Source organism: Rhineura floridana, chromosome 9, assembly GCF_030035675.1.
Source record: "Rhineura floridana isolate rRhiFlo1 chromosome 9, rRhiFlo1.hap2, whole genome shotgun sequence".
Classification (NCBI taxonomy): Eukaryota; Metazoa; Chordata; class Lepidosauria; order Squamata; family Rhineuridae; genus Rhineura; species Rhineura floridana.
In genome coordinates, this window is record NC_084488.1 from 113,567,594 (window position 1) to 113,711,772 (window position 144,179).

Below are 144,179 nucleotides of genomic sequence, written 5' to 3' on the forward strand. Positions count from 1 at the left end.
TTAACGGCTAAAGGCTGGTTGAGATTTAGCCCCCGATTTCTATTTCATTTTTTTTATTTGTAATTACTGATGGCTTAAAAACACACACTAAATGCTACACTACTTGCTGATAGATCCGCAAACATCAGTTCTACGAATCACACAAGAACAGCCCTGTTAGATCAGGCCAAAGGCCCATCCAGTCCAGCACTCTGTCCTCACAGATGCTCCAAAGGAAAGGCTGCAAGCAGGACCTGAGCGCTCTCTGCGATTCCCAGCAACTGGTAATAACCTGCAAAACGAAAGGGAAAAAAACTGCTAAGAATCTGCAAAAAGAAAACTGCACAACTGGCAGAAGCAAGAGTCTGTGTGCGGGGGAAAGCGTCGGTGATCAACAACAGCACAAATTGCGGAAGCCTCTGACAAATCTGGGCCCTGCTTTCAACAGAGGGGTAAAAACAGCCGGACGGGCCTGGCCGGAGGAGAATGCAACCACAAGGCAGCTGCGGGTCGTCCCTGGTCGTCGCCCAAGCGCTGAGCTCATCTCGGGCAGACGCGTCAGAGGAGCCATAGAGCTAGCGAGCCCTGTTGAGATTTGCAGGGCGCTGAGCTGCCGCGCCAGGCCGGTGGCTGCGCAAAGCAAGGAGCTTCCAGCCCCCGGCTTGGAAACTGTAACTACACGGCGCCTCTTCCCCGCCCGCGTCACAAGCCGAAGGAACCGTCCCGGCTTCCCTCCGCCCTCTCGGTACCGGGGAGGCGCTTCGCCGCCAGCCCTGGAAGCATCGCCTTTTCGCTTTGCAGGAAGGACGCGGGGCGAGCTGAGCTTCTCTCTCGCCGGTGGAATCGCTGCCCAGAGCCCTAGCCTCGGCCTAGCTGGTCCCTTGCCCCCCGGCGTGCAGCCATGAGAAAGGTTTGCCTCGGCTTGGTGGGCGTGCTGGCCGTGACCCTTCTCGTCGCCAGCATTGCCCTCCTCGCGGCCCGCGTCTTGCAGAAAGCCGTGGATCTCCAAGTCACGCAGGTGAGGCGGGGGTGTGCATCTCCGGGGTGGTCTCTGTTTGTGTGTTAAATGTTCGTGTTCTCACGTTACAGTCGAGGAGGGTTACTATGGCGTTAGGGTTGAGATGCAGGAAGCCCGTAGTGATTTAACATCAAAATTTTAATAAATCGTCTGAAGACTTGCCTAAAGATTGTCCCATAACAAATACGCCCTGTTTAAAAAAGCAAATCTCGCCCTTTACAAGCTCATCTTCTCTCTTGTCCCAAGATGTTTGTTTTTCTTTGCAATTTGTCACTCGCCCCCTACCCCCCCCCCCGACATCAAATGTACCATAGCACCCCCAAGGGAAAACTTTTACAACTTGGGAGGCAACAATTATAGGAAAGCACTATGCATACGCCCATTTGCTCACAGGGGGGACTTAACCTCCCTTTCAACGTGCATGGGATTGCACTTATCATGTGCAAGATGCAGTGTGTTTATTGAGGGATATTAAAAAGTTCCCTGCCAAAGAATAAAAAGGGGGGGGATCTGCCAAAGTTTTGTTGCTGCTGCTTTAATTCTTATTAAATTGCCCTCTCACAAATGATTGTGTTAGAAATTGGCCTCTCACAAATGATTGTGGTAGGAAAACAACCCAACATGTGAAAGGCTGCCCAAGTGTGCCTTCCTTATCACAACAGCGACTGTCTCCTCTTAATTAATGCATGGCATACTTTATATGAGATAACTCTTGGAAGCCAAACTTTCTGCCATGGAAACCCCACTGCTTAATCCTAGCACCTCAACTGCCCAACATGTGCTTGCCTTGATTTATTTCATCACAGTTGTGCAACACTCCATGACTGGCAGGTAATCTTGTGAACGCGCTCAGCTGAAAAGGGTTAGGTTTAAAACAGTGACAAGTGTTGTTGAATGATCAATTCCCTAGTGGCTGATCTGTGATGGCTCAGTCACATGACTTGCAGCTATCTAGTGGTGGGCATGCATGTGTGAACTGCCCCTAAGAGCCTGGCTGCTTTCTGGGTTACTTGGCGGTGAGTGAACAGTAGTTGGCACATGCTGAGAGGCAGTGTTTCTTTATTCACAAGTTCCTGATATAGCATAGTACTGTTTCATAGATTTGACATAGTGCACCTCTGCCATAGACTCATCACTATTACCAGAATAACTTATTATTTACAAAAGTGGTTAATACATGCTGGATACTGATACTGTACAAAAATAGAAAGGAAACGTCTCTGCTTTAGAACAGGTGGAGGGCATCCAGGTGTTGCTGAACTACAATTCCCATCATCCCAGGCTACTGCTGGGGCTGATGGGAATTGTAGTTCAGCAACACCTGTAGGGTCAAAGGTGCCCAACCCCTCTCTTAGAGGCTCACAGTCTTAAAAGCATGAGATAAACCTGGAAATGGGAAGACATGGCACTGGCTGGGAGAGAGGCAAAGAAGGGAAAAGAATTTAAAATATACAGTAATTAATCTAGGAGTCAGAATCCTCTTCCATTTCCAGTAAAAGTCAAATGGGATATTGAGAAGGAGATCCAGTAGATAATTTCACAGAATCCGCCTCCATTTCCAATAAAAGTAAAATGGGATATTGAGGAGATCCAGTAGATAATTTCACAGACAAAAGAGGCTGCCAGTCAGATACTTAAAGGGAGAGAGTTTATTTATTTTAAAAGGTTTAAATAGTGTTTCATCAGAAAAGCCTCCTAAGTAGCTTACATAAAACAATATCAAGTCATATACATCACTTTCTGAATGCTGTTAAGAGACCCGCTTGCCTCTTGGACCTCTAGGAGACCATGACCGTGATATTGACTCAACATTCCAAAGCTGTTGCAAAAATTGGTGAGCTAATATGTATCTGCAGCACTTTGAACTCTTAGGGCAAGAGCTATATTAATATTAAGCAATATCGTGGTCCTGGCAGCAGACTATGTTGCTAAGCCTTTAGACAGTGTGTGTGTATTATGGTTGCCAGGCCCTGAGCCTGAGAATAATTCTGTGTCTTTAAGGGAAGAGACTGTTCAGCCAAGTGCAGGTTTTCTTGCAACATTGTAATGGGAAAAACCACAAGGTGAAATTCTGTCTTCCTCCTGCGCAACTTTTAAAAATACAGAAAGACCACTTGGAGGCTGGGCCTGGCAACCAAGAGGTTTTCTGTATCTTTAAAAATTGTTCAGGGGGAAGGGAGAATTCCACCTTGTGGTTTTTCCCTTTACAGTGTTGCAAGAAAACCTGCACTTGGCTGAATTCTCTCTTCTCTTAAAGATAAAGAAGCATTCTCAGGCCCTGAGCCTGGCATCCCTAGTGTGCATGTATACTTCAGGGGAAGGGAAGCCCAAGGCCAAATGCAGTCCTCCAGACCTCTCTGCCTGGTCCCTTGGACTCACCCCTTCCCGACCCTGATCCACACCCTTCTGGAGTACTTTTGCCTGGCATATGCCCTTGAAGTTTGATAAAATCCCTTGCTTACTGGATGGATGGATGCATATGTGTATGTGTGTGTATGTACATGTACAAGTGTTCTGACATCTGCCTGACTGGAATGTAGTCTAGTGTACAAAATTGAGGGTCACATCCATTGCAGTGTCCACTTTTGCCTCTGGCCCTGCCAACCACTGGCTTGTGGCCCCTGGAAGGTTCTTCATAAAGAAATGTGGCTCTTTGGCTGCAAAATGTTCCTTGCTGGTGTAAGTAGAAGCACTAATAGCAAGTGCTTAAATGGGCAAGCTCAATGGGCCCTGTTATTGACAATGCTCAGATCTGGGAAATAAGGGATTTCAAAGGTTAAGGGGTGTGGTATGAGTGGGTGAGGCCTGAGAACCTTGAATGAGAAAACAAAACATCCTACTTTCCTTCCTCTTTCACCCCAAAGCAGGTGGAACTCTAGTTTTGCCCCAGCAATGGCAGCTCTATTTCTCCTTTTCATCTTCATCAGGTGAGGCTGTTAATGTGCTGAACCGTTGCCTGGCCGCGATAATGGACTGGATGAGAGCTAATAAACTGAGGCTCAATCCTGACAAGACTGAGACGCTGTTGGTGAGTGCCTTCTCCGCCCAGATGGTGGATGTTCAACCTGTTCTGGATGGGGTTACACTCCCCCTGAAGGAACAGGTTCGTAGCTTGGGGTTTCTTTTCAATACATTCCTATCTCTCGAGGCTCAGGTGGCCTCGGTGGCATGGAATGCATTCTACCACCTTCGTTTGGTAGCCCAGCTACGCCCCTATCTGGAAAGCGATGACCTCACTTCAGTCGTGCGTGCTCTGGTAACCTCTAGATTGGATTACTGCAATGCGCTCTACATGGGGCTGCCTTTGAAGACAGTTTGGAAACTACAGCTAGTGCAAAACGCAGCTGCTAGACTGTTGACGAGGACCAGGCGGTCCACACATATAACACCTGTCCTGGCTCGTTTGCGCTGGCTACCTATTTGTTTCCGGGCTAAATTCAAAGTGCTGGTTTTGACTTATAAAGCCTTACATGGTGCGGGACCACAATACCTAGCGGAACGCCTCTCCTGATATGAACCTACCCGCTCACTACGTTCAACATCAAAGGCCCTCCTCCGAGTCCCGACCCACAGAGAGGCTCGGAGGGTTGTAACAAGATCCAGGGCCTTTTCAGTAGTGGCCCCCGAATTATGGAACAGTCTCCCCGATGAGGTACGCCTGGCGCCTACACTTTTATCTTTTCGGTGCCAGGTTAAAACCTTTTTATTCTCCCAGGCATTTTAACTTAATTTATTTTTTAGCTTTCAATTTATACCAGGTTGTTTTACTGTTTAATATGTATGCTTTTTACTGACCTTTGTAATTTTATTGTATTTTACTCTATGTTGTGCACTGCCCTGAGAGCCTTTTGGCTGTGGGCAGTATAGAAATCGAAATAAATAAATAAAAAATAAAATGTCAGTTGGGCAGTGGAATCCGCTCCGGGTTTTAGTCCAAACTTTCAAGCCTTGGACAGCTCCTTGAAAGTTTGGACTAAAACCCAGAGCGGATTCTACTGCCTCACTAGCATGGAGCCATTAGCTGCCACTGCCCCAGCAGATAGACAAGGAGGCTACGCAACGGGACCCAGGAAAGCATCACACAGGAGGTGGCAGGTGGCAGCTTCTCCCATTGTGCACACATTGGCTGCTTTTAGACATGGAACTTATTGCGTTAGTTTAATGGCTTAAATGGTAGTGCTTCTGTCCTGATTTCTAACATTCTTTGCACACTGCAGTACCTTCTGCGTTAAAGAACAGTAGATTTTTCAGCCGACATACCGGCATTTCACACAACTATCTTTCAAAGTGGAAATGAACATATTGTTTTTGTCCCTCACCCTTATGCAGATGCACACTGTAATTCTCCACTGTGTAGGAGGACTAATAACTCATCCCATCGCCTTGTAACTCCTCTCCCTTAAGCATCTGATGTATATATTTTTTAGTTGTATAGACATGAGGTGTGTGTGGGAAGTGCTGCTGCTACCCGTGCCTACACCGGAATCAGAGCTTGGAAAAGTTACTTTTTTGAACTACAACTCCCATCAGCCCCAGCCAGCACATGCTGGCTGGGGCTGATGGGAGTTGTAGTTCAAAAAGTAACTTTTCCAAGCTCTGACCGGAATACCGGTACAGTTTTCATCAGGCAAAAAACCCCCCTGCATGCCTAAATGGTGGGAACACATTGCATGCTGGGATGCCTGTCACATGAGCAGCTGGAGCTAGTGAAAAACTCCTGCAATTTTCTGGGTTCCCAAGCTTGCAAACAGATTATTTCTGGTATTATTTATCATGAACATTAGCACTATATTCCACTAGAATTCCAGAATTAGCTTGTATGTCATGTGAAAGCTCAGATATAATGTGCAAATTACTAGGTAAGAAATTGTTAGAATAACAGAATAAAGTGTGGTATGAAAGCAGCCATTATTAAAGCACAGACAGCAAAACATTGCAGAGAAGCTGGGGAAATACTAAGAACATCAAAAGAGCGCTAATTCAGGGGTTCTCAAACCGTGGCCTGCAGAGTTGTCCGCAAGTTTCATTCAGGTGGTCCTCAATGTATGTGTGAAGAACAGCAGGAGCAACATCTGTTAACTGCCCCATCGTTCTTAGAATCCAGTGGCCCACCCAGAAGGTGAGTGGGACGGGCACAACAGGCACCCCCATCGTGTTAAATATTCATATTGGTTTTTAATTGTGTTTTTACTGCTTTTATTTCTTACATTGTATTTTATTGCATTATAATTTGAACTCTATGAAATTCAAATTGTAGTATAATAAAATGCAATATATACCAAATAAAAGAAGCAATGAAAATGCAGTGAAAAAATCGTACAGCATCTAGCACAGCTTCCATCTACAGATGCACTCTACCTCTGAATACTGGATGCTGGGGGCAAACAACAGTGGACAACTGTTGCCTTCATGCCCTTTAATATATTTCCTGAGGTATCTGGCTAGTCCTGCATGAATCAGAGTGCTTAATAGACTGGACTGATCTAACATTTTCTACAGTCTTATGGCTTTAAGTCGGCCTTGCAAATAGCTCCACAAACATTTTTGCTTGTCCGCATGCCTGTAGATGACTATATCAGGATGTTTCCTGACCCTATAACAGGGTTAGCCAGAGTGGTACCCTCCAAGTGTTTTGGACAGCAATTCCCATCAGCCCCAGCCATCATGGTCAAGGATGATGGGAGTTGTAGTTCACAACATCTGGAGGACAACCCATTAGCTATAATCCTGCTGTACGGTTTGCAGATGACTGGCAGTATTTATCAGAGTACCAATCTGCTGCCAACCAGTTGTTCAAGTGGGCTTTAGGGTTGTTGTTATGCGCCTTCAAGTCTGTGGTTAATCCCCATTCTGATTGCTACTAGTCTACATGTGCTAGGAATTCAGCAAAGGGAGTGGAGCTAGCCTCAACCTGAACATAGAGGCACATTGCCAGTGACACTGGAGGTTGAACATAGCCATCATGGCTAGTAGCCATTGATGACCGGATAGTCTTATCCTTTTTGAATATGTTTAACCTTACAAAGCAATCCAAGTTGGTGGCCATCACTGTGTCTTGTGGTAGCCAATTCCAAAGTTTAATGATGCCCTGTGTGAAAAAGTACTTTCTTTGTCCTGAATCTTCCAACATTCAGCTTCATTGGATGACCCTGGTTCTAGTATTGTGTGTGTGTGAGAGAGAGAAATTTACCTTACCCAACTAGGAGTAAATCTTAATTGAACTTGTTGGGACTTCTAAGTAGACATATATAGAGATTTTCACCATTGTTTATCAATAGGAAACTTGATATACAACAATCATTTAAATTGGCTTTTTTTCTGGCTGAATGGCCAGAACAATCTTTTACTCTGGTTACATGGATGTAGAGAAATATGCCGTCAGTATCCTGCTCAGTTCTGCCATAGTATCAAGTTCTATTGCTGTAGTGAGGCTTGCACCAAATCTTACGGCCCCTCTGCACGTAGAACTTGATCATAGGATTTCTTTGTAGCCTTGATTTAAGTCAGTTCACTGTGCCATTGAACTCTGGAATTTCCATCTGACTAGATGTGCAGTGGATGCTCTGCCATTCAAGTATTTTTATTTGTTAACACTATTAGTGAATTGTTTGTGAATCATGGCCTACTTGGGTCCTCAGGACTGCTAATGGTAGACAGTAATATAATAGGCCTCGTGACCTGTTTAGGACCTCTGGGTTGCTTACAGTTAGACCATAGATAATAATGAAATAAATGAAATAGAACATAGATATATTTATTAAAATAAAAGCCTGAAAATGGGTGGGGAGAGAACTGTGTCAACAAGAAAAAAGTGCTGGAACTTACATGCAGAAGTATTTTGCTTCTGGGCTAGGAGCTGTATTTTGGAGGTGGAAATTGATTGCATATGGTAGCTTGCAAATTTCTTCAGGGAAGGTGACTCACACAGCCAAGATAGAGCAGATGAGACTCAGCGAGACCAATCATGAGTAAATCTGCATAGTTGCAGTCTTTATGGTGCAAGACCCATGCAACTTGGCATATTCATCAAACATATATTTCCAAAGAATCTTTTCCGCACAGGGTAGACACTGATGATATTTTTCACAGACATTACACATGGACATTGCCTTCAGATAAAGCACAGCATCTTCTTGTTATGTGCCCTCAAGTCGATCACGACTCATGGCGACCCTATGCATCTGTGACCTCCAACAGCATCTGTTATAAACCACCCTGTTCAGATCTTGTAAGTTCAGGTCTGTGGCTTCCTTTATGGAATCAATCCATCTCTTGTTTGGCCTTCCTCTTTTTCTACTCCTTTCTGTTTTTCCCAGCATTATAGTATTCTCTAGTGAATCATGTCTTCTCATTATGTGTCCAAAGTATGATAACCTCAGTTTCATCATTTTAGTTTCCAGTGACAGTTCTGGTTTAATTTATTCTAACACCCAATTATTTGTCATTGTCTCAGTCCATGGTACCCGCAACACTACATTTCAAATGAGTTGATTTTTCTCTTAATCTGCTTTTTTCACTGTCCAACTTTCACATCTGTACATAGAGATTTCGGGAATACCATGGTCTGAATGATCCTGACTTTGGTGTTCAGTGATACATCTTTGCATTTGAGGACCTTTTCTAGTTCTGTCATAGCTGCGCTCCCCAGTCCTAGCCTTTTTCTGATTTCTTGACTATTGTCTCCATTTTGGTTAATGACTGTGCCGAGGTATTGATAATCCTTGACAAGTTCAATGTCCTCAATGTCAACTTTACAGTTACATAAATCTTCTGTTGTCATTATTTTAGTCTTCTTAACGTTCCGCTGTAGTCCTGCTTTTGTGCTTTCCTCTTTAACTTTCATCAGCATTCATTTCAAATCATTACTGGTTTCTGCTAGTCGTATGGTATCGTCAGCATCTTAGCTAACTTTAAATTCATGTGAAATGTTATTCTGGTGTACACAAACTTTGATTTTGGCCTATGTGGTGCTATACTTCTGGACAATGGCAATGGCAAACTAATTCTAGAGCAGGAGTGAAACCCATCTAAATTTTTATATTGATTTACCAACCATTAAAACTTGTATGGAAAATGGATAACAAGTAACACATTTTGATTTTCCAGAGCTATATATCATCTCTCTTCCTTCCCTTCATTTTTCTCACCCTCTTGTTTAATCTGCATGCCATCCTGTTGTGTCTTAAATAAAGGAAGTTGATGATTTAAATCATCATTATCATCATCACTGTTTATTTCTATGCCGCCTTTCCATAGCAATCTATGCTCCAGGCAGCTCACAATATGAAAAAAAAAGTTACACAATTTACTGTTAGAAAAAAATTCAAATAGTCAATAAGTTAACAAAAACATCTTAAGAAACATACAATAAATTGAATATTGGTTTAGCCAATATTGATTTAGCCAAGGAATATTTAGTTTAAACCAATCCTTTGTTGTTCTAATTAAACTCTTATCTACTTCCTCTCTTTGTTGGCTACATTTTGGCGACTGCCTGCTTCTCTCTCTCTCTCTCTCTCTCTCTCTCACCAGGGCAACAAACAAAATACTGAAAACACTGTAAAACATCTTAAAAACAGGCTTTAAAATCTGTTAAAACAAATTATTTTTTAAAAGCTTTGAAAACATCTTAAAAAGCAATTCCAACAGACTGTCTTTTAGATAGATTAGACAGACAGACAGACAGACAGATAGATGATTTGGGGCTTAGGTTTATTAAATTTGTACATTGCTTCCTACTAAAAAGAGTCCTAAAGTGAGTTACAACCAAGTAAAAAAATACAATAATGAAATCACATAAGTGTTAAAAAGAACCACACAATATACAAAATTTAAAACCTAGAACATCAGAAAATAGAAAACATTAGAAAAATAGTGCAAAGGCTTCCTGAAATAAAAAGTTTTAACCTGGCATCTGAAGCTTAACAGGGCTGGTGCCTGTCTGATTTCTAACGGGAGGAAGTTGCATAGAGTTAAGTCCACACACTGAGGGCACAATTCCTAGTTGACATAGGTCATGTTTCTGGGCCATGTGGCACTGCTAATAGTGCACCCCCAGATGATCTCAGTGATTGGCAATCACCTTGTGCTGCCCAGTGGGGGTGTAAATTATGTGAGGTGTATCTTGTGGGCCAGTGGCAGCTGGTGACTCCATGTCAGTAGGGCAGTGGAATCCCCTCTGGGTTTTAGGCCGAACTTTCAAGGAGCTGTCCAAGGGTTTCGGACTAAAACCCGGAGCAGATTCCACTGCCACCCTGACATGGAGTCATCAGCTGCCACTGCTGTGGGCTTTTCATGGCTGAGCATGATTTGGGGCCTCATTCCAAATTCAGCTGTTACTGATCAGACAACAGTGGCTCTTGGAATCTAGGTCCCTGTTCTACCTCACTGGATTGCAGTGGCTCTTCAGGGTGCATGTGTAAATATGTTAAGGATTGGGCTGTGTAGCTGCAGCTTTAGTAATGGCAGCCTAGAGGTTTTTACCATCAAATGTTCCAGAATCCTGGAACCAAATCTCAAGCTGGCAAATACCAAGTTAGACCATTGGTCCACCTAGCTCAGTATGGTCTATGCGCTGACTGACTCCAGGGTTTCAGACAGCGGTCCCGCCTAGCCCAGCCAGGAGTCCTCCCCTCAAATGCAGGTCTTAAAAAGGGCATCTGCTTTATTTGCTTTTGATTTCTGAGCCTCTGAAATGCAGTTTAGATGTTCTTGTGAGGTGCTGTCAAGTGTGAAGTCCCGTTCTGTTGTTAAAGGAGTGCTTTGTGTAGGCAAGAGCTGTTAAAACCCTGTCTGGTCAGACATGTTTCTCTTACTACAAGACTTGGTTCTCTGGTTCTTATCTTTTTTTATCCATCACCTTTATTTTTGTTTCATGTGTCCCTGCTCTGGGCAGGATCAAGCTGTGCATCTAATGAATCCTTTGTGTGCCAGATTCAGCTGCTAACGGAAGAAGAGCACCTTTGTAACCTCTCCTGCCTCCGCAGATTTTTGCTGCTATCTGCATGGACTTGTTTGCTGTTTTCTCTGGTATCCTCTTAGGAAAAAAGGCCTTTGTGGTTTTTTTCTGAACCAGCTGCTGGCATGCAAACAGAAAAAGCACAGAGAGCTATACTGGTCCATTGGAAAAACAAAACCTGCAGTAGGAAAGTATCTTTATTAGGAATAACCAAAAATTTGCAATATAGTGAGCAAAGATCTTCAAAACCACTCACCAGGCTCAGCAAAGTTTCCTTGACTTTCAACCTGATGAAAAGTCACATGATGGTTGAGGCATGCAGCCTTAATGACTTTAGCCTCTGTTAAGTGGTAACAGGATTGTACCAAGGCTATTAAGACAAAGAAACAGTAGCGACAGACTTTCTAGCATCTTGTTGTAGTTTAGAAGAATATAAAATCTAGCCATTATTCTGTATCCATCCATCTCCAGCTTAAGAAAAATGCACAGGTTCCTTGTAAGGTAGAGAACAGAAGAAAAAAGAAATGAGATAGCCTTTTATATTTGCAAAACTGGAAATGAATTTTAGTTGGTGTACTAGGTAAAAAGCTGAACCCAAATTGGGTAGCGTTTCCTACTGGTTGGAAGATTTGTAACACGCACACACATCCAAAATAAAGTTCCACATTTAGGCAATAGAAAATTGTCTTCCAAGTTTAGAATCCCTCTTCTAGACAGCTATGCCTACAGCCATACTACCCTGAACAGGCCCAATCTTGTCTGATCTCAGAAGCTAAGCAGGATCAGGCCTGGTTAGTACTTGGATGGGAGACCTCTGGGAATACCGGGTGCCATCGGCTTAGAGGGAGGAAGTGGTAAACCACCTCTGAATACCTTTTACCATGAAAACCCTATGTAGATATCCAAGAAAGATTCATAGGGTCGCCATAAGTCGTAATTGACTTGAAGGCATATAGCAACAACAAGACAGCTATATTAGGTATTCTCTAAAGTGCAGAAAAAGCATATAAAGCCATGTTGGTCCACGGGCAGCGGAATATTGAAAATTTATAATAGGAAGATGCTTTTATTAGAACTGACCAAATGCAACAAAATAGTGAGCAAGCTTTCAAGTTCTTCAGAACACTTCCTCAGGCTGGATATTAAGCAAATGGATGATTCTTGCAGTGGGCTGGGAGGGTGGCAAGAAGAGAATTTATCCTGATCTTGCATTGTGGGAAGGTCCTTCTTATAGGGATGGACAAATCTGTTAATTTTGCTTTCTCCGTTTCTCATTTTTCTGATCTTCAGTTTCTTTTGCCTCAGTTCTGTGACAGTCTCCAAATTTTTATATAAAAAGTCCTCATGAAAAATTAGCATTTTATCATGGATTTCTAATACACACAAATTTCTAAGCAATTTCCCCCTAAAACAATGCATTTCCGTATGTTATTTTCACTCTGTATTTATATGCACACTTTCCTCTCAATATATCCAGTTTTGTACACATTTTTTTAGTTGGTGAACTGCATCACAAAATTCAGAGAAGGGTGAAACCAGCAAAATAACACCGTTGTACGTTACAGCATAAGCTAACCATTAAAGAGTAAAACTAGTGAGAATAAGCCAAAACATCAGCTGCCATGCATCTCCCCAAAAGCCCCATGAAAATGTAAGAGGCCCTGCCTCATGTAACCACCCACCTGTTGGCATGAGGCCTAGTAGTTTTCCATCAAGTCTGAAAGTTAAGAGGAGTTATGTCTTTGCCCTGTCTGGGAAAGGACAGTGAATGCCGTTGTTATGGTAACCATCAAGATATAGACTGGGAAAGTTCTAACAGAGTCTGTGAGTTGTTGTTCTTCTGCATCATGCCTCTGACCTGAGAGGCTGTCTTACTTTTGCTTTTGAAGAGAAATGTGCTGTAGAGCTAGAGGGGGGGGGAACTGCTGAAAAGCCTTAATGTCTTAATAAAGACTCTTAACATGCTCTAATGCTCTGAAGAAGTTTCTTGCTCAACTTAACTCCATCGTAATGTATGCTGTTTCACGCAACAACGCACACACGCCAACAGGGGTTATGGGCCCAGATCCACAGCGCATTACACGGGAGTAAGTTGCAGGTCTGAACGGCAGACGGAGTTCCAGAGAGGGCAGCTTGATTGATTGAACCAGACGGAGGTAAGCAACATGGCTGTAAACCTGTCCGGGGGAGGCTTGCCGATGGAACGACTTAATGAAAAGAATTATGGCAGCTGGAAGCCGAGGATGCGGGCTTTGCTGATAACAGAGGATTTATGGGACATTATAGATGAACCACCCCCGGCGGTATTGACTGCTGCCTGGAAGCGTCGAGACCAGAGGGCGCAGGCATTTATAATCTTGGCTCTATCGGATTCTCAACTGATGTGTGTGAGAGATGAGCCGTCGGCTAAACAGATGTGGGACGCGTTGCAGGATTTGTCCCAGGAATGGCAGCGGAGGCAGGAGGCGCAGAGAGCCGAGCTGATGGAAGCTGTCAGAAGCAAGGAGGAGAAAAGTGCCGAACCGGAGCAGGCTGTCGAAAGCAGACAGGAAAACAAGCGGGAGCAGCAGCGGCTGAAGTCTTGTTTTGCCTGTGGGGCTCGTGGGCATCTCCGTAAAGACTGTGCAATCAAGCGAAACTCCAGGGACGGAGGCTTGAAGCAGGGAAGTGTGAACTTTGTTTGTAAACAGAAGTCTAAAGACTTGGAACAAATTAACTTTATTCTTGACAGCGGAGCAAGCCATATATTAATTAAAGACAGACGTTTGTTTTACGTTTCAGAAGAAGTGAAAGACTTTGTTTTACTTGCTGATAGATCGCGTAAGAACGTGGAAGCCCGTGGACTGGTGAAGTTTGACAAGCTTGGAATAATGTCAGATTGTTTGTTTGTTCCGGAATTGGCTCATAATATTTTATCAGTGAGCAAACTGGTGAGTTGTAATTATTCAATTTTGTTTCACAAAGACCAATGTTTTGTAATGAGGGGAGATCAAGTGTGCATGCAGGGAAGCCTGAATGATTCACAGTTTAAAATGTCCATGGGTGTGAAGTGTGCTGATGCCTTGAGTTCAATGGGACGGAAAGGGAATGACGGTCAGGGCTGTAAACAGACAGCCGTAAAAGGCATGCCGTCGGTATTCACTGCCCAGATGGAGGAAGTTCACAGAGAACTAGAAGAGCCAGCATCATTTCAAGCAATCAGGCTGATGCCTGAGGCAGAGCAGCACAAATGGCAGCAGGCCATGCAGGAAGAATTACAAGCCATGCAAAAGAATGGCACGTGGACATTAGTAAAGTTACCCATGGGTAAAAAGGCCATAGGTTGCAGATGGGTGTTTAAGAAGAAGAAAGCAAGTTCCGGGGAAGTACAGAGGTACAGGGCACGTTTGGTTGCCAAGGGATTCACCCAGCAGCATGGGACAGATTATGATGCTGTTTTCGCCCCGGTTGTGAAACATGAGTCCATTCGTGTGCTGCTGAAGCTGGCAGCGATGCAGAACATGAGTGTAAATCACTACGATATAGGGACGGCATTCCTACATGGTGATTTAAGAGAGGAGATATATATGGAACTGCCTCCGGGTTCTGTGTCAAAGGAAGGGTTCGTGTGTAAACTGCATAAATCAATATATGGACTGCGGCAAAGTGCACGCTGCTGGAATGAGAAATTGGACAGAGTGTTGCATGGAATGGGATTCCAAAGATGCAAGGCAGATCCATGTGTGTATATAAAGAGACAGGGGATGAAAACCACGTTCTGTGCAGTTTACGTTGATGACATCATGTATTTTTATCATGAGCAGCAAGAGGAACAAGAATTTAATGAGCAACTGGGCAGGCAGGTGGACACAAAGAATTTGGGGCCTGTCACACACTATTTAGGCACGGATATTGTGCGTGCAGAAGACAGAAGCATAACATTGAGTCAGGAAAGTAAAATAAATCAGATCATAGAAGAATGCAACATGACAGAATGCAATGTTGTGAAGATTCCAATGGTTGTGGCTTTCCAACAGTATGTGCAGGAGACGCCTTGTACAGATCCTGAGAAGTACAGGCGCATAATACGGAAATTGCAATATTTGGTGAAGGTGTCTCGCCCAGACATATGTAATGCAGTCAGTATTTTAAGCCGGAAGGTAGAGCATCCTTCAGAGGCTGACTGGCAAGGGATTAAAAGGATAGTGCGTTATCTGAAAGGCACGAAGACAAAGAGTCTGGTTTTGTCAGGAGCAAAGACAGGAGGTCTTGAATGTTTTGTGGATGCAGATCATGCAGGGGAGCTGAGCAGTCGTAAGTCAACCTCTGGCATAGTTGTGATGTGGCACGGGTCATGCATTGACTGGAGCAGCAAGAAACAAAATGTGGTTGCAACATCAAGTGCAGAAGCCGAGTATGTGGCCCTATCACAGGCCTGTAATGAGCTACAATGGTTCGCAATGCTCATGCAGGAGATAGGCATTGATATGCAATTTCCGATTACTGTATGTGAAGACAATCAGACCTGCATTAAGATAGCCACATCAGAAGCTCATACCAAGAGAACAAAACGTATTAGTGTCAGATACTTTCACGTAAGGGATTGTGTGCAGCAGGGGTTTGTCAACCTAACATTTTGTGACACTAACAACATGGTGGCTGACATAATGACCAAGCCTTTGTGTGAGATTTGGCAAACTGGTGACAAGGCTTGGAATGAACCAAAGTTTGAGTGAATAAAGTTTTGAACTGTACTGAGATGTGATTTTGAACTGTACTGAACTGAAAATGTATGATGCAATGTACTGAAATGTATTGCAAGAGGTATTGTAAAAATGTATTACTGTATGACTATGTATTGTTGAGATTTCTTTGTAATTGCCAGACATGATGAGAAAAAGGGGGGCTTGTTGGCATGAGGCCTAGTAGTTTTCCATCAAGTCTGAAAGTTAAGTGGAGTTATGTCTTTGCCCTGTCTGGGAAAGGACAGTGAAGGCCGTTGTTATGGTAACCATCAAGATATAGACTGGGAAAGTTCTAACAGAGTCTGTGAGTTGTTGTTCTTCTGCATCATGCCTCTGACCTGAGAGGCTGTCTTACTTTTGCTTTTGAAGAGAAATGTGCTGTAGAGCTAGAGGGGGGGGGGAAACTGCTGAAAAGCCTTAATGTCTTAATAAAGACTCTTAACATGCTCTAATGCTCTGAAGAAGTTTCTTGCTCAACTTAACTCCATCGTAATGTATGCTGTTTCACGCAACAACGCACACACGCCAACACCACCTCACCTCTGTTTGAGGGGCAACACTCGCAGAAAGCAGAGGCTTTGACAGTGAATTAACTTCAAAGAGTCCCCCAACACAATCGGTTACCTTCCCCCCTGCCTCTCTCTTTTCAGACAGTACCTTGCTTCATTTCCTTCTGTCAAAAAGTTGTTCTTGCTAAGGTCAAACGGTAGGCTCCATAGCAGCAGGATTTCTAGAATGGGGGGGGCAGTTACAGGAAAGGTGGGTGGAGACAAATGTTTAAGCTGTTGGTTTCTTAGAAGGGAGGCACCTGGCTCCCTTCCTTCGGGTTCAAAACAGGCAGTGTGGTAGATGGGCCTAGGCTGCAGTCCAGTGCATGTCTACTTAGAAGTAAGCTCCATTGGGTTCAGTGGGACATATTCCCAGGTAAGTGTGTATCGGATTGCCGCTTTAGTTGTGGCTGCTGACTAAGGGCCTATTATTATTATTAGGAACATAGGAGCCAGACCACAGGCCTATCTAGCGCAGTACTGTCTACTCTGACCAGCAGCTGCTCTCCAGGGTTATAGACAGGAGTCTCTCCCAGCCCTACCTGGAGATGCCAGGGATTAAATCTGGGACCTTCTGCATGCAAAGCAGATGCTCTGCCACTGAGCCACCTTCCCCAATTAATCTGTGGATTAGTAACAGTAACAAACACTACAGGAAATACCAGATTTCTTTTCCACTTCTCAACATAGAATCCCAGTGCTGGTTACAAACAGTGCAAGAATACAGTATTAAAGCAGTTTACAACCAGATGACTCAGGTGGGTGCTACTATCAGCTTGGGGCTGCCGCAGAGAAAGACCTCTCCTGGGGTGCCATCCCCCCAAAACCTTTGAGGGTGGTACAACCACCAAGAGTTCCCCTTTGGTGTAGCACCTGAGAGGGCCTGTAGAAAAGGAGGCAGTTTTTCAGATATTTGGGGCTGAAGTCGTTTAAGGCTTTCAACTCTAATGTGAGCACCTTCAACTGGACCCAGAAACAAACTGGCAACCAAAGTTGCATGTTATATTAGCTAAGCCATGCTACTCAGAGTAGACCCATTGACTACCACCCATTATAATTTTCTTTATATGTAACTGAAAGGTTTGTCTCCACCAATCTGAAGGGTCTGTGCGGTTCTTTTTTTTTAACACAAAGTTCCAGTGTGGGAGGCTCAGTCCCAGTTCAGGAACTTAGCATGGTGAATAAGAAGGCTTTAACACTTACTGGTGCCACACCGCTGGACCTGCAAGTTGGTTTGGTGAAAATCTCATTTGCTTGAGTGGGAGCTTTTTTAAAACGCCTGTTTGGACTGCAAGTTTTGCTTCTTAAAAGTGCCTATTAAGCAGGACATCATAGAGGGCTTTACATAGTGAAACTAATTAAATGCGCCAGACTCTTTGGCATAGAGTTCAGTAATCTGTCCAAATCAAGATGCACACCTGAAACCTGAATTTGAAAATTGCATCAGCTTTTACGCATAATAGCGTTCATCTTCAGTGACTTCTGAATCAATACACACCTTTGAACACAAATAGAGAACATAGGAATTGTGTTATACTGAGTCAGGCTTCTGGCTTGTGCCAGCTATGGAGTTTGCAGATCATGGTTTGTGCCAGCTATGGTTTGGTAGGATACCCGAATCGACTAACCATAGTTATTTCTGCTGCTCTGCTTCCAGAAGCCTCTTCACTGTAGAAATAGAAATGCTGGGCTTGAAAAAGATGAGAAACAAAAGCAGGCAAGCAGCTCTAGAATGCAGTTGGCCTGCTTTTGGGAGCTCAAGCTATGGTTTGTACTAACCATGGTTTGGTGTGATTTCTGAATGAAGTCCCATCATCCTATTGCATTTTTTGGGGTAGTGTAAAGCGGCCCTTATAATTCATCAAAGGGTACGCTATGAATAAATTTTAAAATATATGAATGTTAAATCGGTGGTGGGGCAGTCCAAGCAGATGACTAAAGTTAGAAAAAGTTCTGTTGTTTCCTTACAGCTAGTTTTATGATTTTAGCTCAAGAAGCCAGCACAAAGACCCAAGTTAAAAAAAAATTATGTAAGTTTTGCTAAAATATGCAATAATTATCCATTTCTTGTCATAGTGCTACAAGCAGCCCTGTAGCCACCCATCCTTGTTAGATGGGGCAGCCACGTTTCTAGGTGGGGCAGTTGAGGGGGAGAATCGTATTGCACCAGCCAGTGCCCCCCCCAGCTGGTGGAGAAAACATGAGGGCCAGGCCAGGGGGAGGGAAAGGCAGCGACCTTCCCCCTCACTCCTCCTCTGTCCAGAGAGCGTGTTAATTTATGTGAATGAACTTCAATCTGTTGAATTGTCTCACCCTTTCTTGAGAGATCCCGAGGAATACTAGAGTCAAAAGTTTGACTTTGCCTATCGCTACAGTCCTCTTTCACCTGTGGTATGTTCCTATGTTCCATTTCTTCATGACCTGAGCTACTTTGTTAATGACAGTGAGCTAAGTGTGGCTTTGATGCTACATTAATTATCTCAGTTTTAGATTCCACCCAAAAACCAAACTTGTTCATACTACACGTTTAGGAAGGGCAGAGAGAAAACAGATAACTTTAGGGTGTGTTTGTTAACTCCTCGAGAGCCCCTGCATCTAGTCTTGTTCCTGACCTTTAGATTTTCCTTCCTGTTGGACAATCAAGGAAAAACTTTTCAAGTGGCTGTTATGTAGTGGACTAACGAAGCAAGTGGAGGCTAATTGTGGAAAGTGATTGGGATTTTGTTTTTACTGGTTGCTTGCTGAATTGATTTTTCTGTATAGAAACCAGAAAAGGCATAATGCTCAGCCGCACATATTGGGAAAATAAAAAATGAGTTACAGCCTAGGCGGCTGGACGGCCTGCTAGCTAACTGTAGTGAATACAGCAGTACTTCTATTCTTCTCTAGGTTGTTTTCATTCTTTGCCATCAAGCACTCAAGACAATAAGACAAAATAACCACTATGACTATGAGTACAACGAGTGCTTTAAAAGAGTAAAGGGTAACTCAGGGTAGCCATTTTTTTCAGATTACTTTAAGTTATCTCTCTTACACCCTTTAGCAATAAGAACTTAATCCTGTTCTACTCATTATAAAACTGCAGAATAAACAAACTCTTACTTTTTACTGCAGGAAACAAACATGCTTCTTTATTGTTGGCGGGATAGAGCACACAACTGAAACTGAAACTGAAAAGCAGGGCAAAAGAGTATCCACCCATAATACAAAGTTCTAATATCTAACTCTTCAAGCGTCATACAGGCTGGTTTTTTCAGGTTCTCTTAAGTAATTGTAGGGCAATTGTGATCATGAAAAATCCACCCTGGTCAGGGAAAGTCTTGGGGGACCAGACTTTTAGGGGCTGTTTCAGATGAGGCTTTTGTTGTGCACTTGTCCTGCCATATTCATGAAATTTTTCAGAGGCTCCTATTCTTAAATTACTCATTTTCTTAAAACAAGCTATCTTTCTTTAAATGAAGGTTGTCATTGTCTGTCATGTCACAAGTTAAAAAGATAATTCCCCCCCCAAAAAAATCCTAAGTGGGGTGAAGCACACTCGGGGAGGACCCCACCCCCATTTGCCCCCTCCTGGCTACAGGCCTGGCTACAAGATTGTTTTTCTTCATGGGAATCTAGTTAGTAAATTCTCAGTCTGTGGGCATGTTTGTGATTGAAAGACAACAAAATGTGTCATTTGATTCAGAAAAATCTTCAAAAATGGAACTACCCTCTGTGGTGTGCAGAAAACTACTTGTTTCCCCTGACTCCTTGTTCCAATTTCTATGTTTGGTAGATATGATGGTAGTATAGGGACTCAACTTAGATACTACATCATACCATGGTTTGCACTAACCAAAAACACAGGTTGAGCTTGATAAACCATGGTTTAGAGTTTCTTGTCTGATTGCTTTTTTCATCTTTGCTGCACTCAAATTTATAAATTTCTTATCTCCTCAATGGAAGTAGCTTCTGAGTAGTGGCCACAAGTGTGGCCTGTCAATTTACCACAAGCCATGGTTTGAAATCCCACCTCAAACCATGGTTTTTGATTTGCTGGGCAGTCACTACTCACAAACTATGGTTTGTCAATGCTGACCTCATACAAACCATAGATAAGGTTTTTTAACCATGGTTGGGAATGATGTCTGTATTGAGCAGTATGAACTGAATTTGAATCAAGTACCATTTGAAAGCCCTTTCTCTCATCAATATATCAACACTATATATAGACGTACATTCAAGAAAACTATTGTCTTGTATAATTTAGACTATGCTAGACATAGTCAAAAGTGTACTACAAGGAACAGAGGAGCACACTGTCTGAAGTGTCAGCTGGTTTTACCCACATGATTTTAATCTTACCTTAGCTACTACATGGGAACTAGAAACTTGCTTGTTTTTTAAAAAAAGCAAACTCAAGCTAAGTTTGCAAGACTGAGGTGTTTAAAATAGCTGTGAATTTATGTTGGCATATATGTTGGAATTTATGCTGTTGTCCCACTATATGGTTGATTCACTTAGCAATGTTAGAATGATTGTCGCCCTACATGAGTTAAAAAAAAAAAAGGGAGCTTAAATTGGGGAGGGGCTGAGTGGGAAGGTCTAAGGAGGATTTATAAGTGCATTCAGCTGAATGCTCTTACAAACCTCCCTGTGATTGGGTGCCATGGATTGTTTGGGGGAAGCAATGTGCTTTAAATGTATGGTGTGGATGTGACTTAGTCTTTAAGGTGTCCTAAGACTCTTCCTTGTTTTGTTGTGACAGATCAACACAGTCACCCTTCTGGGAAATTGGCTTAGCTCTACAGAGGGTGTAGAATGCATAGTGCAAGGTTTTTTCCAGATTCTACCTTTCCAACTGTATGCCGGAAATTGCATTTTAGAATGCTCATGGGAGCAGAGGGGGGAAATCCCCACATGTAGAAAATCAGAGTGTCAGGAAAAAGGATTCTAAGCCTTCACATTTCATGTCAATTTTCTGTGGGATCTTTCAAAAGTGTTTCACCACCACCACCTGATATAGCATAGTCCAGAGAAAACAGCATCATGTGTTTCTGCTGTATGGCCAGGCCAGCTCCCCTATATTCCATGTACATTCTGTAAATCTATGGATAATGCTCTGCCTTTTTTTTTTTTTAAGGGAACGGTGTTAAGGAATGGTACAGACCTTTTTGAAATGTGGAAAGAACCTCCGCCACCAGTCTGTATGCAGTTCTATTTTTTTAACTTGACCAATCCTATGGAAGTGCTTCAAGGTGAATCTGCGATAGTGAGACAAGTTGGACCCTACACTTACAGGTAATTTTGTTTCACCCAGTACTACAAACAGCATTTAGAGAAATTATGGTTGGGAACCCAAAACAGTGGGTTGTGGAACAGAATGTTCTTCCCCAAAGTGCCCCCCCGAGTGCCCCTTAAATCTGTTAAGGGGTTTTCCCCCAACTCTCTGGAGAAGATCAGGGGAGGTGGGAGAGTCCCGTTGCATAAGCAGAAATCATTGTGCTTGCACAATTAGTTGAATACTGCCCAGCATGGGGTGAGTGTGGAAGGCAAAATCAAAATGGTGTCAAAATGTCATGACTTTTTGGTTGCTCAAAGAGGTAAGCAAGGAGCTGGTGGGTAAAGGAAGAACAGTTGATTTGTAAATGGCCAGTGTCTAGCTCTCATGCGTATAAAAATAAGATTGTATAAGAAATACTTGGTGAAATCTCAGAAGGATTAAGGCAGGGGCCACCAATTGACCTGTGCATATTTGGAGAAATGCTGTGGGTGCCAGTCATAAAATGGCTGCCATGGGGGTGTGCCATCGCATGACGTCGGTGCTATGAGGGCATGGCATAGAGGTCCTGAGCTGAAACCCTATAATCAGGGATTTGGTTTTTAACTCAAAAGATTCCAGGGTGGTGTACAAAACTGTGAATTAAATTAATGCACACAGCACGTAATTACAATATAAAACCAACATATAAAACAAAAAAAGCCAAAACCAGAACAGAGCATAATTGGAAAACCTTCTACAGTTTAAAATGCTTAGGCAAACAGGAAGGTGTTCACCTGGCACCAAAACATTTGTAATGATGGTGTGAGCTTCCTTCGGGGGGACATTCCAAAGTGGAGCCAACAACATAGAGAAAGCCCCCTCATTTGCAGAAGCATTGTGTGCCGCTTCTAAAGAGGGTAGTTGGAGCACAGACAGGGAATGCCACTGGGTTCATCCTGGGAGCCTTGCAGGTCAGGCACCAGTTCCCTACTCTCTGTGCCATAGATCCTACTTCAGGTTCTGATAGTAGCCAGAGAAGGCTCAGGAGATATGTACAACACTGGACATAAGAATATAAGAAGAGCCTTGCTAAAACAGGCCACTGGCCCATCTAGTCCAGCAGCCTGTTCTCACAGTGGCCAACCAGATGCCTGTGGGAAAGCAACAAGCCAGCCAAGCTGGTGCTTATTGCTGCCTCCTGTGGGAATAGCATCACCAGCTCTCCAAATTTTACTTGGAAACTCCAGGTTTTGGGGGTCCTCCCTGGGGCTCTGGGGAATTCATCCCAATCTCTGGGCAGGCAAGGGGTTGTGCGAGGCTTGAGTGAGCCCAGGCCTCGCCAAAGGTTTAGTGGGAGGGAGAACAACAAGGACTGGAAAGGTAAAGTCTACCTTAACAGAAAACACACAATGCTCAAGGGGAGTTAAGGTGCACATATGAAACACAAAATAAAATATAAACATTTAATACACATATATTGTTAAACCAACAAAAAACCACTGCTAGAATTGTGCATGTGGTATTGAATCAATGCCCATATAAGGTAAAGTACAAAAGACAGAATATAAAAGCCATAACATTCTGCAGCTGTAATAAATTAGTGCTTATGCAAGATAAGATGCAAAGACAAAGTGAAAGTGCAGCCAAATGCATTTTGACAAAGAGTCTTCTTCAGTGGCCTTCTGACTTAGGCATATACTATAAAGGGCAAAAGATAAAATATATGTTGACATTAATTACTAATGGTGAGTGGATGTTTAAAAGACAACAAAACAGCTGATTGTTGGAAGTGGATACTGTAAACCCACTTACCCTTATATATTATTCTCATCGATAAGGGCTGATACGTTGGCAATTCAAAAAGTCAAAATCTCTGCATAAAAATAATTTAAGATTAGAATTCAATAAAATGCAATAATATAATAATTAGTAAAGCAAAGATTTTGCCATTGGTACATACCATTTTCTCCTGTTGGTATATTTCTAAAAATAGTATCATGGTTTCACCAACATTATGCATCCATCCCACTGTGGTTTGAATGCCTTATCACCAAGTTATTGTAGTCACTGCTTGGCCTAAAGATGTGGCAGAGCTGTGGAATTTACTGTGACATACCTCAGCTGGAGTTGCTCAACAATTTATATTAACCCTTGATAATCCACCAGAGGCACTTCACCATAAAGAAGATAATAACATGACAATACTACCTATGAACCAACTGAATATCTTAAGAAAAATAATTCAGTGTATATATTTCAAAAATACAAATCACAAAAATGGAATCCCGTACTGTACAAAGAACAGATAAAATAGTAAGCCAAAACAATTATTGCTGCACAGGGGTCCAGTTCAGGTCTTCATTTAGTCCATTTGGCACCATTGTCTTCAAAGAGAATACCCAGAAAAGTTTCCTTCTCCAGTTGTCTTCCTTCTCTAGTAACTTTCTCAAGGGTCCAAAATCTTGCATCCTTTATGTCCACAATTTATATAATGTTTTATCATAGACATGTAATCTTCTATTTTTAATACAACTCTTATGTTCACTAATTCTCATTTTGATTTTTCTAGTTGTCATTCCTACGTATATAAGATTACAAGGACATTGTTTAGCATATACAACCCTCTTGGTGTTACAATTGTAAAATCCTCTGACATACCTCTTATCCACCTGACTGGTAAACTGTTTGAGTTTAACACAATTAATACAGGTACTATATTGATTACAAGGGAAGTTTCAAGTGGCTTTATTTTATGTAATTGCACCCATGTTTTTATCCATCCCCCCCCCATGTCACTATGGACTAAAAGATCTTTCAAGTTAAAAGCACTTTTAAATACAAATAAGGGTTTCTTTTTGTATCTAGGAATATCAGACAGTAAGTGCCAATATTTCAGTATAATTTGTTGGATTTGTTCATTGTACCCATCAAACATTAAAGTTATTATCATCCTGGTTTCAATCCTATAGTTTTCCTTAGATTTCAACACCTCCTTCCTTTCTATCCTAGCTTCATATCTTGCTTGTTTCAGGATCTTTTTGGGATACCTCCTTTCTTATTGCTTCATTAATATACTAGCTTGTTTTTTCAAAGTCTGCTAAAGTACTGCAATTTCTTTGTAGCCTTATCATTTGTGAATATGGCAAATTTCTTTTGATATATTTAGGGTAGAAACTATCAAACATCAAAAAGGAGTTTGCATCAGATGGTTTCCTGCGTGTTTCTGTATATATTGATGTTTTATTTTTTATAACTGTTATATCTTAAGAAATTTATCCTTGATGCATCATAGTTCAAATCAAATTTAATGGAATGATACTTGTTGTTTATATAGTCTTTAAAATTAAAAAGATTTTCCACTGATCCCTCCCAAATTAAAAAAACATCATCCAGATATCTTTTATATGTGCTTATATACTTCAAGAACTCATTATTCACATTCAGGATATTTGCTCAAACCAATCCATAAATAGGTTTGCCAGTTTGGGGGCAAATTTACAACCCATAGCTGTTCCAGATATTTGCCGGTAGTATTGAGTTTGAAATAAAAATAATTTTTTCTTTAATGCCACTCCTGCTAAAGAGCAGATAAAACTGATTGGTGGACTTCTACAATTTTCTTCCTATTTAGAGTTGATTTAGTTGCTTCCATAGCTTGTTCCTGGGTATATTTGTATACAGTACTGCTACATCCATAGTGATAAGCAAAGTGTCCTTCTCCAAGCTAACTGTCTCCAAATATTTTTAAAAATCACCTGTGTCTTTTATATAAGATTGTATTTGTGGAATGAATGGTTTCAAAAAATGGTCCACATATGCAGACACAGGTTCCACAATTGATCCAGATCCTGATATTATAGGTCTACCTGGCACTGAGACTATCCCTTTATGTATTTTTGGTAGAAGGTAGAATACTGGTATTCTGTCTTCTGCTTCTAATAAAAAGTCATCAGTTTTTTTGTCAGTGTAACCTTCCAGCAAGCCCTCATCCACAATTTTCACTACATCTTTTCTTACCACCAATGATGGATCCTCATTGCATGGAACATAATGAGCCCTTTGTCCAAACTGTCTATAAGCTTCTGTTAGATAGTCCTTAGTATCTCAGACAACCACCAGGGGACCTCCCTTGTCTCCTGGTTTAAAGATTATATCCTGCTGTTTTTTCAAATTTTCAAGGACTCTTGTCTCTTGTCTTGATAAAGTATTCCAGACTTTTACCCCATCTTTTTCTCTTTCCTACCTCTTGAGTAACCAATTCTTCAAAAGTCTGAATTCTGCAATTTTTTGAGATGGGGTAAAAAATGGATCTTGGTTTAAATACATGCTGACCATCATATAATCCTAAATCTGTGGCTTAAAGAATTCTGCTAGTTTTATCTTCCTGAACAGCTGCTGAAGCCCTATCATGGAATTAAAAGCATCATGCCTTGGTGTGGGTACAAAGGACAAGCCCTTACTTAATATCTGCATTTCCACAGGGCTAAGGTTACTTTTGGATAAATTAACTACCAATGGGATTTCAATATTTTTTTTCTTTCTGGATGTCTCTCTGCCTTCCCGACATCTGTTTCTCTTTCCATGTGCTCTTCCTTGATTGGCCATTAAAAAGGGCCTATCTGATTGTACTGTGGATGATTCAGAAGGGAGACTTTCAACTGAGTTCCAAGTTGTACTGTCACCTGACTTATCCCAACCTCTCTCAGTATCACTATTATTATTTATTACTGGCATTTGTTAGTTGCTTTTTTCAACAGTAGAACTCAAAGCGACTTTCAAGAAAAAAACACAATAATGGAAATAACTTATAACAAGAGTAAACAATTGCAAAACATTTTCAAACAAAATAATACAACCATAATAAAAATAGCAAATATGACAACAATACAATACCACACTATAAATATAACATATATAACATATAATAGAGGGCCACATTACACATCCAGTCAGTACTGCAAAAGTAGAAAAAGAATTAAAGCAGCTTCAACTTAGCCTCCACCAGTCTCCATCAGCTGCCACCCTAGTTCTTCCCAGCGGCCCAGAGGGACGGCAGAGGCGCAGGGCTCCTCTTGGTGTGGGGGTGCCGGTGGGGGTGGCAGTGCAGTGCTGCGTGGGGACTCCTCCTCCTCAGACGGGGAGACCTTGAAGCTGGACACTACTGAAGGACACTGATTTTTTTTGCTTGTAGATCGTTTTGTTTCCTCCAACTGTATACCTTCTTATCTTTATCATCTTTTAAATCCCTTTGAAATTTGCAAAATTTAACTTCTTTTAATTCCTGATATTTTTTTCCAAATCTTTATCTAATTGTCCCATTTTTTCTTGAAATGCCTTCTCTCCAGTTTCTTTTTTGATATTATCCTTCAGGTTTTTTGGTTCTCTGTCTATCTTGCCAGTTTCTTCCTTAGATGTTTCTATTAGGAGAATCATTAAATCTAATGAACATGTATTAAGTATTGCATACTACCTGTCTTTACATTTTTCGTTATGTGAGAACATTCCAGGATCTTTCATCATTCTCAAACCTCGAGGGATTATTTGGTTCCTACAGTAGTCTTCCAATGCCCCTGCATTGTGTATCTATTTTCATACATTTCTCTTTTAGAAATTTATACTTTTCCCAATCTCCTTTATCAGAAGATAGGTTTCTGTTAGAGGTTGTAAAAAATGAAGGGGCATCCAACAAATTAATGATCTGTTCATTAGTATAATTAAACATTTCCATGTTATTGGTCATAGTGGTTTCCAAAGAAAAGACTTGAGTACAAAGAATATAAAAGCCATAAAATTCTGCAGCTGTAATAAATCAATGCTTATGCAAGATGAGATACAAAGACAAAGTGCAGCCAAAAGTATTTCGACAAAGATGCAGGGTGCCTACGGAAGAAGATGGTGTGGGGGGGAGGTAGGAAAGTGCCTGGGGGAGTGACATCACTATTGCCCCGCCCCTGAAATCTCAGGGTGTGGGTGCTTCTGACCTGGCAACCTTATGTGGGAGCAAATTCCATAATTTAACTATGCATTCCATGAAGAAGTACTCTCTTTTGTCTGTCCTGAATCTTCCAACATTGAGACTTGTTAAGTGTCCATGAATTCTTGTGTTAGTTGCAGGCACAGGATAAGTATCCTGGTGGTACCAAAAGCAGGAGATTAGTGCCTAACTTGCAGGGCTCCTTCTTTGAACCACAGATCCTGATGCGTGTTGGACATGAGGAATCTCCAGTCTGAAAGCTGGAGGATGAGGAACCTCTGAATTTGGCCTGCAAGGCCATTTTGGGCAAACCATGTCCACCAGTCAGTCACCTGACATCATATGACATCAGGCACAGACATCTGTTATGTCTAATTTAAACACCACAGCGCTAAGATTGAAGATAAGCCTCTGCTCTTTAGAAGACAGTAGGCTGAGGCTTTTTTCCAGTCTTAGTGCTATGAGGTCACTGCGCTAAGATCCAAGAAGGTTCTGCTGCTGACCTTTTACTATCAAAGCGCAAGAAGTTTATCTGACCTTAGCATTGTGGGACTGCAGCACTAAGATCTGAGATAAGTCTGTGCCTATTCCCCACTTGAAATTTGAACCTCCTGACATCATATGACATCAGGTAATTGATGGGTGAGTGGCCCAGCCAAAATGGAGGGTGGGCCAATTTGGAATCTGGCCCTTGGACTGAAAAATGTTCCCCACTCTTACCTTAGGTTCAGTCTCTTATCATCTCCAGTTTAAAAAATGGCTCTGGGGTTTCATGGCTGGGGAAGACCCTTCTCTCCTAACCTTAAAACCTGGAGAACCACAGAGCAGACAATATAGGCTAGATCAGTGATTCTCAAACGGTGTGCCCAGGCACACTGGTGCGCCCTAAGAGGTGGCTAGGTGTGCCTCAAATATTATGAAAGTATAATTTAAAAATGAGAAGAAACCCATTTGTGTAGGGTAAGTAATAGTTTTCTAAGTTTATTTTTATTCATAGTTTAAAATATATAAATATATTTTTAATTTTGTACACGAAGTGCGCCAGAAAATTTTTATATGTTTTACAGTGTGCCGTGAACCTAAAAAGTTTGAGAACCACTGGGCTAGATGGACCAAAGGTTTGACTTCGTATAAAGCAGCTTCCTACGTTCAACAAGATATGCAGCTTTTTCTTAGGATGCAGAATACTAAATGTGATCTTGCAAAGAATGCATGAGTCAAGCATTTAAATGTGACAGCCCACTGCAGTTGCAAAAGTCTTCTGTTGATTTCCTAACTGAGCTTCTAAAGGAGTGGCAAGACTGCTCTTTTATAGATTTGGCTTTCTTGCCTTTAAATGTAGCAATTCTGGAGCTGCATGTTTCAAAACATGCACAAATTCTTGCCTGTCTCTCCTCTTGTTGTGTCTTGTTCTGACCTGTCACCACAGAGAGAGATTCCATTGCATCTGGAATGATGAGAGAAGGATGTTGGAAACGAAAGATTCCTTTGTTTTGCAAGCTGATCAGCCCTTTTTTGTGGTTATGGTCAGGGATGTGCATATGCACCATTGTAAACAAACAAATAAAATCTATGTCAAGGAAAGCTCAGTTCAGCAGATGTGTAAATTTAATTTAATTTTATTTATTATTTGATTTATATCTCACCCTTCCTCCCAAAAGGAGCCCAGGGTGGCAAAATTATGTACATCAGGTGCATTTCCATATATTTTTTGCAAATTTTGTATAATTTCTTCTGCCTTTCCTAGTAATGGAAAGGTTGAAAGATGCAGTACTAAATCCCACTCTCCTCTGGAAAGCATATTTAGCTTTCTCCTCTCTTTCACATCACATTTTATCAGGCATTGTCCATACACTTTGAAGCCTTAAGGACTAGAAACTTGCTTCTTCTATTTTTTAAAAACGAAAGTTGAAATCTTTAGAACCATCAATTCAGTATATTTTCCACTTGTGACTTTTCATTAGTAGATTACACCTGCAGAATTGAACAGAATGGTTAAGAACAAATATTTATATTGTTAAAAATAAATATTTTTATACATGTTAGCAAAGCCAGTAAGATCATGCTGGATATCCTCAGGTCTGGTGGAGTTATTTGTTTGCTGAAATGTATTGCAGTCTAGTTACTGTAATAATAATAATAATAATAATAATAATAATAATAATAATAATAATAATAAAATTATATTCCCGCCCTTCCTCCCAATGGGAGCCCAGGGTGGCAAATGAAAACACTGAAGACACTAAAACATCATAAGAATAAACTTTAAAATATATTAAAACAAAACATCTTTTTTAAAAACAGTTTTAAAAAACCTTAAAAAGCAATTCCAACATAGACACAGACTGGGATAAGGTCTCTACTTAAAAAGCTTGTTGAAAGTGGAAGGTCTTCAGTAGGTGCTGAAAAGATAACAGAGATGGCACCTGTTTAATATTTAAGGGGAGGGAATTCCAAAGGGTTGGTGCAACTACACTAATGGTCTACTTCCTGTGTTGTGCAGAACAGACCTCCTGATAAGATGGTATCTGTAGGAGGCCCTCACCTGCAGAGCGTAGTGATTGACTGATTATATAAGGGGACGATCTATCAGATATCCTGGTTCCAAGCTGTATAGGGCTTTGTACACCAAAACCAGACCCAGAAGCTGATGGTTAAGGTTAACAGGTTTGTAGATTAAGCTGAGCATCTTACCATATTGCCATTTTTTAAAAGACGGCATAGTTGATTTGCATCATCTCCAAAGGAAACTCATAGTTGTAGGGGAAAAGTAGCATAGTCCCAATACTGGAAGTTGATTTCTACTCCAGCTATTATGGAGTGGCTTCTGAGACCCTATCTGCACTATGGACACTGTAACATAATTCTGAAGAGAGAGTTTCTGAAAAACCAGCTGTCCACTAAATGACACTGGGAAAATGCATGCTTGCCCTTAAGGTTTCCTATGCTTGTCTCAGGCCTCATCTGCACTGTGCATTTAAAGCCGTATCATACCACTTTAAACAGTCATGGCTGTCTCCAAAGAATCCTGGGAAGTGTAATTTGTGAAGGGTGCCGAGAGTTGTTAGGGAATCCCTGCTCGCCCTCACAGGTACAATTTCCAGAGTTCCCTGGGAAGAGGGATTGATTGTTAAACTAATAGTGTGGGCAATACAGAGTTAGATAGACCAGTGGTCTGACTTGGTATAAGGGCAGCTTCCTATGTTTCTGCATAGTCAATTGGCAATAACCTGGCTGGAAATTTCTAATTTGGGTTCACACTGCCTGGGATGTTGGCTCAATCTGACAGTCTTCTGTAGGCCAGATTCTGCCTTTTGATGGTCCCGGTCTTAAGGATTGTTTTGGGTTATCTGGTAAATCCTTTCCTAAAGAGCTAGGTTTTATATCATCTGTGTAAGGGTTTGGAAGCTGTTTTAAAAGCTACATTTGTCTCTCTCTCTTTGCAGGGAACACAGACCCCGAGTGAATGTCCACATTTTAGACAATGGCACAAAAGTGTCATCTTTGAATCAAAAGTCTTATTTTTTTGAGCCAGAGATGTCGGTGGGAGACCCAGAAGTTGATTTGATCAGGACTGTAAACATGCCAGCAGTGGTGAGTTTGTTTGTTTTTTTCTTGGTCGCTTGCATGGTTTTTTTTGACAGTCGCATGCTGTTTTATCTAGAGATGCCAGAGGTTGAAACTGACAGAGGTTGGGCTCCTGCTGGGAGGAAGGGCGGGATATAAATCAAATAATAAATAAATAATAACATAAACCTGGAGCTTACACTTTTGTCCCTCCGGATGCTGCTGAACTACAACTCCCATCAGCCTTAGCAGGAATGGCCAATGGTCAAGGATGATGAGAGTTGTAGTTCAGCAACATCTGAAGGGACAAAGGTTATACCTGCTGTAAAGCAAGGGTGGGGAACCTGTAGCCCTTCAGATGTTGTTGGACTACGTCTGCCATAATCACTGACCATTGGCCAGGCTTCTGGGGGCTAATGGGAGTTGGAATCCAACAACATCTCGAAGGGCCACAGGTTAGCCACAGGTGCAGTAAAGCATGTGCTCTGCAGTGGATTCTGTGGCTGCTCACTTGATTCCCATAGTTTCAAATTCACTGAGCACTATATACATTGATGGTACAAAATGAGTTATCTCTTTTAACATGTAAGACAATTGTATTTTGTTGTATTCCAAACAAAGTATCACAGAACAAATATAATAACATGCAAATGAAGTTCATCCTCCATGTCCCCAAGATTGTGAAATAGCAGTCCTGTCTGTCTTTTAACAGCAAAGTGAATTAGACTTTCGTAGCAAATACATGACTTTTAAACTTGTTCTGTCTGGCTCACGTTGTTGTTATCTGTAAAACTCAAAAATAAGTTTCCAAGAACTTACTCTTTTTCTGGAGCCACTTAGCCATGCACATTTGGCCTGTGAGGTTTTTTAATTGCAGAAAAGTCCCTGCGCTTATTAGCCCATTCAGTTTGTCTGATCTTCCTTTTTTGTTTTTCTGTGATGCCTAATTTAGCTACCCTCTAGCTTAGACAAATTGCTTCCGATTGGAGAGGAAGCCTCCCCTAAAACAAGCTGTGTATGCTTGTCAAAAATCAGATGACGGCAACATAGAAGTTGTCAACTATTTGTTGTTTGCAGACTTGTTTAGAATAAATGTTAACGTTGCTCTTACTGAACTGCAGAGTTTGAAGGCCGTCCAAGGTGTTACAGACAGGTGGCATTTTAAAGGCCAAACTGCACATTGATTGATTGAGTTTATATGCAGTCTTTCTACAATGAGCAGTGGCCAAAATAAGTTTACAACAGACATCTACTTCTTTTTAAAATACAAAACATTGGGGGTGGAGGGTGGGAAGAAAGCAGTTTACAAAACATATCGATAAATTCAAATAAGACAGAAACCATCTATTTAGCAAACATGCAATATTATAAAAGAAATAATCTAGATCAGTGGTTCCCAAACACCCCCCTGCCCCATGGACCACTTCAAAATAGCTGAGGGTCTTGGTTATTTTAATTGTTATTTTTTGCCTGTTGTAGCAATTGTAATGCGCAGTGCCAGATGCTCTATGATTTTTAATTGCATTTTTATTGCTTTTTTATTACCTATAAATACACTATAATAACACAATAAAAGAGATAAAAGAAGCAATTAAAATTTTAATAAAATTTGTAGCATCTCCAGTTGGGCTTGGGAGAGAGCCCTGTCTGAAAACCTGGTGAGCCACTGTCAGTCAGTGTTGACAGTTCTGAGCGAGATGGGCCAGTGGTCAGACTTGGCATAATGCAGTTTCCTGAGTATCTTGGAGAACCACTACCAATCAATATGAACAGTACTGGGCAAAGTGGACTTAATAGTCTAATTCAGTATAAAGTACCTTCATATGTTCGTATATTTCCCCCCTTTTGTATCAGGTTGCAATGGACATGGCTACAGCAACTCCTATGCATATCCCTGCAGAGTTTTTCCTCATACTATATGAAGAAAATATGTTCATGACACGCTCTGTTCATGAACTGTTGTGGGGTTACACAGACAGATTTCTCAACGCCTTACACAAGTTGCGTCCCAGTGTCAATCCAGTCTTCGGTTATTTTAAACAGGTACGGTTCTTGCAACACAATCCAAACCCAAGATCTCCTGGGATGAGAGAGTTGGGGTTTGGTGAACTTTTGGCTTTTGCAGCTAAGTTTGGGTTAAACCGGCGTAAGTCCCTCACCTAAGCTGAGCCAGAGATATGGTGGCATAGGGCACAAAAAAGGGGGTATTACAAGGGAGGGGGGCAGGACAGGGCAAGGAGAGACTTCCACCTGTTCCAAACCCCTTTGAGCTTAGTCGCATGACCTAGCATCCTGGTGGAACTTGGGCATCGAAAAGGATGGTGTAAGTCAAATTCCTTCTGAACGGAGTTTGGGGCCACATTCACACCAGACATTTATTCCGCTTTTTAAACAGTCATGTCTTCCCCCAAAGAATCATGGGAAGTGTAGTTTGTGAAGGGTGCTGAGAGTTATTAGGAGCAGAGCTTGGAAAAATTATTTTCTTTGAACTACAACTCCAATCAGCCCAATCCAGTGGCCATGCTGGCTGGGGCTGATGGGAGTTGTAGTTCAAAAAAGTAACTTTTCCAAGCTCTGGTTAGGAGACCCCAATTCTCCTCACAGAGCTACAGTTTGCCAGGGTAGTTTAACAGTCAATTTCCTCTTCCCAGAAAACTCTTGAGAACTGTAGCTCTGTGAGTGGAACATGAGTCTCCTAACAGCTTTCAGTACTCTTCACAAACTACACTTCCCAGAATTCTTTGAGGGAAGCCATGACTGTTTAAAGTGGAATAATAGTGGAATAAATGTCTGGTGTGATTGTGGCCTGGAATATGTATAACTTAAATTGGTGTAATTTAATCATGCTTTCTATAGATCAGTTACTTGCAAGGGATGGAGCAAGGTCTTGCCTGTTTGTTTTTTGAAGCCGTTGCAAATGTTTTCTTCCACCTCATGCCAGCCAAATAGAATAAACCTGTGCAACCTGTCAGCCCGAATGTGAAAAAGAAAAAAAGGGGGGTTCAAAACCCAAGATGACCAATGAAGTTGTAAAATGATTTATTTTGTCTTCTTAAAATGCCCAGCGCGTTTCGGCTTTGTTTTATCAGCCTTCGTCAGGGGATTCTTTTCTATCTACTTCTTTCTCTAGCCGTTTTTAGCGTTCTCTTCGAGATAGAAAAGATAGATAGAAAAGAATCCCCTGACGAAGGCTGATAAAACAAAGCCGAAACGCGCTGGGCATTTTAAGAAGACAAAATAAATCATTTTACAACTTCATTGGTCATCTTGGGTTTTGAACCGCCCTTTTTTTCTTTTTCATATTGACAATTGACCACCACCCTCCTTTTTTATCAAACCTGTCAGCCCACCTTGGATTTTGCTTTGGAGCAATAGCCAAGATCACAATCCCAGTATACAAACTGGTGCCTGCAAAGCCCCTTCCAAAGTGCTACACAACATTTATTTATTTTATTAAATTTATATCTCGCCCTTTCTCCCAGAAGGAGCCCAGGGCAGCAAACAAAAACACTAAAAGCACTCTAAAACATCTTAAAAACAAAAGACTAAAATAAAATATTTTTAAAAATATAACAAAACAAAACATATTTAAATACATTTTAAAAAACCATCTTTAAAAACATATTAAAAAGCATTACAGATGCAGACTGGGATAAGGTCTCTACTTAAAAGGCTTGTTTAAAGAGCAAGGTCTTCAGTAGCACTTTGAAAGGGGTCAGAAAGGCTCACCTGACATCATTGTGACATCAGATAATTGACAGGTGGCTGGCCTGTCACACTTGGCCAGCAAGAAGCAGGGGATGATAACAGTCTGACCCACTGGGCTTGAAAGGTTTCAAGTCCCCACCACTATAATAGGGTGAGGGATCAGGTGATTCTTGCCTGCCACCTCATCCCGCCAATCACAAAGCAGCCAAGAAAGTGAAAGTGAAAGCTCTTATGTTTTTATTTCTAGATGAATGGGACTGATGATGGCGAGTACATTGTTCTAAGTGGAAAAGAGAACTACCTTGACTTCACAAGGATTATCGAATGGAGAGGGAACCAGTAATGTTATTTCGTAACCCCCCTTTTTCTCATTTGCCTGTGCTTCATAATACGTTTCAAATTTTGAAAATCCCTTCCATCTCAAAAATGTGCAGAGCTCTTGGATCATTATTATAGTTTGATAGAACACTGTGTCATGTGCTAAAGAAAAGACTGGTTTCTTCCCACAAAGAACTTGCAGTCTTAAGATTCAACCAAGGAAAGAGAAAGGAAAATGGAGATAACATGGAACGAACTCATGCACGCATGAAGTGCTGGGTGCTGGGGCTTTGTTATTGGGCTCCAACTCCCATCATCCATGACCTTTGACCATGCTGGCTGGGGCTGATGGGAGTTGGAGTCCAAGAACAGCTGGAGGGCATTAGGTTGAGGATTGCTGTACTATCACAGGTTTAGTGGGAGAGGTTTTTTTTTTTTAAGTGATAGGTTTTAAAGAGAAGATTTGAAGGAAGAGAGTCAATGTTCTAGAAAGGAGTTACACACATGTAGGGAAGGAAGGGAGAACAGAGTCATTTAATAGAACCTAATAGGCCTAAGTCAGTCTCCTTCACTGTTAACTTCTAGGATAAATTTAAAAACAGTTCTCTTTTTCAAGGCATTTGATGGCTGAAAGCCCTGTCCCTGGCAACCCTGAAATTATTAGTTTGACAGTAGGTGACTGCTTTTAGGAGGAGTTTTTATTTGTTTTAGAAGGGTTTTTTAACTATTTTTTGGAAGTTTTAATTGTATCGTTTTAGTATTGGCATGTTTGTCACCCTGGGCTCCTTTGGAAGAAGGTGCGATATGTAAATACAATAAAGATGGGGCTGAAGGAGCAAAGTTCAGAGGCAGGCAGGCAGGCAGGGAGGGAGGGAGAGAGGGAGAGAGAGAGAGAAATGTTGGGGTATAAGAGTGAAAAGATAAGGAGGGGTGGAGATCTTTAAGGGTAAAGACAAGGAAATTCTACTCTTAAGTCACCATATGGTGGCCCTTCATTGATTATATTTCTTCTGCATATGATCTGCACTAACAAGTTTCAGTAGTTACTAAAATGATCCGGTTCTCCTTAGGGCCTTTTGTTCGGCTCTTCTTCTCTGCATATGAGTCTGGATTATTATGCTCTTAAATGGCACATTATGAGATGCTGTTTTATTTGTGACGCTTGTGATTTTAATTGACAGACTGTACTGTGGCTCCTCTGTTGGTTTTTTATTTTTTAGTCTGACTGTAGTCTGGTTCAGTCTCTATGTATGTTTTTCTTTTGTTTTATGGATAAATAAATAAAAAAGACAAGGAAATTATGGATGTGGGAGGGATAGGAGCAAACAGAAACAAGGTTTCATCTGGATCCAACGATAATGGCGAGGTTTCTTGGGAATATTAGCCCTAATCCGTTTCATATCAGGCTGTTGCAAAACAGTGATTTTTCTATGTATTCAAAAGCTTTTAATCTTTCTCCTGTATCACCTGTCTTCAGCTCACTAGAATGGTGGACGTCACCAACATGTAATATGATAAATGGAACTGATGGGAGTACTTTTCACCCATTGATAGACAAGGATGAAACCATCTATGTCTTTTCATCAGACTTCTGTAGGTAAGAAAAGTGGAAAGGGCTCCCTTGAATTCTAGAAAGCATAATTTTAGCAATGTGCTCCAGTGAGTAGTGGGTTTGGACTGCCCAGTACATCCCATTGGACCCCACTGGTTCACTTCGCTTGTTGTTTGCCTGAACTTGCAATATCACATATTCACATAGTTGTGGAATGTGCAGTAGTAGTAGTAGTGTTTATTACGGTCAAAGACCAGTATAAATACATACAAACACACAAAGTATTAAAACAATTAAACAATTAAAACAATTAAAATATGAGTTTAAAATTATTATACAAAGGTAATAAGATGAAATTAGTTAGAAAGTTCAGTAGCCAATTACTTATAAAAATAGTTCATATGTAATATATGACGTTTCTCGATTTATAAGAAAGGGACCGATCTGTATTCAATGCTATTGAGTGGACGGGTATAGATTTTTCCTAATGGAAATACTTATGGCACAAAATTTGGCTACTGACTCAGTGATATGAGCAGATTGTCCAGCAAGAAGATATTTAGTATAAAAAGCCTCATTTCTTCCTGGCAAGGAAATAATTAGTGGCTTGATCAAAAGGTTTCTGATTTCATGGTACAAGGAGCAATGGAAAAAGACATGGTTTAAAGATTCAACCTTCCCAGCATTACAAGGGCACAACCTATCACTATAAGGAATTTCGTTATATCTTCCCATCAAAATAGCGTTTGGTAGGTAGTTTAGCCTTGCCCACATAAATGCCTTCCTATGCTTCGGTATAGATAAATTAAAAAGATACGGCATTGGGAATTGGGGATTAGGATTGAATAAATGTTTGTTAATAAGAACAAGGTGTTGTTGAAGATCCACATCTTTAACACGTTGTAAAATTTGCTCTTTCGCTTTTGAAAGGCCCATGGTTAAAATTGCAGGGATTGAAAACTCCAAGGATGTTATTTTATTAGTAAGCATCATTTCCCATGAAGAATGAAATCTATCCTGCAAAATATAAGGTGCCAGGCCAATAGGACTGAATATTATCTTAAGCCAAGTGCTAATTCTCAGGCACCAGATTCGTGCTTCTAAAGAAGATAATCCCGCTTCCATACGTAAGATGAAACTGGGGACACAAGTGGGAGCTGCAAAAATTGATCTAAGGAGCATATTTTGAACAGCTTCCAGTTGAGCAAAGTTTGTATAAGTTGCTACTTGTGAACCGTATAGTAATTGGGGAATTATTTTAGCTTTAAATATATTAATAGCTGGAATAGGGAGCTGTCCACCTTTATTATAATAAAATGATAATAATGCTTTCGTAGTTCTTTTTGCATTTAAAATAACCGACTTCATGTGTAAAGCCCATGAACCGCTTGATTGAAAGATCAAACCTAGATATTTGACTACTTTGACCTGATCTATGGTATGACCATTGATTCTCCAAACGTGTTTAACTCTTTTGTTGGTAAAGATCATTATTTTAGTTTTGTCATAGTTTATTATTAGCGATTCTGCAGAGCAAAAGGTGACTACACCCGCCAGCAGTCGCCTCAAGCCTACCAATGTTCGTGAAATTAGCAGAATATCGTCAGCATATAGCAGAATAGGTCTGGAGATTTCTGCTAATTTGGGGGAGTGTGAAACAATAGAATGCATCTGGCAAACAACAGAATTTATATAAATATTAAACAATAATGGGGCCATTAAGAATGTGCATCTTTCTTAAGCATAGCTGTGACAGTCAAAAAAAAATCTTGATATGAACAATTGGCTTCACAAAAATCCTATGTTCAGCTGCTTCAAGAGCCTCTTTTTATTTTACCTAAACACCTTTATTAAAAGTTATTTTGTGAGTAGAGCTGATTTAACTATAGTGCATCTGCTCGTGCCATCCTCTCTTCCTATTTTTTGCAGCTTGAGGAGTTGCCGTTGCAAAATTATCATTGGGTTAGCCAGGGCAGCAAAAGTTTTATAATATAGTAGCATCATCTTCTGTGATTGTTAAAGAATCACACAATGCATTTCAGTTCGCTTTTGCATGGTCCGGTTATCTCCAATGCACTTCAAATTAAGCCAAAGAGACTAGTGCTTGATGTGTATAAATCTGTGCAATGATATTGCAATGTGGAGGTGCAGTGAGATGATGCAAAATAAGAGTGACTAGCATGTTTAGCAAAGATAGGATGTCTAGAAAGACCTACTGAACCACTTGCTCACAATTCCCGAACTGTACTTGATTATAGGCAACGGTTCTTAGTGTAGTATTGAAGCCCATGAAAAGATACGGTCCTGAAAGACTTATCCCAGCTGTGATTTTCTTGCACATTGTCATGGGTATGATATGAGTAGGTATATAAAAGTCAGGTGTCACACACAAGCATTGTATTGAGGAATAGAACTATGGATAGGCACAGTTCTCATTAGCTCCCTTGGGGCTCTCGGGAACCCATGACAATGGGTTGCAATCAGGGCCCAGCAGAGAGGGAGCAAAAGCCTGGACCTTCTCCTCAGAGACTGGGCAGCCCACAGGCATGTTTATCCACCACCACATTGGTATCCCCAATATATGTCCTTTTACTTTTTCTCTTCCCAGATAAACAAAAGATTGCTCTTTATTTGTGCTGGGTGGTTGGGGAGAAATAAAGTGATGCCACTGGGAAAAATGTTGCAGTGAGTGCCAAAAGCTGCCTCCCACCCCCACCAATGTGTGATCCAGCTTCCACTAACAAGAGCCTCACTGGTGCATGGTAGTGGGGTGCAATTATGTATTTATAGTATTTATGTGTCCCCTTCCTCTGAGGAGCTTGGGGGGGGGATGCACAGGGTTTCCCCCCCAAGCCCCTCCCATTTTATCCTCACAACAAACCTGTGAGGTAGGTGAGGCTGAGAGACAGATTACAAAAAGTGGTCAGCATTAAAAAAAAAAAACCCGGAGAAAAATAATCCCAAAATTCTGGAAGCAGATTTATTTCTTAAACAAGACCAACACTGAGAGATAGCAACTGGCCCAAGGTCATGTGTTGAGCTTCATGGCTGAATGGGGGACTTGAACCCAGGTCTCCCTAGCCCTGACCCAACACTTCCCCCACCACCAATTTTTTTATTAATTTTTCAACAATAATACACTAACACAAGAACAATAAAGTCACAACTTAGTAGAGTAGAAAGTCGTGACCCAACACTCTTAAACACTCTACTGTCTTGGCCCATGTGTGTGTGAGGGGGTTGGGGGAGCATAGCAGTAGGAGTTGGGAACCAGAAGTCACAAGCCAGGGGCTGGTATCCAGAAGTCAAGCTTGGTAGTCAGAGAATAAGTCAGAAGCCAAAGCCAGTGAATGTGTTGCCCTGGCAACATCTTGTCTACATCCACACCAAGCATTTATTCCACTATTATTCCATTTTAAACAGTCATGGCTTCCCCCAACAAATCCTGGGAAGTGTAGTTTGTGAAGGTACTGAGTGTTGTTAGGAGACTCCTATTCCCCTGACAGAGCTCCAGTGGCCAGAGTGGTTTAATAGTCAGCTCTTCTTCCCAGAGGATTCTGGGAACTGGAGCCCTGTGAGAGGAGTAACAATTCTCAGTGCCCTTCAGAAACTACACTTCCCAGGATTCTTTGGGGAAAGCCGTGACTGTTTAAAGTGGAATAAATGTCTGGTGTAGATATGGCCCTCTTCTTCTTCTTTGGTTTAATGGCATAGCAAGGCCACAGGAAGGCCTTATCACCACCACCTAGCGGCAACTATATTATCATGTTTCACTCCCAGCCTTTCATAAAGCCTCATATCTTTCACAAACCTCCATCTGAGCTCTAAAATGGAGCCCCACAGATTCTTGTCCTGCAGGGCAGCCTCCACAGACAAGTTTGTAAGACCCAAATCGCTGAGCCTACAAAGGAGAGACTCTCTGTCTTCCACATATTGCAGATAATCCCATCTAACATGATCAGACATTTTGTCCACCCCACAAACCTCACAACAGCCAGAGCAGATCTTCCCAAAGCACTCTGAAGAGCAGAATGCCCTGTCAAAATGCTGAGCAAACATTCTTGTCTCTGCCACCCTTTCAGTTTTAGAATATTTGAAAATCCTCCTACCCGTGGAACCCACCCGCTGCCTTTGTCATTCACCTAACAATGCCCTTCTTGACTTTTAGCTTGCACAGGAAGCTTTTATAGGCTTTCCTAGTGAGTTGAACCAATGGCCATCCAAGATGGGCAGAGCCACACTGGAGTCCAGACATCCTTTAGTGCCCAAGGGGTGCTCTAAGCAAGGAATGGGGAAATTTTGGCCCTCCAGATGTTACTGAACTACAACTTCTGTCAGCCCTAGCAGATGGCCAATGCCCGGGGATTCTGGGAGTTGTAGTTCAGCAACACCTGGATGGCCAATGCTTCCATACACTGGCTCTAAGCTGTAGCCTTGTTGACTCACCACATAGGACAGCCATTTTCACCTTGGTGGGTTCATGTTTTTCCCCCCAGTGGCTTCCAATGAGAATTGGCTCTCCCTTCACACACCAGCAATCTTAAAGAGCGCACAGTGTGGCTTTGTGTTTAATTAAAGCCCATGATGGCAGGCGTCATATTCTTCCTGTCCTTTCCAGGTCTTTGTACCTGAACTTTGAGAAGTACGTGACTGTAGAGGGGATCCCAGCCTACCGGTTTGTGCCTCCTGAGGGGCTCTTTGCCAACGCCTCTGTTAATCCAGAGAATGCCGGATTTTGTGTGCCAGCAGGAAATTGCTTTGGGGCAGGGATCCTGAATGTCAGAGCCTGCAAAGAAGGTAAGGGAGCCACAGTGTGACACACGGGCAGGAACAGACGGTGCCAGGTCTGCCACGTCCTGCTGTCATGACAGGCAGAAAACCTTCTGTGTCATTTTACAGGTTTTTAACCTAAAGTGGTGCACAATGCCCCTATGTTGGAGGTCAGCGATGTGTGTGCCACAAACCCTCTAAACTGGCCTGCTGGCTCAGGTAAATGGGAGGATGTTGCCCTATTGCCTGTAATGAAGTAAGATTAAACTGACTGCCAGCCTAGTCAGTTCTGTACATGGAAGTGTGTGGCTGAGTGGGTGGCATGATCTTGTCCTTTGCCTCAGGCAGCAAAATGTCTTGGACCAGCCCTGAGTGTCTATAACCTTCCTATCAGAACTCCTGAAGAGCATCCTAGATAATCACCTCTTCACCCTAGCCTGTGACACCTAAGATCAATGTTTTTGAGAACCCGCCTATTCCCATAACAGTAATTTGTTTAAAACTGTTTTTAATACTGAATTTCAAATGGCTCTTTCCTGCCCTGGAACCTTATGGCGAGGGGCAGGTAAGAAATCAAATTAATAATAATTATTATTTCTTTATAAAAACATTTATATATCGGTATTCATTAAAAATATCAAAGCGGTTTACAAAATACTAATAGCAAACTGTGAGTCTGGATCCTTATGGAACCAAAATGGTCCCATCTATGCATCAGAGGAGATAATCAGCAGGCTTGGAGGGATCCCAGATTTTTCAGAAGTACAGAAAGACCTTTAGGGGATAATGAAAGCCCTATGGTAGTAGAAACCCCAAAACAGCAGCATGAGGACTGAGCATGCTCAGTGGGCACAGAATGCTGACCGAGGCTGCTTTCACACTGCACTTTGTTATTCTGACGATTTCTTACCTGGTAATTTGTCCATTAACAGCTGGTATAGCACAGTGGGGAGGAGAGCCTGGCTGGGAGTCCAGAGACTGTGAGTTCAAATCCCCGCTCGTGTCTCCTGGGTGTCAAGGGCCAGCTAAAGATCACCCCCACAGGGAGTGGCTCATGGGTTACGTGCCTTGTCACCCGTGCAGCCGTGGGCAAGCTGCATAGTCCTAAGGAGCCCAGTTGCCCCCCAGCTGGCAGTGGCGGACAAGGAAGGGGCTGGCTTGTGCAGCTGTGGCAAGCTGAGCAGGCCCTAGCCAGCTGGGGAGGACTAGCCTCAGAGGGAGGCAATGGTAAACCCCTTCTGAGTACCACTTACCATGAGAACCCTATTCATAGGGTCGCCATAAGTCGGGATCGACTTGAAGGCAGTCCATTTCCATTTTCAATTTGCCCATTATATTTCACATGATGTAAAAGCTAGTTCCAGAAATGTGGTGGAATATGGTGGAAGTTTAGCACTATTTTTTGTGATAAAAAATACCAGAAATAATCCATTTGCAAGCCCGGGGACCCGAAAGATCATAGGAGCTTTGCATAGCCTTGCTGCAGCTGCTCATGTGACAGGCATCCTAGCATGTAATGCATTCCTGCTCTTTAGGTGTGCACCAGTTTTTCTTGCCGGATGAAAATTGCAACAGTATTCTGGTGTAAGTACAGGTAGCAGCATTCCCTTCCTCCTTTTCCTACATACACCCCTGTGTCCAGACACTAACTCAAGTAGTGAATCATGAGGGAACTACAGTGCACGTGTGTTTAAGGGGTGAGGGAGGAAAACAAGGTGCTCTTCATTGCAGCAGTGTGAAAGACAGTTGTGTGAAATGCTGGTATATCGGCTGAAAAAGCCACAGTTTCTTAACGTGACAAGTACAGCAGTGTGAAAGGAATTTTAGAAATCGAGACAGAAGTGCACCCATTTTAATCCATTAAACTAACACAACAAACCCCATGTCCGAATGCAGCCTGACACTTGAACTGAGAAGAAATGGAAAGTATGGGTGGGCGGAGAGAAGGGGAATGGAATGGTGAATCCTGGAAAAGGGTGTGGCTGGCTAGAAGGAGCCCTGAACAGGAGTGCTCTGCAAGGTAACATTTTGTTGCAGGTCCCACTTCTTCCCACATATACTGTTATAGCACCGGTACCTTGTGAGAAAGCTATATGCTGGGATGTCCCTGGTTCAAATCTTGCCTCTGGCTCAAACTCATTTGGTGGCATATAAGAGAAGCTGCTTTTTATCTTTTTGAACCCCACTTCTTTAATTTTATCCTGTCAGTGACCCTGTGAGGTAGGTTAGGCTGAGAGAGAGACTGGCCCAAGGTCACCCAGTGAGCTTCATAGCCAAGTGTGGATTTGAACCCTGGTGTCCCAGGTCCAAGTTCAACACTCTTCTACATTGCACTGGGTCTACTGAACTGTGGTTGTATGTGTAGGGGGTATTTTTAAATTATGTTGGTGACATGGGTCCTTCCCTGATCAGTTTTTAAGAGCTGTTGGTATTACAGGTGCACCAATATTTTTATCACCCCCGCACTTCTACCTGTCAGATGACAGGTATATTAATGACATTGACGGCATGCATCCTAATAAGGAGGAACATGAGACGTTTCTGGACATAAACCCAGTAAGTATATGCCTCTGTTTTATATAGAGGTTCAGTTACTTAGAGGTTTGACTGTCAAGAAGGCCTGTGAGCTTGTAGGCTCCCTTTCCCCTCTTTTCTTCTTCCCTTGTGAGTGCCAATTCCCTTCTCCACTTCCTGGTTTGTGGTAGCCATAGTTTGCTCTGACATCTGAATTGTGCAAACTATAGTTGACACTAAACTACAGTTTGCCTCCCAACCAGAGTTGGAAGGCCACATCAAAATGTGATTTCTGATTCTACATGGAGGCCAATGCTGGTTAGAAGAAACCATGGTTTGCCATGTTTTACGGCCAACTGTGGTTATTGCAAACTGTGGTTATTGCACATGAAGGTGGAGGAGGGAATCTGTGTGTACATAGGGAAGTCAGAGCACACAAAACCTCAGTGTGTTCCTGATGGGCAAACTGTGACTCTGTGTGGCCCTTAACGGGAAAGGGCTATGACTCTCTGGTAGAGCAAGGTTTGAGGTTCAGTCTGCAGCACCTCCAGATAAGGCTGGGAAAACCTCCTCCCTGAAACCCTGGAGAGTTACTGCTAGTCAGTGTAGACAATACTGAGCTAGATGGACCAATGCTCTGACTCAGAACAAGGCAGCTTTCTACATTCCTGTGATGTAGGATCAGCAGGTTGCCCACCTGTGGTATATAGAATTAACAGATTCAGCAAGCAATAAACGCGCCCATGTGAATCATCCAGAAGCAGGAGGAAGATCAGAGCTGCTTCTGCTGTGGCCTTTGTTGTTGCTGTTGCTGTTGTTGTTGTTATTATTGCATTTGTATACCGCCCCATAGCCAAAGCTCTCTGGACGGTTTACAACAATTAAAAACATTAAAAACAAATGTACAAATTTAAAAAACACATTTAAAAAAAACAATTTAAAACACATGCTGAAATGCCTGGGAGAAGAGGAAAGTCTCGACCTGGTGCCGAAAAGATAACAGTGTTGGCACCAGGCACACCTTGTCAGGGAGATCATTCCATAATTTGGGGGCCACCACTGAGAAGGCTCTCTCCCTTGTTGCCATCCACCAAGCTTCCCTTGGAGTAGGCACCCGGAGGAGGACTTTTGATGTTGAGCGTAGTGTACGGGTGGGTTCATGTCGGGAGAGGCGTTCCATCAAGTATTGTGGTCCCAAGTCCACATGGCATGTGTGATAAGGACTGTAGCTGAGTGGCAGAGCACATGCTTAGCGCACAAAAGGTCCCAGGTTCAGTCTCCAGGAAGAACTGGGAATGTGAAACCTCGCAAGCTGCTTCCAGTCAGACAATCCTGAGCTAGATGGACCGACAGTCTTGACTCAGCATAAGGCAATCTCCTGTATTCCTATGCCTCTTAGGTTGAGCTCTGGGCCCTGCTTCTTTGGAATGTCACCCGTGGGTTCCATATTAGGCAGTTTGATGATGGCAGTTTGACAGGGCCCTATTCTAGGATTAGAAGCCCCCCCCCAAAGTGTGTGAGTTACCCTGTTTTTTTAAAATGAATGCATGTCAATAAGCATTTTTTTAAAAAAAAAATTGAGTCAAATTTCTTTTATCTTGCAGTTGACAGGAGTGCTGGTCAGAGCAGCCCGGCGACTGCAGATCAATGCTTACCTTAGAAAACTACCAGACTTTATGTAAGTACTCTCATTGGGCTTTTCTTTTAAAAAAAAAATTATGAAAAGAATTCATATATTAAACAGATTAGGTAAAAGTGAGAAAAGAAAACTAGTTTCCAGGATATTTAATTATTTAAGTAGTATTTTTTAAACATTTTGATGCTTGTCACCCTGGGTTCCCTTGGAAGGAAAGTCAGGATAGAAATGTAATAAATAAATAAAATTGAATTTTAAGGATATTAGTTTTCATATCGTTTGGTACAATTCCATAAATCAAGAAGATGACAACAGCACTCTAGTGAAGAACCATCAAAGTTTGTTTGTTTTTAAATTACCCCAAATCTTCTATAACAAGTAAATATATACTTTATTTCCATCAGTCATGTTTTCCTCTGTTGGAGTCTCTTTCATTCTCATGTTAATGATTGGAGGCTAAAGTCAAAACATTGTGGTCCAGTTGACACAGGAGCCTTTAACTGAGGCTCCATTTGGTGAAAAGCCTCCATGTGACAGTTGCAGCTAGCAGTTCTGACAGCTAGTACTGGCACCTATTGGGAGAACCTTCTTACAACCTCATTCAGCACTGCTCACTTGTTTATTCTCCCTCTGATAGCATCTGGCTTCTCCTTGGATCAACACCAATAGAGAAGTTGTAGTAGTAAAATAAATATATCATACTTGTTTTTAGGATATCCTGCAGATCTCTGATATAGATGTTAGCGGTCTACCATTTCCAAAAGCCTGTCTCTCCACTGGCCCTCTTCTCCCCTTCCTGGCACATGCAGACATTTCTTGGTACCAATTCCACTTGGGAGGAAAGCCACGCTCTGTGTTGATCTCATAATATGGTGGTGGTGAAGCGGCAATGTCTTGTATGAGATCACTGCCAGACAATCAATTCCTTTAACTATGTTTTCACCTTTTAGTCAAACCGGCAACATCAGAACAATGTTTTTCCCTGTGATGTACATAAACGAGGTAAGAGTTTGCAAAACCTCTTCTGTTTAAATTACTGCTAGCAAAATGTGTCGTGACTGGTGGAATGTAGGTGGAGGGAGGTCCCATATAGCGTTAAAGAGATGATTGTCTTGGTCGACCCCTTAATTATTTTTCTGTCTATAGCAATTGTAATTGCATTGTGCTAGATGGTGTGTGATTTTTATTATTATTTTTATTGCTTCTTTTATTTCTTATGTTGCATTATATATACTATATTGTATTTCTGCAGAATTCAAATTATAATACAAGATAGGGGAAATACAAGATAGGGGAAAGAAACAATAAAATACAAAGATCAATATGAATATTTAATGCAGACATGTCACAAACCACCTGAATGAAGCTTATGGATCCCTGATGATCTAGCAACTACAGTTTGGGATCCCTTGTGCTAGAATATATGTGGATATACCCTGGTGAAATCTCTGTAGCTAGAGAAGCTGCTGAATACAATTAAGGTTGTAGGGGTGGGAGCAGGGCTTCAGTACTCCTGCATAGATCATTGGCCTTCTTTCTCATGATTTGGAAAAACTGAATAAACTATGCAAAACAAAACTTCACCTTTTTGCACAGTGGATGCAGGTCGCAGAATTCAGCTACTCTTGGTGCAGAATTTTTTGTTGCCTTAGTACAGAACTTCAAGGGTCAGTGGGTGGGATGCAGAATAACTGTGTGAGGCATTGAAATTCCAGGGGCACCTTCCTAAGATGTTATTGTTACATTGCTCAGCATCCAATTAGATACTGGTGGGAGGAGAAGATGGCTGCAAAGCAAGTTCACCTACAACAGCAAAAAATGCTCGGGCTGGTCTTGATGGCCAGAAAATTGTGGGAAAACTTCAGGTTATCAATTTACACCAGGAACATTTTCATTTGCATTAGGCTTCCTTATTTATAGCAGGGGGTCACCAACCTTTGGGGGCACATTTGCAAATAGGAGAAACTGTTATTATTTACTAATTTATATAGTGTATAATGCCAAGATGACTTCTAAACAGTTCACAAAAAAATAAAAAAATCTGTAACATTGTTGAGATGCAGAATAATTAAAATACACCATAAAAATAACATTAAAATAGAAAACATTAAAATTGATTAAAATATGCAACCACACACATTCCACAGCCAAGCACACACTGCATGTTGTTCTGTTGGCTACAACAGAAGGCTTCTTTAAGCTTAATTTCAGCAGGGGGGGGACAGGGGACGATGTGGGCATGAGGGAAGGCCTCTTTGGGTTTCACAGTGGCAATCTCTAGTTTATACCACAGTCGGTAGGCGAGGCCTTGGTGGTGGTGCTGCCACTGAGGGCTGCCCGTTTGGCACTGACCCCATGACAGGGCCTTTTTAGTGATGGCTCTCCAATTGTTGAATGCCCTCCCTAGTGAGGTGCATGTGTCTCCATCACTGTTGCCTTTCCGGAAGGATTTGAGAACATTCCTGTGTACCCAGGCACTTGATGGGTGAAGGGGACTGTTCCTGGCAACCTGAAGACCACTGATGAAATAATGTCTTCAAGCTGTGCTTTAGAATATTTTAACTGTATTTTACAATATTTTTAACTGTGTTTTGGAAAGTTTTTAACTGAAATGGTGTTTTGGAATGGTTTTAACTATTTTTAGTATGTTGTTAAATTGTTTATGTTTGCCACCCTGGGCAAGATGATGATGATAATAATCCACTTTGAGTTTCAGTATAACCCAGCTGTTCTCGTACTATGGAATGGACCCCACTGGGGTCCAAGGGTTGCCCGGCAAAGGGATGGAAAGTTCCAAGGAAGGATAGGATCCGGAGCCAAGTGAAGCCTTCTTTTCCCTTGCAGCTAAGACCTGAGTGGGTTGTTAATTATGGTAACGATGATTATGATAAATAATATCACTTACCACAGGGGTTCCCAAACTGTGGTCTATGGACCACCAGTAGTCTGTGAGCTTCATTCAGGTATTCTGCAGAATATTCATATAGATTTTTAATTGGATTTTTGCTGCTTTTATTTCTTACATTGCATTTTATTGTCTTGCAGTTTGAAATACATTGAACGCAAGTTGTAATACGCTAAAATATCATATGTGAAATAAAAGAAGAAAAAGAATGCAATGAAAAACCATACAGCATCTAGCACAGTGCATTCCAGTTGCTGCAACAGACAGAAAAATCATTAGGTGGTCCACCAAGACCATCAGTAATGTTCAAGTGGTCTATGGGGGAAAAGGTTTGGGAACCTTAGCATTTATGCAGTGCTATGGAATGAACGAAGCACATCACGCATGCTTCATGTAAAAGTCTTACAGCGACCCGGTATGGTAGTTCAGTTTAATTGCCTCATATTGAGGAGTTGAAGTCAAGAGAAAGAATAGCTTCCCAAAGTCCACCTAGGAGTTTGTGGCAAAGGTGAGATTTAAACTGGGGTCTTCATGATTTGTAGCTCTTATAGCCACTATGTTACCCACCTTCTGGCAGAGGATCCATATTGGATTGGTGGCAGTGACTCCATGCAAAATCTGTTCTCCTTCCCCTCCCCTTCCATTATCCCAACCTGATTTGATACAAAGGAAGCTCAGGAAGAGTTGTTTCTGCTTTCTTATGTTAACTTTCCTGTGTGTGTGGCTTAAGGAAGGTGTCTGATCCCCTGCTCTGTTCCTCTTCTAATGCTACAGATCCTTGCACGCAGCAGCAGGCTGCCTACAGATGTGCATGAGAATCTGTGAAACAGATTAGTGGCATGTTAAGATGAGGTGGGCAAAAGGTAGAGCTACTTCAGAACCAGGGCTTGAGTTCAAAATTATTATTTACTATTATTATTCACTAATTTATACAACACTAATGCCAGAATAGGCTTTGAAGCATTTTACAGAAAATAAAAGCCAATTATACAATATTATTAAAATACACAGTAATTAAAACTACACCATGATTGCAATATACAATAAAACAATCCCATTAAAACAGGAGACTTGCATCAAGGGAATGCCTACTTGAACATGTGTGCCTTCCAGAGCCAATATAGTTGATGCCCTTTGCATTTCAGTAGGGAATGCGTTCCACAACACTGGTGCCAAAATGTTTGAGGCATGATCTAAATAAACTTTGACAAGCCTGGTGCCCTCCAGATGTTTTGGACTTACAACTCCCATCAGGTGTGCTGGCTGAGGCTGGTGGGAATTATCGTCCAAAACGTGGAGAGCACCAGCTCTAAATCATATATGACTACGGTAGTATGGATATTAGAATGAATCTGTCTCTCTCTCCCTCCCCCCCCCTTACTTCTCTAGAGTTTTGTGCTGGACAAAGCATCTGCGGCGAAACTGAAGACAGTTCTTCTTGAATCTTCTGTGATCACGAGTGTCCCTTTCATCCTCTTGGCGCTAGGGATTATTTTTGGTGTTGTGTTTGTTGTGCTTGTCTGCAAACCCTTACGGGCAAAGGAAGAGGTAAGTCAGCATACAGCTCTGATCTTTTCCCCTTTGTTTTGTTTTTTTACCCCCCGCCTCTTCTTTTTTTAAAAGATCAAAATCCCTTTTAAAATATTCTTTTGAGTTGTCTTACGTTTTCATAGACTCTCCAGAAAGCTTTGGTGTTCCATTGTTGTTTTTATTATTTCTTTCCCTGTTGTGTCTTCCTTTTCTTTCTTCTGAACTGCTCGTTCTAGGGCAGAGATGTTTTAATAGACCCAGAGTAAGCACATCTCAGCAAACGGTCAGCTGCTGGCTTGAGACGACTGGTAAGATGAGCAAAGTCTATGTCTGTTTCCCCATACTAGCCGTGGTCCTTATTGCCAAAGGGAGCTGGTTAAGCTAGTGAATTCAGAAGTCTCAGGGCTGTTTCGCACATGTGTGTTCATCATTTATTGGCTGCAATGACTTGCGTGGTTGAATGGCCCGCTGACAATTAATTGTGACAGGTAGACTTTTCATGTCGCCCAGTATCGGCTCAAACTAGGAAAGGATGGATAATTCTATTTCTGGTCCGTGTCAGTTTTCCTTATGTCCCTTTCTAAGGCTGCTCCGTCCTGTTTCCACATTAATTTGTGATACTTTAAAAAAATCCTTACAAAAATCATATTTGGATACATATTTAAATAGATATTTTATCTCTCGACACACATTTCTAAATGTGTTTTATCCTAAATGGGGTTTATCCTTAAACACCATTTCAACCCATTTTGGAATGTTTTTTGATTCGGGAACTGCAAACACGTGCATGTGTGAATCAGCCTTAAGACGAATGTTGCTCTTTTAGTCCTTGGCTGCCCCACTCTTGCATCCCAACCAATATTGGAACGTTTAGGCTGCCATCCTTACCCCACTTGCTTGAATTCAATAGGACTTACCTTCTGCATAGACATAATTAGAACTGCACTGTTAAAAGTTGATTGATTAGTCAAATCCCTTGAGAATGTTTGTGTGTGTGTGTGTGTGAGAGAGAGAGAGAGAGACATGGAGAATACCTCTTCTAAGATGATAATGGAATCATAGAATAGTAGAGGTGGAAGGGGCCTGTAAGGCCATCAAGACCAACCTTCTGCTCAATGCAGGAATCCAAAGTAAAGCATACCTGACAGGTGCCTGTCCAGCTGCCTCTTGAATGTCTCTAGTGTTGGAGAGCCCACCACCTCCCTAAGTAATTGGTTCCATTGTTGTACCGCTCTAACAGCTAGGAGGTTTTTCCTGATGTTTAGTTGAAGTCTGGCTTCCTGCAACTTGAGCCCATTATTCCATGTCCTGCACTCTGGGATGATCGAGAAGAGATCCTGGCCCTCCTCTGCGTGGCAGCCTTTCATGTATTATTATTATTTTATTTATACCCCTTCCTTCCTTCCTTCCTTGAACAGTGCTATCATATCCCCGCTCAGTCTTCTCTTCTCAAAGCTAAACATGCCCAGTCCTTTCAGTGTCTCCTCATAGGGCTTTGTTTCTAGTCCCCTGATCATCCGCGTTGCCCTCCTATGAACCCGTTCCAGTTTGTCTGCATCCTTTTTAAAGGGTAGTGTCCAGACCTGGACTCAAGATGAGGCCTAACCAGTTCCGAATAGAGGGGAACCAATACTTTATGCGATTTGGAAACTATACTTCTGTTTATGCAGCCTAAAATAGCATTTCCCTTTTATCCAGCCACATCACATTCATATTCATATTCAGCTTGTGATCAACAACAATCCGAAGATCCTTCTCACATATAGTATTGCTGAGCCAAGTATCCCCCATCTTATACCTGTGCATTTGGTTTCTTTTTCCTAGGTATAGAACTTTGCACTTATCTCTGTTAAATTTCATTCTGTTGTTTTCAGCCCAATGCTCCAGCCTATCAAGATCCCTTTGAATTTTGTTTCTGTCTTCCACGGTATTAGCTATCCCTTCCAATTTTACATCATCTGCCAATTTGATAAGCATTCCCTGCACCTCCTCATCCAAGTCATTATTAAAAATATTGAAGAGCACTAGGCCCAGCACTGAGCCCTGCAGTACCCCACTTGTTACCTCCCCCCAATTTGAGAAGAAACCATTGATAAGTACTCTTTGAGTACAATTCTGTAGCCAACTGTGGATCCACCTGTTAGTTGTTCCATTCAGCCCACATTTAGCTAGCTTCCTAATCAGAATATGATAGGGCATTTTGTCAGAAGCTTTGCTGAAGTCAAGATATATTATGTCCACAGCAGTCCCACAGTCTACAAGGGAGGTTAATAGATCAAAACATGAGATAAGATTAGTCTGGCAGGATTTGGTCTTGATTAAGTCCATGTTGGCTTCTAGTAATCACTGCATTGTTTTCAAGGTGCTAACAGATTGACTGCTTTATAATCTGCTCCAGAATTTTCCCAGGGGTTGATGTCAGGCTGACTGGTCTGTAGTTGCCAGGTTCCTCCTTTTTGTCCTTTTCTGAAGATAGGGACAACTTTAGCTCTCCTCCAGTCATCCAGCACTTCACCCATCCTCCCAAGATTTCGCAAAGATAATAGATGGTGATTCCAAAAGTTCTTCAGCCAGTTCCTTCAATACTCTAGGATGCAGTCGGGCCCAGCATATTTGAACTCTGAATGGTATTCCTTGACCATTTGTCTACCAATTTGAAGCTGCAGTCTTGCCCCTTCAACCTCACATTTCCCAGGAGGGTCATAGAACCAAAGTAGGAATTGAACACTTCTGCCTTCTCTTTGTCATCATTTTGCCATTGAGTAGCTGTATCACCATTTCTTTTCTCTGTCTTTTACTATGGATGTACCTGAAGAAAGCTTTTCTGTTTTTGGCATCTCTTGGTAATCTCAGCTCATTCTCGTCTTTAGCCTTCCATCTCTGCAATTCCATGCTACCTCTCTGTACTCTTCCTTTGTGGTCTGGCTTTCCTTTCACTTCCTGTATGTGTCCTTTTTTTTCCAGGCCATCTCTAAACTTTCTGTGAAGCCATATTGGCTTCTTCTGCTGTTTTTCCCCTTTCTTCCTTGATGGAATTGTTTGCCGTTGTGCCTTTAGAATTTCCTTTTTTAGAAACTCCCATCCATTTTGGACTCCTTTTCTCACTAAAATCGCTTGCCGTGAGCCCTACTTACCATTGTTCTGAGTTTATTAAAATCGGCTTTCCTGAAGTCCAGGGTACACGTATAGCTACTCTCAGCTTTTGCTAAAACCAAGAACTCAAGTATATCATGGCCACTTTCCCCCAGAGTTCCCATAACTGCCACTTCATCCAGTAAGTCATCTCTGTTGGTTAGAATCAAATGAGGGATAGCTGATCCTCTAGTTGCTTCCTCCACTTTCTGTCGGAGAAAGTTATCTCCAACACAAGTGAGGGATTTTTTGGAGGGGCCGTGCTTGGCGGAATTTGTCTCCCAATGGATATTGGGGTAATTAAAATCCCCCATTACTACTACATCATGCCTCCTTGAAACATTGGCAATTTGCTTTTCAAAAGTTCCATCCTCGTCTTCTCCTTGAATTGGTAGCCAGTAATAGACTCCAACCACCGTGTTCCTTTTATTCCTTGGCCCATTAATTTTAATCCAGATACTCTCGGTGGAGTTACCAAGTCACCCTCAGTGGAGCTACCAAGCTCACCCTCCTGTATTTCTGTGCAGGGATATATATTTTTAACATACAGCGTGACTCCACCTCCCTTTTTATTCCTTCTGTTCTTTTTGAACAAGTGATATCCTTCAATTGCTGTTCCAGTGATGCTTGTTCCAACCCTTGTGTGCAGTAGGGAAGGGCCATGTCTCAGTGGAAGAGCACCTGCCTTGCATGCAGAAGGGCCCAGCTTCAGTCCCAGGCATCTTAAGCTAGGCCTGGGAAAGGTTCCCTGTCTGAAACCCTGGAGAGCCAAAGCCAGTCAGTGCAAACAGTACTGAGTTAGATGGATCAATGGTCTGACTCTGTATCAGACTGCTTCTTGTGTTCCATTGTTCCATCATCGAATAAGAGAGCATGCTCCTTTTTTTGCTTTTAGAACAACTGCTTTTCTCTTGCGCAGGTTTAATTAATTGACTAAAATTCATATGAGGGCCCAACTAGCACAGTCTTAGTTGTTGATTTTTAAGCAACATTTTTCATCCATGCTTCCTTCAAGGGGGTGGAGGTGGTATGCATGGTGCTATCCTATTTATTCCCCCAAACCACAGCCATGGAGGTGGATTGGCCAAAGTCACAGTGCAAGCAAGATGGGCTGAGTGAGAACTCGAACCCAGTCTCCCCAGTCCAAGCTGAGTACTTAGCAGTACGCACAAAATTGAGGCTACTGCACGTGGAGGGATGCCAGCTTTTCCATCTCTGCCTGTTGCGTGGACTGCATTTCTCATCAGGGTAAGGATGCATTTGTGCTGGTGCCTGCCGTGCCACTTGTGCTTGGTGTGTTGGTCACGGTGGTGGATTTTGTCCAAAGCAAGATTGAGAGAAAACAAACAGGGATGTTTTGTTGGTGGCCGGACATTGGTTGCTCGGTTGGACGTAGAAGCGGCTTGCCCAGTGCGGTGGAGCTATAACTGTGGCTGCTGGCTGGAAAGGTAGAGGGCAAGGCAGGGGAGTACTGGATTGGCTCCACCAGTGCACCGACTTCCTCACCCTGTCTCTGTCTTGGCAAGCTGGGATGACTCTGGTGCTGGGGAGCCAGTGCTGCAGCTGTGCCCCATTGGCGAATGACTTCTGAATGGCTTCACCCTGTCTTTCTGGCTGCGATCCCCCTGGAAGCCATTTTTAAGGATTTACTTAAAATGTGTTGTAAGGATTGACTGACAGATTGCATGGGTCTGGGTAGGCCCAGTCTTGTGGCCGTGGTGATGGTGGCTGGAGTGGGTTAGACTTTTTTTGCTCCCAGCCGTTGATTTTTCTTTCTTTTTTTTATTTAAACATTTTCAGTATGCAGAATGTATTAAGTTTTTTTTCAAAGGCTGGTTCATCAATATAGGAATGCTGAGGTAGGTTGCTACAATTCTTGTTTTACAAAGTGGGAGTGGAAGTTAAAAAAAAAACTAGTTTTGACTAGCCCAAGGCTTATCTAAAATTCAGAGCCGAGACACATTCTGCGTCAATACTCTTAATCTACTGGAGATATAATATTGGCTCCCCCCCCTCCAGATTTCTTTGTTAGATGACAAAGATGGAAACTCCCTGCATATAGAGACCTAACGTGAGGGAGATGGCTAGACTAAAAGCCTCTCCCCGGTGTGCTAGGTTTCCTCAAGCAGGGAGATACTGATATATTTGATCACAAATATGTGATCCCAAACCTGTAGGCTGACATGGTCCGGTTTTTGGAGCACAGTATCACATTATTCATCTTGCGCGTGTAGATTGGCCCCACATAAAAGTCAAAACTTTTCCAGGGATGAGCTGTGAGCAGGACGTGATGGACATCTAGGATCCTGCTTGAGGGATCATCTTCCTAAAAGCCAAATGATAATCTATTTATTAAAATACATGTACTCAAGGGATCACTTGAGGAAGTGATCACTAATAGGCATGTCTTAAACTGGTTAAATAACACTCTCCCCAGGAAATTGTAATTCTGTGAATGGGCACTGGGGATCTCTAGTAATCAGCACCCTTATCAAACTACAGGTCCCAGAATTCTTTGCAGGAAGCCATGTCAGTTTTACAGGGTCACCATAAGTCGGAATCGACTTCAAGGCAGTACATTTACATTTAACCCACTGTACACTCACCCTTTTTTATCACAGGGTTCCGAAGACGAGAGAGCTGCACTCATCCGGACTTCTTGACTCCATTTCCCCATCAACGCTTTTCAGAAATGAGCTTAGTGATGACTGAACTATGCAAACTGCTCTTAATTGCTACCACAATACAACAATCCCAACTATCCCCCCCCAAAAAATCACACTAATATATGTTAACATTCTGCTTGGGTTTTTGCAGCATTCAGGAAGAGTTTGTTTTGTAAAACTGGACTGCTGTTTTAAGCATGGAAGTTGCAGTTTCACTCTTCTTAAAAGACTGGATCAAAGATGATTTGCCATTGTCTTCCAAGAGTGCAGAAAGTAGTGTTCGAATATACTTGTGCGTCAGCGGGTACCTATACTTGTGTTCTCTGAGGCTATAACAGTGGGTTGCTATGGATTGGCTCCCTTGGTTTGCTTGTATGGGAGACCATAGAAATTGATCAGCTGAAATAATCCCTTTTTTTATTTATTAGAACCACTATTAGAACCAGCCTGTCCTTCTGTTACCTGACTTCTTATTGATAGTGTCTCTGCTGTTCTAGGAATTTTGCTTTTCGCTTTGTGTACATTGTTATGGTGGACAGCAATGCAGATTTCTTTTCGGTTTTCAACCATGCACTATACCCTCAGAGCCTCTGCTAAGGTTCTGCTGGGTGGGAATATTTTGTTGGTCTAGCTAGCCAGTTATCTTGATCCTATGATGCAGGTGGAGATCTCCAGCTTCTACCATCTTTGTCAGCTGGAGTGTGGCTGTGCAACTGACACGTCCTGTTTTTTTTACCATAACGCTTTGCACCCACTGGATGGATTTTGGAATGATTCCCATATTCCCTGTGAATGCATACATATAAAAATATCCCAGGGCAGGGCTGTCAGTGCAACTTAATCACCTGGTCCAGTATGCTATTAAAAAGAAAGAAAGAAAAAGGTCCAGCACCCATCTTTGATCAAACTTGTTTAGATTACCCATTCAGGTGATTTATTTATTTTCCTTTGTATGCATCCATGGAAATAAGAGCCAGTCTGTAGGCAGCAAATGTTTCTGGAGAGCTGGCTCTCAAGTATTTAATAAGGAACACTAAGGAAATATGTTTGAATAAACATACCTATCAGAATCGTTGAGCCTTCTTTCTCCACAGGCTTCGGCCTGCCTAAAATGATTTGAGAAGCTCCTGTCTGACATTTCCCTCCCGGCCTCCCTACGGAGCAACCCTAACCCCTTGATACGCCTTGTTGGAGGGGCCAGGAAGTGGCATCGCCATCAGTCCCTTTGCCCAGCTCTGCTGTACTCCTCCAGTAGGACCTGCCGCCGCTGCAGAGGTCCCTCCTGTGCCCGCTGAAAGCATAGGCAGGTGGAAGCTACTGCCAGCAGGATCCTCATCAGCAGTAGATGACATCCCCCCTCTCCCAAAACAGGGGTCTTGGAAGGGGAGAGCTACCTTAGCTGATTCAGCTCTTGGCAATGGGCCCGATCTGGGTCTTCGTGCTGCGCCAGCCTGGAGCTGGTGCAGCAGAAACTGGAATAGGAACCTAGGAAAGCTGCCTGAGCCCGAGTCAGACTCACTGGCCCATCTAGCTCAGTATTGTCTACACTGACTGGCAGCGGCTCTCCAGGCTTTGGGGCAGGAGTCTTGCCCAGCCCTGCCTGGAGATGCCAGGAATTGAACCTGGGACCTTCTGCATGAAAGGCAGATGCCCTGCCACTGAGCCATGGCCCTTCCTCCATAGGCAGCTTCTGTCTTGCCCTGGCCAGCATGAGCAGAAGATATTTGTATGCAGCCGTGGCTCTGCTGCTCTGTTCAGCCCTTCTGCTCCCAGGATCGCTGACCTGCTTGCTTTCCCAGTAGTTTGTGAATACACCCATTTCTGAAATCTCCATACAGCTCTTTTAAAGATAAAATACCTCTTGGATAAAATACATCTCTGCAAGAGACCTCTAATCATGTCTTGCAGTTAGTGCCTCCTCCTTTATGAAGAAAAAAACATTTGAGCTTCCCCACGTGTAAGCAAGGCACACATTCATATTGTGAGGCTCTCGTGCTTGCCTCTGGTACAGCAGGAGGTAGAGGAGAGGGCCGTGTGGCCTGCTGGGGAGTTTAAAGCACCTGAAGCAGAAGCCTAAGGGGAAAGACCTGCTCTGTCATCTTACATAGGTGTGCAGACTGGAGGAGAAGGGAAGCACTGGATCACAACCCACCTGCCCTGAAGGAATGAGTGGGCGTCCAACCACTAGGTCAAACCAACCAACGTTTACTGAGTTGCCTAGGAGAGGCCACAGGGAACCTTGAGAACATAAGAACTTGAGCCTGTTTTATAGGAGGAGTAAGTGATGGAAGCTGCAAGTATTTCCTATGGGATATATATCACTTCCACTACTGCCTGAAATCTCTCTCTGCCTGATTACCAAATGACCAGTTACTGATCATTTGCATTCCCCTTTCCCCAGTGGAAAGTAACAATTTGTTCAAGTTGCAATATAAGGGAGTTTCCTCATCTGTTTTTGGAGCAGGTGTCAAGACACACAGCTTTTGTAATTCATAGCATTCACCCAGAATGGTTAATTGTGTATTTCATTCGTGCTAGTGCAGGAGCCGTTGAATGCTTTCCTGGACCAGACCAAAGACCCATCTAGTCCAGGGCTCTGTTTCCAACCATGAGTTCATCAGAGGTGGGGAGCCTGTGGCTTTCCAGATGTTGCTGGACTCCCAGCTTCCATCAGACACAGCCAGTATGGCAGTCAGTTTCATTAGATGAACTTAGGTCCCTATATCAGAGAGAGATAGTTTCCCCAACACTACAACTTGAGTGTCCTCTAATGGGAGGAAGCTGCACAGTGCTTGGCTGATGGAGGCTGCAGACGTCGTAAATTGATGTGCATTGTTAACTGCTTCGTTGGAAGCTTGTGCAGATTATTTCCTGTGGTACATCAGAGAAATTACAGCATGAGCATTTACATTTTTAGCTTTAAGCATAATAATGCTTAAAATAACTAGACTAGCAGGGAGACTGCTTGTATTTATATTTCTGAGGGTACAAAGTAGCAGAAACTAATTTAAAACCATTCATTTTAGTATTATTGCTGATAGATTTGCCTCCACAGGTATGTCATTGGCTCAGAACACCTTTCAGTGTTGTCCTGTGCTAAGAGCAATTCCAAGTCCAGGAAACTGTCTCTTTGATGCCAGCTCCCAGTCTAATTATTCTGGGATTCAGTATTGTTAGGTCTCTTAGGTTGCTTATGTTACACCATATATGGCAGAAGTTGGGAACCTGTAGCCCTCCTGATGTTGCTGAACTACAACTCCCATTATTCCTGATCATTGGCTATGCTAGCTGGGGCTGATGGGAGTTGGAGTCGAACCACTTTTGGAGGGCTACAGATTCTCCTCCCCTGCTATATGGGCTGGTTCTAGTCTAGCAGTGGCTGGTCGTGGCAGGGAGATGGAAACTGTACCATCACATCTACTTTCCAAGTGGCCAAAGTGAGGACTGTGCAATACGTACAAAATATTGAGCAGCCTCGGAAAGGTTTACACAGAATGATGTAAACAACAGGATGGGCAAAGTACTTGCTTTGAGCGACTGGATAACTGCAGGATTGGCTGGAGAGCCAACTGAAGGTTCTAGGATCTATTCCAAAAGTACTGCCCCCTTTCCGTTTTACCACCACCATCTTCCTATTTTGATTTGGGAGTTGGTGGTGATGACATCTGTGAGTACTTACTTTGCTGATCACAGCAGAGACTGCTGGCATCCCTTTCAAATGCATTGTGTTCCACATGAAATGCCCAACAGTCTCATGCAGCTGCAGATGTGATGACAGACAAACCATCTTTCAAGGAAGTTTGCTAGTCATTGCTAATCTTACTTTGAAGCCAGACGTGTTCCCAAGGGACTTCTGGTTTTCCTGGAACACACCTTGAAAGTCACCACACTGCACAACCTTGTTTGAGGTGCAGTGGTGGTACATCAGACTGCTAGCCGCTTCAGAGTGGTTCCGGCACCATCTTGACTGCACTGGATCTGCTTGAGGCTTCTTTTCAACAGTGTATGATCAATAATAATAATAATAGTAATAATCTATAGTGCATATCTAAATTGCTCAAAGAGTAGAGGTATTGATGATCCCTGTAATCTTTACAAGAATGGTGTAAATTTGGAAGCCAGTATTAGCCTCTTATTATATGATGGGGAGCTAAGTTTGAGAGACCACTTTCCTGAGGCCTTCCAGTGAGTTCATGACAAGAATTGTTCTTAACCATTGCACAATACAAGTAGTAAGAGTCCTGTCCGGTCTCTCTTTGAGAATACATCTCCACATTTAAACAAAAAAGATGTATAGGGGACCAACAGAAATCTACAGGGTCATGTATTTGCAAAGAGTCTCAGTTGAGGGTATTTTAATGTGAAAGGGGGCGGGGAGGATCTGTCAAAAAGCCCTAATATATCAGGTATTGAAAATGTCCAGCCTTTATTTGGGGCAATCTTTGTGGGTCAAATCAAGGTTACTCCTCCAAAGCAAAGAGAAATGCCCTTTTTGGAGTCACCTCACACTGTGGCTTTTTACCCTCAACCCTGTAAGTAATGAATGAAGTGAGCTGTGGTCACAAGACTGGACTTTGTCTTTCAATGTGGAATATCAGATTAAATGGCTTTTTTTGTTGTTTCATTGCCTTTTCTCCTTATTCCCTAACTTGCATTTCTGAATATTGTTCTCCTAAGGAACATCTGTTTTGATTAAGCTCCCTTTTGCTCTAGTTTTGGAGCTTCTGAAAGAAAGAGGAAGGTAACAGAGCCTGACAGGTGGCAATTTCTGATGGATACCTAAACATTCTACCTGTCCATTTTTGCTACCCTTGGGCAGGTGAGCAGATAATTGTTCAAGTGACAGATACTGAAAGACAGCCATTTCTCAAATTAGTCTGGCCTAAACCCACTTGCTCACTTTTCCTTCCCCTTAAAAAAGAAAAGAGATTTTGGCATTATGGCTTGTTCCAGAGGGCAGGCAAGTACCATTGGATAGAGACTGAGACCGAGTAAGATTGTCTTCCAAAATATAGTCTTTAACAATGGATCCGTCTGAATCTGTATCCACCGCCGATGTACCAGACCATGACTAGGGGCTTCTGGATTTCACAGTCCTGCCCCCGTCGCCATTTGCCAATCACCATGGGACTTTTGTTACGGAAGACGCCTGTGCATGAATTTGTTTTATGTGGGGAGATCGGTGCACCACGATCACACAATCTTGACAGAAAAAGGCTTTGATCCAATGGCATGGGTACCATGACGATTGGAAGTCCTTTATCTGCTGCAGCCTTCATCCGCCTTCACAGCCGTTGTAACTTACACATTGTTATCCTCTGCCTGTTCTGCTGTTGAGGACATTCTTGGATCGTTCTTTGTCTGGTTCCTCTCCCTTGACCTTACCTCCATGGGTGACCCTGCTGGGAGTACATGACTCCCGACGGCATCGCTCACAGGCTTCATTGGAACACGCAATCCTACTCACCACTACAAGGTGACGATCCAGCGAGGGGACTATATGAGTAACCACACTGCAATAGAGAACATTGAGGATGCTTTTTAAAACATCACTGAATTGGAAAGTGACTGAAAAAAAGTGGTAGGGCTTGCCTGTATGAATAATATGGCGGAGAGGTCATTGATGTTTAGTTTGTGAGTTCTGAGTTCATCCTCTGCACCTCCTTGGTTCAACTCCCCCACCACAGTATTGAGGCTGGCTCAATCTGACAGGTAGCAATTTGGGAGTTTGTGGGGGGGGTGTTCAATGTGTCCCCTTTTATTTAAAACATTTATAATCTGCCCTTCACAAGAAGATCCTAGGGTGGGACATACACATTAAAACAAAATGAACAATAAAAAGCTAAAGCAAAATACTGCAACATCAATCAAATTACAGAAAAGTATACCCACAAAGTTTTGGATACTCTGTTCATAGGGTTTTCGTGGTAAGAGATATTCAGAGGTGGTTTACCATTGCCTTCTTCTTGGATGCATCTTAGTCTGGTGACTCAGCTTTGACCATTCCACCTTGGGTGCCCCTGCTAGGAGTCTAGCCTCTTAGCAGAGCTTGGAAAAGTTCCTTTTTTGAACTACAACTCCCATCAGCCCCAGCCAGCATGGCCACTGGATTGGGCTGATGGGAGTTCTAGTTAAAAAAAAAAAGTAACTTTTTCAAGCTCTGCCTCTTGGTCTAGACTCCTGACGGCATTGCTCTCAGCTTCTTCAATGTCAATTAAACCAGAACTATCATTAGAAGCTAAAATGATGAAACTCAGGTTATCATACTTTGGACACATAATGAGAACACATGATTCACTAGAAAAGACAATAATGCTGGGAGAAACAGAAGGGAGTAGAAAAAGAGGAAGGCCAAACAAGAGATGGATTGATCCCATAAAGGAAGCCACAGACCTGAACTTACTAGATCGGAACAGGGCAGTTTATAACAGATGTTGTTGGAGGTTGCTAATTCATAGGGTCATCATAAGTCATAATCGACCTGAAGGCACATAACAACATACCCGCAAAGCAGGAGTAGAAAATACATTCTTGTTACTTAACATACCTCATCCCACTCTGAAGGCCTGGACAAAGAGGCACATTTTTACTTGCCAGAAAGGACAAGGGAATTCTGGCCAGACATACATCAGAAGGGAGGTCATTCCATAGGTGTGGATTTGGGATGGAAGGATCTGTCAGTTTTGGTTTTCTCCAGTTCTCACTTTCCCAGTCTTAAATTCAGTTCTCCACATTTCTGCAGCAATTTGCAATTTTTTAAAATCCTCATGGAAATCCTTCAGGAATTTAGTGTGAACTTCTAATAAAGCTTTTTATACAGTTTTGACTAATGTACGCATTTTTGCAAGCACTTTCTCCTAATTTAATGTATTTTTCGTGTGTTATTTTCACTATTTTTTTAATGCAGTTTCCCCTAATATATCATTTTTTTGTTAGTGTTGGTTGGAGAGCTGCATTGCAAATTCAGAGTATGGCTCTGTTTCATTTCTCATATGGAAAGTGCAAATTTGATAGATTTGGTTTTAAATGCCAATTGAATCTAATTTCTCCCCTGTCCCTTATGTGTTGCCACAGAGAAAACTCCCATGGATCTCTGCACAGTGGACCTTATTAGGCTTAAGAGTCACCAAGATCATTCCCAACACATCTTAAAACAGGCAGTTTGGTATAGGAGGAGGCACTCTTGCAGATATTTGGGGTCCAGGTCATTTAAGGCTTTAAATGTCATCATAAGCACCTTAAATTTAGCCTGGAAGACATTTGGCAACCAATGCAGTTGTTTCAGAACAGGTGCTATATGCAAGTTACCCTCCTACATCCAGTCTGTTTCCAAGGGTAGCCCATGCAAAACTCATTGCAGTAGTCCAGTCTGGTAGGTACTAGAGTGTGGATAACTGCAACTAAGCTATGTCTGTACAAGAAAGGCCATAGTTGGCAAAGTAGCCATAACTGGGAGTAGGCACTCTTAGTCACGGAGGCCACTTGGAGATGTAGTGACAGATGGCTCCAGGAGCACCCCCAGCCTACAAGGGGAGGCTGTGCAATCCAAGGTGGTCCCACTAATTCCTGGACCTGGGAACTACCCACCAACAGCACCTCCTGGCCTGGATTCAGTATCAATTTCATGGTCCACATCCAGCCCATTACTGCCTGTGTGACATTGGTTCAGCACCTGTGCGTTCTTATCTAGATTAAGATGGAATAGGGTGTTATCAGCATATTGATGATATATCATTCCAAAGCCCCTGCTCCCAATGGCTTTACATAGATGACAGGTAGCATAGGAGATGAGACTGAACCCTTCAGAACCTTGCAGGGGTTGCCACTTAAATGTAAAAATTGTGGCACAAATATATCTCACAAGTGTATGTAAACAATGGCACCAAAACACACACAAGAAGAGGATCAAATGACAAAATTCTTAGAATATTACCCATCATCACATGCTTTCATTTGCAGCTGTTAGCTATGTGAGTCTGCTGCTGCCAGTATGAGCTGCCAAGCCCCCCTTCCCTAACTAAAATGGTTTAATGCTTGTTGGCAATGTTAATACAAGTTCCTGAGTGGCTCACCCCACCCCAAATACTTATTATGAACAAATTCCCTCATTTACATGGGTCATGTTGGGTATCAAACCAACCTGTGGTACTGATAGTATTCTTAAGATAAAGAACGTTCCACTTTGTTAATGAGCTTACTCCCGGATAATGGCAAACAGGATTGCAATGTTTAAGGGTGCAAACTTACAGACATGTGGACGCAAGTTTCATAGGTAGATTTCCCAAGTTTTGGGCTATTTAATGGGAATTCCTTTGCTTGAGGTTCTGTGTGTGTGTTTTCTTCTTAAGCAATAAACTTTTACCCTAAACACAAGGGGATTTCAAGGGCCAACTAATATTAGAGCAAACACTCATCCTAAAGGTTCTTAGAGCTGAAACGTTATGAAGATTCCTAGGCAGAAAAATATATGAAGGCAGTGAATTGAAATTTACTTTGGGCAACAACATGCAATCTGTTATGGAACCAATTAGTAGTCTGACTAATTTAGTCATAAAGTATCCAATGGCGCCCTACATATCAAATTACTAACAATAAGAGTAATTTTAAAAATCATGGTAGGAATAAATAGAAATAACAAATGTGAATAAGTAAAAAAAAATAAACCCCAATTCATACACCATGATATAAAACAATACAAATGAGCTAACTTAATAGGCTATTTGGATTTTTAAAATCTCCAGTCAATGGGGCTTACTCCTAGGGGTAAACAATCCGAGGACAGTACTTGTAGTCACACATACACTATCACTTCGATTACATATGCTTCTGAGTTATATACATCTCTTGGTTTAGATTCTGTAATAGCTAGAAATCACCCTAAAAGCATCCTAGCGGACTAGCACGGATAGAGAACTTCCAGATGTGGTTGGACTCCAACTCCCATCAGCCCCAGCTAGATAGTCCAACATCTTTTAGTCCACAGGTTCCCCATCCCTGCTTTTCTTCCCTAATTGGCGGCACGTCAGGAGCCGGTCTAGCCATTTACACGCGCATCTTATGCTCTTGACTCTCAAAAGGCGTCTCTCTGGCTGTTTACGTCATATCGATTCGCACGACTTTGTTGCCAGGGCAAGAGAAGCTGCGGTTTTAGTGTCCGGGTGGAGGCGGAAACTTATTCCATAGAGATAGAACAAAGTTAGAATCACACGCCACCACAACTAATTCGAGCATGCGGTGTAATGTTTTTAACTCGTTTTCCACTCTAACTTTCAATGCAAAATATATAAGGGTTTTTAATCACAGAGAGGCCAAGGGACAGGGTGACGCCGCTCTGCGTCCTTAGAAAATCGTGGCCAATTGCATTTTTTTTATAAAAAGGATATTTAGACCTATGTGCGCTTCTCAACTTTTCCTATCTCTGTCGCCTGGCCGCGGCCTTTCCTTTCGGCGTTACAGTTTCCACCCGGACGCGACTGTTGATGGGACTTTCCAGGGTCTGGCTGCCGCCCCTAAAGCGTAAATCGCCTCATGGCTTTCAACTTCGGGGCAGCTGCCGGCGCTGCAGCCGCCCCAAACCCAGTGGGTGAGTGCGAGGCTGGAGAGAAGGGGGAAGGGAAGTGCGATGCGAGGGCTTTTGCCTTGGCCAGAGAAGTAGGGGCGCCTGGTTTCCCTGGCACCTGGTGGCCCCTTCACAAATCGTAACTGGACGACGAGAGGTTTCCTCAGCACGAGATATAGTGATGGGGAAGAGCAGCACCTGTTGAATTTATGCCTGCCGTGCAGCAGTTAAAGGCACAGTACAATATTTGCAAAGTGGGGCTGGGGTGGCGGGGAGAAGGGGGGAGATGCACAATCAGTTTGTTTCAACCATACATCATCGCAAGCAAAATAAAATATGTAGACAGTAACAGAAATGGAGTATATCAGCAAACTGGGTACAAAAAGATTTCTTTAAAAAGTTTTCGTGGCCATTTCTGTAACCTTTTTTTTGCTTCCTAAAGGAGACAAAAATGGCCCTTCGTACTTTGCAGACCCTTTAACTTTACTCCAGAGTGTCACTGTCCCAGTAGCATGCTCCCATTTTTAGCCATTGACTGAATTGGCTCTCTATTGCTCCCAGTACCAGATTGCAGAATTCACATATATATGATTAATTTATGCCAAATACTTTTTTGAACTGTTTGAAGGAAAGTGTTTTGTCATCAGCGTACTGAAAATTCCTGAAGACGTTTGTTTTTGTATAGAAATAGTCAATTTATTGTCATACAGCATTTCACTTTCAAAAATGCTACTGTTTTCAAAATTTGAAAGCTTTATATGTTACCCAAAAAAATTGTAGATCAGACACCCATGAGGATATATTTTGTTAGTTAAAAACATTTCTTGGTATTAAGTACAAATTCAGTAACAATTATCAATTGGCAGTGACTGAGATGAGATTTAAACCTGAGATTGCCATGGTCTGCCAAATGGTGTGGGTCCTCCAGCATGATGAAAACATAACGTAACCCTCCTTTTGAATTGACAGAGGGTTAGTTTGGAAAAGAGTTGGTGACTGGCTTGGAACTGTATATTGGAATTGGTGTTCTTCCAGACCAGACAAAACATTACTGTTGTTGTTGTTGTTGTTGAAAAAGCAATGTTTATTATTATTAGTATTATTATTTGTTGTAGAACTATTATTTGTTGTACTATTATTGTTATTTGTTGTTGGACAAAACAATAATTATTTCTATTAGTTGTTATTGGACAAAACTATTATTATTAGTTGTTGTATTATTTGTTTAATAATAATAATAATAATTTATTTTATGCATTTATAAATTACCATGAAAACCCTATTCATAGGGTAGCTGTAAGTCGGGATCAACTGGAAGGCAGTCCATTTCATTTCTTCATAAATTGCTTCACAGCTTGAGGCCATCAGAGTGGTGTACAATGAGAAAAACACAAGACAAAGTACTAAGGCTAACACATCCTACTAGCCATGCTTTATATCCCACTAGGGCAGCGATGGGGAATCTTTTTGGCCCAGTGAGCCAGATCTTTGTCTCCTCACACCCCACGAACTAACTTTCAGGTAAGGGGGGCCACCCACTTATCAGTCATTTGACATCTTGATGATGTCAGGTGACTGATAGATGGGTGTTCCCACCCATCTGTCATAGTTGGCCTGCAGGGATTGGGGAGGGGCTTGCTTCACCAGTGAGTTTCCCACAGGGAACTTGCTGGTGAAACTGCACCAAGCAGGAATGAACTCTCTACTCACTGATGAGCAAAGGGTTCAGTCCTTCTGTCTGCAGGGGTCTGCTTAGAGCAGATCATCACCTAGAAGAATTGACACCCCGCCTGCCCTTCAGTTGTTGTCACTCAATGACCTTGCAGGCCAAATTGGGCCCCTTGTGAGCCAAGATTGGCTTGAAGCTGGAGGTTTCCCTCTCCTGCACTAAGGGCTTCCTGAACCTGTTGGTTTTGCCTGCCTGGGACTGCAAAAGATATGTGTGTGTCTAGACTTGATAGGCTAGAATACATTTCTGGCAGGTTGCTTTTGGCTTGGGAGCTTGCAAATTGCACGGTATTGTGGATTGTTGTGGTAATCACACATGAAGCAGTTTGAACACTCAAAAAAGGCCTGTGTAAATGCAAAATGCTCTTCTTATCAGTGTGGGGAGAGTGTAATGCTATCATTCTACTATGGAGAGTTGAGGGAGGGGGCAGATACCAAATTTGTTAAAGGTTCTATACATGGTCACAGCTCCATATCTACAAAATGGTAAACCCAAGTGTAGTGCAAAGCTCATTACTTCCAAACCCTTCTAAATGTTGACAATTCAAAATACCTGGTTCTCACACTGAGGAAGAAATTTTGTTTGCTAGTATTTGGTGCAGAACTAATATTTGGCAATAAAAGTTTTATTTGTAACAGCAGAGAAACTCCCTTGTACTCTTGCTTGCTATGGACAGATGTTTTTGCTCTCTGTCCGTCAGTATGTTCTCAGTTTTGCTGATCTGAAATGGTTCTACTGCTTACTTGTCCGATTTCTCACTAACACTGCCTTGCTTTCTTTCCTGCTTCCCACTCATCAGGATTTGGTGGGCTTGAAACAGCAAACTCCACTGCCAGTGGGTTCAATTTTGGGGGTTTCGGATTAACTGCTAATCCTGCAGTGAATTTTAATATTGGGAATTTTGGTGTGTCTTCTACTTCGGCGCCACCGTTTAATTTTGGTAACAGTCTGGCCAGTGCAGGTAGAGAATGCACACAAGTGGTGTTTCTAATTACCTTATTGCTAGGAAGGGTCCAAGAATTTGTTTCAAGCCTCGGGGGTCTAAACCCATTCATATGACAGAGCTCCATTAAAATCCACAAGGCCTCTTTCAAAGCAATGCATTTAAGGACTAGTGGAGGCAGAATATTTCCTTTGCTTTTATTCTTGAAGCTTTTTGAATAACTTTTGCATCAGACTCCTCAAAGGTGTGTCTGAAACTGTTCCTTTCACTGTCTTGTTACTAAAATAGCTGTAAAAGAGAGATGCTCTGATCCAGCAGCTGCTTGTGGGTGCAGGAGCTCTGAAGTGTGTGCAAAGCTTCACCGCTCAGTTCAGCAGAACAGTGCAATCCATGCGGGCATAAAAGAAATGATGAATATGGTCTCTCCATTAAATAAATGGGGAAGGCTGCCCATCCATGAAATCCATGTGAGAAGCTATATATTCTTCACACAGCAGTGTGGGAACAATAATGCTTGACTAGTGTGATGTAACGTGTGAAGGGGAGGCACCCTCTCCAAATGTGGGGTGAACTTACACCATGGAGGCACATGGGCAATCATGCTTCCCCAGCACATGTCCACCATGTTTGTGCCCTGTGAATTTGGGAGGATGTATAAATCTCAATTCCCTTTCACAATTTACCTGTTTACTGTGTGCCTATGAGGCTGTGTAAAGTGTGAATTCACCTTGAATCCATGTAGATATGTATTTGGGGTGAATTCATCAGCTTCTCTCCCCAAAAAGAATGAGTCAGAGTGTTTCAGCATCCAAACAGTCCAGATCACATTTATCACATATATTTAGCAAACTAGGATATAAAATTATGATACCTTAGTAACAAGGCTGAACAGCTGCAAAGCTAACCTCTGAAAATATATTTTTCTGTGTATCGAATTCTTGGACTCTACTACATTGATGTTTTCCCTCTTTCCTACATCTCTTCATTGGAATTCAGTCATCATAAACCCACCACATTTTTATCGAGGTTTTGTGGAGAAACAAATTTTATACGATCAGCACAAAAAACCAGCATACCTCCCTTTTGGAATTTGAGAAATATGCTGGCTTTGAAAAAAAGATCCCAGCTTTTAAACATTCTGAACTACTTACAGTCTAAGTGTAGTGGAACAAGTTGATACTTCAGTTTTTCCTGATTTTGAATAGTCAGGCATTGATCTATCTTTTTACTATTATTACTGTTATTATTACTTTTGTCACTACGGAAACCTTTGACTCAAAGAAACTTACAACTGATATGCCTGACTAATATTTGGTATTCTAATATTTAGTATTTAGTGTTAACATTCAGTTCTTGTGGCTGTTCGTATATGAAATTATATCCATTCCATAGTGCTATCGTTTTTTTCCTGCAGCATTTTCAATTATTTGTATGGTGTAACTCATCTCAGCTGTTAAAGGAAATATTTGTTTGTGTATCAATCCCAGTAACATTGTTTGTTTGCTTTATGAGTGGTTTGAATGGCTTCTACAGTATGAATCTCACACTGACACACACACACATTTTTCCTATCAATTTAAAATTCCTCTTGGGAAATTTCTGTGCAAGGAAGGATCTGACAAAGAGAGCTTGCCAAGGTCACCCGGTGAGCTTAATGGCTGAGTGAGGATTCAAACCTGGTCTCCCAGGTCATAGTCCAACACTCTATCCATTACACCACTCTGGCTCAGCGACAAAAAGATAATCCAGAAGTTATATTTATCATCACTGAACACCTGTTTGTACAGCAGTGAGGCCTGTAGGCCACATAACAAGCATGGGTGTACTAGAGTTGTCTTCAAGCACAGCCACTGTATTGAACAGGTTTTTTAAAAGAATGGAAATGTGCTTTTCTACTAGTCACAAGACAGGCTTTTAAGAAAATACCAAAAATGTGTATCTAATATGTTTTCTCTGAAGAAGAAACAGTGATAGCTATTTTAGCTTCCTCTGCAGTCCCACTTTAAACAAGTATAATGCATGAGTAGGAGATGTTTCCTCAACAGCATTCATTTATCACCATCTCCTTTCCTAAAAACCTACCAGCATGTGATTGTCAAGCTGTTGTCTCGTAAGAGCCCAGCCCTCATTTTTGACTTGGACACTTTGGTTTTCCAGGGGCCTTTGGAGGATTTGGGACAGCAAACACCACAGCCGGATCTACATTTAGCTTCTCGGCACCTACCAACACAGGTGGTAAGGGCACACAAATTATTCTGAGTGTGTGCCTTTCCCATTAAAACTTTTGGGGGAGGTTGGCCTATCCCTTTGCAAATCTTTACCCTGTGGTGTTCCACCTTTCTTCTTTCAAGGGTTGTTTAGTGCTACACAGAACAAGGGTTTTGGATTTGGCGCTGGCTTTGGAACAGCAGCAGGCACTGGCCTTGGGAGCGGTTTGGGAACTGGTTTGGGATTTGGAGGTTTCAGCACCCAACAGCAGCAACCAAGTAAGTGTCTTACAACCCATGAAAGTATTTAACTTTATCTAAGCTCTCTGAGTTTTGCCGGAGCTGTCTCCTTTCTCCCAGATGACAGCAGCCTGCTCCTGACTCAGATGTGGAGAGAATGCGCTATCCTCCCACTTTCTTTCTTTCTTTCTTTCTTTCTTTCTTTCTTTCTTTCTTTCTTTCTTTCTTTCTTTCTTTCTTTCTTTCTTTCTTTCTTTCGTATACTGCTTCATACCTCTAACTGGTTTACAGTGTTGTAAAAAATCAAACCAAATTACATTTTTAAGATAATACAAAACATTTAAAAGGAACCGTCTTAAACATTAACATCTTAACATTAACAATAAACAGCATAGAAAAATCAAATTACACATTTAAAACAATGCAAAACATTTTTTAAAAAATCTTAAAACATTAATATAACCTCAGATAACTAACATAATAAATCATAATCAGATTTGTACCAACTGTGTGGCGGCCTGTTGGGCAAAGAGGTGGAATTCACAAGCTATATTCTGATTGGCTATTTCAAGTGAATGTCACAGCTATTACTTGGGTTGGGTTTCCGTATGTTCTGCCTAAAGTAGGAAAATATACTGTAACAATAATAAGACCAGAAACTATATAGGCCCTTGGCCAGCATCTGATTTTACAGGAGGGCTCCTTTGAGAAGAGGATAGTGGACTAGCCTTCCTCTCTTTCCCCTGGGATGGCAACTGTGGTGTCAGCTGATGATATTCTGCAGAGGGTGAGATTTGGCTTTGGGGTTTCCAGTTGCTGTTTCCTAATTCAGAGGATACAATATGTGTTCATATCTCTCACCCTGTCTGGCTGTTGTTGTTTCCTTCCCTTAACTTAAATTTCCACCTTGCTAGCTTGGTGTATCCTCTGCCATACCCCTACCAATTTATGTGTGTGTGTATGTATATTGTTTCTCTCCGTGTCTCTCTGTCTCTCTCTCTCTCCCCCCTCCCCCTCTCTTCCCCCCCTCCTTCCCTCCCCCTCACTTCCCCCCTCCTTCCCTCCCCCTCTCTTCCCCCCTCCTTCCCTCCCCCTCTCCCTCTCTTCCCCCCTCCCTCCTTCCCTCCCCCTCCCCCCTTCCCCCCCCTCCCCCCTCTCTTCCCCCCTCCCTCCTTCCCTCCCCCTCCCCCCTTCCCTCCCCCTCCCCCCTCTCTCTCCCCTCTCTCTCCCCTCCCCCCCTCTCCCCTCCCCCTCCCTCCCCTCCCCCTCCCTCCCCCCTCCCTCCCTCCCTCCCTCCCTCCCTCTCTCCCTCTCTCTCTCTCCCTCTCTCTCTCTCTCTCCCTCTCTCTCTCTCTCTCTCTCTCCCTCCCTCCCTCCCTCCCTCCCTCCCTCTCTCTCTCCCTCCCTCCCTCTCTCTCTCCCTCTCTCTCTCTCTCTCTCTCTCTCTCTCACAGGCCTGTTGAAATTGCCCCAGCACTTTTGCTGGATGTAGCTGTCTTTAATCCAACAAGCCTGTGGTATGCAAGTGTCAAATGGATTTCAGAAGGATTTAGGAGCTGCCTCAATAAATCATAGAGTTACTTTAGCAACTCTTTTGCCTGGTAATTTCATCCTGGAGTATTAGCTCCTTGGTTCACTCTTAAATACACCACTGAGAATATTGTCACCCAGCCTGATGAGATGCTTCCTGTTAGAAGGCTGTAACAGTTCATTGATGCTGATGTAAATTGAAGGATTAAAAATCTACTGCTTAGTTTCATGACAGGGAAACAATGATAGACAGAGCTGCGACTGGTTTATATTATAGAACTTATGTCAGTGCGCCATTTCTCCCCCCTTTATCATAATGCTTAAAAGACAGCCACACATTTATTTACTGCAGTAATAAGCAGTAGTGCTTAGCTTCTAGAAAAAGATGTGTGATGCTTAAGCTTGTCTGGAAACAAGCCTGTTAAGCCCTTCCCCCTAATCTTACTTATTTTATTACATTCTAGTGCTGAGACTTGGCAGTTAAAACTGATGCAGAGCTGAGCCCTGGAGAAGCCCGGCAAAAATCACCCTAATTCTAAATATACTTTTGTATTTGTCATATCTCAAAATTTGTAAAAGTTTTTTTTATTTTCATTCAAAAAAATAGAAAAAATATTGTGGTGTTGGAGGAGATGTGTCTTCTGAAGGTTTTTAGACAAATTAGAAAAAGAGCAATAGTTTCAGATGGGCTTTGTTGCATGGGTAGATTTCATTTGCGCACAAATGTCTGTCTTATCTTCCCGTCCAACTTTAGCACTAGGAGGCCTCTTCAGTCAGCCTGCTCAAGCCCCTGCACAGTCTAACCAGCTGATAAACACAGCAAGCGCCCTTTCTGCACCCACACTGTTGGGAGATGAGCGAGATGCTATTTTGGCCAAATGGAACCAGCTGCAGGCATTTTGGGGCACAGGCAAAGGATATTTCAACAACAACATTGCTCCAGTGGAGTTCACGCAGGAAAACCCATTCTGCAGATTTAAGGTATAGTCAATTTTGCAATCTACTTGAAGGCTGCCATATTTGAAACAATTGGTTGGATAGCTAGTTTTGATTACTGCTTGGTATTTAGAGTTGATTTCCTCAGCTGCATTACAGAAGGTTGCAGAATGTAGCTGTGAGACATGGTGCTGTATCGATGTAGCAAAAAGGTTGGTCTTTCTTTTTTCAACTGAAAAGGCTGTTGTCCTTTTGCAGGCGGTAGGTTATAGCTGCATGCCCAACAACAAGGATGAAGATGGCTTGGTAGCATTGGTCTTCAACAAAAAGGAAGCAGAGATTCGGAGTCAGCAGCAACAGCTCGTGGAATCTTTGCACAAAATCTTAGGTTCAAACCAGACTCTCACAGTTAATGTCGAAGGTGTGAAGACAATGCCAGATGATCAGTAAGTAAATTACATGATGCATATCTGTTGCTTCCTGGCAATAAAAGACCTGACTCTTTATGCCCAAGCAGATTAACTTTAAAACTTTTGATGGAAGGATGGCTAAAAGATGAGGGAAGATTAATTTAATTGGGCCTTTTTACTCTTCTCTGTGCCAGGTTGGACAGAGATGCTGCCTGTCACTTGGCAGGCATCCCTTTGAGCAGGAAGTGAAGGCACCCTGGAGGCCTCTCATTTGGAGGTTCACCTACAGATTGTACTAGTCAAGTTGCTGGTGGGTGGCGACCAATGCCCTAGCAAGGGGCAATGCTCCACTTCTCCATATGCTGAGAAGATAATAGCTGCTCAGGAGGAGGACGTTGGCCAAGCTGAGTGGTGATCAAATTGGGTACTTGTATAGTATTTCAAAAATTTATATTTTCCTCTCATTCTTGTTTCACTACTGCAAATTGGTGAGGGTTGGAGAAAACATTGTAAACTATTGGTCCTCTCTAGGCAGAAAAGGGGAGTCCTTGCACAGACAGTTCTCTGATTAGCTAATGATCTAACTTTTGACTGCTTCATTTTGTTTCCTGTAAGGAGTGTGGAACAGGTTCTGGCCAATGGCAGAGCTTGGAAAAGTTACTTTTTTGAACTACAACGCCCATCAGCCCAATCCAGTGGCCATGCTGGCTGGGGCTGATGGGAGTTGTAGTTCAAAAAAGTAACTTTTCCAAGCTCTGCTGGCCAGTAGGCCAGATCCTTACTGCCTCTTACTCCTTGCTGGCCCACCTGTTGCTGACCTTATTATGCTGCCAGGTGACAACATCCAAGTGGTGGCGCTCCTTTGAAGGTGCTGTGTCAGTGCTAGTCAGTAGATTGGCAGCAACAGTGCATCTTCAGCAGGGTTCCCTCTCAGCACCAATCAGCTGAGGGAAGCTAGGAGGAAGCCACGCCTGCAAACAGACATTTTTCCTGTGTGAACTGGCAGAGGTACTAGCATTTGGGTGTGGTTTCGGGAAAATGGCCTTGTGGGCTTAATTAGGCCCTTGGGTCGGAGATTCTCAACTACAGCTGTTAAGTGATACCGCTTGCCTTTTGGCCATGATACACATTGTTTAAATGCTTGACTGGATCAGCCTATCACAGAACATCTTTCCCAAAGCAGCTTCTGTAGTATTCTCAGCATATTATCACTCTTGGCTACATGTTAAGTTTCCCCAGTGTCGTGGTACAGTTTCTCACTTGTTTTGTCCTTTTAGAACTTTTAATCATTTAGGTCTGATATACCTAGCGAATGTGCCATTCTTTTATATTCTACTATAATCTTGCAGAAAAAAGGAACATCCTGTTGGCTGGCCCACAATTTAGCCAGCTGGAGTCAGAATCTGACTTTCTTCCAGTAGGGATTTAAGTTCTTTTTTTCATTGTGTCTTGATATCAGTGGTTGGGATTTCAGTTGGTATTTGAGTGAGATAAACAGGGAATGAAGACGGTCTTCTTTTTACAAGTTAATTATTTCAAGGTATGTTTTTAAAAACATTTGTTTTTGAGATGATGCAGCCTGCTATTAACCTTGAGTGTAACTACAAAGTAAACCCTTTTTAAATATATGAAATATATTAAAATATAATAATTCCTCTTGGCTTTTTAGGACTGAAGTTGTCATCTATGTTGTTGAGCGATCACCAAATGGGACTTCCAGGCGAGTTCCAGCTACCACCCTGTATGCACACTTCGAACAAGCAAATATCAAAAGCCAGCTGCAGCAGCTTGGAGTTACCCTCATCATGGCCAGAACGGAACTCTCTCCAGCACAGGTCAAGCAGCTGCTGCAGAATCCTCCTGCAGGTAAATACTTGCTGCAACTATTTATTTATTTTATTTATTACCATTATTTTTACCCCGCCCTTTTCCCAAAACTGCTCTTTGGCTGCAGGGTGGATAAGTAGGTCCTGTAATGTTAGTGGAAAATAAGTGTTTGTTCAGCCATTTGGGGCAGGGGTGCTGCTGCATTACATATGGGGTATATTAATAGGACTTGGCTTGTAGAAGCAATCTGGAAGAGACCCAAATGACAAGTAAGTCTTCTAATTGACTCATTATGAGGGAGCTCAGTGACGGATGGTGGTTTCCTCTTCCTTACAAGTTATAACATCAGGACAGAAGCAGAAAGTACTTGTGGCAGTAATGAATTTGGAGTTAATGTAAAAGAAACATGTATCAGTGGGTTCTCATAAGAGAAAACTTCACCAAATTAATGGGATACAAAGAGAGAAGTGTGCCAAAGCGAAAAGTAGCAGATCTGATTTTGTTTTTGCCCTCTGTGTGTGTGCGAGAGAGAATGAGAGATCTACTTTTTTAGCATAAGTCCTACCTCCTGCTGCCTCTGAACCCAATAAACAGTGGTTTCTAGTAGGATTTGTTACATTAATGATATTATAGGTGGATACTGACGATAAATCCACAAGTCTTTTTAAAGTATGAAGAAGTCGGGGATTCCCAGCCACAGCAGTTAAGTGCTCCACTTGCCTTTTGACCGTGATAAACTTTGTTTAAATGCGTGACTGGGTCAGTCATGGAATTCACTCCCACAAAAGGCAGTGGGGGCCACCAACTTGGCTTTAAGAGAGGATTAGACAAATGCATGGGGGAGAAGGCTATCGGTGGCTATTAGCTGTGATGGCTGTGCTTCTGAAAACCAGATGCCTGTAGTTGCAGGAGGGGAGGGTGCTCCTACACTCAGGTCCTGCTCGCGGGCTTCCCATTGGTGCATCTGGTTGGCCACTGTGAGAACAGGATGCTGGACTAGATGGGCCACTGGCCTGATCCAGCAGGCTCTTCTTATGTTCTTAAGTTCATGTGTGTGGGGGGGTCATACTCTTTTCATCTTTTAGTCAAGCTGTGGGGTCTGACTGCACACTCAGGAAAAAGCCTTTAGTGTTGAATCTCCACATTGCATTTATTATTTCAATTGTCACTAAACGAGGAGTGGGGAAACCTGTTTTGGCCAAAGCAAAAATAGAGCAGGATACTCCCCTTTCTCTCCTCCCTTTTTCTCTCTTTCATACCCACCCATACACATCCATCCACCTCACATTTGCCCTTCACACACTCCCATGCTTTGGTGGGAACAAAGAAGCTTCTCTTTCTTCCGGCCCAGTGTGAAAATGCTGTGGGATGAAGCAACAGGAGTATCCTGGAGCAAACAACATGCTGTGGGGCAGAAGGGTGGGACTGACGGAAAAGAGGTTGTGAGCCAGACCAAAAACCTCCATGGGTTCCCCACCCTTGATTTAAAGCATCTTAAGGAAAATTCTCAGGCCTAAGATTCTAAAGGAGACTGGTACTTCCTGTAGAGAAAGAAGCACGTGGCTGTTAATTTGGGCAAATCTCTTGAGAGCCTCTTTCTGGTGCTTTGTAGCACCTCGTTAATGAAAGGTGGAGAAAAGCTTCCTTCAGCTTGTCCTTGTTAACATAACTTGTTTTTCCCCTTACAGGCGTTGATCCTATCATTTGGGAACAGGCCAAAGTGGATAATCCAGATCCTGAAAAGTAAGTTAAGTGGTTTGCAAGATGGTTTTAAGGGAGTGCATGGCTTGGATAATTTGCTAAGGAAATAATTTGCCTTTCTGAGGAGGGATGGAAAAAATAAGCATGCTGTGGAGATAACTGGATAACGGTCGCAAAGCTGCACCAGAATTTAGAAACCATTTAGTTGTTCCATTGGAAGCTAATTCAAATACTTAACAAGAGCATGCAGGACTGAACCATCACAACAATGCATGATGGTGGGGGAGGGGGTTACTTGTTTTCAACATGGCCCCACATTGAAATCTTCCTTCCTAACTACCGCATTGGTGAGAAACTATGCTAAAATTGGTGGCTGAGGGAGGTTTTAGATGTTGGAGCGTATTCAGTGTGTTATCCCTCATGTGCATTTTGAGATGGTGTAGTCCCTTGAGATGGTATAGTCCCTTGATATTCCTTTTTCTAAACGGTTGAGTAACCTCTGAGTTCAGTGAGACCTTTAATGACTTCAGGAAGCTAACAAAGGTCTCTCTCATTAGAGCTTATTAGGACCCCAGGCACAATGGTTTTCAGTGGAGTCTGTTTAGATTTCCAGCTACAGGATATGAAGTGTATAGAAAACGCTTGAAATATGTGTGTGAGTGTAGACCCGATCGTTGGTCATTACCAGAGACAAAAGACACTATCCACATTTATGAAGGGAAGATGAGGGCTCCTGATTTCCCATTTAGTGTGCCCTTTTTTCTAATATAGCCTATTCATTTTTTAAAATAAAAGACTAGATTTCATTTTTCATAAAGGATTAGTCGTCTAGTCCAGTTGTTCCCAAATGTTTTCCCCACAACCCCCCTGAAGTTGCTGAGAATCTTGGCAGACCACTTAATAATTTTTCTGCCTGTTGTAGCAATTGTAACATGCTGTGCTAGATCTTATATGATTTAATTATATTTTTATTGCTTCTTTCATTTCATTTGTTGTATTAAAATTTGAAATCTATAGAATTCAATATAAGAAATAAAAGAATCCATAAAATATAATTAAAAATAAATATGGCTATATAATATGGTGGATGTGCTGTCTCCTGTCTTCAACCACAAATCAATAGACACACTGAAAATCTGAATGAAACTTGCAGGCCACTGGTGGTCTACAGGCTACTGCTTGGGAACCTCCATTCTAGTCTATAAGTCTATAGCACTCTGTGAAAGAAAGAAAATTTTCTAACTTCTGCCACGTCTACAGGCTGATTCCAGTGCCGATGGTTGGGTTCAAAGAACTCTTGAGGAGACTGAAGGTTCAAGATCAGATGACGAAGCAACACCAAACCAGATTAGATGTGAGCACAGACTTCTTAATGCTGTTGTTGTGTACATTTGCGGCTGACCATGGATGCGCTGGCTAAAAGTCTAGTTATCTTCTCTCTTGTAAATCCGGTGTTCCAGATGCCAGAAACTAATATCATAACCACTTGCAGCTTAGCAATGGCTTGCCTTCTGGTCCTCTAGACCAGCCTTTCCCAACTTTTGGGTCCCCAGATGATGTTGGAGTACAACTCCCATCAGCCAGTTAGAATGGTCAATGGTCAGGAATGATGGGAATTCTAATCCATCAACATCTGTGGACTCAAAGGTTGGGAAAGGCTGTTCTAGACTCTAGGATGCAGGGATTGGCTGCGTGCTGCACCTCCATTGTAGTGGGTGTGGTAGATGCCAAACTTGAGGAATCAAGACGCATTGTACATTCTCTGCAATTGGGTTACTGTGGTCTTGAATTGTATGTTTTGATTCGTAGGGAATTTTTATGCAAAGGACCCTTTCTTTTAGAGTAGGACAGTCACTGTAGATCCTTCGGAGTCGCTTCCAGCACCATATTTCTGTAACTGGTTTGTGGACTGCACTCACGTAGGATTTAAATGATACATGAAGGGGATCCCGGTGATAAAACAGTGTCGCTTGTTCACAACCTGTGCATTCTCTCTGTACTACACTGTTTGAACCAATCTCTCCTTATCTGTAGATAATATCAGAAGACATAAGCGAGCTTCAAAAAAACCAGACTACAACAATGGCCAAAATAGCTCAGTACAAGAGGAAAGTAATGGATCTTTCACACAGAACGTTGCAGGTAGGTTTTTGCTTGCCCCTAGTTGTTTCACACACGTGGTAAAAGGGGATTAAGAGTGCTGGCATAGTGTAGTACCTAAGAACGTGAGATGTGGATCAGAAAATTTCAAGTTTCAATTGAACCCGGGAGTTGCTAGGTGGCCTTTAGGCAAGCCCCTGTTATCTCTGCCTCAGCCCTCCCATCTGTATGGGGGATGGTAGAGAAGACCATAAAAAGAGGAGCCCAGGTCCCTCTGGTGCTGCATCCTGATTCCACCTGTGGCCAAACAGGTGCTTCTGGGAAGCCTGCCGGCCGGGACGTAGAGGCAACAGCCCTTTCCCCAGCAGTGTGTTAGAAGTACACTGTCTCCGAACATTGGAGGTTGCTTGTTGCCATCATGGCCAATAGACATTGGTAGACATCGCCTCCATGAATGCGTCCAGTTCCACTTTTAAAGCCATTTGAGCCATTGGTCCTCCCCATGGCTGCAAATTCCATAAATTAACAATGCTCTTTGAAGAAGAGATCGAAGAAATTAAGCTACAACTTTTGACCATGATCCAGGTTTAGCCACGCACTCTTTCTAGATTCTGCTCTCTCATTCTCTTCCCAACCCCTTTTCCTTTTTTAAAAAAGTAACAAACAGCATTTGATTAAACATGGGTGGTTGATTCCTGGGATGGAACACTGTACATTGGATCTGTCTGTCTTAGGGTCTGTAATTGCTCTTTTAATTGTAGCAACTTGAAAATCAGTAACGTATGCAAATAGGTTTGCGAGCTCCTCTTTCTTTTCTGTTATTCTGCAAACCTCCATGTGTGTTTTGTGGCACTGTATAATGATGTTTTGCATCTCTCCACTTCCTTGAACAGCCTTGTTGGCCCCAGATGTACCTAGATGTTGCTGGAAAGCAGAGTTGCTTGCCTTTTCTCCCAGGTGCCTAAGCAGCCAGGCATATCTGGCATCCCCAAAGTGTCTGGGAGGAAACTGGCCAGGTTCTCCATGGTCAGTTGTGTATGCCCCTAAAAGGATAAACTCTCTTTTAGTAGGGCAAGCCGACTAAAGCATGTAATTTATTTCTTGGTGCAGGTATTAATCAAGCAAGAGATCCAAAGGAAAAGTGGTTACGCCATCCAAGCAGATGAGGAACAACTTCGTGTGCAGTTGGATACGATCCAGTGTGAACTCAATGCTCCTACACAATTCAAGGTTAGCCCTTCAAAGCCTTGGGGGACACTCTGGGTGACCAAAAACAGAACTGTGAAATATCTCCAAAGGTGCCTGATACTTTGCTGCTGTTCCTACTGTGAACAGGCATTTCATGTCTCTTAACGTTCTTTTTTGCTAACACGGAAGGCCATGTCTGTCTCGCGCATGCTGTTTTTCATGTTTAAATGCATGTTGGTGTTTCTCTTTGGGAAAAATCTTAAAATGACCATTTCTTGGGAAAGCCCGAAGCTCCTTCAAATGATGCTGCTAGTTTGCAAGTCCAATCAGTAGGGCTTACTTCCAAGAAAGCAAGCTTAAGATTGCAGTCTTAGGGAGAAAAGGATACTGAATCAGGCCAATAGTTCATCTACCCTGGGGTAGCCAACATCGTGCCATCCACATATTGTTTAATTGCAACTCCCATTAGCCATAGCCTGCATAGCTGCTGGGAAGGGATTATAGGATTTGTGGTCCAAGAGCATTTGGAGGGCACTGCGTTGGGTACCCCTGACCTACCCCTTTATCTGCTGTTTGGCATCAGCTGTCCAGGGTCTTGGAGAGCTATTTCGTAGCCTTGCTAACTGTGGCCTGGTCTATGCCTGCAGCAGAGTGAGGTGGTAGAATGGACTGTGCAACTTCATACTGCAAGCACACTGCAAGTGGTGGTATCACACTTTGAAATGCTTGGCTGCGTTAAAAAAACACACAAAAAAACCCTACCTCTCTTCATGTAGAAAATTAGTCCATTAGGGAAAACCTAGAGCTTTCTCCCTGATGTGTTGATTTATCACAGAGAAAGAGGTTTTTTAGTGGGGAAAAATGCAGTCCCTCATTTTCTGATACATGTGTCGACTAGGCCTGAGATACTAAGGACTGAATCTGTTTATTAATCTCTGCCGCTTGTTATAGTCCTTCCCCAGTCCCACAGATGGAGAGAAGAGAACTGCTTTCTCTTCCCCACCCCCTCTGAATCTTATCTTTCTCTCTTCCAGGGTCGGCTGAATGAGCTGATGTCCCAGATCCGAATGCAGAACCACTTTGGAACTGTGAGATCTGAAGAGAAGTACTACATTGACGCAGACCTCTTGCGGGAAATTAAACAGGTGAGGTATTAACTGTGTGCAGAATCTTGCCCAAGGAAAGGCAGATTCGTTGGTTACAATAATATGAGAAAGTTATTGCTTCCAGAATTTAGTATTTCTGTTGCATGAGGTGAGGGAGGGGGAAAGCCAATGACATTTGGGTTTGGCATCACAGGGGAATAAAACTTATGGTGTAGATACTTTGCTGGAAGCCCTGGTCAACCCTAATTTTTAACCTTTTGCCACCAGGCAATACCCACATGTTTCCATGGTTTTCTTCAAAACAATAAATGCTAGAAACGTTTCTTTAAAAGAAACAACAAAACACCCACGGATGCCAACACAGCCCAACACAGTTGCCAAGGATGTTTGAATGACTTTAGGGTATTTTGGGGGTGCTAAATCCAAAAATGACATTCATTTTGCCAAATTGGCTCTAGTTTTTGAGATAATGGATACCCCTCAAATGACGATTGTACCCCAGTACGACCTGTAGCTGCTGACATATGCAGCAGGGTTTGGTCTGTCTTTTACTCTTGAACATTGTTTTGCAAGTTTATCCATTGCATATAATATCATATACTTTTTTTTTTTGAAGAGGAATATGAGTTCGTCACAAAGAGGCTGCTTAAACAATCCTAATGCATTCTGCTACATTTGTGGCGAATACACTCTGCAAAAACAAAGAAAAAAATCACTGACTTTGTAAAGCAAGCATATCTTGCTTATTTTGGAGTGAAGCTTGGAGATCAAGATAAGTCTTGGGCTCCCCATAAGGTTTGCAAAACCTGTGTAGAGTGCCTACAACAGTGGAAAAATGGAGAAAGGAAATGTTTAAACTTTGGTGTGCCTATGGTGTGGAGAGAGCAGCAAAACCATCACAATGATTGTTATTTTTGTGTTGTGAATGTGAAAGGCTTCAATCGCTACAAGAAACATAAGTGGGAGTATCCTGATTTGGACTCAGCAAGGCGACCTGTGCCACACAGCGAAGACGTTCCCATACCAGTGTTTACCTCACTGCCTGACCTTCCATTGTCAGATGTTGAAGAAATGCTGGATGTGGAGTGTAGCACAGGTGGTAGCCCTGGAAGTGGATATGAAGAAAGCTTTTCAACACCTGAGCAGTTCTCCCAAAAAGAACTCAATGATCTGATACGAGACCTCAGTCTGTCAAAGCAAGCATCTGAACTTTTAGCATCCAGGCTAATGGAAAAGAACTGTCTATAGCTGGAAGCTAACATAACAGCTTATCGGACAAGAGAGGAGGGACTTCTTCCATACTTCAGCCAAGATGAAGAACTTGTATACTGCAATAACATTCCTGGACTACTTCTCCAAATGGGACTACTGGAATACCGACCAGAAGATTGGCGGCTTTTTATAGACAGCTCCACCAGAAGCTTGAAATGTGTTTTATTGCACAATGGTAACCGCTATGCATCTCTTCCAATTGCTCACTCAACAAAACTTAAAGAAGAATATGAAAATATCAAAATGGTCTTGCAGAAGCTCTGCTATCATGAGCACCAGTGGTCTATTTGTGTTGATCTAAAGATGGTGAACTACTTGCTTAGGCAGCAAAGTGGATACACGAAGTACCCTTGTTTCATCTGCTTGTGGGATAGTAGGGCAAAGCGAGATCATTGGAAAAAAGTGACATGGCCTTCAAAGGAACACATGACTGTAGGTGCAGCGAACATCATTAACAAGCCATTGGTTGACAGAGAAAAAATCATTCTCCCACCACTCCATATCAAGCTTGGACTGATGAAGCAATTTGTTAAGGCCTTGGACAAAGATGGTGATTGCTTCAAATATATTTGTAGATCGTTCCTTGGACTGACTATGGAAAAACTAAAAGCAGGAATCTTTGATGGTCCTACAATTCATAAACTCATCAATGATTTGAATTTCACTAAATTTATGAATGATGTTGAAGCTTCTGCCTGGTGCAGTTATGTCTCAGTTGTCAAGAACTTCTTGGGTAACCACAAAGCAGACAATTATGAAGAATTGGTGCAAATCATGCTCGCTAACTTTAAACGTTTGGGTACTAATATGAGCATAAAGGTACACTATCTCCATAGCCACTTAGACAGATTTCCGGATAATCTTGGTGACTTTAGTGAGGAACAAGGGGAGAGGTTCCATCAGGATATAAAGGTGATGGAGGAAAGGTATCAAGGCAGATGGGACAGACACATGATGGCAGACTACTGCTGGAGCCTCCAACGTGATTGTCCTGATGCCCCACATAAAAGAAAATCGTACACACAGCGTTTTTCTATGCATTAATTGTGATTATCTGAATCAGCTTACTTTGTTTTAATGTTATTGTACTGAATACAACGCCATTAGGTATTTCATGTGTTTTCTTTTGTATGATTTGAGACAGTTTCCATGTCACTTGTGGGTAGGCTATGCCTGACCATTAAAGTTTTTGAATTTGTTATGTTTTTCAATGGGGGCATCCATTATCTCAAAACTTAGAGCCAATCTAGCAAAACCGATGCCATATTCGGAATCAGCGACACAAAGTTACCCTAAAATCGATCAAACATCATTGGCAATAAAATTAGTGTTGACTTATGTGTCAGAAGCTTGATTGGCACATATGTAATTTGCATGGATGTAAGCCCTGACCCAGGTCAGTGCAAGGGCTTGCCAGGGTTCTACAGACCATGTAAGCAGGACGACTCAATTTTTATTGAGAACAGAGCAATGCAAATGCCCACAAAGCTTCAACGACAGCAAGGGATTCAATTTCAGAAGGCTCCCTGCAACCTAATGTCAAACCTTCAATAAAGGGAGACAGCTAGTCTAATGATCTACAGGTATAAGCGAGCCTCGGACACTTTTCAATCTGCTCAAGGCTGGTGTGCACCTCTGGAGCAGGCAGGCTGTCCTGCAGTCTGTTTTCCAGGAAGTTCATCAGAGCGTGATCTTCAGCTGACACAGCTGGAGCTCATTGTGTCAGTTGTTCTTCCTTGTTTACTTTCTGCTTTTTCTCACCACCCCTTTTTATACCCCTCTTCTCTCCTTATGCTAAGATTTTCCATCCCTCACGCTTGCAAAAATTGGCTGCTAACTTCATGATACCCTCACAGTATTTCTTTATCTGCTACTTACACGGCATGGTACCTGCACAAAATGGCTCTGTATCATATGGGTGAAAGAGGAAGTCTCTTTAAAGTATGGAAAAGAGCCATGATCTTCAACCTATTTCCTAATTCTCCCAGTCATCCATCTTGAATTTCATCTCCCCATCATTCACTTGACCTTCCCACTGCATTCACAATACTTCCCCATCGGCTTCTTCCAAATTCTGCATAGCCTTTTTTAATTTACTGTCAGCTTCTAATATAGGCATAACCTTGCGTATTCCACCTATCTCTCCGTTTTAGTTTAGTGCAAACTCAAGCATAAAAGTCCACACAGATTCAGCGGGAAAGCTTTGCTTGTGTCAGGCCAGCTTGACCAGGCCTACTTTGAGCTCTTTGTTTAGTTACTAACAGTAACGTCTTTGTGTTAATGTACTTTTAGTTTGTAAATGTTTGGGGAAATTATGGTAATGTGATTAAATAGCTCTCTGAAAACTTTGCATTTCATAATGAGTTGAATAAGGCCAGAAGTACCATGGGCCTCCATTCCATTGTTTTGGCGCATGAAAGAGAGCCTTTTAGCATATGCCTTTCTGCTCAGTCTCTCATCCCAACACATTTGGAATTAAGGGGATGCGTTGGAGAAGCTGTGACTTCTCAGCGTGCTAGAGTGCTGATGTCTAGCATTATACAAACTAAAGCTGGTAATTGCCAAGAAATTTGCAGACTTGGCTTGGGAAGGTCAAAGTACTGAAAAAAGCATTTACTTGGCTCTTCTGCCTCTCTCTCTCTCCCCATCCTTTCTTAGCATTTGAAGCAGCAACAAGAAGGTCTGAGTCATCTGATCAGTATCATAAAAGATGACCTGGAAGATATAAAGCTGATAGAACATGGATTAAATGAGAGCATACTTATCAGAGGAGGTGTCTTTGGTTGATGGGTCCCTTCCCTTTTCCAGAGGCCCGCGGAACACATGCTTTCCTCTCCATGACCAAAACTCACTAGGTGTTTTTAGGTTCCAAAAGCTGCAGTTTTTCCCCCAAGAAGAACAGAAGTTGAACTGTTCAAGAGCTGTTCTGTGATCTAAATCTGCATTTCTGCAATATTAACTGTGTGGCTTGGTTCTAAAAAAAGCATCATTGTTAAAATCTTGAGAGGAAATACAGTTTTGTCCCTTAGAGCAAACACAACGTAACTGCTGGTTGTTTTTGTGCACACAAAACGTCCAGTTTGTCTAGACAAACTGATTATAAATAAAGCTTTGAACCTTCTGCGTTATAGGGGAATCACCTGGGTGTCTGATGTGCTTCTTTCAGGCAGGTTGTGGAAAAGAAGCACTTGGGAAAGTGGGTTTTAAAAAATGATCAGTAGCTAAAGCCTATATTTTTATATCATTTTGCTTCATCAAAATCAATCTTTTTAAGAGGTAATAAAATCAAATGTTTACTTCCGATATCTTGCTGAATGCTGTTTGTAATTGAACACCAGTTTTGTAAATTCTTGCAGCGGCTACACTGGGTGCTGTGGATCCAGTTGCTTCCTGAGCAGCAGTTGAGGAGTTTCCCTTTTGTAGGATGCTGTATCAGCTATTATATTTCTGATTGTTCACCTCTGGGATGGGGTTATTGATGTTACAAAACCGTTTCCACAAATAGCCGTGAATGAGGGGGCTGGAGTACAAGGAAGAATTAGCAAAAAATTGCAAATAATGATTTTGGAGGGAGAGGCTATTGTAACTTAATAAAAAACACCACTGTGCTAATCAACAACTTTTGTCCCTGCCCGCTACTGCCTCCTACAGAAATGTACTTCTGAAAAGAAATTTTAGCTCCTATTTAGTTACCTACTGCCCTCTGGCTGTACACTAAACATTGCATGTTAGATGCAGGGCCTGTGGATAAAGCAACAGCAGCAAAGACCTGGCACAGCACCCCCAATGCTCCCTGCCCCTTCTGAGACAGGGCCCAGAGTCATTAAAGTGAAATAAAGGTGACGTGTGCGTTGCAGGATGCACAGCTGTCCTGTAAAAATGTTTTTAAAAGGAAGAACACTTACTGGGGAAGGAGGAAAGCAGAACCACCAGGGCACTTGTGGGGAGGAGAGTGGATCAAGCAGGGCAACTCTGGAGTAAGGAAAGTACAGTAGTGAGGAAGCCACAAGCCAAATTAATTCTGGTTTCTTCCCCATGCCAACATTGTGGAGCCTTTGGGCTCAACTGAAACATGAATGAGGTTGCCTATAATGCTGGTGTTCACCAAAGTGGCAAAATCTGGCTGGGTGTCTGTGTCCTCACAACAGGCCTTTCCAGCATAGCCTATGTGGCAAAGGATCGTGGGTAACAGTGTTGAAAGATGACTCTGCCTGCCTTAAAGAACAGTCAAGGTTGACAAGATGAGCTGTAGCATAATAAAAAAAAATGACTCTGCATATGAATAAAATAGTTCTGAAGGAAAAAGCATTATTTGTTTTTAGATAAATCACTTGTCAGTCGTCATCTTAAGAAGAAGCATCTGTCTTGTACAAACGAGAAGGCAAAAGGCCTCTTCTCAGAAGGCACCTACTCATGGAATTATATATAAAAATAATTAAGAATCTGCCTGATTGTCTTGGGTGAGGGCCCTTTTTAATCATTAATTGAGTGTCAACTAACTTGGTGGTTCCCAAACCTTTTTCACCACAGACCATTTGAAAATTGCTGAGGGTCTTGGCAGATCACTTAATGATTTTTCTGCTTGTTGTAATGTGCTGTGCTAGATGCTATACAATGTTAAATTGTATTTTATTGCCTCTTTTACTTCTTACGTATTGTAGTTTATTGTATTACTATTTGAGTTCCATAGAATTCAAATTATACTACAGTAAAATTCAACTCGCCCGTCAATCAGCTGATGTAACGTCAGGCTTGGGAATCTCAAGCTGCACCTAGAGAGTGCTTTCGATATCTCCTTTGCAGCTGCGGCTTGAATGTGGTGCTTTTTGAAATGGGTGCTTTTTTCTGTTGCCATGTGGGGTGACAGAAAAAGGCACCAATTTTTTAAAAGCAGCAAATTCAAGCCATGGGTACAAAGAACATATCAGGAGCACTCTCTAAGTGTGCTCCCAATTCTTCCACTGCAGCCATGGCTTGAATCATCACTTTTTAAATTCAAGCCTGAAGTTTCCCACACAAATTCTTCCTTGGCCTGTGTGGCTTGAACCTTTCCTGCACCTGATGTCATATGATGCCAAGTGCAGGAAAGGTGGCCATGGGTCACCCAGATCAGCCTCTTGGGCCAAATCCAGAGACTTGGCAGGCCTAATCGGGCCTTTGTGCTGGAGGGTCCCCACCACTGTACTAAGCCTTAAAATCAGTTTTGGCATTCTTAAAAAACTTGAACTTGCCAATTCAAGTTAAAATTGTCATTATGGACTATAGTGACAAGAAAAATAAAACTTATAAAAATGAGACATAGGATGATAAACCATATTTATTCTTCAGTACATTTTCAAACTGGAAAAAATGTTAAAGAAAATACTAGCAGCCTAAGAGAGTGGCCTTTCAAATACCACAAATGCTTTTTAAAAAGCTACAGTAATTCCCTAATCTTAGACACCAGTGTTGGGATGGCAAGGGGTTGCAGGGTTCCAGTTTCCTCTCTTGGTCAACAGAAGAAATCTGAAATCAGCTATTATCAGTTGTCAGGGATTGCTGTTTTCTCTTGGTTCAGAGGCACATTCTGGGGTTGAAAGATTAGTTTGGGTTGAGAAGTCACCACAAAGATGACTTTGAGTGGGTGGTATTCAAGACAGTAGGGTTCCAGCCAACATTTTCACAGGGAAGGCTTCCTGACAAGGCGGAAGGCCTCAAGGAACTCATTGAAGTCTATGTTCCCATCTTTGTTGAAATCGATGCTGCAGGCCAAGTCCTCTATGTTTTCGTCTGAGATATCAATATTCATATGGGAACTGAACAATCTGAAGGTATGGTGGAACTCTTCATGAGAAATTAACCCTGCACGGTGGAGAAAAAACATTTGATTTGTTCAAATACTGGAATAAAAAAACTTGTATTTAAATTAGCAGGGATGGCTAACACGTAACCCTCTAGATATTGTTGGGCTTCCAGCTCCCATCAACCCCAGCCAACACGGCCAATGGTCAAGGAATCTGGGAGTTGTAGCTCAGCACAGAGGGCGACACCCCCCCGATTTATAGCCTGCTTTATCAGACTCCTAGCACCTAACAATTTGAAAGCACAAATTCCCATTATTCTTGGGTGAATCCTCTGTTTCCTTCCTGTTCTCCTGAATCTGACTGACTGTCCATCCATTCTAGCATCCTGCTCGCCAGAGTGGTCACCAGATGTCTCTGGGAAACCAAAAAAAGGCATGAAGGCAACAGTACCTCACACAATAAACATAGCAACCCAAAAACCATGGCTAATAACCACTGATAAAGCCCTAACTCCCTTTTAAAGCCATCTAAGCCAGTGAACGTCATCTTGTGGTGGATTAAGAAGATAACCAGCCAGCCAGCCATTTACTGCTCTCATCCTCTGCCACAATTTGAAGGGTGCATTGGGGGCTGCAGGATAGAGGAGAAGAGAGGAAGGGAAGTTCCATTGCACAAGCAGAAGTCTGCTACGTGAGCACAACAGTAGCTTTGGATGCAACCCTTAATGTAGTGTTCCTACCTGTGCCCTGCTTTTGACACACTGCTTTGTGTTTATATGGCTCAAACCAGCAACTCAGAAACTTTTTAGACCTCATGAAAATTGTTGAGGGTTTTGCCTGTTGTAGCAACTGTAATGTTCTGTCTTGAACACTGTATTTTATTGCTTCTTTTGCTTCTTGTATTTTATTGTGTCAGAATTCTAATATAAGAAATGAAAGAAACAATAAAGTACACTTAAAATCAGTATCAATAGTTATGTGGACATGCTGCAGACCACCTGAATTAAGTCCACGGACTCCTGGTCATCCATGGACCACAGTTTTGGAACCCCTGGATTAAACCAAATGATGCCACCTTCTATACTAATAATATCAGCCCGAGGAGGTGCTTGTTCCTGACTTAATTAAGCAATGAGTATTTTCCACTGTGGCTGCAATACAACTCTGTTATTGTTATGTGCCTTCAAGTCTATTACGACTTGTGGCCACCCTATGAATCAGCAACCTCCAAGAGCATCTGTCGTGAACCACCCTGTTCAGATCTTGTAAGTTCAGGTCTGTGGCTTCCTTTATGGAATCAATCCATCTCTTGTTTGGCCTTCCTCTTTTTCTACTCCCTTCTGTTTTTCCCAGCATTATTGTCTTTTCTAGTGAAAAATGTCTTCTCATGATGTGTCCAAAGTATGATGACCTCAGTGCAATGCAAGTATGATGACCTCAGTGCAAATACCACCTGCAAGGGCAAGGACATTGCCATGCTCGTTGCTTATAATATTCACAGTGGCTATTAAACGTACATAAAGACGTAACCCAGAAATAAAGATGTAAGAATTAATGCATTTACCTGAGTGATCACTGTCTATGATACTGAAAACAGTCTCCAGATTGGATAGGTTTCGGTAAATGTTTTCCAGCAAACTTGACTGTAGGCGCTGAAAGAAAAGACTACAGCTTAACCTTTCAGATAAAACCACAAAAGTTAGCCTGTTTATGGAATGTCATACATATAATGGAAAATAAAATAAATACCAACATAACACATAACATCAGATGTAGGACATCAGTCTGGCTGGTCTTGGCGATTAAAATGTTTTGTGTTTGGCCTTAGTGATGGTAAGTGCTAGTGGGCGAGGAAGCCTACGTATTTGATAATTTATACCAGGGTCACATTCCCTTCTGGACAACCTTCTGAGGGCCACTTGCCAGAGGCAAAAGTGGATGGAGCAACAAATGTAAATGCTACCTTTGTACACTAATCTAGTTTCTCACATCCCCCTCGCTTTCCTCCATTCAGACAAGCAAGAAGCAAGATTAAAATGCAAAGACACATTCCAGTCACACACAAAAAAGTCTGGGGGTGAAGCAGTGAAGGGTGTGGCTTGAGGAGATGGGGGTGTAGCCTGGGGAGAGTTCCAGGGGCCAGATAGGGAGGCCTGGAGGCCACATTTGGGGGGCCCAGGCCTGAGGTTCCCCCACATGTTTTATATCATTGATACCTTTCAGGAGCCTTTAGGATCAGGCTAAAACATTGAATTAATGGCCGGTTTACAGGTAGAATTAGGGAGGAAAGCCCTGGTTTCCAATCCTGTGGTTCCTTTGCAATGCTAATAGGGAGGCAGGAACCACATTCGCAGATGGGAGGGGGTGCTTTTAACTCTTTCTCTGCCCATTCATTCTACCTTGCCAGTGCCCCCCTTCAAGTTTTAAATTGAAACTAGTCCACGCGGAAGGGGGAGGAAGGAATGACAGGCAGAAAAAGGGAATTTGCAGGAGAAACTTAGAAGGGGTGGGAGAGTGTAAGAGTCCCTCTCTCCTGCATGCCAATTTTCCTGGCAGTTCCCCGCTGTCTCTATGTACCTATTTTCTCAGAAAACATGGGGTTGGGACTATGTCAATAGTTCTGCCCCAAGTTCTTTCTGAAGGAGAAGTACGCGAGTGGTGCCCCAGATATATCTCAGGGAAACAGCAGGTGCTGCTGACACACCTTAGGACTACAGACTGCCCTGCACTCTTCTGCACCCTCCCTGTGGACACTCTCTGACACCCTCAGAGCTGTCAGAAAGTTCAGCTGCCTCTGTCAGGTTACCTGATGAGGTGAATAAGTACATCCAATTCCTAAACCTCATCTAAATCCTGCCCACTGAAGGTACGTTCTAAATAGTCCTTCACATTTGAAACATTTATTAAATTTGCAAATACAATATTAACTATAACTATACATACAAAGCACAGAAAACAACGCACAAATAACCTGAACAATAAACAGTAAACTGCATCCAGTATCCTAAAATTCACATAAATACACAAATACACACAGTCACAAATTAACAAATACACATCTATAAATACCAATAAGTACAATTTTATATGTTTTTATAAATATGGCCTTTTTATTGTGCATTCACAATGCTTTCTGCTCATGATGGTATTGGGGTGGTTATATGCAATCCCACTTTCAATACTGTTTGCACCTGCAAATGTTTTGGAGTGGACATATTGCTTTGTTTCCAATCAGTGCATGTCCCATGACTTCCTGCTGAAATCATGTAACTTTTTATAACACAAATGTTGTGGGAGCTTTTGTGTGTCCTGCTTCTATTGTGCTATAGTGCAAGAGTGCCTCTCCAGATGGCAGTAATGTGGTAGCATTATATTGGGGAAGTACCGCAGAACAATAAAACAGAATGCTGTATGGATGGTTCGATATAAATCCACCACTAATGCACTATTATTGTGACAGTGTTGCAGAATACACCTGCATTGTTACCCTCATCCCATCATCCACAAGCAGTGACAAGTTCCAGGGGTGCAGCACATACTTTAGTTTCCTTTGGAAGAGAGTTACTGTAGGCTTCTGGTCTTTTTAAATTTTTGAGCTGATTTGTAAATATACAGGTTGCACATAGATGGTGGCACAGGTTAAACACGGCAACATATAGCCAATCCACTGCCCTGTATCAGATCTCCAGAGACATCTGAATCCTACGATGCTATTAACTTACAGAGCCCCTAAAACCCCTCTCTTTTGCACACTCACACCTAGATTACATTTGCTGCCAGTTGGTGGGAATCACAAGTGGGGAGAATGATGTCTCTCTGAGGTCCTGTTTGTGGGCTTCCCAAGGCATCTGGTTGGTCTCTGTGAGAATAGGATGCTGGACTAGATGGCCTTTAGCCTGATCCAGTGGGGCGTTTCTTGTTCTCTGGACCATCTTTATTCATGTAAGACAAGAAGGGCATTCAAATATTTTGAATTTTTGGATATCCCTCTGATTACCCTGTTTTTAATATGCCAGGTGCTCTGACAATGCCATGTCCCAGATCTTATCGAGCCAACCCCGTCATCTTCCAATGGATTGCAAGCTCCACTGCAAGCAAAAGGGCCACTAGTTCCTGGTGAGGCACCTGGGAATCCTCCAGTCTGCAGTATTGTCAATAGGGCCAGTGATGAATCCAGAAGAAGCATTTGCTGTGAGATGGAAGATTTTTTGACAAAAAACGTGTCCCAAAATTTCTGGGCATTGCCACCACAAGTGATATAAAGTCCCTCTCTCCCCACATCATCTCCAGCAGTCCCTTAAGATGTTTGGATTTATCCTGTGCACTTTAGTGGGGTTCAGTGCCATCTATGGACATTGAACACTGCTTATGTTCTTCTCCTTAGCTGGGAGAGGGTCCCCTTTCAGAACTTTCCATGTATTTCGTAGTGATTCAGAAAGCATCCATTGGCCATTTCGCCAGAAACCTCCCTAACAAAAGATGTTCCTGGCAACTTTGCTACTGGCTATTAAAAAATATCTGCAGTCATTCTGGGTGCATTAATCCATTCCTGTCCTATTCCCTGCCCCCTGCCCCAATCTTACAACCCTCCATAGGAGCTGGAACTATTGTTGATCATGTTCTCTTAGTACATTTGCAGCTGCAGGAAATGTTGGAATATGTGGTTCAGCTCCAACTTGTGGGTTGAGGCTGCATGGGGTTAAAAAGGGTAGCTAGAGAGGAGACCTCCTGATTGCTAGGCTAATACCTATCCTTTGATCTCCTGCTGTCTCTCCCTTCCTGCTAGACTGATATGCATAGGATGGTGACCACATCTCCTTCCTCCCTCCTCCTTTCTCTTGAGAGGGAGAGCAGACATCTTCTCTTTGTCTCTCCCTCTCCTCCCAGCATGAGGGCAAACACCAGGCTTAGCGTTTGCATCTCCAACTTAGCTAGTTAGCTAGATGTAGAACTCTTTCCTATCAAGTATGTACTTCCAGAATAGAGTAGTTATTTCTTATTTTAAAGCTTAAAGTCTCTGTCTGACTAATTTGCAGGGAAGGTGGAATCTTTAGCAAAGATTCAAACACATAAAGTCTCACTCAGTCTCTTCACTCCCAATTTCGCCACTCTGCGACAGGAAATACCTCTTCAGTTGATGACCACTGCTCTGTCACAATCTGTTTGAGCCACAATTTGTAATCCAGCTTCCTGCTGATAAGATGGGACACCAGCTGTGCTCTCAGCATCCGCCAGGGCAGCCCAAGCTGGAGGACAGACTCTAGAGCTTTTGCCCAGTCATCCAGTGTGATCATGCCTGTTAGGGAGGGAAAGCCAAGGAGGACATTTTAAGAACAAAGCCCTGTCAAAATCATCATAAGGGCGAAACCAAAAATAAATCCCCTCATTACTTTAATAAAATAAAATGGTGTGTGAGCAATCCTACCCTGGGGGGGGGATCTTAGGAGTAGAGACCATAGTTGAGGTCACTCACAGCTGTTTTTGACCTCCCATTTAGCTTCACTTGGCTTGTTACGTGTCTAGGAAGATCATCATGTAGTTCCCACAGTTGCACTAGGCTTGGGCAGATGGGCAAACTCACAGTGAGGTTGACTCCCTCTTTAAACCTTCGTATGTGAGTAGGGTTGCCAGGTTCAGGGCCTGAGACTGATCCTGTATCTTTAGGAGAAGAGAAAGCCAGCCAAGTGCAGGTGTGCTTGCAACTCTATAATGAGAAAAACCACTAGGTGGAATTCTCCCTTCCCCCTGCACAACTTTTAAAGATACAGAAGACCTCTTGGTTGCCAGGCCCAGCCTCCAAAAGGTCTTCTGTATCTTTAAAAGTTGTGCAGGGGAAGGGAGAATTCCACCTTGTGGTTTTTCCCATTACAATGTTGCAAGAACACCTGCACTTGGCTGACTTTCTCTTCTCCTAAAGATACAGGATCAGTCTCAGGCTTTGAACCTGGCAACCCTATATGTGATCCAAATGCAGCCCTCCAGGGAGTCCAGGCATTTCTATCAGGACACTCCCCCAGGCCACCTCCCTCACCAGCCCTGCTCCATGCCCTCCTCAAGTGTTTTTGCCTGGCTAGAATGTGCCTGTGAGTAATGCCTGTTACTTGCCTGGATGGGAGATGGAGGGGGTGAATACGTATCTGTTGAAACCTGACTTTTAGAAATGTAACAAATAATAACTATGCTTTCAAGTTTTCTTTTAACATTTTACTTCTTTAAGTCATATTGTGCTGGCTACAATAAAGGTTCAGTTTTATATGCCTTCTATTTGACGCTTGAGTGAGTCTTGCTTCTCCAGCCTCCCCTGCAGCCGTTTTGCTAACCACGGTGAACATTTCCTGGGCTCATACACTCAGCAATATTCAAGTTTCTGTGCATGCAAAAATGTCCAGGCTAAGGTGGCAATGGTTTGTAGAGCCTATGAAGGCCATGTCCGCGTTGTGGCACTTCTCTGGGAAGAAATTTTATTGAGTTCCCATTGAATGTCAAACTGACCTAATTCACACTTCCCAGTGTGCAAAAGGCATTATGCGAGGCAAAATTGAGCATAGGAACATTGGAGGCTGCCTTATACAAAGTCACACCTATGGCCCATCTACTTCAGTATTGTCTACCCTGGCTGGCAGGGGCTCTCCAGGTTTTGAGGCAGAGAATATCCTCGGCCCTACCTGGCGATGCCGGGGATTGAAACTGAGACCTTCGACATGCAAAACAGATGCTCTGCCACTGTGCTGTGGCCCCACAAAAATGTGAATATAGGGGGGAAATCACTGACGAATTTTCATGAGGATTTTTTTTTTAATAGCAAAGTGATGTGGAAATGTGGAGAACTGAACTTAAGAATGGAAAGATGAGAAACAGAGAAACTGAAACTGAGAGGTTTGCCCAGCCCTACCTCAGAGCTTGGAAAAATTACTTTTTTTTAAACTACAACTCCCATCAGCCCCAGCCAGCATGGCCACTGAATTGGGCTGATGGGAGTTGTAGTTCAAAAAAGTAACTTTTCCAAGCTCTGCCCTACCTAGAAGGCAATCTTTTTTCTCACATTCAGCAGGGATCTTGCACTGCCGGCTGTCAGACGTCTATTTCTTTCTTACTTACTTACTTCGGGTATTTAGATTCCTTATAAATGCATTTATATCAGGTATTCTTCCTTAGCCTTACCTGTGTTCGTCTTATCAAAGCCCTTGAAAGCAGCAATTAGCTGTGACCTGTGAGCAAACACCTTCTCCTTTAAAACAAGGTATGCTGACTCCTCGACCAGGCTGATCCTGAGGGGAATAGGTAAGTATTTCTGCCTTGTAAAATCATGTAGAGTGACACACACACACACACACACACACAGAATCTCTGCCCTTTCTGAAAAACCTACAAGGGTTCTTCTGGCTTCTGGTGAAAAGATCACGGAAAGGACAAATTTATGCTGTGATTCAGAATTCTGGAGTACAAATCTTCTTCCCCAACTTGAATCACTGTATCTCTGCCTATACAGCCCCACACAAGCACATGTAGCATGTAGATTGGATTATTGCAATGTGCTCTGTGTGGGGCTGTCCTTGAAGATGACTCAGTAACTTCAACTAGTCCAAAAGGCAGCAGCCAGATTATTGTCTGGGGTTCCACTTAGAATTCATTCAACCCCTGTTTTAAAACAGCTGCATCAGCTGCTAGTTCATTTACAGGCCCAATTCAAGGTGCTCATGTTAGTGTTTAAAGCCCTAAACAACTTAGGCCCTAAATAACAGACCCTCGCAGATAGAGTGCCTTCATGTTCCACCCTCAGAAGATGGGGGGGATGTCTGGGAGGGGGCATTCTCTGTGGCAACTCCGAGGTTGTGAAATTCCCTCCCACAGAGGTCCGTCTGGCACCTTCACTATACAGTTTTTGTTGAATGCAGAAAACGCACCACTACACGCGCGCATTGCTGCCATCAACCAAGATGGCGCCAGAGACTTCAGCCCCTTAGGGAAACCTCAGCTGCCATCTTGATTGATGGCAAACCTGCGTGAAAACAAGCGGAAAGGTAGGGAGAAGAGGGCCCCAAACACCAATCAGCCTAGGGGCCCTCCTCAGCTTAATCCGGCCCTGGGTGGTGGGCTGGTGGGCTGGTGGTGGATGGGTGGGATCAAGAGTAAGGGGAAGAACCTTGCCTTTGGGTCATTGTCAGCTTACGCGCTGCCTTGTTGGCTTGATATTGGATGATATGAGGATTCAGGTCAGGCCCCAGTTTCAGATAGGCACCCCTGTTACTGCCTTCCGTATAATAGTTTGAAGCTGAAAATACAGTGATTACCTGACCAAACAAACAAAAACAAAACCGTGATTTAGAATCAGTAACAAGCATGTATTACATTAAATTCAATTTCCTCTGTCTCTCTCCCTCCCCCCCGCTATACATTTTCATAATAAGACTGCTACAGATAGAGATTTTCAAAACCATTTCCATGCATCTTCTTGTTGGAAGGGCAACAGAAGGGATCATTCAGTTTGTAACTGAAGGGTTAATTCTGTTAGCACTAAACTCAGCTAGCCAAGAGGGAGATGGGTGGAGGTGTCTCTTAACAACCAGGCACAGTGGCATGATCTTCAGTGATGTAGCATGTGCTCTGATTGGCTGTGTAGTTCTGACGGAGTTTTCCCCTGTTTGGTTGTACATCTCCCTCCTATGCACAAGGTCTGAACGGAAAGACACAATCTTTCTGTTACTTTCTCCTCAAATTATACACCGATTTCGTTCAGTTTGCTCAGTAATGTGTTATCAGGACTTTACTCTCCGGACTCTGTCTCCATTATTTAAGTGACTTTGCTAACACTTAAGTGTGAAAGCGTGCATTTGCTTGCTACACAAATGCACATTAGCTTGGCTTAGAAACTGTACTTCAAAAATTGAGAATATATGCTCTAGGATCCAGAAATGCATTTAAACCTATTATCATTAAATGCTGCATTTTCATTTTGTCTATTAGGAATATTTCCCATTCATATTATTTTTTCTATCTCTAATGTATGCAAAATAACAGGCACTTACTGCCATATGCCAAATGTATACTATAGCCAGTGTGGATTTTTCACATTCCGCAATGCTAAACTGAAAATACCCCTCATGCCATTCTGATGCTTCCCATAAGCTCATTTCAAAACAAAACCTTACAAAACTTATAGTTCTGAAGTCAGAAATGCTTGCTTAACAATCCTTTCAATTTTCATGGTGATACACAAAACAGTCAGAGAGAATAGAGAGTTCAAACTCTGAAAAGAGAGGAAAAACCCCCAGAGCCCTTTTGGACTTTTTTCTGTCAGAGTTCTCATAACCTGTTGAAATTAATTAAAAATCAACCATGTTCACAGAGTACCTGTAATCCTAATACTGACCTTGCCCCATACTCTGACCTTCATCTTCTGCAGTTTAAAAGTTAAAAAAATGTCTGGCTGATTTTTAATTAATTTAAGAACTTTTGGCTGGAATCCTATGATAATGTCGGGCATGCTCAGTAAGAACCAACTGTCAGAGTTCTAAAAGCCAGACTCACAGCTGCTTGGCTTGGCTAATCAGGGGGCCACACCCACACCAGACTTTGATTTCATGTGAGACAGTCATGGCTTCCCTCAGAGCATCCTGGGAAGTGTAGTTTGTGAAAGGTGCTGAGAGGAGACTCCTGTTTCACTGAGAGAGCTCCAGTGGCCAGACTGGTTTAACAGTCAGATACTCTGATTGAAGGCCTGTGAGGGGAACAGGACATCTCCTAGCAACTCTCAGCACCCTTCACTAACTACACTTCCCAGGATTCTTTAAGAGAAGCCATGACTGTCTAAAGTGAAATAAAGGTCTGATGTGGATGTGGCCAGGGACAGCTTTGGTTTAAATTTGGGTGGGAGGCTACATGCGCCTGCTGCTATAGAATTAAAAGGTGGGGGAAATGCTGAAAAGCAGTGATACTTTTCATGTTTTCCTTTAGGAAAGGAAAGGGTTTTCCCCTCTGCCCAGTGCCCACCCACCCAATATCCTCCCCTCCCTCTCCCCTCCCTGCCCCTTCCCCAGGTCACCGTTGGACTACAACCTGGGAGACCAGGGTTCGAATCCCCACACAGCCATGAAGCTCACTGGGTGACCTTGGGCCAGTCACTGCCTCTCAGCCTCAGAGGAAGGCAATGGTAAACCCCCTCTGAATACCGCTTACCATGAAAACCCTATTCATAGGGTCGACATAAGTCGGGATCGACTTGAAGGCAGTCCATTTCCATTTTCAAACATGATTGCACAGAAATAAATCCCACTGAACCAAAAAAGTATGCAAATGATCAAACCCACCCTCCCTTCTCCTCTCTCCTATCCCCTCCCTCTTGCCCCTTCCCTCCCCCTTCCTTACCCTCCCTCCCCATCCCCATCCCCTTCCAATCCCCTCCTTCCCTTTCCGCCTCCTCTCCCTCCCCTTCCTCCTTCCCATGGTCAGTTTTACCTATCTTAAGCATGATTGCACGGAAGTAAATCCCATTGAATATACGCATGCAAATGATCAAACCTGCCCTCCCCTCCCCCTTCCTTTGCCCCCCTCCAATACACTCCTTCCCCTTCCCCCTCTTCCTCCCCCATGGTCAGTTTTTCCTATCCTAACCATGATTGCATAGGAGTAAATCCCATTGAACTCAATAAGCATGCAAATGATCAGACCTGCTTTTCCCCTCCTTCCCCTCTCCTCTCCCTTCTTCCTCCCCTCCCCTCTTCCTTCTTCCACCTCCCCTGCCCACTCCAGCCCTCCCTCCCTGGTCAGTTTTACCTATCCTAAGCATGATTGCATGGGAGTAAATCACACTGAATTCAATAAACATGCAAATTATCAAACCTGTCCTTCTCCCCTCCCCCTCCTGCCTGCTCCCATCCCAGTCCTCCCCTCTGCGTTTCCTCCCTACCCTCCCTCCTCCTCCTCCCCTCCCCATCCCCTGTGGTCAGTTTTATCTATCCTAAGCATGACTGTAAGGGAGTAAATCCCACTGAACGCAATAAGAATGCAAATGATCAATCCATTCTCAGCAAACTTGGACAGGATTCCATTTCTTACCTCCTGGATTAAAAAGCAGGGAAATTCACTAATAGGCAAAAAACATTGTGGTTTAAGAACGTATCTATAGCTCACAGATATTTCTATCCAACTTGAAAAAGCAGGGAAACTGGGCAGCTATAGTGAATGCACCAGGGGAGCAGGAGACCTGACCTCCTCTCTGAGATATTGGATGGCCCTACAAATCGGTCAAAATGCAAGCACAATTTGGGTTGGTCTTTCACAGTCCAATCCACTTCCTGTGTAGCTTGGAAGAATTTGGTAACATGTGCCTCTGAGCATATGGTAAGTGGTAGCAATACCTGCAATCAGCCCAAATAATAGAAAGTAGACGTGCTGTGCTGATCTTGTTTTAGCAGGGAGGAAGCAACATTATTAAGACAATCGATATAGTTGAGATGGTAACTTTAAATATGTCTTTGCAATTTTAGTGAAGTTTCCTATAGGAAATCATTTTCTTTTGTTTCTGTTTCTGTGAATATGTGAAGTACAGCAACACTTTGCAAAATGTACACTAAAAAAACTCCAAACATAATTGTGGAATAATGGCACTGACTTCTGCAGAATAGTCTCCAGTGGACCTCAGGAGTGTCTCAATTTGCACAAGATAAAACAGTGGGAGGTGAAATAAATTCAAGCAAAATTCTAGGTGTGCTCTATGTTTTTAATTGACCCTGCCCACCTTGCCTTATATAAAGTGGTTTAAACATAGCAGGCTGAAAACATGCATCCTCTTTTTTCCAACAGCTAGAGTCATTGCTGAAGTAGCAACATATTGTAATCAGTCTGATTTTACATCAAACTGCAATTTCAGATTCAACTGTTTATGCACCCAAAATAGAAGTAGAACATAACCTCCAATTTGAAACACAAAAGGCTGTCTTCACCATCATATGACACTGAGCAATAAAAAAGCTTTGAAATTAATAAAAATAAATTTGACACAGATTTCTAGGATGAATAATGAGAGAAATAAAATTTTCTAGTTTAGATTCTCTGTAGAAACATTAGTAACACAGGAAAGAAGCAAAGTAAGAAGAACACCAACAAACATACAAAATTATAATTGTCTATCTTTGGGGATGGCAGGTGTTGCCACCACTCACCATACGCTCAGAGGCACATTACCAAATTCTTCCAAGCTACCCAGCAAGTGCATTGAACTGTGAAAGACCAACCCAAATTGTGTTTGCATTTTGACAAATTTGTAGGGCAGTCCAGTATCTCAGAGAGGAGGTCAGGTCTCCTGCTCCCCTGGTGCATTCACTATAGCCGCCCAATTTCCCTGCTTTTTCAAGTTGGATAGAAATATCTGTGGGCTATAGGTATGTTTTTAGACTGCAAGGTTTTTTTTCCCTACTAGTGAATTAGACATTTTTTATTGCTGGGATATTTGTTTTTCATAAAAAACACAAAGATTGCCTTGCTGGAACAGACCAAGGCTGCTTCCACACCATACATTTAAAGCATTCTTATACCATTTTAACAATCATGGCTTTCCCCAAAGAATCCTGGGAACTGTAGTTTGTTAAGGGTGCTTAGCACTGTAGTTTTGTGAGGGGTCTTCTGACAACTCTCAGTGCACATGCAGCTAGTGATCATCAGATCAGCTGCTCCATCTACTTAATGAATAACAATGCTTTTTTAAAATAACCTTTTTTTTTTCAGTGAGGAAATATTTCAAGGCATATCCTCCCACTCCCAATTCCACCCCAAGCCTTTACTGCTGCCCTATTTAAGCTACCTTTCGGTCGTGGCAGACCTCATAACCATCTGGCTTACACTCATGGGAACGGATGATGAACTGGAGGCCATGCTTCTGCAGAATCTCCTTTGTTACGTCAGGGCCAAAATAACAGCCTCCTCCTCGCTCTTGATTCATTTGACAGCCATTTTGAGGGATGGGATCGCTCCATAAAATATCTATAACCTAAAGACACAGGCAGGATCTGATTTGTTAAACACCACTTTGGCTCTGATCCAGATTACCAGCAGCTTTTGAAATCAGTGTGCTGAAACCAGGGCTGGGGAATCTGCAACTCTTCAGAAGTTCCTGGACTATGGCTCCCATCACCCATGACCCTTGGCTGAGACTGGTGGGAAATGGAGTCCAACAACATCTGAAGGACCCACAGATTCCCCAGCCCTGCTGTAAATAAAATCTATCCACCTCCAGCACTAAATTCAACCTAGTTGTCAGGAACACAGGAAACTGCTTTATTATGCTAGGTCAGACTATTTGTCTGTTAAGTCCATTATTGGCTACTATGACTGGCAGCAGCTCTCCAAGGTATCATACAGAGGTCTTTGTCATTGCCTGGATGGCAGAGCGGCAGAATTGTGTTCTACCACTGAGCTATGGTCCTACCACTCTGATCACCAAGACTTTGGCTGGTTAGAATTTGCCAGTCAAGCTTTGTGGACCCTCAGCATCCAGACTCTAAGGGTGGTATTCAATGTTAGTCCTACTCAGAGTAGACCCATTGACGTTAATTAGCATGACTACCTTAGGTTCATTAATTTCAATGGATCTGCTCTGAGTAGGACTAGTGTTTAACACAACCCTATGTTTTATTGACTCTACAGGGTTGCTGTTCAGAGATAATTAGACCTTACATGAACAAGGAACTCCAGGGTCCTTTGGCTACACACCCTTTCTGACTTAAATTCACAGGCCACTGTGATTCTTTGAATTTGTGAAAGCCCACTCACCAGAGGAGACAGGATCAATCACTCAATAGAGAGCAGTCAATACAGGTCTCCCTCAACTTGTCACTCCTTTAATTGGGGTGGGGAACCTTCAGCCCTTGGGCCTAATTAGGCCCCGCCCAGTGCTCACCTGTCAAAGTGGTAGTTGGGGTAACCAGCCAGGCTCACTGGCTGGTTGAATTTCCCCACTCCTGATTTAGTTTTTTTAAGCTTTCTGATTGAGCCACATGTTTTGAACTTTCACTCAAATAAGGAACTGGGAACTAGGAACCCACTTGAGCATTGTTTATTATTTATTTATTTTATTTATTTCATTTCTAAACCGCCCATAGCTAATAGCTCTCTGGGTGGTGTACAAAACAAGATTAAAATACAATATTAGAATAAAATCAGTAATAAAAAGCAACAAAATTAAACTAAAACATTAAACATAAAAACATTGAACATTAAAATGCCTGGGAGTATAACCAGGTCTTAACCTGGCGCCTAAAAGAAAGAACCGTAGGCACCAGGCGTATCTCCTCCGGTAAGCTGTTCCACAGTTCAGGGGCCACCACAGAAAAGGCCCTAGATCTAGTAACAATCCTCCAGGCATCCTGGTGAGTTGGTACCCGGAGGAGGGCCTTAGATACTGAACGAAGTGAGCGGGTAGGTTCATAGTGGGAGAGGCGTTGCACAAGGTATTGTGGTCAAGGTATTGTTGTAACCAGCCCAGGGAGCATTTGCCCTCACTCTCCATTTGTTGTATTTTCTCTCAGTGACATCATCATATAGTCATGACTGATTGTCCACACAGCACCATGACATCATCACATTCATCACGTGAGCCCTTATTGGCATGGAGGATCCAACAGTAAAAGAGGAAGAAACTCTCAGCCAAGACATGGGGGCAGGATGCCGGTGCTGAAGTAGTAGTAGGTTAGAGCACCGTGGCTGAAAACAGGTGTGAAAAGCTCTCACAGGATGGATGGAAGGAATACAGTTTGTGGAACATTCCCACTTATCCCCAAATGCAAGTTTTCAAAAACTGAAGCAGTAGATGATTAGGCACAGTGTTAATTTTTCTGAGGTTTCATTCAGAGTGAGAATAGGCCCCAAGTATCTACTCAGTGTGTTACCTGGGAACAAAGGAAGCTGCCCTTCCATGAGTCAGGCCGTTGGTCCATCTAGCTAAGTGCTGTCTACTCTGACTGTCAGCAGCTCTCCAGGGTTTTCCCAGCCCTATCTAGAGATACCAAGGATTGAACGTGAGAGCTGCTGCACGCAAAGCAGATGATCTACCACTGAGCCATGGGTTGCCCTCCAAATCAACCCACCTGCTGAATGTCATCCTCTTCAAAGTGTACTGATTCACAGGATCTCACGCCCACCTCCGCCGTGGTGGCAGAAGACACTAGGGACGGGTTATTTCCCGCCAGCCTGCGGCACATCTCCTGCTCTGCTTGGATTGAATCCTGCAGCTGCTGTGAGAGTGCTGTCTTGTTTGAAGAATCAGAACCTCTTAGGAGACTGCTTCTGCCAAATTTGGATCCATACAGTTCAACTTTTGAATTTTTTCTCTTCTGGGTTAATGGAGAGAGAATCTAACAAGCAGGGTGGGAAGAGAGATATTCTGAGTACAGGCCTGAGAGTAAGTGACTCTATCGTTGCAAGGTTGGGGTCTGCACAACAGAAAGGCTGCTTAAAGTCTTCAAACCTGGCAAATAGGTCTGACTTTATAATGTCAAACAGTTGCCATGTACAGGAAATTTGTTCCTCTCTCTCTCTTCCCAGTTGTGGAATGGGATAATTCTGCATCTGTGTGAAAAGCAGGCAGTTCAGGCTACGACTGGAAGAGACACAAAAAGAGCTGTGTTGCTCTCTGCAAGATTCTAGTGGCACTGTTAAACGCTCAATACGGTTTTAGTAAGTTTCTGTGGGGTTTTTTTACTGTGTTTTATTCTTGTTGTAAATTACTTTGGGATTTTTTGTTGTTGGAAGAAATTCATAAATAAACCTAACCTAACCTAACAGCTGGCAACCCTTCCTTTCCTAGAAATCTGATGATGCGGGGAGCAACATCTGTTGGGAGTGTGTTTCATGAGAATGTGAATCTCCATCTATGCTCATTCTCTATATGTGTAAGTAAATATATATCACAAAATGCCTTAAGTCTCCAGTGACAAACAAACCCTGGGTACACCCTGTACCTCTAAAGTTCTCACCACTCAGAGAATTGGGTTGTGTTTTTGATACTATACTAGCTGACTCTATGCCCATAGGATCATTTGTTTTGGTAATATGTTTTTTGAAAGGTCCATGAAAAGATCTGGAGGGGTGTATACCTTACGCCTATCAATCCTGGCTAGCCGATCCAAATCAGTAGTGTTCGATATTCCTCCGTGTACAATCAAGACCTTCTGATCAATCAGGGTGGCCAGTGGAAGACAGCTAAAAACAGTCTGAAGCACTTTCAGAATTTTATCACCATGCTCCTAGTGGAGGACAGGAATGGTGAGCAATAGTGACAAAAATGCACAGCCCCCCTACCTACAAATATATATGATGCAGAAGATTTATTTATTTATTTACTTATTTATTTATTCATTATTTGATTTATATCCCGCCCTTCCTCCCAGCAGGAGCCCAGGGTGGCATGGATGCTCTCCTTTGTAGGCATCTATTTATTTAATTTTGACATTGATATGTAGGATAACGTTATACCAATACATGTATTTCAGTTGCAAGATGTGGCAAATGTAGGTAGGCACATTGGGGGATGGTCGGGAGATGTTATCTCAACACACAGAATGAGTTAGAAAGCTGTTCCATGAAAGGAAATGTAGCATTCAGTTGGGCTGCAGTGAGAATGGAAAGGGGGAACAAGCAGAGTAGGGTTGCCAGGTTCAGGGCCTGAGACTGATCTGCAATGGGAAAAACCACAAGGTGGAATTCTCCCTTCTCCCTGCACAACTTTTAAAGATACAGAAGACCTTTTGGTTGCCAGGCCCAGCCTCCAAGAGGTCTTCTGTATCGTTAAAAGTTGTGCAGGGGAAGGGAGAATTCCACCTTGTGGTTTTTCCCATTACAGGGTTGCAAGCACACCTACACTTGGCTGACTTTCTCTTCTCCTAAAGATACAGGATCAGTCACAGGCCACAGACCTGGCAACTCTAAAGCAGAGCTAAGGGGAAATGTCAGAGAACAAAGAAGAAAGTCTGTACATGGATGTGTGCTATGTAGGGATGGGCAAATCTGTCAGTTTTGGTTTCTCTCCATTTCTCATTTTTTTCCAGTCCACGTCGCCACATTTCTACATCAGTTTTTTTTTTAAAAAAATCCTCACAAAAATCCACCAGCATTTTAGTGCAAATTTCTCCTAATACACACATCTTTGTCTGCAATTTTGCCTAACACAAACATTTTGCAAAGCAATTTCCCTTATATAATGCTTCGTATTCTACTTTCACTAATACATGCATTTTTATGCACACTTGACTGTAGTATATGCATTTATGTGCACATTACTTGGCTGAAGAACTGCATTGCAAAATTCAGAGAAGTGTGGATTTCAAAGGATGGCTGTGTTTCAGTTTACACACTGCCAGTCTTCTCCCAGGAGAGGCTCACTAATGTTTGCATCCCCAGATAGCCTTTCCAGGTAACTAAGCAAAGTATCTGAGCTCTGCATCAAATAGGCTGAATCAGTGTATTATATCTGTGCTATATATCAGGACTTTAGATCTGTTGTGCTTTAAAAGATATGTAATGGTTTAACTTGCTTTTATTTTGATTCTGTGCTGGTTAACTTTGATTCTTTCTTATGGAATGCTCAAATAGTTTTATAAGCAAAAGAAACTTGTTTAGCTGATCTTATCTGTCTGAACGCTTGTTCCAAAATCCTAAATTTCCTATGTAATAATACAAGGAGAAGGGCTAACTCTCTCCCCTTTGATGTGGCATCTGTTTCAGGGAAAGTCAAGGCACAGCTTAACTGCAAGGCTTACGGCCTCCTACATAGACAGCATGTTTAGACTTCTACCTTGAACAGAGCAAATCTGTCACACAGGTGGGACTAGATGGCCTCTGAGGTCTTTTCAAATCTATGATTCCAAGGTTTGCAAACAAACCTACCTTATATTTGCGAATAACCTCCTTGGTGAAACCGTAGCTAGAGATTAAGAGAAGAGAGGATCTTTAAGTAGATGTGTATTAACAAAACCCATACATTTCTGATTTTCTGCAACGTGTTCTCAGGTGCCATACCGTAAGTTGATCATATAGTCCTCATGGTTTCCTCGGTTCAGGTGGACCTCCTTTGGGTAAATCAAGAGGAAGGCAAAGAGAATGATCAGGACCTCAATGGACCACTTGCCTCTGTCCACAAAGTCACCGTTGAAGACATAAGGCTTCTGTGGAGAGGGAAGGCCATTCTGCAAAGGACAAAACAAAAAAATCCAAGAAGTAATTATCAAACACCAATGGGAATGAAAGCAAAAGGGTTCTCCTATGTGTGAGCCCATGCTGTTTTGCAAAGCCTCCTTAGACTTGGTGCTAAGTGAACCAGACTTACCCCATCTTGTTCGAATCATAAGAACATAAGAACATAAGAAGAGCCTGCTGGATCAGGCCAGTGGCCCATCTAGTCCAGCATCCTGTTCTCACAGTGGCCAACCAGGTGCCTGGGGGAAGCCCGCAAGAGGACCCGAGTGCAAGAACACTCTCCCCTCCTGAGGCTTCCGGCAACTGGTTTTCAGAAGCATGCTGCCTCTGACTAGGGTGGCACAGCACAGCCATCACGGCTAGTAGCCATTGATAGCCCTGTCCTCCATGAATTTGTCTAATCTTCTTTTAAAGCCGTCCAAGCTGGTGGCTGTTACTGCATCTTGTGGGAGCAAATTCCATAGTTTAACTATGCGCTGAGTAAAGAAGTACTTTCTTTTGTTTGTCCTGAATCTTCCAACATTCAGCTTCTTTGAATGTCCACGAGTTCTAGTATTATGAGAGAGGGAGAAGAACTTTTCTCCATCCACTTTCTCAATGCCATGCATAATTTTATACACTTCTATCATGTCTCCTCTGACCCGCCTTTTCTCTAAACTAAAAAGCCCCAAATGCTGCAACCTTTCCTCGTAAGGGAGTCGCTCCATCCTCTTGATCATTCTGGTTGCCCTCTTCTGAACCTTTTCCAACTCGATTATATCCTTTTTGAGATGAGGCGACCAGAACTGTACACAGTATTCCAAATGCAGCCGCACCATAGATTTATACAATGGCATTATGATATTGGCTGTTTTATTTTCAATACCTTTCCTAATCAAGTAACTGTCGCCAGTAGGTAGAAGCGAGCACATTACGTACCCAGTGTGCTACCTAGAAGCTGCAAAGTTAGAAAAGCCGCATCCTGTTATTTAGCAACCACAGAGTCTGCTTTAGCCTGTTTTTGTTCTGAGCGAATAAACTGCAGCACTGCTTTACTCCCGCTGTCTAGTTTTGAATTGCAGTAGCTAGTCAACGATCCCTAATAGGATAAGAGATTCTTGCTCTTACAACAGTGCTTCCACTCTAGGCATTTAAAGAGAAGTGCTACACTTTGCCCTTTACAGAGCATCCACATGGAGTTGTCATCGAATCACTAGGTGCTTCCAGATTATTGTCATTTTCGGGTAGGATTCAATTACACAACGCAAATTAAGGTTGCACAATTAAAGTTGATTGCAACTCTCGTGCAACAAACTTGCTTCCTTAAAAAATGCAAACCTTTTGTGATAAGGAAAGTGACAGGAAAATAAATGCACTACAAATTGTGGTATAACACTTTCTTAGGGACGCAAGAAGGCATCGATTTCTGTTCTGACCCATATCCACTGCATGCAGGATTGTTTCCATTCCACTGCAGTTCTATTTCGAACAAAAACTACATTATTTGTCTCACTGTACGCTATGGCGGAATCTTACATGATTAATTATGTAATCAATTATGTTATCATTACATTATTCCACAGCATTCATTTCAATGCAAAAGGAACATAATGGTGTGTGTGTGTGTGTGATCAATTACATATCGTTTGTGGACTGAAAACAACAGCAGCAATTCCATTTGCTGGATAGATTTTCATTCCAGTCATAGGATAAATATGCATGCAATGGCAATTTCTGCTCCTGTTTCTGTCAGAATTCTCCTGCATCCCTACACTTACTTGATGCAACATCAATTAACTTCCCCACCAACAAATCAGAATAAATGCTCAATAAACAGGCCATCTGAAAGTGACCATTTTCCTATTTTTTTCCAGTGGTTTTCCCATCTTTTCTCAGATTGCAGAAAATTTGATTGTAGGGGGAGTAACGGAACAGTAGTGCTATCTCTATGTGTGTGCATTGTTCTTAGTGGGCTGTGAGAGCACCTACTTTCTTTTAAAAGAAAAGCACTCTTAGGTGTGGGCAGAAAGATCTGAGACCATACTGGCTGTGTCATTTCTGAAGGCTCAAAAATAAAGACTAGAGACAGACTATGGATTGTATCCAATGCAGCGCTAAGTAACAATCCTGACAGTCCAAGGATTTCCATTTGCTGGGAGGAAGGGTGGGATATAAATCTAACAATAAATAAATAAGTAAAACTCCTCCCCCCCACCTCTCTTTTCTGGGGATTTCCCCAACACTGGAGCAGATTTGGGGAGGGTGCAGGGTGCACACAGGGGGAGGAAAGGGTGGGAAAGGTCCTGTTGTGCAATCCTGGTGTTGATGGGACAGTTACTTGCAGTAGTGTAGTGGCAAGTTCAAAAGTGCAGGGTCTCTTCGTGTTAGTCACAGCCAGTCCCTCCCCCTGTTTTGCTGCTGAGTCGAGAACAAGTTCCTTGTTAATGTCTTCTCGCACAACAACAGACATCTCTAGGAACCAATCATGTTTTATTGGATGAGTTTCAGTTGGTTCAGCTTGAGGACGTGGACAAGGTGCTTGGACAGGTGCGTGCAACCACTTCTGCCCTAGATCCTTGCCCCTCTTGGCTTATAAAAACTAGCAGGGATGGAACGGCCGGATGGGCCAGGGAAGTGATAAATGCCTCTTTACGAGAGGGAGTGGTCCCTGGCCGTTTGAAAGACGCGGCAGTGAGACCACTCCTGAAAAAATCCACCTTGGACCCCGAAAATCTTAACAACTATAGACCAGTGGCGAATGTTCCATTCCTGGGCAAGATCTTGGAACAAGTGGTTGCTGGCCAGCTCCAGGCGCTATTGGATGAAACCGATTATCTAGATCCATTTCAATTGGGTTTTAGGCCCGGTTTCGGCACTGAGACAGCCTTGGTCACCCTGTACGATGACCTGTGTCGGGAGAGGGACGGAGGGAGTGTTACTCTGTTGATTCTCCTTGATCTCTCAGCGGCTTTTGATACCATCGACCATGGTATCCTTCTGGAGAGGCTCGTGGAGTTGGGAGTTGGAGGTACTGCTTGGCAGTGGTTCCGCTCCTACTTGGCGGGTCGTCTCCAAAAGGTAGTGCTTGGGGAACATTGCTCGACACTGTGGGCTCTCCAATGTGGAGTCCCGCAGGGGTCAGTTCTGTCTCCCATGCTCTTTAACATCTATATGAAGCCGCTGGGTGCGGTCATCAGGAGTTTTGGAGTGCACTGCCATCAGTATGGTGATGACACGCAGCTCTACTTCTCCTTTTCATCTTCTTCAGGTGAGGCTGTCAATGTGCTGAACCGTTGCCTGGCTGCGATAATGGACTGGATGAGAGCTAACAAACTGAGGCTCAATCCTGACAAGACTGAGATGCTGTTGGTGGGAGGTTTCTCTGACCAGATGGTGGATATTCACCCTGTTCTGGACGGGGTTACACTCCCCCTGAAGGAGCGGGTTCGTAGTCTGGGAGTATTTTTAGATCCTTCCCTGTCACTCGAGACTCAAGTAGCCTCAGTGGCACGGAATGCGTTCTACCAACTTCGGTTGGTAGCCCAGCTACGTCCCTATCTGGACAGGGAAGACCTCACCTCAGTTGTCCATGCTCTGGTAACCTCTTGATTGGACTACTGCAATGCACTCTACGTAGGGCTGCCTTTAAAGACGGTTCGGAAGCTACAGCTTGTGCAGAATGCGGCGGCCAGACTGATAACGAGGACCAGGCGGTCTGAACATATAACACCTGTTCTGGCCCGCCTGCACTGGCTACCTATATGCTTCCGGGCCAGATTTAAAGTGCTGGTCTTAACCTATAAAGCCTTATACGGCGCGGGACCACAATACCTGCTGGAACGCCTCTCCCGATATAAACCCGCCCGTACACTACGTTCAACATCAAAGGCCCTCCTCCGAGTTCCGACTCATAGGGAAGCTCGGAGGATGGTAACAAGAACTGGGGCCTTTTCAGTGGTGGCCCCCGAACTGTGGAACAGTCTCCTCGATGACGTTCGCTTGGTGCCGACGTTGTTATCTTTTCGGTGCCAAGTCAAAACCTTCCTCTTTGCTGAGGCATTTTAGTCTTTTAAATATGTTTTAATTGATTTAATTTTTTTGGGACTGATTATAAATTTGATTTTAGATTTGTTATATACATGTTCTTTGTACTGAATTTATAGGATTTTGTTGTGTATATTTATATTTTGCTGTTGTACACCGCCCAGAGAGCTATGCTAGTCGGGCAGTATAGAAATTCAACAAATAAATAAATAAATAAATAAAATCAGTATGAAAGGGGAGAGTGTTGGCTACTGAGAAGAGTCTTCTCAGTGGCTGACTCACCTCTTTTCACTCTGATTGGCTGCAATCCACAGGACAAGGAAGCATGTTATAAGACTCTTCTCAGTGGCTCAAACACTCCCCTTTCATAGTGATTGGCCCTGATCATCAGCAAATCAAGCAAGCAAAGAGAAGAGGGTCACTTGGCAGCTCTCACAAGTCACACAGATATAGGAAAGACTGGAGTTGCACACACAGCCTAATTTTCTTTGACTAAATCGACAGCCACCAACGGAGATGTGTGGGTCCACCTTACGAACAACATAGGAAGACATAGGGACCCTGCTCCAAAAAAAGTAAAGGGTCTAAGACCCTCTGAGACCTTGGACATCTACAACCCTGGTTACTTGTTGACAGGACTGTTAAAGTTGATTTGGAGCTCTTGTGCAACAAGTCCACTTCCCCAAAATATCAAACCTTTTGCCATAAGGAAAATGGAAATGGACTGCCTTCAAGTCAATTCCGACTTATGACGACCCTATGAATAGGGTTTTCATGGTAAGCGGTATTCAGAGGTGGTTTACCATTGCCTTCCCCTGAGGCTGAGAGGCAGTGACTGGCCCAAGGTGACCCAGTGAACTTCATGGCTGTGTGGGGATTCGAACCCTGGACTCCCAGGTGGTAGTCTAACACGTTAATCACTACACCACAACTGACATGAAATGCACTGGAAAGTGTGGGATAACACTTGCTTTGATGGAATTGCCAATCTCCCCGCAAACAGATAAGGTTTAATGCTTATTAAATAGCCAATGTCATCTAATCTCTTCTCAACCAAATCAGGCTGAATGCTCATTTAGTAGGTTGCATGAAAGTGACCTTAACTTTCAACTATCTTAAAACTATTGGCTGACTCCAGGCTAAACAGAGCTTTTGAGATAAGGCTTTATCATTCTGTACCACTCGGCTTCCTTCTCTTTGATTCTCTCTTCACATGTCCCTTCTGGCAATCTCTACAGCCCATAGCTGTCCTTCCTTTCTTCTGCCATCCCAACATGGCCCGTTGCCATTTTGTGAACTTTTATCATTTGCTCTGGGCACAGAATTAAGGTTTTATTGGTATAGAATTGGACTGATTGATTTATGTTATATCCAGCATACAGTTGTGAATGTAAGCTAACCTGCATCCCATACATACCTTGTAAAATATGAGGAACAAGTCATTCAACTGCCCGTGCAAATCTCCTAATAAACAAAGGGGGGAGGGGTAATCAGCTTAATGAGGGTTCTTAACTCATAAGCATTTTACATCAAGCAGTTGATTCAATTCATGATGCTGATTTATTTCCTCTCTCTCACACATGCTCACACTTATATTTATATCCCACATTTATTCCGTCATGGAACCCAAGGTGGAGTATATGTGGTTCCCAGGCAGTCACCCATCCAGGCACTGACCAGCCCCAAACCTGCTTAGCTTTGGCAAGGTGGTGGCCTCATGTGCCTTCAGACCATACCCTGGGGTCTGGAAATTGTTATGCTTTCAGGACCAGGCAGAGATATTTCTATTCTACCAGGTTTTTAAAAATTGTATTACTTTAATATGAAGAAATGTAATTTTTGTAGATTTGTTCTTTTTATTTGTATCGCTTAATGAAAATGTAAATAAGTTTATTTCGGTCAAAGACCAGCAAGCTTAATGAAAATGAATACAAAGTTATTTCAAAAATATTGTATAGTTTGCTTAGAAAGGTGAGGGGGCAGTGCCTTGTTTCTAAGGACTGAATGTTGGAGCATAAGGAAGACATCCAGTCCCCTTGTGAACTCTGCTTCTTATTTTTAAATGTGAGGGAAAGATACAGACTTCAGTTGCTCATGAATGTTTGGAGGGAAATGCACTCTGCCCATTCTTAGAGGTACACTGTGCCTTCATTTTAAGAGTGAGGAAAGAGCAGGTTGTAGTATCCTAGCAAAGACCACTCTGTTGTAGATGCTCTGCCTCTCTACCACATCTGTCTCCCTTACCTTTCTATTTCCAGTTTCTTTGTATTATAATTACAATTATTGTCATCATCACTGAAATCGGGAATAGCCACAGGGCAAAGAGGTGAACATGAGAACCCTCGATCCTGTACATACACAAAGTAGAGGCCGTTGTGCCGGTTTCTTCTTCTTCACCATCCTTTTATCTCATTTTCTGATTTTCTTCAGAATCTCCTTTGACCTTTCTCCTCAGAACTTCCTTTCCTCCCAAACCATCTCAGCCCCTCAGCCACTTTTACTCAACTTGCAAAGAGTTGCTGGTGCTGGCCTTGGTCCAACTAAAATACCATGACACAGCTTGTAGGCAAGGCAGGCAAGTGAGAAGGGACCAAGCAGGCTGCCGCACTGAGGCCCACCTGAAAGTGGTCCAACGTCCACTGATGGAGTCCTGGCCCACTGTTTAAGAAACACTAGTTTATCCTATTCTGCAAAATACAATGTACATCAGTGGTGTTGATAAACAACAGCACTTACCACACACAGTGATCTCCTTGCTGCAGCAGGTTGAGATGCTTGTTATATTTGGGAGCTGGGTGAGATATTTTTGAGTCTCGTGCAAGAGTCTGAGGACATAGTGGGCATGAAGATGCTATTGGGAAAAAGTGAAGAAATTAGATTCTTCAGGGGGAAACAATAACTATTTGCTTACAGTAATTTCTATCCTGCATTTCTACAGAAACTATTCAAGGCAGCTCACAAATAAAAAACAACAACATAGTGTTATGCATACTCCAATTTTTCATGTGGTGAGAGGTTTCAGAGGTGCAGGGCTTACCTGGTTTTGGTGTCCTTTGGAATGAAGGCTTATGGCATTTTGTACTATTTGCATTTATTTACAAATATACAGCACAGGGGGAGGTACAGCTTTAACATTTCAGTGGATGTCCCCAAGTCCATTACTTCCACTTCTGAGGTCTAGGGAATAGCCACCAAGATGCTTCCAGGGCTAAATCAGTACTTGGTCCTTTCCTCAGTTTGCCTTTCTCCAGCACAGTATTGTTGTGCGCCTCCCCCAATCTCTGAGCAGTGAGATTACGGGGGTCCCTGCGCTCTTCCAGGGTTTGGTTTCCTTTGGGAAGAAGTTCAGCGGAGACTGCGGTGTCTTTATTAAATATGGTTTATTTATTTGCACACATTCCAACCTGAGCTTCAGAATGGAGGGGTTCAATGCATCAGCAGTCCAATATCCAGCTTTCCATCTGGGTTGCAGGAGGCACCCCAAAGTACATGGTGCGAGAACCAGTCTCTCTCTGCCTGCCTTCCAGTTCCCAGCAATTCTCTAGCCACACTAAAACTACAAGCACAACTTCTGCTAGCTGCCAGAAGAGAGGGGGAGCCTGTCCCGCAGAGTTTAAATGACAATAGGGCTCTTCCTGGCCCATTCTCCGTTGCTGGGCTACTGATAGAGCCCATTATCTTACCTGGCCACTCTATTTGATTAACAAAGGAGATTCATCTGGCTAGCAGAGCCAGCCCCCAGGGCATAGGATTCAAAATCAGAGGCTAGGGGACCCGCAGGAATCATCCATTCCAACCCCCATCCTCATACCACTATGATGACATCATCCTCAGCTAAGGGATCAGTTCTCCAAACTGATTCACTCCTTCTAGAACAGTCTCTGGCCATTTCCACAGCCATTGTTACAGCACGGGATTGAAATCCATCAGCTGATCTCCCTAACAATGGGAAGGTACTAGGCAACCTTAGCTCTAAGGATCTGACCAGGTATCTAACCTATGCCAGGGGTTCCGTGGCTTGCAAGCTTCATCCAGGTGGTCTGCGGTATGTCTGTATTAAGTATTCAAACTGAATTTTAATGGCATTTTTATTGCTCGTATTGTGTTTTATTGTACCACAATTTGAATTCTATGGAATGCAAGTTGTAATACAATAAAATACCATATAAGAAATGAAGGAGGCACTAAAAATACCATTAAAAATCATGCAGCATCTAGCACAGTGCATTATAATTGTTATACCGGCTGGAAAAATCATTAAGTGATCTGCCAAGACCCTCAGCAATTTTCAAGTGGTCCATGGGGGGGAAAGTTTGTGAACTACTGATATACACTCTGATTGAAAACCCACTCACAGAAATATTAAGAATCAGTTAATTAATGATGCTGTAGAAATGATCCCAGTAGAAAAAGTGGATGCCTATGGTTGTTGTGGGCCAGGCTGACTACCTCAAGCATGAGGCCCCTTCTCTATACTTGTAATTATTATTATTTATTTTACTTATATGCCGCCCTTCCTCCCAAAGGGAGCCCAGGTTGATAGTGAAGTAACTGTAATGTTTCAATAATTTTTTAACTACCCACTGCTGCTGTTTTTTTTCTCTTCTGACGTTCACTTTCAAAAGTTAATTTTTATTATTTTTTTGCTTAGTCAATGATACTATAAAGGCAGTCTTTAAAATGGTCTTCAGGTTAGATAAACAGACCTCTGCCCCGTTGCCATGGATGAGTTGCATGCTGGGAGTTGTAGTTAGATGCAAGGAAGGGAGTTGGAAGGAAGAGGAAATGTTATTGATGTGTTGTTGTTGTTATGTGCCTTCAAGTCGATTACGACTTATGGCGACCCCATGAATCAGCGACCTCCAAGTATTGATGTGCAGCCTGATGGATTAGTTTTCAGTTTTGCTAAGCTTAGAGATGTGAAGGCCTGGAAAAAAATGGGAAAATTTGGGGAGGCGAAGGGACAGCGGCGTAGCTAGAGCTTTTGCTGCCCGGGGCGGTGCCTGAGTTTGCCGCCCCTCTCAATACACTCCATACATGCAGAAAGTCCAGGCTCTTAAATGTAAAGATGTATCACTGAACACTAAAGTCAGGATCATTCAGAACATGGTATTTCCGATCTCTATGTATGGATGTGAAAGTTGGACAGTGAAAAAAGTGGATAAGAGAAAAATCAACTCATTTGAAATGTGGTGTTGGAGAAGAGCTTTACGCATACCATGGACTGCGAAAAAGACAAATAATTGGGTGTTAGAACAAATTAAACCAGACCTGTCACTAGAAGCTAAAATGATGAAACTGAGGTTATCATACTTTGGACACATCATGAGAAGACCTGATTCACTAGAAAAGACAATCATGCTGGGAAAAATAGAAGGGAGTAGAAAAGGAGGAAGGCCAAACAAGAGATGGATTGATTCCATCAAGGAAGCCACAGACCTGAACTTACAAGATCTGAACAGGGTGGTTCATGACAGATGCTCTTGGAGGTCACTGATTCATAGGGTCACCATAAGTCGTAGTCGACTTGGAGGCACATAACAACAACAACGTGACAATATGTATATACTAGAGAGATCATATTGCAAACATACGTTGGATAATGGAACGGAGCAAGGAATTTCAGAAGAAAATCACCCTGTGCTTTATAGATTACAGCAAAGCCTTTGACTGTGTAGATCATGAAAAACTATGGAATGTTTAAAAGAAATGGGGGCACCACAGCATCTGATTGTCCTGATGCACAACTTATACTCTGGACAAGAGGCTACTGTAAGGACAGAATATGGAGAAACTGATTGGTTCCCCATCGGAAAGGGTCTGAGACAGGGTTGTATTTTATCACCCTATTTGTTTAATCAATACGCGGAACATATACGGAAAGCGGGATTGGACCAAGATGAAGGAGGTATGAAAATTGAAGGGAGAAATATCAATAATTTAAGGTATGCAGATAATACCATACTCTTAGCAGAAACCAGGAATGATTTCAAATGAAAGCTGATGAAAGTTAAAGAGGAAAGCACAAAAGCAGGACTACAGCTCAAAGACAAGAAGACTAAAGTAATGACAACAGAAGATTTATATAACTTTAAAGTTGACAATGAGGACATTGAACTTGTCAAGGAATATCAATACCTCGGCACAGTCATTAACCAAAATGGAGACAATAGTCAAGAAATCAGAAGAAGGCTAGGACTGGGGAAGGCAGCTATGAGAGAACTAGAAAAGGACCTCAGATGCAAAGATGTATCACTGAACACTAAAGTCAGGATCATTCAGACCATGGTATTCCTGATTCCTATGTATGGACGTGAAAGTTGGACAGTGAAAAAAGCGGACAAGAGAAAAATCAACTCATTTGAAATGTGGTGTTGGAGGAGAGCTTTACGCATACCATGGACTGCAAAAAAGACAAATAATTGGGTGTTAGAACAAATTAAACCAGACCTGTCACTAGAAGCTAAAATGATGACACTGAGGTTATCATACTTTGGACACATCACGAGAAGACCTTATTCACTAGAAGAGATGATAATGCTGGAAAAAACAGAAGGGAGTAGAAAAAGAGGAAGGCCAAACAAGAGAGGGATTGATTCCATAAAGAAAGCCACAGATCTGAACTTACAAGATCTGAACAGGGTGGTTCATGACAGATGCTCTTGGAGGCCACTGATTCATAGGGTCGCCATAAGTCGTAGTCGACCTGGAGGCACATAACAACAACCCTGAAGTTTAACCTCCCTCTGCCCCTAGTGATTCCAATGGTGTTAAGCCACAGTAAAAATCTTTTGCATCCTCCCCTTGCCCGCTTAAGTCTTCCCTGTTACAGCATGTTTATTTTGTCCCACATGGCAAATGGAGCCCCTTCCTTTATCTGCACCCTGGATTCCGATTAGTGGCCATCGTGGCATGGGGAGAGATGGAGCCCAGGAAATTGGCACCTGTATCTAGAGATGATGATGAGGGCCTTTTGATAGCCAAATCCACGGAAGCTGCTGATAGCTGTACTTGTATTGCTACAGAGTGAAAGAGCATCTAGCTGTGTGAAAACTGCTATGTGGAGTGCCCAGTGGGATAGCCCTTGGGTACCAGAGTGCATCTTTTGCAGTGCAGTAGGCTTTTCCACATCTGTGGGCCATAAAGTAAACCATGTCCACATAGTTTGCTAGATTGGACAAACAATAATAAATGCCCTACCATCTCAACTGCATTCTTCTCCAAACAGCCCTATGAGGTTTGCTGCTGCTGTACCCATTTTACAGATGGGAGAACCTGGGCTGTGATTATAGAGGGATTTGCTGAAGGCTGCTTTCGCCTGGCTGAACTGGAATCCCAACCCTCAAGTCCCGCTCTCTATTCATTGGTGCTATTTTTTGAATGTCAAGACTGCTGCGCCTTTCTGGAAGACAGAGCCAGAAAGGGGAGCAAAGCAGCATAGGTGGAATTAGGGGTGAAGGCGGTGGTGGGGAGTTGATTTCTTTAAGCAGTAGACCTTGGCGAAATACTACCGCCTTGATTTTCCTGCTTGTTTCTGTTTCCATGAGAAAGTATGAGAGAGCCTGGGAGTGGGTTAGAGTTCATTTTGCAGTTGGAAAACCTGCAAATCAAATCACGCACAGGGATTCAGGAAAATAGGAGGTGGCTCTTCAGCGGGAGAAAGAGGGATGGATGGAGGGGGAGTTGGGAAATCTGTCCCAGAGGTCGTAAGGAAGGCAGGTTCCCTCCCCAGCGGAGAGAAGGCCCTTCTTTCTGGGAGGGGAGGATCGTGCCAGGAGCTCCAGGCTGAGGCAGCGGGTGGGGACACTCCCACCCACAGCCCGACTCCTGTCCTGTCTGACAGCTGTTTCCTCTCGCCAGCCCGAAGAGTTTCCTCCGGCCAGCCCAAGAATGTGCCGCCCGGGGCGGACCGCCCCCTCTGCCCCCCCCCCAGCTACGCCACTGGGAAGGGAACGACGCAAACCTTTTTTCCTGGTCTTTTTAAAACCCTTTCTTCCTGAAAAATGGGGGGTGGATGGAAAAACCTGCCCCCCCTCATTTTCCTAATTTTTTATCCAGGCCTTCACATCTCTAGCTAAAATCTTGAAATAAAAAAGCTTCAAGTCCTTATCTCTGGTAGTTTGTAATTCCTACACACACACACCCCTGTATATTTGTGAGGGGGGGGGCAAACATTGAGGCTGGCTAGAGGCCTGTATGGAGGAGTGGGGGTGAGGAGGGGATTAATGGAGATTATGCCTGGTGTGGAAGGGGACTTTAGAACATGTTGGTATATGAGCTCCCGTTGTCACCTCTTGAGGTCTGAGGTGAGGTTAGGCAACCTGTGGATGATGCGAGTGGTCAAGCTGCTCTGGAAGGGAATTTGATGGGATGGGGATGGGGAGGTCAGGGTTCAGAATTCTGGTGGTGGATTTGATACAAAAGGTTATTTAAACCAAAGCGATTTCAGGTATAATAAATCTTCTTAGTTATCTCCAACTTTAGAGGCCCTTTATAATGTGAAGCCCTAAACCATGGCTTGGTTTGTTTATAAATTCAGCATGAGGCGATCAGAACTGTATGCAGTATTCCAAGTGTGATACAGCACAACAGTTTTATTCTTTATCTGGCAGACACCTCTGGCAGTAAAAAATGAGAGGAAAATACACAGTCGCTTTTAAGACACTTACTTGTTCTTGTTTGAATGCTTCCAGTAAAACAGTGGCATGATCAGGCAAGAGTGGGAAGGAAAGACGAGGTCCCATATAACTGTCTGGCACCACAACTGATTCGTAGGTTGAGGATTTTTCTAGCTTGGGATCTTTAGTCATTTCAGGTTCTGACAATATGCGGTTAAGGAAATCTCCTAGGAAGGAAGGAAAGAAAACCAAAAATGGTTGGGTCAGTCCTAGATGGTTTTTGGCCGGAGACTCCGGATTATTGGGGTGCTCTCTGGATGAGTCACCTTAATCTCCGGGCTCTCAGCTTTCATTTTTTAAAAAAAATTAAGTTTCTAGGTGGTCTGGTTCACAAGATATACACCAAACGTCAGCCACCTACAACCCACAACCTCAGTTAAATAAACGCCTAGCTGGCTGCTCTAATCCCGCCGTTTCAGGTTTGTAACCGATAAGTGAAGTCAGTGTTGTGATTGACAAGGCAGTAACTAGAGCCCTTTGCAAGTCAGAAAACTTGTTTTTTCCTGCTTTTCTGAAAATCTCATCAATTGAGTAAGTATATTACTTTCAGTCTATTTCTCTCTTGTGTGCAGGAGTCAAACAAGTTTAAATTTTCCTGGGCTGTTGAACAGGGCACTGTTTTGAAAACCTTCCCAATATGCAATCCAGTACTTGCTTTTCTGGGAGTAAAGCTGCAATGCTAATCCCACATACAAACCCCATTGAATTCAATAGAACTTACTTTTGAGTAGACATGGTTAGGATTGTGCTGTAAATTGATGGGACTTTTGAGTGACCATAGCATAGAATTATGTTTGTGTTGTAAATCATTTTCTCCCTCTCCAGTCCTATTTTTAAAGCAATTAAGGCAGGGCTTACATAGGTATCACTGCTTTTATTATGTAGGAAACTAATATTGCTTTTATTTCTTTTTTAAATTTTCTGCAATGACCAACTGGTTTTGGCAATAAACTATTATATGGGATGTATGCATTTTTACATCTCCAGTTTGTGTGTATATGGAGTCTTTCCAATAACCATAAAAACAAGTATAAACAGTTGCAAAACAGCTTAAAGTGGTGTGATTCTGAATTTTGGGTTGGATGAATAAAGTTCCTTATAACTTGAGGTTGCAGTTCTGTGGACACTTCCCTATTTGAGTAAGCCCCACTGAATACAATGGCACTTGCTTTTGAGTAAAGCAACATAGGATTGCATTATCAGTATCTTTACAGGTTGTGTAAATAATAAACATATTTGATAGTCATGCTTATATAAATATTTCTTCATACCATGTCCTGATAAGCATCTGATTTCACACTATGCTTGTACAGTATTACTTCCTCTACATTTTCAGTGTGCCCTTTTTCCTTGTGGTTTTCATTGTTCCCCTCTCTTGTTTTCATCCTGAAGGGCAGATTATGCTAAGAAATGGTGAGTAGCCCATAGTCACCCAGTAAACTTTATAGATCATTTCCATATTAAAAAATTAATTAGAATGATTTACATGTAGGCAAAGTTTATTAAGTAGGTCCACGCAATACATTTAAAGCATATCCAACTTGCCTTTAGAGCACATGACTTCCCCTAAAGAATCCTGGGAAGTGTAGTTTCCCCCTCACAGTTATAGTTCCCACCACCCTTAACAAACTACAGTTCCCATGATTCTTGGTGGGATTCATGTGCTTCAAATATGTGTTGAATATACTTTAAATTAATGCTGTGGATCTGCACTAGGTATGATGTGCATTCATTAAAGAATTGAAAAGGACAATTTTAAAAGATTTTTTTTAAAACAGGGTTGTAGCTAAGTGGTAGGGCATATACTTTGCATGCAAAGGTCCAAAATTCAATTTCTGTTAAAGACTATTGCCGCAGACTGGAAGCATTCAATACACATCCCAATTCCAAAGAAAGAGGATCCCAGGGAATGCAGTAATTAGCGAACTATTGCCTTAATATCCCATGCAAGTAAAGTAATGCTCAAGATTCTACAACAAAGGCTCTTACCATATATGGAGTGAGAAATGCCAGATGTCCAAGCTGGCTTTAGAAAGGGAAGAGGCACCAGAGATCATATCACAAACATACGTTGAATAATGGAAAGAACCAAGGAATGTCAGAAGAAAATCACTGTGTGTTTTATAGATTACAGCAAAGCCTTTGACTGTGTAGATCATGAAAAACTATGGGATGCTTTAAAAGAAATGGGGGTGCTACAGCATCTGATTGTCCTGATGCGCAACCTATACTCTGGACAAGAGGGTACTGTAAGGACAGAATATGGAGAAACTGATTGGTTCCCCATCGGGAAACAAATAGGGTGATAAAATACATCCCTGTTTCACACCCTATTTGTTTAATCTGTACGCAGAACATATCATAAGGAAAGCAGGACTGGACCAAGATAAAAGAGGTGTGAAAACTGGAGGGAGAAATATCAATAATTTAAGATATGCAGACGATACCATACTATTAGCAGAAACCAGTAATGATTTGAAACAAATCCTGATGAAGGTTAAAGAGGAAAAGCACAACAGCAGGACTACAGCTGAATGTCAAAATTACTAAAGTAATGACAACAGAAGATTTATGTAACTTTAAAGTTGATAATGAGGACATTGAACTTATCAATACTTCGGCAAAGTCATTAACCAAAATGGAGATAATAGTCAAGAAATCAGAAGAAGGCTAGGACTGGGGAGGGCAGCTATGTGTCGTGTCCAGGGCTGGACTCAGGAATCACACCAGTCGATGAAAGCAATTCAGTTTTTATTAATGTAATATCCAGACAGAGACTATGTCTCCTCATGAAGCAACACAATACACGTGTCCTGCGACATGCAAGAGAGTTGACAGAACGAAGGAATTTCCACCCCCCCTTACCCTTATTAAGGGGGCTTTCTGGGGCGAATTCTCTCACTCCGCCTTAGGGTGCTTTCTTCCCCGCACCTTCTCTCTCTTCCCCTGGTGCGTTTTTGTTTTCTTCGGGTTCGTGGTGATGGGGGCAGTTCTACCTCCTCCCCTTCTGAGGATTCTATCTCGGGTATTGGAGAAAGAGGGGGGTGAACATCAGGCGGGCTTTTCTCTGTCTGAGGAGGGAGTGGAGCTCCCCCTCCTTCCTGGTCTAACTGCTGTGGCTCAATGAGGGGGGTGAGCGTGGGAAATTCCTGAGAAGCATCTGTAACTTTGTCTGTAGGAGTTTCAAGGCCTCTTCAGCTGCTGGGCAACACTATCTCTGAGAGGTCTCTCCCCCCTCCTTCACTCAGCTCTGGGAAACTGATCTCCTCCTCGTCTGAAGTGCTAAGGTCCCAATCCTACATCCTGACACCATCCCCTCCCTCATGCTGTGCCTCCCCCCCACCTGTCAGCTTAGGGCGATGGGGAAACCGTTTATGGAAGTCTTCCACTAAATCTGGGGTGTGCATGTCCCTCTCATTTTCCCACGATCTGTCAGCTGGCCCATAACCCTTCCAGTGAATTAAATATTGCAATTGATTACGTCTCCTTCTGGAATCAAGAATCTGTTCCACTTCAAACTCTGGTTGCCCCCCTACTAGAATGGGTGCCCCTGGGACTTCTAGAGGTCGTAAATCGCTGGGGGGGGGCTGCTTTCGTTAGCAAGGAGCGATGAAACACGGGATGTATTTTGAAGGTAGCTGGCAGTTTCAATCTATACGCCACGGGATTGATTTGTGCCTCCACTTCGAAAGGCCCCAGTCTCTTGTCTTGCAGCTTTCTACACGTGCCCGGCATCTGAAGGAAGCGAGTGGACAGCCACACCTGATCTCCGATTTGGAGGGAGGCCCCCTCCCTTCGATGTTGATCAGCAATTCGTTTATACTCCAGTTTGGCATCGTTCAATTGCTGTTTAAGTACCTGCTGCACGGCCTGTAATTCCTGCAGAAATTCCCCTGCTGCAGGCACCAGTACACTTTCTGCACTACTAGGGAAGGCCTTGGGATGGAACCCATAATTAGCAAAGAAGGGTGTCTGTCCAGTGCTAGTATGCAAGGAGTTATTATAGGCAAACTCTGCAAAATGCAAATAGGAAACCCAGTCATTTTGTTGATACGAAACATAACAACGTAAATACCTCTCCAACACGGCGTTCAGTCTCTCCGTCTGCCCGTCCGTCTGGGGATGATGAGCAGAAGAAAGTTTTAACTCCGTCTGTAACTGCTTCCAAACTGCTCTCCAAAACTTAGCTGTGAACTGGGTTCCACGATCTGAGACTAAACTGTTTGGCAACCCAAGTAGCCTGTAAATCTCCTTTATGAACAGCTTGGCTGTTTCTTTAGCCTCTAAGGCCCCTGGGCAAGGGAGGAAATGTGCCATTTTTGTCAGATAATCCACTATGACTAGTATGGCCGTCATTCCTTGGGACTTTGGCAAATCAGTTATAAAATCCATGGATAGATCTTTCCAGGGTTCGTTCGGGGTAGGGAGGGTCTCCATCAACCCTGCAGGTCTTCCCGTGTCTGTTTTTGCTCGCATACAGATGGCACAGGATTTTACATAGTTCTCAATGTCTCTGCGCATTTGAGGCCACCAAAAGTCCTTGGCTACATTCTGGATGTTCTTAAAGATGCCAAAGTGTCCCGCTGTGATAGAGTCATGGCACTGACACAGGATCCTGAGTCTTAGATCACCCTTCGGCACATATCTGGCGGTTTTATGCCACAACAGGCCATCTTTCCAATGGTAGTTTATTTCTGGGCCCTGGCTCTGTTCCATCTCCTGGATATACTGTTGCATGCACGGATCCGCTTCTTGTGCCTTTCTGAGCTCCTCTTCCCAAAAGAGTTGACATGATCCCAACACCAGCTTCTCTGGTGGAACTACGTACTGGGGTTGGTGGTCAATCTCACCTCCTTGGTATTGTGGCTGCCTGGACAGGGCATCTGCTCTCTGATTTTTTTTCATGGGCATGGTAAGTAATCTTGAAGTTAAACCGGGTAAAGAACTGCGACCAATGTATCTGCCTCTGGTTCAACTTCCGGGCCATCTGTAGACTCTCCAGGTTCTTGTGGTCTGAATGTACTTCTATCTGATGTTGGGCCCCCTCTAAGTATTGTCTCCAATTTTGAAAAGAATCCTTAATGGCTAGTAACTTTCCCACACTGTATAATTTCTCTCAGCGTCCCTTAGTTTTCAGGAGAAGTACGCGCAAGGGTGTAGCTCCGTTCCTTCCCCATTCATCTGTAAGAGAACCCCCCCGATGGCAAAATCTGAAGCATCTGCCTCCACAACAAAAGGGCGGGTAGGGTCAGCAAAATGCAAGATGGGCTCGGAGGAAAACTTCCCTTTCAGCTCTTCGAAGGCCTTTGTCCATTGAAATTTCTTTTTCCCCCTTAAGCAGTCAGTGAGAGGGGCTGTTAACTTGGAAAAGCCTGGAATGAACTTTCTGTAGTAGTTGGCAAATCCCAAAAAACGTTGTACATCCTTTTTAGTGGCTGGTTGCCCCCAATCCAATATACAACTCACTTTTTCTGGACCCATTTCTACTCCATCTGCTGAGATGCGATATCCAAGAAAGTCCAAAGACTTTAGATCAAACCCACATTTCTCTAACTTGGCATACAGATGATTCTCTCTCAGTCTTCCCAACACAGTTTTCACATGCTGATCATGGTCTTCTTGGTTTTTTGAGAACACCAGTATATCATCTAAATAACAGATTACGTACTTATCCAAAAGGTCTCTAAACACGTCATTCATGAACTTTTGAAACACTGGGCTTCCACAAAGTCCGAATGGCATGACCAGATATTCAAACTGTCCATAAGAGGTCAAAAATCCTGTTTTCCATTCATGTCCCTCCTTCATCCTGATCAGATTGTATGCCCCTCTTAAGTCCAGTTTCGTGAAGATTTTTGCAGAGCGCAGTCGGTCTAACAGCTCTGAGATCAGGGGCAGTGGATAGCTGTTAGGGATGGTGATTTGGTTCAATGCACGATAATCGTTACAAGGCCTGAGCTCCCCCCCTTCTTCTTCACAAACAACAGGGGCGCTCCAGCGGGGGACTGTGAGGGACGTATGAATCCTCGCTTCAGGTTTTTTTCCAGAAATTCCTTCAGGGCCCCTCTCTCATTCTCTGTAAGAGAGTAAATTCTTCCTGATGGAATGCTGGCTCCTGGCACGAGATCAATCGCACAGTCATAAGGGCGGTGGGGGGTAACGTCTCTGCCTCTTTTGCATCGAACACATCTCGAAACTCTCCATACTTCGAGGGAAGGGTTACTTGCTTGGCCTCCTGCACTGCTCCAGCCAACGTGTTGGGTTTTTCTTCTGCCTGACAGTTTTCCTGGCAATACTGAGAAGTGAACCACACCACAGCATCCTTCCACTTTATCTGTGGGTCATGCTTGACTAACCAAGGCATCCCTAGGATCACATCAAAGGTCAAAAGGTCTGTGACATACAGCAAAATGAACTCTTCATGCCCCGGGATTTGCAGTTTCAATTCCTCTGTTGCTCGTGTTACCCCCCCTCCTTTCAGGGGCCTCCCGTCTATGGTCTCCATCGGCAAGGGGGTGTTCAATTTCCATTGGGAAATTCCGTAACGCTTTGCTAGCTCTGCATCAATGAAATTTGTGGTCGCTCCACTATCAATTAACGCAGTGGAGTTAAACATTACTCCTTTTGAAGTTATAATCCGAATTGGCAGTACTAAGCCTCCTCTTGAAGGAGGTGTTGTCACCGAAGGCCCTTTGTCCAACGTAGCCCCCAGTCCACCAGCCTGTACATGGACTGGGTTCTCTAGTTTCCCGCTGGCTCTGTTTTCCCCCCCTTCAGTCCACAGTCTCTAGCCACGTGTCCCGGTCTTGAACAATAGAAACATAAACGTTCCTTACGACGCCTCTCCTTTTCTTCTTCTGACAGCTTCGGCCTAGCCCCTCCCCCTGTCCTTCAGTCGCATTGCCTGATGCTCCTGGGGTTGGAAGGGTCTTGCCCTTGCCGAAACTGAGTATCTCTGGATCTCCTGTTTCTTTTCCAGGCACCTCCCTTCCAACCGATGATCAATCTGTAGGCATAGCCGAATCAGTCCAGGCAAATTATTTGGGGGGGGTGGTTCTAGCCAAGTCATCCATCTAAAGGAGCGCCTTCAACGCCACCAATTATGCCGCCCGACTCGATCAGCCACACAGGGCCTTCTCTCAATCCCGCCAACAAAAACAGCTAGATTGGCGGGAACTAGAGAGAGGGCTTTCTCAGTGGCGGCCCCCACCTTCTGGAACTTCCTCCCACAAGATCTACGGCACACCTCTTCCCTAAATGTCTTCCGAAAAGCCTTAAAGACCTGGCTCTTTCAACAGGCCTTCGGGATTTCCGGGGAGGGCTAAATGCTATGATTAAATGCCTCATGCCCTGTATTATTATTGCTTTTGCTGTCGCACTGTTCTATTTTGTATTTTGTATTATTGTATTGTGTTTTAATTTTTCACATGTAAGTTGCCTAGAGTGGCCATTGGTCAGATAGGCGACGCATAAATTAAATTTATTATTATTATTATATTATTATTATATTATATTATTATTATTATCCAGGACTTCAGAACTCAATCCACTCCTATACATGAACATCAAGGCTGCATCATTATAACCAGTTTCCTGGGACAAAATTTTAAAGGCTTTAGTGTATTCCGACCCCGTTCCTTTCCCTTGTTTCAAGGCCCCCAACTGCTGGGCCACCATCTCCGCCCTTTGAGGGTCCTGGAACATCTCAGTCATGGCTCGCATAAAGTCTCTATACCTTCCCAGAAGGCTGTCCTTTCTGACCAGGTACGGAGTCACCCACTTGGCAGCTTCTCCTTCCAAGAGACTGATCACGAAGGCCACCTTTGCCACATCACTAGGAAATTCTGCATTTCTGATGTCCAAATACAATTCACACTGAGCCACGAAAGTAGAGAGCTGCTCACTCTGTCCCGCATATTTTGGTGGTAGTCCTATAGGAATCTTCACCACAGCGGCCGGAGGGGCTGCTCGCATCTGATCTACCGTGGCTCTCAAGGACTGGTTGTCAGTCTTCAGAGCTCTGACAGTCGTTAACAAGGTTTGAACATCTGCCTGTAAATCCGTCACATTAGTTCTCAGCCGTCTCACTTCTTTCGTCTCAGAAGTGGGATTTGTTCCCCCTGCTCCCTTCTCCATCTTGTCACGTTCAAGCGGTGAGAGCGTTGAGGGTGAAGTAGGTGGTTCTGTCAATCTGTCGTGTCCAGGGCTGGACTCAGGAATCACACCAGTCGATGAAAGCAATTCAGTTTTTATTAACGTAATATCCAGACAGAGACTATGTCTCCTCATGAAGCAACACAATACACGTGTCCTGCGACATGCAGGAGAGTTGACAGAACGAAGGAATTTCAGCCCCCCCTTACCCTTATTAAGGGGGCTTTCTGGGGCGAATTCTCTCACTCCGCCTTAGGGTACTTTCTTCCCTGCCCCTTCTCTCTCTTCCCCTGGTGCGTTTTTGTTTTCTTTGGGTTCATGGTGATGGGGGCAGTTCTACCTCCTCCCCTTCTGAGGATTCTATCTCGGGTATTGGAGAAAGAGGGGGGTGAACATCAGGCGGGCTTTTCTCTGTCTGAGGAGGGAGTGGAGCTCCCCATCCTTCCTGGTCTAACTGCTGTGGCTCGATGAGGGGGGTGAGCGTGGGAAATTCCTGAGAAGCGTCTGTAACTTTGTCTGTAGGAGTTTCAAGGCCTCTTCGGCTGCTGGGCAACACTATCTCTGAGAGTTCTCTCCCCCCTCCTTCACTCAGCTCTGGGAAACTGATCTCCTCCTCGTCTGAAGTGCTAAGGTCCCAATCCTGCATCCTGACACTATGAGAGAACTAGAAAAGGTCCTCAAATGCAAAGATGTATCACTGAACACTAAAGTCAGGATCATTCAGACCATGGTATTCCTGATCTCTATGTATGGATGTGAAAGTTGGACAGTGAAGAAGGCGGATAAGAGAAAAATCAGCTCATTTGAAATGTGGTGCTAGAGGAGAGCTTTGCACATACCGTGGACTGCGAAAAAGACAGATAATTGGGTATTAGAACAAATTAAACCAGACCTGTCACTAGAAGCTAAAATGAGGAAACTGAGGTTAACATACTTTGGACACATAATGAGAAGACATGATTCACTAGAAAAGACCATAATGCTGGGGAAAATAGAAAGGAGTAGAAAAAGGGGAAGGCCAAACAAGAGATGGATTGATTCCATAAGGAAGCCACAGACCTGAACTTACAAGATCTGAACAGGGCAGTTCACAACATATGCTCTTGGAGGTCACTGATTCACCTGGTCGCCATAAGTCGTAATTGACTTGAAGGCACATAACAACAACAACATATTGGAAAAAATCTCAAAGCGGTTTACAGAAAGAATTAAAACAATAAAATTACTGGCAAAAACAGTTAAAAGTATTTAAAAATATTCAAAATAATAAAACCAACAATGAGTTAAAAATAGATAAAAACATAATAGCTTCTACATGCCTGGGTAGGCTTGCCTAGCAGGTGCCAGAAAGAGTACAATGAAGGCACCTGCTAATGTCAATAGGCAGGGAGTTCCAAAGTGTAGGTGCTGCCACACTAAAGGACTGATTTCTTACAAGATCAGAACAAGTACTATGTGGCACCTGGAACATGGAAATCATACCTTGAACTTGGCCTGGTAGCAAATCAGCAACCAGTGCAGATTTCAGAGCAGATATGGTCTCACTCATGTCAGCAATTGCGCCACAGCATTCTGCACTAACTGCGGACCCCAGGGCAGGTTGTGCTGCATGGGGATTTCTGTGACCTTGGCTTACTGACTGCCAGGATTTTTTTAGTTTGGTTTTTGGTTAGGAATTCTGAATGGTTGTGGAATGCTGAGTTTTCTGCCTTACCCATAGGAATCTTGTTGTGGTTAGTATGGTATTGCATTTAGGAAATCATAACTGTCTTTTCTTTTTCTTTTTCTATTTGCATTTCATTTACCTTTATCCTCACTCCCTTTCATCCATAGAAGCAGCAACAGTGGTTCTATGCTCTCAGCTCAACCCCTTAAACCCACTGATGATGCACCTTTTTGTTTGTGTTTTGCCCAATGGTGGTAAAAGAGAACTCACATACTGGGCAGCATGGCTGCAGTTGTTGTTCCCAAGCTGCTGCCTATGAAGGTAGACCAAACCATGTGTGTTTTCTCTCTGTCAATTATTATTCACTGGAATTGGGTTGGCTGTCAAAGTGAGTTAATAGCAGCCCACAGGAGAGACAGGAAAGAGTAGATAATCTTCTTACTCTTACTCATTTCTCAGACCTCTTTCTAAAGTGAAGGGTCAAATCAGTAAAGATATTTGGAGCAGCCATGTTAAAAGATAGGGGCAGGGCATTCCAGGCAGGGGGTTGCCAACCCTATTTGGATATGGATATCTTTGCAGACGATCCCTAGTCAAGCTTTACCAACAGCACAATCCAAACCATACCTACTGAGAAGTAAGTCCTATTGAGTTCTAAGGGGCTTAGTCCCTTAGTAATAAGTATGTTTAGAATTGCAGCCTGCAGCCTCAGTATGTTTAGAATTTCAGCCTACTCCTGAGTGCTTCCATCTAACATCTCCACAACACTAGGCTCCTTTCTTCCTACAATGGCCTTCTGGTGACTGGCCTGGCCTGAAGGCACTTAAACCCTTCTTGCCAGAAGCAAGTAGGCTAGATCAAATGTTCCCTACCCAGGCTCCATCTTTTAGCTAAGTTTTCTTAATTTCCAATCGGATAAATGTTTTTGTTTGAATTGTATGCTCCAAGTAACTGTGGTTGATGCTTAATATATCATGCTTAATGACATCACTCGGGCCCGCCCCCAAAATCTTAGGATTTGGGATGCTTCTGACCTGGCAATCCTACTCACAAAACAATGTGAAAGCCAGAAAAATTAAAACCATGCAACAGCCAAAAGGTAATTACCATTGTTATTATTAATAATAATAATTGATAAACCCGCAGGAAATAACAATTAAAAGCATCAGAATTGCTTAAAGTAAATAAAAGGGCATTCAAACAGAGAAAGACATTAAAGACCACCTGCTGACAGTTAAAGAGGCAAGCACATAATGTACTTCAATATACATGAGTGCTGTTTTATTAGGCACTTAGAGGTGATTCAAGAGCCAGTGTGGTGTAGTGGTTAAGGTGGTGGACTATGACCTGGGAGACCAGGGTTCGAATCCCCACACAGCCATGAAGCTCACTGGGTGACCTTGGGCCAGTCACTGCCTCTCAGCCTCAGAGGAAGGCGATGGTAACCCCCCTCTGAATACCGCTTACCATGAAAACCCTATTCATAGGGTCAACGTAAGTCGGGATCGACTTGAAGGCAGTCCATTTCCATTTTCAGGGTTGATTCATCAAAGATTCATGCATACAAATATATCCACATTTGATCAATTTGTAAAATGTATAGATCACAAAATTCAGTTACCCTGGTACAAAAAATCATGTATTGTCCCATATATAAGCTTACTCTCTTTGCTGCTACTTGGTGTAAAGTAGGTCATCAGGTAATCAAAGAAACGGTTGAGCTGCAGAAGACAAGAAGGAAGATGTCATCATCCATCCTAAGGGCAACTTTGTACCCTCTTCCCGCAGCCTCTCTCTCTCTCCTGCACTGGTCCACTTTCTCATGCCTTGCAGAGCTGCAAGCTATCTGGAAGGTGTGTGAAAGAAGAGAGGCGCAAGTGGGACATGCCACATAATGATGGAGTGTGCTGCCTTCCAACACACACTTTGCATTTGGCGGCCAATGAGCATTTCCTCCACCCAAATATTTTTTGTGCTGATGGAAGTTGTAGCCCAAAACATCTGAAGGCCATCAGGATGGCGAAGGATGAATTAGAGCACTGTTGGGTTGAAATTATGCTTGCATGGAAATACTCGGGCAGGGGGTTTACAGTAGAATTTGATAGCTAAAGTCTGGATTGTGTTGGGGACTGATGACCTTAAATATTTCATTTTGAGAATTGGGGGGGGGGATTGTGAGTGCAAACTCCCTTTTGTCACTACCAACAGCAAAACTAGAACAGGCAGCAGCAAGAAGTTCCACTCGCTCTTCCTCTTTAGCCATCATACCCTGAGATGATCCTGCTCTCCCGCATATTCTATGGATTGAAATATGCGCCATGTGCATCTTCGGCGCATTTCAAGCCGGGCCATGTAGCGCCGATACCACCTTTGGATCAGTATAGCTGATTTGAAGGCTGAGATACAAAAAGAGAGATGCATGATGTAACCTCTTGCTACATTGACACAATACCATCAGGGCTTGCTTTTTTGAGTACAGATACATGAGGCCTATTGGGCAGGGCTGGCATTAGCATCTGGCACTCTTGGGCAGCTGTCAGGGGCCAGGTATTGGTGGGGAACTGACAGTCAGACATCTTACTTTGGAAAGAGGCCCAAAAGGTATAGTTGATTTGATACAATTACCAGAATATTACAATTAAAGTGCCATTTGAGGATAGTAAACTCACGGACATGAGACATGCGTGACCGGCTCACTACTCCATTTTAAACTTAACTATTGGACCAATTTTCTGTGACCAAATTGTACATAGTATTCCTCCTTTGACCACTGAAAAAGACCAGTTGGGTCTGATTACATTTGATGTTATTTATACTAGTGATTCAAGGATTTTGATCAGGCTTTGACGTGAACAGATAAGTAATTGGATATCATTTTTGTAATATTCTATTCTGATCACATTTTTATTTATTTATTTATTTATTTTATTCAATTTTTATACCGCCCGAAGCCAGGGGCTCTCTGGGCGGTGCACCACAAAGCATAAATACAATACAATAAAAATACATTAAAATAACAATAATAACACTAAGCATATATGTTAAACAATTCACAGCCTGGTCTATATAACAACAATAAAATTTAAAATTTTATTTAAAAGCCTGGGAGAATAAAAAAGTTTTAACCTGGCGCCGAAAGGATAGAAGTGTAGGTGCCAGGCGAACCTCGTCGGGGAGACTATTCCATAGTTCGGGGGCTACCACTGAAAAGGCCCTAGATCTTGTTACAACCCTCTGAGCCTCTCTGTGAGTCGGAACTCGGAGGAGGGCCTTTGATGTTGAACGTAGTGAACGGGTAGGTTCATATCGGGAGAGGCGTTTCGCTAGGTATTGTGGTCCTGCACCGTGTAAGGCTTTATAAGTCAAAACTAGCACTTTGAATTTGGCCCAGAAACCGATAGGTAGCCAGTGCAAACGCGCCAGAACAGGTGTTATATGTGCAGACCGTCTGGTCCTCGTCAACAGTCTGGCTGCTGCGTTTTGCACTAGCTGTAGTTTCCGAACTGTTTTCAAAGGCAGCCCCACATAGAGTGCATTGCAGTAGTCCAATCTAGAGGTTACCAGAGCATGTACAACTGAGGCGAGGTCGTCGCTGTCCAGACAGGGACGTAGCTGGGCTACCAACCGAAGGTGGTAGAACACATTCCGTGCCACCGAGGCTACCTGAGCCTCAAGAGACAGGAATGGATCTAACAAAACCCCCAAGCTACGAACCTGTTCCTTCAAGGGGAGTGTAACCCCATCCAGAACAGGTTGAACATCCACCATCTGGGCCGAAAAGGCACTCACCAACAGCGTCTCAGTCTTGTCAGGATTGAGCCTCAGTTTGTTAGCTCTCATCCAGTCCATTATCGCGGCCAGGCAACGGTTCAGCACATCAACAGCCTCACCTGAGGAAGATGAAAAGGAGAAATAGAGTTGCGTGTCATCAGCATACTGATGACAACGCACTCCAAAACTCCTGATGATGAAAAACTCCTGATGAAGCCCAGCGGCTTCATGTAGATATTGAAAAGCATGGGGGACAGAACCGATCCCTGTGGGACTCCACAATGGAGAGTCCAGGGTATCGAGCAGTGCTCCCCAAGCCCTACCTTCTGGAGACGGCCCACTAAGTAGGAGCGGAGCCACTGCCAAGCAGTACCTCCAACTCCCAGCTCCGTGAGTCTCCCCAGAAGGATACCATGGTCGATGGTATCAAAAGCCGCTGAGAGATCAAGGAGAATCAACAGAGTCACACTCCCCCTGTCTCTCTCCCGACATAGGTCATCATACAGGGCGACCAACGCCGTTTCAGTGCCGAAACCGGGCCTAAAATCGGATTGAAATGGGTCTAGATAATCGGTTTCATCCAAGAGCACCTGGAGCTGGCTGGCCACCACCCGTTCCAAGACCTTGCCCAAGAATGGGATGTTCGCTACTGGCCTGAAGTTGTTCAAATTATCTGGGTCCAAGGAAGGTTTCTTCAGGAGTGGTCTCACCACCGCCTCTTTCAAACGGCTAGGGACCACTCCCTCTCTCAAGGAGGCATTTATCACTTCCCTGGCCCAGCCGGCTGTTTCAACCCTGGCAGCTTTCACTAGCCAAGAGGGGCAAGGATCTAGTACAGAGGTGGTTGCACGCACCAGTCCAAGTACCTTGTCAACTGCCTCAAGCTGTACCAACTGAAACTCATCCAACAAATGAGGACAAGACCGTGCTCCGGATACCTCATTAGGTTCAACTGCCATAATATTGGAGTCCAAGTCCTGGCGGATGCATAGGATTTTATCTTGGAAGTGCCCAGCGAACTCATTACAGCGGGTTACCGATGAGTCTCTAATATCCTGAGGGCTGTGATGTAAAAGCCCTCGGACAGTTCTAAAGAGCTCCGCAGGACGGTTGAGGGATGATTTAATAGCGGCAGCGAAATATCACTTTTTCGTTGCCCTCACCGCTTCTGTATATAGTTTCGTAGAGGCACTTACCAAGGCGTGATTGCATCTGTCAGGAGTACGCCTCCATCTGCACTCAAGCCTCCTCCTCTCTTGTTTCATCACTCTCAGCTCCGGGGTATACCACGGAGCTGCGTGAGCTCGACATGGGAGAGGGCGCGCAGGAGCGATCGTGTCGACAGCCCGGGTCATTTCCGTGTTCCACAGTTCGACCAGGGCCTCAACAGGAGCGCCAGTCTTATCAGCCGGAAAATCCCCCAGAGCCCTTTGAAAACCCAGAGGATCCATTAGTCTCCGAGGTCGGACCAACTTAATAGGTCCCCCACCCTTGCGGAGGGAAAGGGTGGCTGTAAGCCTAAACTTCAGCAAGCGGTGATCTGTCCATGACAATGGAGTCGATGAAAAACTCCCCACCTCCAGATCACCATCTCCATGTCCAGTGGCGAAGATCAAATCAAGAGTATGCCCCGACACATGCGTTGGGCCAGTAACAAATTGAGACAGCCCCATGTTTGCCATGGAGGCCATGAAGTCCTGAGCCGCCCCAGATAAGGCAGCCTCGGCATGGATGTTGAAGTCCCCCAGTATCAATAGTCTGGGGGACTTCAGCAATACCTCTGAGACTACCTCTGTCAGCTCAGTTAGGGAAGCTATTGGGCAGCAGGGTGGGCGGTACACCAACAGAATTCCCAGTCTGTCTCCTTGACCCAGCACAAGGTGGAGGCACTCCAAACCAGTCGTCGCCTGGACAGGGTGCTTGATGAGCGAGAGAGAACTCCTATAGGCCACACCACCCCGCCTCCCCGACCCTCGGATCTACCACAGTGTTGAACCTCATACCCAGGTGGGCAGAGCTGGGAGAGAGTAACTCCTCCCTGATCACCCACCCAGGTCTCGGTTATACATGCCAGGTCGGCGCTCTCATCAACAATTAAGTCGTGGATGAGGGAGATTTTATTATGTACCGACCTGGCATTTAGGAGCAACACTTGGAGATCCGAGAGCTTTTAGGTTTTTACATTGGATTTAAGTTATACTTTATTTCCCCTAATATTTAGAATTCTAGTTTTGCTGGTTGGGGGAAGCCTGTTCTTTCTTGTGTTGCCTGCCATTTTAAATTACCCACATTGTGCCATAGTGACACTAGATTGGGGCATTATGAGTAATTAAAATGGCCGGCAGGTACCCTTTGAAGTCCCTGTTGAAGCCGCTCCCACCATCTATGAGCAGGTGTAGGAACCTATCCCTATTATTTCCATGTTATTCATACCTCTGGTACCAAAGTTTCTGTTAAAGAAGTAATGTGTAGGAATGCATTTACTTTGTTAACTGAGAGCAGGCTAGAACACCTAGACCTCTAAGTGGGGGGCTGCCTCACCCCTACAAGAGGCCATCTTCAGGCTTTCTCCATAAGCTCCATTGGGTAAGGTGTAGCTGCATTCCAGGTTTACCCAGCCCTCTTTCTCCACAGGAAGATGTAGGAGTCCTGAGGCCTGCCCAGGCCACAGTATAGAAGCCAGGCACTCTAGGAGAGGAGGCCTATAGAAGGACTGCACTTCATGTTGAGAGTAACCCGGGGCATGGATGAAACTGGCCTGTGAAGCAACAGTCCCAAAATGAAGCCATCCTTGCAGCGGACCAGGAGTTGTTGCCTTCTTTGAACATGACTAATACCGTGGAAGACAGAAACAAAATTCAAAGGGACCTTGATAGGCTGGAGCATTGGGCTGAAAACAACAGAATGAAATTCAACAGGGATAAATGCAAAGTTCTATACTTAGGAAAAAGAAACCAAATGCACAGTTATAAGATGGGGAATACTTGGCTCAGCAATACGACATGTGAGAAGGATCTTGGAATTGTCGTTGATCACAAGCTGAATATGAGCCAACAGTGTGATGTGGCTGTAAAAAAGGCAAATGCTATATTAGGCTGCATTAACAGAAGTATAGTTTCCAAATTACGTGAAGTACTAGTTCCCTTCTATTCAGCACTGGTTAGGCCTCATCTTGAATACTGCGTCCAGTTCTGGTCTCCGCACTTCAAGAAGGATGCAGACAAACTGGAACAGGTTCAGAGGAGGGCAACAAGGATGATCAGGGGACTAGAAACTAAGCCCTATGAGGAGAGACTGAAAGAACTGGGGATGTTTAGCCTGGAGAAGAGAAGACTGAGGGGAGATATGACAGCACTCTTCAAGTACATGAAAGGTTGTCACACAGAGGAGGGCGGGGATCTCTTCTCAATCATCCCAGAGTGCAGGACACAGAATAATGGGCTCAAGTTGCAGGAAGCCAGATTTCGCCTGGACATCAGGAAAAACTTCCTAACTGTTAGAGCCATACGAAAATGGAACCAATTACCTAGAGAGGTAGTGGGCTCTCCAACATTGGAGGCATCCAAGAGGCAGCTGGACAGCCACCTTCCTAAGTAAATGTGTAACAAACGCCCACAATATTTGTTTTATTGTTAGGCGAGGATCCGCCCCCCAGTACAAGGTTTCAATATTACTCAAGGAACGACGAAACGGTCTTAAAAGTAAAGCCAGAGTTTTATTGAAGCACTTGCAAGTGGAGAAACGAACAAAGCCGAGTCTGCCCCTTCCTGGACGCAGCCAGGTTTTTATACTCTTGGCCCCATATACATCATGCATACATTAACCGTTGGCTCAGCCTACTTCCTTATTCCCGATCTTTTCCATATAAGGTCTTTTTGGCTCTTTGCCACATTCCTGAGACAGGCGTTGTTCCTTCACTCAGCGCCATTAGAAGCACTTGCAAAACCGGTTTTGCGGGCCAAGGTAGTTTACACAAACCAAGAGATAGCCAGCCCAGCTTACCTAAACAGTAACGTACGTGCCTATAGAATGTTCACTGAATCACCAGCATTGTCCGTATTTCTACAGGGTATTTCCTACAGCCAAGCATTTTTACAAAAGCCAAGCAAGCATTATTTCTTACAGCCTCCTTTTCCTACAATTCCCCCCTCAAGAGCCCATTTTAAATTATACTAAATGGGCTCTTCTTTCTTCTCTTCTTCAGTTTCCCATGGGTCTTCTTTATATACGCTTTGATACATTATTTTTCCATACAGTTGCATGCTACTTTTTGTTGCTGCATTGTCTGCTATGCTGCGAATGCCATTCATGATTATCGGTAGCAGACACGGTAAAAGCATACATCCTACTAAAATCAACATTACTAATACAATCATGGTTTTCATTCCTCCAAACTAGTTAAACCATGAGTTCCAATCCCCAAGACCGAGTCCCTTCCATGTTTGCACCGGTACATGTGCAAGCTTCTTCATCCTATTTGCCACATCCTTTACAATTCTTCCATTGTCATCTATTTTGAGACAACATTCCGTTAAATTGAGGAGTCCGCAGACCCCACCCTCTTTTGCTAATAAATAATCCAGGGCCAACCGGTTCTGGAGTATCCCTTCTCTCATTTGAGTAGATTGATCAGCAAGCAATGTTAAAGCATGTGCTGTCTGGTTAGTGAGTATTTCTACAACAGCCTGTAGCCGAATTAGCCTATTTAGCATATAAATGAGGGTTCTGTATCCATAAGTACCATCCTGTGCCCAGGAAGCTGGATCATATGTGGCGATGATACGCTCAGGTGGCCACGTGTCACCCCATCCATTATCTTGTCCTTTTGCCAAGCTAACATCTATTGACCGTTTCTTCTCATTAGGTTGTTCCTCATCGAACACTGGAATTAGGGGGTTTAAACTGCCTCCCTTTATCGTATACATGGGCTGTATTATGCCAAGGTAACAGGTGCCGGTCCAGTTTACTGGCAGAATTGAATAAGCTGTAGAGCCACAAATCCAATAATGGCCTTTTAATGCTGGTATTTCTTTGTGGTTAAATAGTGACCCAGTGAGTCGGGAGGGTATATAATATGATTCATTTCCGAGAGGACTTAAAACTGCTTGGTCTGTGGTACATTTCCATAATTCAGTTTCATTTTTCCACGTGCAGGCACATCCTGGTCGGGTATGGTTAGTGACTGCCCAATACTTTTGAAATCCCCTTACTATTGTCCCATTTGAGTGATGCCACGCCCACTCCTTTCTATGGAGAGATTGATTCTTATTACTTTTAAACCAAGCGCATAATTGCCCTGTTGCAGTTAGTTCTTCCCAATATGTACGGCATGCATATATATCCTTCACTCCTTCTTTTCTCATCCAAGTATATGGAGCCCAAGTGCCATTTCTTAATAGTACATGCGTCACATTATTCCACAGGGCACAGGGAATGACCGTCTCTCCTGGTCCCGGATAATGTCGGGTAGCATGTTGGAGAGTCCAATTACATTTACTATTTCCCAATTCCTGAACTGGTTGGGTGATATTTTGGGAAACACAATATTGGCCTTTGGGAACCCATTTTAGATTCCACCATTGGTTTGTTTCCCAGGTTCCTGTCCCATTGTGTACCTCACTATGGTTACTTAGTAACCATTTAGGATTAAGGGATATTGCCATCCACGGCCATTGCGGAAACCCTTGGGGGTTCCCACAAATCCAGCAATTCTTAAGGTAAAATACCTTAGCTACTTGGTCGGCAAGCTCAACAAATGCATTAATCTTGTCCGTTGCTGTGGGTGTGGACCTGATAGTTCTTGACTGCTCATCGTGAGGTCGAGGTTGGTGAAAGAAATTTACACACATCAATACAATTAAAGTTAGAAAGCAGGAGGAAATCACCCCCAACTTAATTTGTAATGTTGGAGTCATGACTATAAGCTATCTCTTCTTCTGGAGAACTTGAGCTTCAGGTCAGAGCCCGGTATGACTCTTGAAGACCACTTGGCTTTGGCTTCTTGATTCTTCACCCCGCCAGTTGGAGGGTCCTTCGCTACCCTCTTCTCGGGTTCCTGAATGGTAAGTGGTTCAGATGCTTTCTTTATGCGGGAAACATGGATCCATTTGTCGCTTCCAAATACTTTTACTGCTGCCTCCGTCACGAGGGCGACTTGCTTCTCTGGTCCCCAAGTTGGTAGGAGTGGCTCCTTCTTCCACTGTTTGATCCGGACCCAATCGCCTGGACGGTAGCTATGAATTGCCAGATCTAATGGAAGCCTCTGGAATTCTCGACTGTGTCTGTGGAGAGAGGAGAGAACATCCTGCAAGGCAATTACATAGTCCTTCAACTGTTTTGCACCCACATCCCCTGTTATGGGAGCCCTTTCTGTCTGGGGCCGTGATTCAAGGGGAGGTCGTCCGAAAAGGGACTCAAATGGTGTCAATTTAGTCTTTCCCCTGGGAGTGTTTCGCATAATGGTCAGAGTCAGAGGTAAAGCTTGGACCCATTTTAGTGATGTCTCTTGGCAAACCTTGGTCAACAATGTCTTAATTGTCCGATTGGCGCGTTCCACCTGACCGGATGATTGGGGCCGCCAAGGGGTATGCAACTTCCAGTCAAACCCCAGAGCGGAACTTATGTTCTTCACAATTTGACTTATGAAATGAGGTCCTTGATCTGATTCAAAAGTCTCTGGTAGGGAATATCGTGGGATGATTTCCTTCAGTAGGATTTTAGCAACAGTAGTTGCAGTGGCATTACGAGTGGGAAACGCTTCTGGCCATCCCGTTAGTTGGTCAATGATTACCAACAAGTACTTATAGCCTTGGTTGCGAGGCAGCTCTGCAAAATTGATTTGCAACCTTTGGAACGGATAATATGCCCATGGTCTTCCTCCCATTGGCACAGGAGGCTTCGGTGCTGGGTTGACTGCTGCACAAATAGCACAACTGAATACGGCTCTTTTAGTTTCTTCATACAGTCCTGGTGCAACGATCTGACGAATCAGGAGATCTCCCAACGCGTTTCCACCCAAGTGTGTTTGCGCATGTATATCCTGTACGAGTTGACGGAGGATCTGTCTTGGGATGATGATTTGTCCCGTTGGTATCTGCCACCATCCGGATGCTAATTTTATAGCCTTTTGAACTTGTGCTCTTTCCTCTTCTTTCTGAGAGTATTCTGGTGCCTTGGTGGGAAGAGACAGTTGGATTGCACACATCGTTCCCATAGTGCAGTCGTCTTCAAGTGCCGCTTCTTTTGCCTTTTGATCCGCATATTGATTACCCTGTCTCCATGTCGGATTCTTATCTTTTCCGTGAGCTAGCACATGCACGATGGACACTTTCTTTGGTTCCTGGATAGCATCTAGGAATTTGATGATCTGCTCTCGATGTTCCACCGGCTGTCCCCCGCTCTTCACGTATCCTCGTTCTTTCCATATCATTGCAAATGCATGGGCCGTCTGGAAGACATATTTTGAGTCCGTATAGATGGTCACACTTTGGTCCTTCATCATTTTTAATGCTTCTATTGCTGCCGTTAGTTCTGCCACTTGGGCTGAATACGTCGAGGGTAGTCGGCCACTTCTGAGAACCTTCATGTTCTCGCATACCGCATATCCTGTCTTCCTCTTCCCTTCTATCACCTGGGAACTACCATCAATGAACACATGTCTTCCATCTATTGGTTGATCTGTCAAGTCAATTCTTGGACATAGGGTGGTATCTAGGGTCTCAATGCAATCATGCTCGAGCTCTCCCGGCTCCGGCAAAAGTGTTGCTGGATTCAAGGTGTTGCAGGCTTTTAGCGTTAGGTCCGGGCGGCCCAATAGTTGCTGTTCATATTGAGTTTGGTGACTCGGGCTTAAAACCCTTGATGCTGCATCTCCTAAGATTCTCCGGAGGTCATGAGGGCCAAGGACTGTTACTGGCGCGCCCATCATGATTTTCTCAGCTTTCGTTAACACCACTGCTGTGGCTGCCACAATTCTCAGGCAAGCAGGCCATCCTTGGGCTACTGGATCTAATTTTGATGAGTAATATCCCACTGGGAGGTGGTCAGGTCCCATTTTCTGTGTCAGCACTCCCATTGCCATGCCTTTTCGTTCTGCCACATACAGTCTGTAAGGTTTACTTCCATTGGGCAAGGCAAGAGCTGGAGCTTGTTGCAACACATGTTTAATCTTCTGGAATGATTTTTCACATTCTTTCGTCCAGTGCCACTTGGAGTCCTTCTTGAGGAGTTCGTACAGAGGTCCGATGTATTCACTGTACCCTGGGATCCATTGTCGGCAAAACCCTGTCAGTCCCAGGAAAGATCTTAAAGTCTTAATGTCTCTTGGTGGTGGGACAGCACAAATAGCCCTCTTTCGCTCATCAGATAGCCGGCGCCCTTGGGATGAGACCTGGTACCCCAGATAGGTCACTTCCTTCTGATTCCATTGTACTTTTTCTCTTGAAACTCGGTATCCGCATTTATGCAAATAATTTAACAGGTGCTTTCCATCTTCGGTACAGGCTTCTTCTGTCGGGCTACATATCAGCAAGTCATCCACATAAACCAGCAACGTCGATGGTCTCTTTTCTTGGTACCATCCAGCCAGGTCCTTCTGTAGTGCCTTGGTAAATTCGCTTGGTGAGCTGACGAATCCTTGTGGGAGCACGCCCCAAGTGAGCTGACAGGCCTGTGGTTCCTCCGGGGTTTCCCATTGGAAGGCGAATAGATCTTGGCTATCCTCATGTAGTGGGATGGAGAAGAAGGCGTCTTTCAAATCGAGGACGGTGAATGTAGTAGATGTGAAGGGTACATATGACAACAGCGTGTGTGGATTTGGTACAACGGGCACATCTTCCAGGACTTTTTCGTTGATAATTCTCAAGTCTTGGACTAGCCTATACTGGCCTGGCCGTCCTTCCTTGGGGACTCCGAATATCGGGGTGTTGTGTGGGCTAGTGGTCTGGTGTACCCATCCGTATTCCAAGAACAAAATGATCATTTTGTGTAGGCTCTGTCGGACCTCCGCCCTTAGGGGAAACTGCTTTACTGGCGTTGCGGCAGTCCCTGGTTTTAATCTTACTTGAACCGGAGTAGTATTCTTTGCCCTTGCCGGATTATCTTTTCTTGCCCATACGTCTGGGTGTACACTGGGAATCATCAAAGGTTCTTGTTGTATGTTCTTCTCTTTTATTCCTGCAAGTGCCATTTGGAAGGCACATTCATTCCGCTTGGGAACCTGTACATGTAATTCGTTGTCCTGGAATGTGATGCGGACTTGTAGCTTACTTAGAATATCGCGGCCAAAAATGGGGAGTGGGCATTCAGACGATATCAAAAATTGATGACTAAATTCTGTTCCTTTATCGTGGAACCTAACGGCTAGAGGTTGCGAGACGGGTATTGTCTGCTTGTTGCCTTCTATTCCCATCACCGTGGCAACTTGAGACGTGAGGGGTATCTTTTGATGGGAACAGGTCCGGGGCATCATTGAGAAAGAGGCGCCTGTATCAACCAGCCCTTGTAGAGGGCATCCATTGACTGTTAACTTTAGCATTGGTTCTGCCTGCGGACCCCCCTTGTATCCCGTCCACCTTCATTCGGAATCATACTCCTCTGTAAATTGTGCCATCTCTTTGGGCAGATCTTTCTGCCCTGGCTGTTCTGCCTTTTTGCCTTCCTGCCATAACGGGTGGCCAACCCTCCGTCCTTGGTTCTCAGTGGTCCTTACTTTACAATCCCGTGCCCAATGGCCCCTTTTAAGACACCGGGCACATTGGTCCTTGTGCAGTGGAGGGCGGCCCCGGGCTTCAGGCTGACTGGTGTATCTCGGGGGTCCATACCCCCCTCTCGTACCTTGAGTGGCGTGGGTAACTCCCTCCACAATTGCGGCCGCCATCATGCCATATTGTTTCTTCATGACTTTCCCTTCTTCCTTTTTCACTTGCTCATCCCTATTCACATATACCTTGTATGCAATCTCTACTATCTTTCCCATACGCATGCCCATCACTCCCTCTATCTTCTGTAGCTTCTTTCTAATATCCGAGCAACTTTGGCCAATAAATAGAGTAATCAGCAATCTCTGATTGTCTTCCGAATCTGGGTCTAAAGACATATATTTCCGCATTGTGGTGGTTAGTCTTTCTAAAAACACGGAGGGCGACTCCTTTGGCTCCTGCTGTACCTGATACAACTTGGCCATATTCATTGGTTTCAGTATGGCATTTCTCACCCCATAAAGAATTAGTCTTTTGTAATTGGTTAACTGTTGGTGAGCCACGCCAGGGGTGGGTACCCAACGAGGGTCTGCTATCGGGAGAACCACTTCAGGTGCCAGATCAGCAGCATTATTTCCTGTCCTTTGGTTTCGGGCTGCCTCCGCCCTTGCCTGAGAAAGAACGAGGCTCTTTTCCTCTTGTGTTAAGAGCATATTCAAAAGTGTCTGTATGTCTACCCAAGTGGGGTTGTGATTGGCGAAAATGGAGTCCCACATTTGATAATGTTTATCTGGATCCTCCCGTAACCCCGGCATTTGGTTTTTCCAATTAAATAAATCTGAAGTGGAAAATGGGGCATGCACAAACGCGACCTGGGCATTGGCATCCAACACCTCTCTCATTGGTGCCATAAAGTTTATTTCCGAAATTGAATTGGATCTGTTCCTTCCCTTAAGGGTGTTTCCTTCTGATACTTGCTTTCCCCCTCTTAATGTCATGGGGCCTCCCGTTGTCTTTATGGCATCTATCAGCTCTTGCCTTTTCTTTGCAGTAGCCGCGGGTAACTCCTCCCGCTCCCTCTCTGCTAATTTCTCATAGAGTCTTAACATATTCTCGTGTGCTGCGTCGCACTCCCTTTGGGTCTGAGCTAATTCCTCCCGCAGCTGTCGGGACCGAGCCAATTCCTCCCGCGCTCTTTCCGTTTGGTCGGGGTGCTCAGGCGGGGCAGTTGGTGGTGGGGCCCCAGACTGATCAACATAAGGGGGCGGGTTCCCGGGTAGTGGCTGCGGAGGGGGTATTACTTGTTGTGGGGCTGGGCCCCCACCCGCACCCCCAGGGGGTGCCGGAGGTACCACGACCCTCCTCCTACTGGCCAAATCATTAAAATCATCGCTGTCCGGTAGGACAGATTTCACCCCTTTAGACTGAGTCACAACCATTTCCAGCGCACATTCTGTTGGTGGGTTGTGGCTTACCGCCCTCCACCCCTCTGCATAGTGCCAAGAGTCGGCCGTCTCTGGTAAGGCATCATACAGAGTGGAGATCAGGCGGCTGATTTTCTTATGGTCCCAAGTCCCACCCGGTGGCCACGAGATTCCCAACCCCACCCAATCAATGAGACAAAACTGTTCTAATTTCTCCGGTGTTGGTACCGGACCCCCTGCCGAAATAACCCCGATTTTGAAACTCAAGAAGTCACCCAAGACACATTCAAGTGGTGTTTTACTCATTC

The 144,179-nt window shown here is 43.2% G+C and overlaps 3 protein-coding genes, 1 non-coding gene and 1 pseudogene across 8 annotated transcripts in view; 3 read left to right on the plus strand and 2 right to left on the minus strand.

Moving 5' to 3' along the window:
* The first annotated feature begins 504 nt into the window (after positions 1-504).
* Positions 505-60,365, plus strand: SCARB2 (scavenger receptor class B member 2). Of its 2 annotated transcripts, XM_061583379.1 has the most exons (13): positions 508-997; positions 21,350-21,507; positions 30,890-31,037; positions 32,865-33,053; positions 34,966-35,057; positions 36,514-36,633; positions 41,207-41,385; positions 43,796-43,914; positions 45,477-45,550; positions 46,459-46,510; positions 49,803-49,961; positions 50,180-50,251; positions 55,697-60,365. In XM_061583379.1, exons 1-12 carry the CDS (start codon positions 881-883, stop codon positions 50,207-50,209), a joined length of 1,437 nt encoding a protein of 478 aa, XP_061439363.1. In that variant the 5' UTR covers positions 508-880; the 3' UTR covers positions 50,210-50,251; positions 55,697-60,365. The 2 variants fall into 2 exon arrangements, with proteins under 2 accessions (XP_061439362.1, XP_061439363.1); XM_061583378.1 differs by lacking the exon at positions 50,180-50,251 and having other exon boundaries at positions 505-997.
* Positions 11,677-11,794, plus strand: LOC133364682 (5S ribosomal RNA; annotated as a pseudogene).
* On the minus strand, positions 57,343-57,413 carry TRNAE-UUC (transfer RNA glutamic acid (anticodon UUC)). Its single transcript has one exon. It is a non-coding gene; the product is annotated as a tRNA-Glu (tRNA).
* A 4,481-nt stretch (positions 60,366-64,846) lies between the features above and the next one.
* NUP54 (nucleoporin 54) lies at positions 64,847-86,108 on the plus strand. Of its 2 annotated transcripts, none has more exons than XM_061583380.1 (12): positions 64,847-65,324; positions 70,130-70,207; positions 70,324-70,458; positions 72,704-72,930; positions 73,144-73,331; positions 74,965-75,161; positions 76,811-76,865; positions 78,084-78,177; positions 78,858-78,965; positions 80,034-80,153; positions 81,146-81,256; positions 85,148-86,108. In XM_061583380.1, exons 1-12 carry the CDS (start codon positions 65,270-65,272, stop codon positions 85,274-85,276), a joined length of 1,497 nt encoding a protein of 498 aa, XP_061439364.1. In that variant the 5' UTR covers positions 64,847-65,269; the 3' UTR covers positions 85,277-86,108. The 2 variants fall into 2 exon arrangements, with proteins under 2 accessions (XP_061439364.1, XP_061439365.1); XM_061583381.1 differs by having other exon boundaries at positions 70,130-70,204.
* A 2,008-nt stretch (positions 86,109-88,116) lies between these two features.
* The window catches only part of PPEF2 (protein phosphatase with EF-hand domain 2), a 64,058-nt gene continuing 7,995 nt past the window's right edge, over positions 88,117-144,179 (minus strand). Inside the window, exons 3-17 of one of the 3 annotated variants that reach the window (XM_061584826.1) lie at positions 131,247-131,374; positions 130,642-130,699; positions 119,150-119,325; positions 113,217-113,331; positions 111,898-111,944; positions 106,281-106,447; positions 106,149-106,185; positions 104,360-104,509; positions 103,352-103,618; positions 101,071-101,256; positions 96,420-96,562; positions 95,433-95,539; positions 93,398-93,567; positions 89,836-89,923; positions 88,117-88,330 (exon numbers count right to left, since the gene is read on the minus strand). In XM_061584826.1, the coding sequence (XP_061440810.1) occupies positions 88,149-88,330; positions 89,836-89,923; positions 93,398-93,567; positions 95,433-95,539; positions 96,420-96,562; positions 101,071-101,256; positions 103,352-103,618; positions 104,360-104,509; positions 106,149-106,185; positions 106,281-106,447; positions 111,898-111,944; positions 113,217-113,331; positions 119,150-119,325; positions 130,642-130,699; positions 131,247-131,330 (1,977 nt within the window). In that variant the 5' untranslated portion in view covers positions 131,331-131,374 and the 3' untranslated portion in view covers positions 88,117-88,148. The remainder of the gene's footprint in view (positions 88,331-89,835; positions 89,924-93,397; positions 93,568-95,432; positions 95,540-96,419; positions 96,563-101,070; positions 101,257-103,351; positions 103,619-104,359; positions 104,510-106,148; positions 106,186-106,280; positions 106,448-111,897; positions 111,945-113,216; positions 113,332-119,149; positions 119,326-130,641; positions 130,700-131,246; positions 131,375-144,179) is intronic. The other 2 variants (XM_061584827.1, XM_061584828.1) reach the window with 2 other exon arrangements.

Excerpts from the sequence above, each read along its gene's own strand:
- SCARB2 (XM_061583378.1), top strand. The coding sequence starts at position 881 with ATGAGAAAGGTTTGCCTCGGCTTGGTGGGCGTGCTGGCCGTGACCCTT. Across the intron at positions 21,508-30,889 it reads GTTGGACCCTACACTTACAG|GGAACACAGACCCCGAGTGA; the intron begins GTAATTTTGTTT and ends CTCTCTTTGCAG. Across the intron at positions 43,915-45,476 it reads CGTTTCTGGACATAAACCCA|TTGACAGGAGTGCTGGTCAG; the intron begins GTAAGTATATGC and ends TTTATCTTGCAG.
- NUP54 (XM_061583380.1), top strand. The coding sequence starts at position 65,270 with ATGGCTTTCAACTTCGGGGCAGCTGCCGGCGCTGCAGCCGCCCCAAAC. Across the intron at positions 70,208-70,323 it reads GGCACCTACCAACACAGGTG|GGTTGTTTAGTGCTACACAG; the intron begins GTAAGGGCACAC and ends TCTTCTTTCAAG. Across the intron at positions 80,154-81,145 it reads ATGCTCCTACACAATTCAAG|GGTCGGCTGAATGAGCTGAT; the intron begins GTTAGCCCTTCA and ends TCTCTCTTCCAG.